The following is a 144,179-nucleotide window of genomic DNA, read 5'->3' on the forward strand; positions in this document are numbered from 1 at the left end:
ACATGCGATCTTGTTCCCCGGGTTATTTACAGGTGATCCTGTTCCCCGGGGTATTTACAGGTGACCCTGTTCCCCGGGGTATTTACAGGTGACTCTGTTCCCCGGGGTATTTACAGGTGTCCCTGTTCCCCGGGGTATTTACAGGTGATGCTGTTCCCCGGGGTATTTACAGGTGACCCTGTTCCCCAGGGTATTTACAGGTGACCCTGTTCCGTGGGGTATTTACAGGTGGCCCTGTTCCCCGGGGTATTTAAAGGTTGATCCTGTTGCCCGGGGCATTTACAGGTGATCCTCTTCCCCGGGGTATTTACAGATGTCCCTGTTCCCCAGGTTATTTACAGGTGATCCTGTTCCCCGGGGTATTTACACGTTGATCCTGTTGCCCGGGGCATTTACAGGTGATCCTGTTCCCCGGGGTATTTACAGGTGACCCTGTTCCCCAGGGTATTTACAGGTGATCCTGTTCCCCGGGGTATTTACAGGTGATCATGTTTCCCGGGGTATTTACAGGTGATCATGTTCGCGGGGGTATTTACAAGTGTCCCTTTTCCCCGGGGTATTTATAGGTTGACCCTGTTCCCCGGGGTATTTACAGGCTGATCCTGTTGCCTAGGGTATTTACAGGTGATCCTGTTCCCCGGGGTATTTACAGTTAAGCCTGTTCCCCAGGGTATTTACTTGTGATCCTGTTCCCTGGGGTATTTACAGGTGATCCTGTTCCCCGGGGTATTTACATGTAATCCTGTTCCCCGGGGTATTTACAGGTGATCCTGATCCCTGGGGTATTTACAGGTGATCCTGTTCCCCGGGGTATTTACATGCGATCTTGTTCCCCGGGGTATTTACAGGTGATCCTGTTCCCCGGGGTATTTACAGGTGACCCTGTTCGCCGGGGTATTTACAGGTGACGCTGTTCCCCGGGGTATTTACAGGTGTCCCTGTTCCCCGGGGTATTTACAGGTGTCCCTGTGCCCCGGGGTATTTACAGAGTGTTCCTGTTCCCCGGGGTATTTACACGTTGATCCTGTTGCCCGGGGCATTTACAGGTGATCCTGTTCCCCGGGGTATTTACAGGTGTCCCTGTTCCCCAGGGTATTTACAGGTGATCCTGTTCCCCGGGGTATTTACAGGTGATCATGTTTCCCGCGGTATTTACAGGTGATCATGTTCGCGGGGGTATTTACAAGTGTCCCTTTTCCCCGGGGTATTTATAGGTTGACCCTGTTCCCCGGGGTATTTACAGGCTGATCCTGTTCCCCGGGGCATTTACAGGTGATCCTGCTCCCCGGGGTATTTACAGGTGACCATGTTCCCCGGGGTATTTACAGGTTATCGTATTACCCGGGGTATTTACAGATGATCCTGTTCCCCGGGGTATTTACAGGTGACCCTGTTCCCCGGGGTATTTACAGGTGACGCTGTTCCCCGGGGTATTTACAGGTGACCCTGTTCCCCAGGGTATTAACAGGTGACCCTGTTCGGTGGGGTATTTACAGGTGGTCCTATTCCCCGGGGTATTTACAGGTGTCCCTGTTCCCCGGGGTATTTACAGGTGACCCTGTTCCCCGTGGTATTAACAGGTGACCCTTTTCCCCGGGGTATTTACAGGTGATCCTGTTCCCCGATGTATTTACTGGTGATCCTGTTCCCCGGGGTATTTACAGGTGATCCTATTACCCGGGGTATTTACAAGAAATCCTGTTCCCCGGGGTATTTACAGGTGATGCTGTTCCGCAGGGTATTTACATGTAATCCTGTTCCCCGGGGTATTTACAGGTGATTCTGTTCCCTGGGGTATTTACAGGTGATCCTGTTCCCCGGGGTATTTACAGGTGATCCTGCTCCCCGGGGTATTTACAGGTGATCCTGTTCCCCGGGGTATTTACAGGTGATCCTATTACCCGGGGTATTTACAGGTGATCCTGTTCCCCGGGGTATTTACAGGTGATCCTGTTCCTCGGGGCATTTACAGGTGATCCTGCTCCCCGGGGTATTTACAGGTGACCATGTTCCCCGGAGTATTTACAGGTGATCCTATTACCCGGGGTATTTACAGATGATCCTGTTCCCCGGGGTATTTACAGGTGACCCTGCTCCCCGGGGTATTTACAGGTGATCCTGTTCCCTGGGGTATTTACCGGTGATCCTGTTCCCCGGGGTATTTACATGTAATCCTGTTCCCCGGGGTATTTACAGGTGATCCTGTTCCCTGGGGTATTTACAGGTGATCCTGTTCCCCGGGGTATTTACATGCGATCTTGTTCCCCGGGTTATTTACAGGTGATCCTGTTCCCCGGGGTATTTACAGGTGACCCTGTTCCCCGGGGTATTTACAGGTGACTCTGTTCCCCGGGGTATTTACAGGTGTCCCTGTTCCCCGGGGTATTTACAGGTGATGCTGTTCCCCGGGGTATTTACAGGTGACCCTGTTCCCCAGGGTATTTACAGGTGACCCTGTTCCGTGGGGTATTTACAGGTGGCCCTGTTCCCCGGGGTATTTAAAGGTTGATCCTGTTGCCCGGGGCATTTACAGGTGATCCTCTTCCCCGGGGTATTTACAGATGTCCCTGTTCCCCAGGTTATTTACAGGTGATCCTGTTCCCCGGGGTATTTACACGTTGATCCTGTTGCCCGGGGCATTTACAGGTGATCCTGTTCCCCGGGGTATTTACAGGTGACCCTGTTCCCCAGGGTATTTACAGGTTATCCTGTTCCCCGGGGTATTTACAGGTGATCATGTTTCCCGGGGTATTTACAGGTGATCATGTTCGCGGGGGTATTTACAAGTGTCCCTTTTCCCCGGGGTATTTATAGGTTGACCCTGTTCCCCGGGGTATTTACAGGCTGATCCTGTTGCCCAGGGTATTTACAGGTGATCCTGTTCCCCGGGGTATTTACAGTTAAGCCTGTTCCCCAGGGTATTTACTTGTGATCCTGTTCCCTGGGGTATTTACAGGTGATCCTGTTCCCCGGGGTATTTACATGTAATCCTGTTCCCCGGGGTATTTACAGGTGATCCTGATCCCTGGGGTATTTACAGGTGATCCTGTTCCCCGGGGTATTTACATGCGATCTTGTTCCCCGGGGTATTTACAGGTGATCCTGTTCCCCGGGGTATTTACAGGTGACCCTGTTCGCCGGGGTATTTACAGGTGACGCTGTTCCCCGGGGTATTTACAGGTGTCCCTGTTCCCCGGGGTATTTACAGGTGTCCCTGTGCCCCGGGGTATTTACAGAGTGTTCCTGTTCCCCGGGGTATTTACACGTTGATCCTGTTGCCCGGGGCATTTACAGGTGATCCTGTTCCCCGGGGTATTTACAGGTGTCCCTGTTCCCCAGGGTATTTACAGGTGATCCTGTTCCCCGGGGTATTTACAGGTGATCATGTTTCCCGCGGTATTTACAGGTGATCATGTTCGCGGGGGTATTTACAAGTGTCCCTTTTCCCCGGGGTATTTATAGGTTGACCCTGTTCCCCGGGGTATTTACAGGCTGATCCTGTTGCCCAGGGTATTTACAGGTGACCATGTTCCCCGGGGTATTTACAGTTAAGCCTGTTCCCCAGGGTATTTACATGTGATCCTGTTCCCTGGGGTATTTACAGGTGATCCTGTTCCCCGGGGTATTTACAGGTAATCCTGTTCCCCAGGGTATTTACAGGTGATCCTGTTCCCTGGGGTATTTACAGGTGATCCTGTTCCCCGGGGTATTTAAATGTAATCCTGTTCCCCGGGGTATTTACAGGTGATCCTGATCCCTGGGGTATTTACAGGTGATCCTGTTCCCCGGGGTATTTACATGCGATCTTGTTCCCCGGGGTATTTACAGGTGATCCTGTTCCCAGGGGTATTTACAGGTGACCCTGTTCGCCGGGGTATTTACAGGTGACGCTGTTCCCCGGGGTATTTACAGGTGTCCTTGTTCCCCGGGGTATTTACAGGTGACGCTGTTCCCCGGGGTATTTACAGTTGTCCCTGTTCCCCGGGGTATTTACAGGTGACCTTGTTCCCCGGGGTATTTACAGGTGACCCTGTACGACGTGTTATTTACAGGTGATCCTTTTCCCCGGGTTTTTATAGGGTGATCCTGTTTTCAGGGGTATTTACAGGGTGTCCCTTTTCCCCGGGGTATTTACAGGTGATCCTGTTCCCCGGGGTATTTACAGGGTGACACTGTTCCCTGGGGTATTTACAGGGTGTCCCTCTTCCCCGGGGTATTTACAGGGTGACCCTGTTCCCCGGGGTATTTACAGGTGGTCCTGTTCCCCGGGGTATTTACAGGTGTCCCTGTTCCCCGGGGTATTTACAGGTGACCCTGTTCCCCGTGGTATTTACAGGTGACCCTTTTCCCCGGGGTATTTACAGGTGATCCTGTTCCCCGATGTATTTACTGGTGATCCTGTTCCCCGGGGTATTTACAGGTGATCCTATTACCTGGGGTATTTACAAGAAATCCTGTTCCCCGGGGTATTTACAGGTGATGATGTTCCGCAGGGTATTTACATGTAATCCTGTTCCCCGGGGTATTTACAGGTGATTCTGTTCCCTGGGGTATTTACAGGTGATCCTGTTCCCCGGGGTATTTACAGGTGATCCTGCTCCCTGGGGTATTTACAGGTGATCCTGTTCCCCGGGGTATTTACAAGTGATCCTATTACCCGGGGTATTTGCATGTGATCCTGTTCCCTGGAGTATTTACAGGTGATGCTGTTCCCCGGGGTATTTACATGTAATCCTGTTCCCCGGGGTATTTACAGGTGATCCTGTTCCCTGGGGTATTTACAGGTGATCCTGTTCCCCGGGGTATTTACATGCAATCTTGTTCCCCGGGGTATTTACAGGTGATCCTGTTCCCCGGGGTATTTACAGGGTGATCCTGATCCCCGGGGTATTTACAGGTGACCCTGCTCCCCGGAGTATTTACAGGTGATCCTGTTCCCTGGGGTATTTACAGGTGATCCTGTTCCCCGGGGTATTTACATGTAATCCTGTTCCCCGGGGTATTTACAGGTGATCCTGTTCCCTGGGGTATTTACAGGTGATCCTGTTCCCCGTGGTATTTAGATGCGATCTTGTTCCCCGGGGTATTTACAAGTGATCCTGTTCCCCGGGGTATTTACAGGTGACCCTGTTCCCCGGGGTATTTACAGGTGACGCTGTTCCCCGGGGTATTTACAGGTGTCCCTGTTCCCCGGGGTATTTACAGGTGACGCTGTTCCCCGGGTTATTTACAGGTGACCCTGTTCCCCAGGGTATTTACAGGTGTCCCTGTTCCCCAGGGTATTTACAGGTGATCCTGTTCCCCGGGGTATTTACAGGTTGATCCTGTTGCCCGGGGCATTTACAGGTGATCCTGTTCCCCGGGGTATTTACAGGTGTCCCTGTTCCCCAGGGTATTTACAGGTGATCCTGTTCCCCGGGGTATTTACAGGTGATCATGTTTCCCGGGGTATTTACAGGTGATCATGTTCGCGGGGGTATTTACAAGTGTGCCTTTTCCCCGGGGTATTTATAGGTTGACCCTGTTCCCCGGGGTATTTACAGGGTGATCCTGTTTCCCGGGGTATTTACAGGTGACCATGTTCCCCGGGGTATTTACAGTTAAGCCAGTTCCCCAGGGTATTTACTTGTGATCCTGTTCACTGGGGTATTTACAGGTGATCCTGTTCCCCGGGGTATTTACAGGTAATCCTGTTCCCCAGGGTATTTACAGGTGATCCTGTTCCCTGGGGTATTTACAGGTGATCCTGTTCCCCGGGGTATTTACATGTAATCCTGTTCCCCGGGGTATTTACAGGTGATCCTGATCCCTGGGGTATTTACAGGTGATCCTGTTCCCCAGGGTATTTACATGCGATCTTGTTCCCCAGGGTATTTACAGGTGATCCTGTTCCCCGGGGTATTTAAAGGTGACCCTGTTCGCCGGGGTATTTACAGGTGACGCTGTTCCCCGGGGTATTTACAGGTGTCCTTGTTCCCCGGGGTATTTACAGGTGACGCTGTTCCCCGGGGTATTTACAGGTGTCCCTGTGCCCCGGGGTATTTACAGGGTGTTCCTGTTCCCCGGGGTATTTACAGTTGTCCCTGTTCCCCGGGGTATTTGCAGGTGCCTTGTTCCCCGGGGTATTTACAGGTGACCCTGTTCCACGTGTTATTTACAGGTGATTCTGTTCCCCGGGTTTTTACAGGGTGATCCTGTTTTCAGGGATATTTACAGGGTGTCCCTTTTCCCCGGGGTATTTACAGGTGATCCTGTTCCCCGGGGTATTTACAGGGTGACACTGTTCCCTGGGGTATTTACAGGGTGTCCCTCTTCCCCGGGGTATTTACAGGGTGACCCTGTTCCCCGGGGTATTTACAGGTGGTCCTGTTCCCCGGGGTATTTACAGGTGTCCCTGTTCCCCGGGGTATTTACAGGTGACCCTGTTCCCCGGTGGTATTAACAGGTGACCCTTTTCCCCGGGGTATTTACAGGTGATCCTGTTCCCTGGGGTATTTACAGGTGATCCTGTTCCCCGGGGTATTTACATGTAATCCTGTTCCCCGGGGTATTTACAGGTGATCCTGTTCCCTGGGGTATTTACAGGTGATCCTGTTCCCCGGGGTATTTACATGCGATCTTGTTCCCCGGGTTATTTACAGGTGATCCTGTTCCCCGGGGTATTTACAGGTGACCCTGTTCCCCGGGGTATTTACAGGTGACTCTGTTCCCCGGGGTATTTACAGGTGTCCCTGTTCCCCGGGGTATTTACAGGTGACGCTGTTCCCCGGGGTATTTACAGGTGACCCTGTTCCCCAGGGTATTTACAGGTGACCCTGTTCCGTGGGGTATTTACAGGTGGCCCTGTTCCCCAGGTTATTTACAGGTGATCCTGTTCCCCGGGGTATTTACACGTTGATCCTGTTGCCCGGGGCATTTACAGGTGATCCTGTTCCCCGGGGTATTTAAAGGTGTCCCTGTTCCCCAGGATATTTACAGGTGATCCTGTTCCCCGGGGTATTTACAGGTGATCATGTTTCCCGGGGTATTTAGAGGTGATCATGTTCGCGGGGGTATTTACAAGTGTCCCTTTTCCCCGGGGTATTTATAGGTTGACCCTGTTCCCCGGGGTATTTACAGGCTGATCCTGTTGCCCAGGGTATTTACAGGTGACCATGTTCCCCGGGGTATTTACAGTTAAGCCTGTTCCCCAGGGTATTTACTTGTGATCCTGTTCCCTGGGGTATTTACAGGTGATCCTGTTCCCCGGGGTATTTACAGGTAATCCTGTTCCCCAGGGTATTTACAGGTGATCCTGTTCCCTGGGGTATTTACAGGTGATCCTGTTCCCTGGGGTATTTACATGTAATCCTGTTCCCCGGGGTATTTACAGGTGATCCTGATCCCTGGGGTATTTACAGGTGATCCTGTTCCCTGGGGTATTTACATGCGATCTTGTTCCCCGGGGTATTTACAGGTGATCCTGTTCCCCGGGGTATTTACAGGTGACCCTGTTCGCCGGGGTATTTACAGGTGATGCTGTTCCCCGGGGTATTTACAGGTGTCCTTGTTCCCCGGGGTATTTACAGGGTGTTCCTGTTCCCCGGGGTATTTACAGTTGTCCCTGTTCCCCGGGGTATTTGCAGGTGCCTTGTTCCCCGGGGTATTTACATGTGACCCTGTTCCACGTGTTATTTACAGGTGATCCTGTTCCCCGGGTTTTTACAGGGTGATCCTGTTTTCAGGGGTATTTACAGGGTGTCCCTTTTCCCCGGGGTATTTACAGGTGATCCTGTTCCCCGGGGTATTTACAGGGTGACGCTGTTCCCTGGGGTATTTACAGGGTGTCCCTCTTCCCCGGGGTATTTACAGGGTGACCCTGTTCCCCGGGGTATTTACAGGTGGTCCTGTTCCCCGGGGTATTTACAGGTGTCCCTGTTCCCCGGGGTATTTACAGGTGACCCTGTTCCCCGGTGGTATTAACAGGTGACCCTTTTCCCCGGGGTATTTACAGGTGATCCTGTTCCCTGGGGTATTTACAGGTGATCCTGTTCCCCGGGGTATTTTCATGTAATCCTGTTCCCCGGGGTATTTACAGGTGATCCTGTTCCCTGGGGTATTTACAGGTGATCCTGTTCCCCGGGGTATTTACATGCGATCTTGTTCCCCGGGTTATTTACAGGTGATCCTGTTCCCCGGGGTATTTACAGGTGACCCTGTTCCCCGGGGTATTTACAGGTGACTCTGTTCCCCGGGGTATTTACAGGTGTCCCTGTTCCCCGGGGTATTTACAGGTGACGCTGTTCCCCGGGGTATTTACAGGTGACCCTGTTCCCCAGGGTATTTACAGGTGACCCTGTTCCGTGGGGTATTTACAGGTGGCCCTGTTCCCCAGGTTATTTACAGGTGATCCTGTTCCCCGGGGTATTTACACGTTGATCCTGTTGCCCGGGGCATTTACAGGTGATCCTGTTCCCCGGGGTATTTACAGGTGTCCCTGTTCCCCAGGGTATTTACAGCTGATCCTGTTCCCCGGGGTATTTACAGGTGATCATGTTTCCCGGGGTATTTACAGGTGATCATGTTCGCGGGGGTATTTACAAGTGTCCCTTTTCCCCGGGGTATTTATAGGTTGACCCTGTTCCCCGGGGTATTTACAGGCTGATCCTGTTGCCCAGGGTATTTACAGGTGACCATGTTCCCCGGGGTATTTACAGTTAAGCCTGTTCCCCAGGGTATTTACTTGTGATCCTGTTCCCTGGGGTATTTACAGGTGATCCTGTTCCCCGGGGTATTTACAGGTAATCCTGTTCCCCAGGGTATTTACAGGTGATCCTGTTCCCTGGGGTATTTACATGTAATCCTGTTCCCCGGGGTATTTACAGGTGATCCTGATCCCTGGGGTATTTACAGGTGATCCTGTTCCCTGGGGTATTTACATGCGATCTTGTTCCCCGGGGTATTTACAGGTGATCCTGTTCCCCGGGGTATTTACAGGTGATCCTGTTCCCTGGGGTATTTACATGTAATCCTGTTCCCCGGGGTATTTACAGGTGATCCTGATCCCTGGGGTATTTACAGGTGATCCTGTTCCCTGGGGTATTTACATGCGATCTTGTTCCCCGGGGTATTTACAGGTGATCCTGTTCCCCGGGGTATTTACAGGTGACCCTGTTCGCCGGGGTATTTACAGGTGACGCTGTTCCCCGGGGTATTTACAGGTGTCCTTGTTCCCCGGGGTATTTACAGGTGACGCTGTTCCCCGGGGTATTTACAGGTGTCCCTGTGCCCCGGGGTATTTACAGGGTGTTCCTGTTCCCCGGGGTATTTACAGTTGTCCCTGTTCCCCGGGGTATTTGCAGGTGCCTTGTTCCCCGGGGTATTTACAGGTGACCCTGTTCCACGTGTTATTTACAGGTGATCCTGTTCCCCGGGTTTTTACAGGGTGATCCTGTTTTCAGGGGTATTTACAGTGTGTCCCTTTTCCCCGGGGTATTTACAGGTGATCCTGTTCCCCGGGGTATTTACAGGGTGACACTGTTCCCTGGGGTATTTACAGGGTGTCCCTCTTCCCCGGGGTATTTACAGGGTGACCCTGTTCCCCGGGGTATTTACAGGTGGTCCTGTTCCCCGGGGTATTTACAGGTGTCCCTGTTCCCCGGGGTATTTACAGGTGACCCTGTTCCCCGGTGGTATTAACAGGTGACCCTTTTCCCCGGGGTATTTACAGGTGATCCTGTTCCCTGGGGTATTTACAGGTGATCCTGTTCCCCGGGGTATTTTCATGTAATCCTGTTCCCCGGGGTATTTACAGGTGATCCTGTTCCCTGGGGTATTTACAGGTGATCCTGTTCCCCGGGGTATTTACATGCGATCTTGTTCCCCGGGTTATTTACAGGTGATCCTGTTCCCCGGGGTATTTACAGGTGACCCTGTTCCCCGGGGTATTTACAGGTGACTCTGTTCCCCGGGGTATTTACAGGTGTCCCTGTTCCCCGGGGTATTTACAGGTGACGCTGTTCCCCGGGGTATTTACAGGTGACCCTGTTCCCCAGGGTATTTACAGGTGACCCTGTTCCGTGGGGTATTTACAGGTGGCCCTGTTCCCCAGGTTATTTACAGGTGATCCTGTTCCCCGGGGTATTTACACGTTGATCCTGTTGCCCGGGGCATTTACAGGTGATCCTGTTCCCCGGGGTATTTACAGGTGTCCCTGTTCCCCAGGGTATTTACAGCTGATCCTGTTCCCCGGGGTATTTACAGGTGATCATGTTTCCCGGGGTATTTACAGGTGATCATGTTCGCGGGGGTATTTACAAGTGTCCCTTTTCCCCGGGGTATTTATAGGTTGACCCTGTTCCCCGGGGTATTTACAGGCTGATCCTGTTGCCCAGGGTATTTACAGGTGACCATGTTCCCCGGGGTATTTACAGTTAAGCCTGTTCCCCAGGGTATTTACTTGTGATCCTGTTCCCTGGGGTATTTACAGGTGATCCTGTTCCCCGGGGTATTTACAGGTAATCCTGTTCCCCAGGGTATTTACAGGTGATCCTGTTCCCTGGGGTATTTACAGGTGATCCTGTTCCCCGGGGTATTTACATGTAATCCTGTTCCCCGGGGTATTTACAGGTGATCCTGATCCCTGGGGTATTTACAGGTGATCCTGTTCCCTGGGGTATTTACATGCGATCTTGTTCCCCGGGGTATTTACAGGTGATCCTGTTCCCCGGGGTATTTACAGGTGACCCTGTTCGCCGGGGTATTTACAGGTGACGCTGTTCCCCGGGGTATTTACAGGTGTCCTTGTTCCCCGGGGTATTTACAGGTGACGCTGTTCCCCGGGGTATTTACAGGTGTCCCTGTGCCCCGGGGTATTTACAGAGTGTTCCTGTTCCCCGGGGTATTTACAGTTGTCCCTGTTCCCCGGGGTATTTACAGGTGACCTTGTTCCCCGGGGTATTTACAGGTGACCCTGTACCACGTGTTATTTACAGGTGATCCTTTTCCCCGGGTTTTTACAGGTTGATCCTGTTTTCACGGGTATTTACAGGGTGTCCCTTTTCCCCGGGGTATTTACAGGTGATCCTGTTCCCCGGGGTATTTACAGGGTGACACTGTTCCCTGGGGTATTTACAGGGTGTCCCTCTTCCCCGGGGTATTTACAGGGTGACCCTGTTCCCCGGGGTATTTACAGGTGGTCCTGTTCCCCGGGGTATTTACAGGTGTCCCTGTTCCCCGGGGTATTTACAGGTGACCCTGTTCCCCGTGGTATTTACAGGTGACCCTTTTCCCCGGGGTATTTACAGGTGATCCTGTTCCCCGATGTACTTACTAGTGATCCTGTTCCCCGGGGTATTTACAGGTGATCCTATTACCCGGGGTATTTACAAGAAATCCTGTTCCCCGGGGTATTTACAGGTGATGATGTTCCGCAGGGTATTTACATGTAATCCTGTTCCCCGGGGTATTTACAGGTGATTCTGTTCCCTGGGGTATTTACAGGTGATCCTGTTCCCCGGGGTATTTACAGGTGATCCTGCTCCCCGGGGTATTTACAGGTGATCCTGTTCACCGGGGTATTTACAGTTGATCCTATTACCTGGGGTATTTGCATGTGATCCTCTTCCCTGGGGTATTTACAGGTGATCCTGTTCCCCGGGGTATTTACATGTAATCCTGTTCCCCGGGGTATTTACAGGTGATCCTGTTCCCTGGGGTATTTACAGGTGATCCTGTTCCCCGGGGTATTTACATGCAATCTTGTTCCCCGGGGTATTTACAGGTGATCCTGTTCCCCGGGGTATTTACAGGTGGCCCTGTTCCCCGGGGTATTTACAAGTGATCCTGTTCCCCGGGGTATTTACAGGTGACCCTGTTCCCCGGGGTATTTACAGGTGACGCTGTTCCCCGGGGTATTTACAGGGGTCCCTGTTCCCCAGGGTATTTACAGGTGACGCTGTTCCCCGGGGTATTTACAGGTGACCCTGTTCCCCAGGGTATTTACAGGTGTCCCTGTTCCCCAGGGTATTTACAGGTGATCCTGTTCCCCGGGGTATTTACAGTTTGATCCTGTTGCCCGGGGCATTTACAGGTGATCCTGTTCCCCGGGGTATTTACAGGTGTCCCTGTTCCCCAGGGTATTTACAGGTGATCCTGTTCCCCGGGGTATTTACAGGTGATCATGTTTCCCGGGGTATTTACAGGTGATCATGTTCGCGGGGGTATTTACAAGTGTCCCTTTTCCCCGGGGTATTTATAGGTTGACCCTGTTCCCCGGGGTATTTACAGGGTGATCCTGTTGCCCGGGGTATTTACAGGTGACCATGTTCCCCGGGGTATTTACAGTTAAGCCTGTTCCCCAGGGTATTTACTTGTGATCCTGTTCCCTGGGGTATTTACAGGTGATCCTGTTCCCCGGGGTATTTACAGGTAATCCTGTTCCCCAGGGTATTTACAGGTGATCCTGTTCCCTGGGGTATTTACAGGTGATCCTGTTCCCCGGGGTATTTACATGTAATCCTGATCCCCGGGGTATTTACAGGTGATCCTGATCCCTGGGGTATTTACAGGTGATCCTGTTCCCCAGGGTATTTACATGCGATATTGTTCCCCGGGGTATTTACAGGTGATCCTGTTCCCCGGGGTATTTAAAGGTGACCCTGTTCGCCGGGGTATTTACAGGTGACGCTGTTCCCCGGGGTATTTACAGGTGTCCCTGTGCCCCGGGGTATTTACAGGGTGTTCCTGTTCCCCGGGGTATTTACAGTTGTCCCTGTTCCCCGGGGTATTTGCAGGTGCCTTGTTCCCCGGGGTATTTACAGGTGACCCTGTTCCACGTGTTATTTACAGGTGATCCTGTTCCCCGGGTTTTTACAGGGTGATCCTGTTTTCAGGGGTATTTACAGGGTGTCCCTTTTCCCCGGGGTATTTACAGGTGATCCTGTTCCCCGGGGTATTTACAGGGTGACACTGTTCCCTGGGGTATTTACAGGGTGTCGCTCTTCCCCGGGGTATTTACAGGGTGACCCTGTTCCCCGGGGTATTTACAGGTGGTCCTGTTCCCCGGGGTATTTACAGGTGTCCCTGTTCCCCGGGGTATTTACAGGTGAACCTGTTCCCCGGTGGTATTAACAGGTGAGCCTTTTCCCCGGGGTATTTACAGGTGATCCTGTTCCCCGATGTATTTACTGGTGACCCTGTTCCCCGGGATATTTACAGGTGATCCTATTACCCGGGGTATTTACAAGAAATCCTGTTCCCCAGGGTATTTACAGGTGATGCTGTTCCGCAGGGTATTTACATGTAATCCTGTTCCCCGGGGTATTTTCAGGTGATTCTGTTCCCTGGGGTATTTACAGGTGATCCTGTTCACCGGGGTATTTACAGGTGATCCTGCTCCCCGGGGTATTTACAGGTGATCCTGTTCCCCGGGGTATTTACAGGTGATCCTATTACCCGGGGTATTTGCAGGTGATCCTGTTCCCTGGGGTATTTACAGGTGATCCTGTTCCCCGGGGTATTTACATGTAATCCTGTTCCCCGGGGTATTTACAGGTGATCCTGTTCCCTGGGGTATTTACAGGTGATCCTGTTGCCCAGGGTATTTACATGCAATCTTGTTCCCCGGGGTATTTACAGGTGACACTTTTCCACGTGTTATTTACAGGTGATCCTGTTCCCCGGGGTATTTACAGGGTGGCCCTGTTCCCTGGGGTATTTACAGGGTGTCCCTCTTCCCCGGGGTATTTACAGGGTGACCCTGCTCCCCGGGTTATTTACAGGTGTCCCTGTTCCCCGAGGTATTTACAGGTGTCCCTGTTCCCCGGGGTATTTACAGGTGACCCTCTATCCGGGGTATTTACAGGTGTCCCTGTTCCCCATGGTATTTATAGGTGATCCTGTTCCCCAATGTATTTACAGGTGTCCATATTCCCCGGGGTTTTTACAGGTGACACTGTTCCCCGTGGTATTAACAGGTGATCCTGTTCCCCGGGGTATTTACAGGTAATCCTGTTCCTCGGGGTATTTACAGGTGATTCTGTTCCCTGGGGTATTTACAGGTGATCCTATTCCCCGGGGTATTTACAAGAAATCCTGTTCCCCGGGGTATTTACAGGTGATGCTGTTCCGCAGGGTATTTACATGTAATCCTGTTACCCGGGGTATTTACAGGTGATTCTGTTCCCTGGGGTATTTACAGGTGATCCTGTTCCCCGGGGTATTTACAGGTGATCCTGCTCCCCGGGGTATTTACAGGTGATCCTGTTCCCTGGGGTATTTACAGGTGATCCTATTACCCGGGGTATTTACAGGTGATCCTGTTCCCCGGGGTATTTACAGGTAATCCTGTTCCCCGGGTTATTTACAGGTGATCCTGTTCCCTGGGGTATTTACAGGTGATCCTGTTCCCCGGGGTATTTACATGTAATCTTGTTCCCCGGGGTATTTATAGGTGATCCTGTTCCCTGGGGTATTTACAGGTGATCCTGTTCCCCGGGATATTTACATGCAATCTTGTTCCCCGGGGTAGTTACAGGTGATCCTGTTCCCCGGGGTATTTACAGGTGACCCTGTTCCCCGGGGTATTTACAGGTGATGCTGTTCCCCGGGGTATTTACAGGTGTCCCTGTTCCCCGGGGTATTTACAGGTGACGCTGTTCCACGGGGTATTTACAGGTGTCCCTGTGCCCCGGGGTATTTACAGGGTGTTCCTGTTCCCCGGGGTATTTACAGTTGTCCCTGTTCCCCGGGGTATTTACAGGTGACCCTGTTCCACGTGTTATTTACAGGTGATCCTGTTCCCCGGGTTTTTACAGGGTGATCCTGTTCCCCGGGGTATTTTCAGGGTGTCCCTGTTCGCCGGGGTATTTACTTGTGATCCTGTTCCCTGGGGTATTTACAGGTTATCCTGTTCCCCGGGGTATTTACAGGGTGACCCTGTTCCCTGGGGTATTTACAGGGTGTCCCTCTTCCCCGGGGTATTTACAGGGTGACCCTGTTCCCCGGGGTATTTACAGGTGACCTTGTTCCCCGGAGTATTTACAGGTGACCCTGTTCCACGTGTTATTTACGGGTGATCCTGTTCCCCGGGTTTTTACAGGGTGATCCTGTTTTCAGGGGTATTTACAGGGTGTCCCTGTTCCCCGGGGTATTTACAGGTGATCCTGTTCCCCGGGGTATTTACAAGGTGACACTGTTCCCTGGGGTATTTACAGGGTGTCCCTCTTCCCCGGGGTATTTACAGGGTGACCCTGTTCCCCGGGATATTTACAGGTGACCCTGTTCCCCGTGGTATTAACAGGTGACCCTTTTCCCCGGGGTATTTACAGGTGATCCTGTTCCCCGATGTATTTACTGGTGATCCTGTTCCCCGGGGTATTTACAGGTGATCCTATTCCCCGGGGTATTTACAAGAAATCCTGTTCCCCGGGGTATTTACAGGTGATGCTGTTCCGCAGGGTATTTACATGTAATCCTGTTCCCCGGGGTATTTACAGGTGATCCTGCTCCCCGGGGTATTTACAGGTGATCCTGTTCCCCGGGGTATTTACAGGTGATCCTGCTCCCCGGGGTATTTACAGGTGATCCTGTTCCCTGGGGTATTTACAGGTGATCCTATTACCCGGGGTATTTACAGGTGATCCTGTTCCCCGGGGTATTTACAGGTAATCCTGTTCCCCGGGTTATTTACAGGTGATCCTGTTCCCTGGGGTATTTACAGGTGATCCTGTTCCCCGGGGTATTTACATGTAATCCTGTTCCACGGGGTATTTATAGGTGATCCTGTTCCCTGGGGTATTTACTGGTGATCCTGTTCCCCGGGATATTTACATGCAATCTTGTTCCCCGGGGTAGTTACAGGTGATCCTGTTCCCCGGGGTATTTACAGGTGACCCTGTTCCCCGGGTTATTTACAGGTGATGCTGTTCCCCGGGGTATTTACAGGTGTCCCTGTTCCCCGGGGTATTTACAGGTGACGCTGTTCCCCAGGGTATTTACAGGTGTCCCTGTGCCCCGGGGTATTTACAGGGTGTTCCTGTTCCCCGGGGTATTTAGAGTTGTCCCTGTTCCCCGGGGTATTTACAGGTGACCCTGTTCCACGTGTTATTTACAGGTGATCCTGTTCCCCGGGTTTTTACAGGGTGATCCTGTTCCCCGGGGTATTTACAGGGTGTCCCTGTTCGCCGGGGTATTTACAGATGATCCTGTTCCCCGGGGTATTTACAGGGTGATCCTGTTCCCCGGGGTATTTACAGGTGACCCTGTTCCACGTGTTATTTACAGGTGATCCTGTTCCCCGTGGTATTTACAGGGTGACCCTGTTCCCTGGGGTATTTACAGGGTGTCCCTCTTCCCCGGGGTATTTACAGGGTGACCCTGTTCCCCGGGTTATTTACAGGTGTCCCTGTTCCCTGAGGTATTTACAGGTGTCCCTGTTCCCCGGGGTATTTACAGGTGACCCTCTATCCGGGGTATTTACAGGTGTCCCTGTTCCCCGTGGTATTTACAGGTGATCCTGTTCCCCAACGTATTTACAGGTGTCCAAATTCCCCGGGGTATTTACAGGTGACCCTGTTCCCCGTGGTATTAACAGGTGATCCTGTTCCCCGGGGTATTTACAGGTAATCCTGTTCCTCGGGGTATTTACAGGTGATTCTGTTCCCTGGGGTATTTACAGGTGATCCTGTTCCCCGGGGTATTTACATGTAATCCTGTTCCCCGGGGTAGTTACAGGTGATCCTGTTCCCTGGGGTATTTACAGGTGATCCTGTTCCCCGGGGTATTTACATGCGATCTTGTTCCCCGGGGTATTTACAGGTGATCCTGTTCCCCGGGTTATTTACAGGTGACCCTGTTCCCCGGGGTATTTACAGGCGACGCTGTTCCCCGGGGTATTTACAGGTGTCCCTGTTCCCCGGGGTATTTACAGGTGACCCTGTTCCCCGTGGTATTTACATGTGATCCTATTACCCGGGGTATTTACAAGAAATCCTGTTCCCCGGGGTATTTACAGGTGATGCTGTTCCGCAGGGTATTTACATGTAATCCTGTTCCCCGGGGTATTTACAGGTGATCCTGTTCCCTGGGTTATTTTCAGGTGATCCTTTTCCCTGGGGTATTTACAGGTGATCCTGTTCCTCGGGGTATTTACATGTAATCCTGTTCCCCGGGGTATTTACAGGTGATCCTGTTCCCCGGGGTATTTACAGGTGATCCTGTTCCCCGGGGTATTTACAGGTGACCCTGTTCCCCGGGGTATTTACAGGTGACGCTGTTCCCCGGGATATTTACAGGTGTCCCTGTTCCCCGGGGTATTTACAGGTGACGCTGTTCCCCGGGGTATTTGCAGTTGACCCTGTTCCCCAGGGTATTTACAGGTGACCCTGTTCCGTGGGGTATTTACAGGTGGCCCTGTTCCCCGGGGTATTTACAGGTTGATCCTGTTGCCCGGGGCATTTACAGGTGATCCTGTTCCCCGGGGTATTTACAGGTGTCCCTGTTCCCCAGGGTATTTACAGGTGATCCTGTTCCCCGGGGTATTTACAGGTTGATCCTGTTGCCCGGGGCATTTACAGGTGATCCTGTTCCCCGGGGTATTTACAGGTGTCCCTGTTCCCCAGGGTATTTACAGGTGATCCTGTTCCCCGGGGTATTTACAGTTGATCATGTTTCCCGGGGTATTTACAGGTGATCATGTTCGCGGGGGTATTTACAAGTGTCCCTTTTCCCCGGGGTATTTATAGATTGACCCTGTTACCCGGGGTATTTACAGGGTGATCCTGTTGTCCGGGGTATTTACAGGTGACCATGTTCCCCGGGGTATTTACAGGTAAGCCTGTTCCCCAGGGTATTTACAGGTGATCCTGTTTCCTGGGGTATTTACATGTGATCCTGTTCCCCGGGGTATTTACATGTAATCCTGTTCCCCGGGGTATTTACAGGTGATTCTGTTCCCCAGGGTATTTACAGGTGATCCTTTTCCCTGGGGTATTCACAGGTGATCCTGTTCCCTGGGGTATTCACAGGTGATCCTGTTCCTCGGGGTATTTACATGTAATCCTGTTCCCCAGGGTATTTACAGGTGATCCTGTTCCCTGGGGTATTTACAGGTGATCCTGTTCCCCGGGGTATTTACAGGTGATCCTCTTCCCCGGGGTATTTACAGGTGATCCTGCTCCCCGGGGTATTTACAGGTGATCCTGTTCCCCCGGGTATTTACATGCGATCTTGTTCCCCGGGGTATTTACAGGTGATCCTGTTCCCCGGGGTATTTCCAGTTAATCCTGTTCCCCAGGGTATTTACAGGTGATCCTGTTCCCTGCGGTATTTACAGGTGATCCTGTTCCCCGGGGTATTTACATGTAATCCTGTTCCCCGGGGTATTTACAGGTGATCCTGTTCCCTGGGGTATTTACAGGTGATCCTGTTCCCCGGGGTATTTAAATGCGATCTTGTTCCCCGGGGTATTTACAGGTGACCCTGTTCCCCGGGGTATTTACAGGGTGACCCTGTTCCCCAGGGTATTTACAGGTGACGCTCTTCCGTGGGGTATTTACAGGTGGCCCTGTTCCCCGGGGTATTTACAGGTTGATCCTGTTGCCCGGGGCATTTACAGGTGATCCTGTTCCCCGGGGTATTTACAGGTGTCCCTGTTCCCCAGGGAATTTACAGGTGATCCTGTTCCCCGGGGTATTTACAGGTGATCATGTTTCCCGGGGTATTTACAGGTGATCATGTTCGCGGGGGTATTTACAAGTGTCCCTTTTCCCCGGGGTATTTATAGGTTGACCCTGTTCCCCGGGGTATTTACAGGGTGATCCTGTTGCCCGGGGTATTTACAGGTGACCATGTTCCCCGGGGTATTTACAGGTAAGCCTGTTCCCCAGGGTATTTACAGGTGATCCTGTTCCCCGGGGTATTTACATGTAATCCTGTTCCCCGGGGTATTTACAGGTGATCCTGTTCCCCAGGGTATTTACAGGTGATCTTTTCCCTGGGGTATTTACAGATGCTCCTGTTCCTCGCGGTATTTACATGTAATCCTGTTCCCCAGGGTATTTACAGGTGATCCTGTTCCCTGGGTTATTTACAGGTAATCCTGTTCCCCGGGGTATTTACAGGTGATCCTGTTCCCCGGGGTATTTACAGGTGATCCTGCTCCCCGGGGTATTTACAGGTGATCCTGTTCCCTGGGGTATTTACAGGTGATCCTATTACCCAGGGTATTTACAGGTGATCCTGTTCCCCGGGGTATTTACAGGTAATCCTGTTCCCCAGGGTATTTACAGGTGATCCTGTTCCCTGTGGTATTTACAGGTTATCCTGTTCCCCGGGGTATTTACATGTAATCCTGTTCCCCGGAGTATTTACAGGTGATCCTGTTCCCTGGGGTATTTACAGGTGATCCTGTTCCCCGGGGTATTTACATGCGATCTTGTTCCCCGGGGTATTTACAGGTGATCCTGTTCCCCGGGGTATTTACAGGTGACCCTGTTCCCCGGGGTATTTACAGGTGACGCTGTTCCCCGGGGTATTTACAGGTGACCCTCTTCCCCAGGGTATTTACAGGTGACCCTGTTCGGTGGGGTATTTACAGGTGGTCCTGTTCCCCGGGGTATTTACAGGTGACCCTGTACCCCGTGGTATTAACAGCTGACCCTTTTCCCCGGGGTATTTACAGGTGATCCTGTTCCCCGATGTATTTACTGGTGATCCTGTTCCCCGGGGTATTTACAGGTGATCCTATTACGCGGGGTATTTACAAGAAAACCTGTTCCCCGGGGTATTTACAGGTGATGCTGTTCCGCAGGATATTTACATGTAATCCTGTTCCCCGGTGTATTTACAGGTGATTCTGTTCCCTGGGGTATTTACAGGTGATCCTGTTCCCCGATGTATTTACTGGTGATCCTGTTCCCCGGGGTATTTACAGGTGATCCTATTCCCCGGGGTATTTACAAGAAATCCTGTTCCCCGGGGTATTTACAGGTGATGCTGTTCCGCAGGGTATTTACAGTTGTCCCTGTTCCCCGGGGTATTTACAGGGTGACCCTGTTCCCCGGGGTATTTACAGGTGACCTTGTTCCCCGGGGTATTTACAGGGTGTCCCTGTTCCCCGGGGTATTTACAGGTGATCCTGTTCCCCGGGGTATTTACAGGGTGACACTGTTCCCTGGGGTATTTACAGGGTGTCCCTCTTCCCCGGGGTATTTACAGGGTGACCCTGTTCCCCGGGATATTTACAGGTGACCCTGTTCCCCGTGGTATTAACAGGTGACCCTTTTCCCCGGGGTATTTACAGGTGATCCTGTTCCCCGATGTATTTACATGTAATCCTGTTCCCCGGGGTATTTACAGGTGATTCTGTTCCCTGGGGTATTTACAGGTGATCCTGTTCCCCGGGGTATTTACAGGTGATCCTGCTCCCCGGGGTATTTACAGGTGATCCTGTTCCCTGGGGTATTTACAGGTGATCCTATTACCCGGGGTATTTACAGGTGATCCTGTTCCCCGGGGTATTTACAGGTAATCCTGTTCCCCGGGTTATTTACAGGTGATCCTGTTCCCTGGGGTATTTACAGGTGATCCTGTTCCCCGGGGTATTTACAGGTGACGCTGTTCCCCGGGGTATTTGCAGTTGACCCTGTTCCCCAGGGTATTTACAGGTGACCCTGTTCCGTGGGGTATTTACAGGTGGCCCTGTTCCCTGGGGTATTTACAGGTGATCCTATTACCCGGGGTATTTACAGGTGATCCTGTTCCCCGGGGTATTTACAGGTAATCCTGTTCCCCGGGGTATTTACAGGTGACGCTGTTCCCCGGGATATTTACAGGTGTCCCTGTTCCCCGGGGTATTTACAGGTGACGCTGTTCCCCGGGGTATTTGCAGTTGACCCTGTTCCCCAGGGTATTTACAGGTGACCCTGTTCCGTGGGGTATTTACAGGTGGCCCTGTTCCCCGGGGTATTTACAGGTTGATCCTGTTGCCCGGGGCGTTTACAGGTGATCCTGTTCCCCGGGGTATTTACAGGTGTCCCTGTTCCCCAGGGTATTTACAGGTGATCCTGTTCCCCGGGGTATTTACAGGTTGATCCTGTTGCCCGGGGCATTTACAGGTGATCCTGTTCCCCGGGGTATTTACAGGTGTCCCTGTTCCCCAGGGTATTTACAGGTGATCCTGTTCCCCGGGGTATTTACAGTTGATCATGTTTCCCGGGGTATTTACAGGTGATCATGTTCGCGGGGGTATTTACAAGTGTCCCTTTTCCCCGGGGTATTTATAGATTGACCCTGTTACCCGGGGTATTTACAGGGTGATCCTGTTGTCCGGGGTATTTACAGGTGACCATGTTCCCCGGGGTATTTACAGGTAAGCCTGTTCCCCAGGGTATTTACAGGTGATCCTGTTTCCTGGGGTATTTACATGTGATCCTGTTCCCCGGGGTATTTACATGTAATCCTGTTCCCCGGGGTATTTACAGGTGATTCTGTTCCCCAGGGTATTTACAGGTGATCCTTTTCCCTGGGGTATTCACAGGTGATCCTGTTCCCTGGGGTATTCACAGGTGATCCTGTTCCTCGGGGTATTTACATGTAATCCTGTTCCCCAGGGTATTTACAGGTGATCCTGTTCCCTGGGGTATTTACAGGTGATCCTGTTCCCCGGGGTATTTACAGGTGATCCTCTTCCCCGGGGTATTTACAGGTGATCCTGCTCCCCGGGGTAATTACAGGTGATCCTGTTCCCCCGGGTATTTACATGCGATCTTGTTCCCCGGGGTATTTACAGGTGATCCTGTTCCCCGGGGTATTTCCAGTTAATCCTGTTCCCCAGGGTATTTACAGGTGATCCTGTTCCCTGCGGTATTTACAGGTGATCCTGTTCCCCGGGGTATTTACATGTAATCCTGTTCCCCGGGGTATTTACAGGTGATCCTGTTCCCTGGGGTATTTACAGGTGATCCTGTTCCCCGGGGTATTTAAATGCGATCTTGTTCCCCGGGGTATTTACAGGTGACCCTGTTCCCCGGGGTATTTACAGGGTGACCCTGTTGCCCAGGGTATTTACAGGTGACCCTGTTCCGTGGGGTATTTACAGGTGGCCCTGTTCCCCGGGGTATTTACAGGTTGATCCTGTTGCCCGGGGCATTTACAGGTGATCCTGTTCCCCGGGGTATTTACAGGTGTCCCTGTTCCCCAGGGAATTTACAGGTGATCCTGTTCCCCGGGGTATTTACAGGTGATCATGTTTCCCGGGGTATTTACAGGTGATCATGTTCGCGGGGGTATTTACAAGTGTCCCTTTTCCCCGGGGTATTTATAGGTTGACCCTGTTCCCCGGGGTATTTACAGGGTGATCCTGTTGCCCGGGGTATTTACAGGTGACCATGTTCCCCGGGGTATTTACAGGTAAGCCTGTTCCCCAGGGTATTTACAGGTGATCCTGTTCCCCGGGGTATTTACATGTAATCCTGTTCCCCGGGGTATTTACAGGTGATCCTGTTCCCCAGGGTATTTACAGGTGATCTTTTCCCTGGGGTATTTACAGATGATCCTGTTCCTCGCGGTATTTACATGTAATCCTGTTCCCCAGGGTATTTACAGGTGATCCTGTTCCCTGGGTTATTTACAGGTAATCCTGTTCCCCGGGGTATTTACAGGTGATCCTGTTCCCCGGGGTATTTACAGGTGATCCTGCTCCCCGGGGTATTTACAGGTGATCCTGTTCCCTGGGGTATTTACAGGTGATCCTATTACCCAGGGTATTTACAGGTGATCCTGTTCCCCGGGGTATTTACAGGTAATCCTGTTCCCCAGGGTATTTACAGGTGATCCTGTTCCCTGTGGTATTTACAGGTTATCCTGTTCCCCGGGGTATTTACATGTAATCCTGTTCCCCGGAGTATTTACAGGTGATCCTGTTCCCTGGGGTATTTACAGGTGATCCTGTTCCCCGGGGTATTTACATGCGATCTTGTTCCCCGGGGTATTTACAGGTGATCCTGTTCCCCGGGGTATTTACAGGTGACCCTGTTCCCCGGGGTATTTACAGGTGACGCTGTTCCCCGGGGTATTTACAGGTGACCCTCTTCCCCAGGGTATTTACAGGTGACCCTGTTCGGTGGGGTATTTACAGGTGGTCCTGTTCCCCGGGGTATTTACAGGTGACCCTGTACCCCGTGGTATTAACAGCTGACCCTTTTCCCCGGGGTATTTACAGGTGATCCTGTTCCCCGATGTATTTACTGGTGATCCTGTTCCCCGGGGTATTTACAGGTGATCCTATTACGCGGGGTATTTACAAGAAAACCTGTTCCCCGGGTATTTACAGGTGATGCTGTTCCGCAGGATATTTACATGTAATCCTGTTCCCCGGTGTATTTACAGGTGATTCTGTTCCCTGGGGTATTTACAGGTGATCCTGTTCCCCGATGTATTTACAGGTGATTCTGTTCCCTGGGGTATTTACAGGTGATCCTGCTCCCCGGGGTATTTACAGGTGATCCTGTTCCCCGGGGTATTTACAGGTGATGCTATTACCCGGGGTATTTACAGGTGATCCTGTTCCCCGGGGTATTTACAGGTAATCCTGTTCCCCGGGGTATTTACAAGTGATCCTGTTCCCCGGGGTATTTACAGGTGATCCTGCTCCCCGGGGTATTTACAGGTGACCATGTTCCCCGGGGTATTTACAGGTAATCCAGTTCCCCAGGGTATTTACAGGTGATCCTGTTCCCTGAGGTATTTACAGGTGATCCTGTTCCCCAGGGTATTTACATCTAATCCTGTTCCCCGGGGTTTTTACAGGTGATCCTGTTCCCTGGGGTATTTACAGGTGATCCTGTTCCCCGGGGTATTTACATGCGATCTTGTTCCCCGGGGTATTTACAGGTGATCCTGTTCCCCGGGGTATTTACAGGTGACCCTGTTCCCCGGGGTATTTACAGGTGACGCTGTTCCCCGGGGTATTTACAGGTGTCCCTGTTCCCCGGGGTATTTACAGGTGACGCTGTTCCCCGGGGTATTTACAGGTGATCCTGTTCCCCGGGGTATTTACAGGTGACCCTGTTCCCCAGGGTATTTACAGGTGACCCTGTTCCGTGCGGTATTTACAGGTGGCCCTGTTCCCCGGGGTATTTACAGGTTGATCCTGTTGCCCGGGGCATTTACAGGTGATCCTCTTCCCCAGGGTATTTACAGGTGTCCCTGTTCCCCAGGGTATTTACAGGTGATCCTGTTCCCCGGGGTATTTACAGGTTGATCCTGTTGCCCGGGGAATTTACAGGTGATCCTGTCCCCCGGGGTATTTACAGGTGTCCCTGTTCCCCAGGGTATTTACAGGTGATCCTGTTCCCCGGGGTATTTACAGGTGATCATGTTTCCCGGGGTATTTACAGGTGATCATGTTCGCGGGGGTATTTACAAGTGTCCCTTTCCCCCGGGGTATTTATAGGTTGACCCTGTTCCCCGGGGTATTTACAGGGTGATCCTGTTGCCCAGGGTATTTACAGGTGACCATGTTCCCCGGGGTATTTACAGTTAAGCCTGTTCCCCAGGGTATTAACATGTGATCCTGTTCCCTGGGGTATTTACAGGTGATCCTGTTCCTAGGGGTATTTACAGGTAATCCTGTTCCCCAGGGTATTTACAGGTGATTCTGTTCCCTTGGGTATTTACATGTAATCCTGTTCCCCGGGGTATTTACAGGTGATCCTGTTCCCTGGGGTATTTACAGGTGATCCTGTTCCCCGGGGTATTTACATGCGATCTTGTTTTACGGGGTATTTACAGGTGATCCTGCTCCCCGGGGTATTTACAGGTGATCCTGTTCCCCGGGGTATTTACAGGTGATGCTATTACCCGGGGTATTTACAGGTGATCCTGTTCCCCGGGGTATTTACAGGTAATCCTGTTCCCCGGGGTATTTACAAGTGATCCTGTTCCCCGGGGTATTTACAGGTGATCCTGCTCCCCGGGGTATTTACAGGTGACCATGTTCCCCGGGGTATTTACAGGTAATCCAGTTCCCCAGGGTATTTACAGGTGATCCTGTTCCCTGAGGTATTTACAGGTGATCCTGTTCCCCAGGGTATTTACATCTAATCCTGTTCCCCGGGGTTTTTACAGGTAATCCTGTTCCCTGGGGTATTTACAGGTGATCCTGTTCCCCGGGGTATTTACATGCGATCTTGTTCCCCAGGGTATTTACAGGTGATCCTGTTCCCCGGGGTATTTACAGGTGACCCTCTTCCCCGGGGTATTTACAGGTGACGCTGTTCCCCGGGGTATTTACAGGTGTCCCTGTTCCCCGGGGTATTTACAGGTGACGCTGTTCCCCGGGGTATTTACAGGTGATGCTGTTCCCCGGGGTATTAACAGGTGACCCTGTTCCCCAGGGTATTTACAGGTGACCCTGTTCCGTGCGGTATTTACAGGTGGCCCTGTTCCCCGGGGTATTTACAGGTTGATCCTGTTGCCCGGGGCATTTACAGGTGATCCTCTTCCCCGGGGTATTTACAGGTGTCCCTGTTCCCCAGGGTATTTACAGGTGATCCTGTTCCCCGGGGTATTTACAGGTTGATCCTGTTGCCCGGGGAATTTACAGGTGATCCTGTCCCCCGGGGTATTTACAGGTGTCCCTGTTCCCCAGTGTATTTACAGGTGATCCTGTTCCCCGGGGTATTTACAGGTGATCATGTTTCCCGGGGTATTTACAGGTGATCATGTTCGCGGGGGTATTTACAAGTGTCCCTTTCCCCCGGGGTATTTATAGGTTGACCCTGTTCCCCGGGGTATTTACAGGGTGATCCTGTTGCCCAGGATATTTACAGGTGACCATATTCCCCGGGGTATTTACAGTTAAGCCTGTTCCCCAGGGTATTTGCATGTGATCCTGTTCCCTGGGGTATTTGCAGGTGATCCTGTTCCTAGGGGTATTTACAGGTAATCCTGTTCCCCAGGGTATTTACAGGTGATTCTGTTCCCTGGGGTATTTACATGTAATCCTGTTCCCCGGGGTATTTACAGGTGATCCTGTTCCCTGTGGTATTTACAGGTGATCCTGTTCCCCGGGGTATTTACATGCGATCTTGTTTTACGGGGTATTTACAGGTGATCCTGTTCCCCGGGGTATTTACAGGTGACCCTGTTCCCCGGGGTATTTACAGGTGACGCTGTTCCCCGGGGTATTTACAGGTGTCCCTGTTCCCCGGGGTATTTACAGGTGACGCTGTTCCCCGGGGTATTTACAGGTGATCCTGTTCCCCGGGGTATTTACAGGTGACGCTGTTCCCCGGGGTATTTACAGGTGACCCTGTTCCCTGAGGTATTTACAGGTGATCTTGTTCCCCGGGGTATTTACAGGAGTCTCTGTTCCCCGGGGTATTTACAGGTGTCCCTGTTCCCCGGCGTATTTACAGGTGATGCTGTTCCCCGGCGTATTTACAGGTGTCCCTGTTCCCCGGGGTATTTACAGGTGACGCTGTTCCCCGGGGTATTTAAAAGTGACCCTGTTCCCCGTGGTATTTACAGGTGACCCTGTTCCCTGAGGTATTTACAGGTGATCTTGTTCCCCGGGGTATTTACAGGAGTCTCTGTTACCGAGGTATTTACAGGTGTCCCTCTTCTCCAGTGTATTTACAGGTGATCCTGTTCCCCAGGGTATTTAAAGCGGATCCTATTCCCCGGGGTATTTACAGGATGTCCCTGTTCCCAGGGGTATTTACAGGGTGATCCTGTTCCCCGGGGTATTTACAGGTGACGCTGTTCCCCGGGGTATTTACAGTTGACCCTGTTCCCCAGGGTATTTACAGGTGACCCTGTTCCGTGGGGTATTTACAGGTGGCCCTGTTCCCCGGGGTATTTACAGGTTGATCCTGTTGCCCGGGGCATTTACAGGTGATCCTGTTCCCCGGGGTATTTACAGGTGTCCCTGTTCCCCAGGGTATTTACAGGTGATCCTGTTCCCCGGGGTATTTACAGGTTGATCCTGTTGCCCAGGGCATTTACAGGTGATCCTGTTCCCCGGGGTATTTACAGGTGTCCCTGTTCCCCAGGGTATTTACAGGTGATCCTGTTCCCCGGGGTATTTACAGTTGATCATGTTTCCCGGGGTATTTACAGGTGATCATGTTCGCGGGGGTATTTACAAGTGTCCCTTTTCCCCGGGGTATTTATAGATTGACCCTGTTACCCGGGGTATTTACAGGGTGATCCTGTTGTCCGGGGTATTTACAGGTGACCATGTTCCCCGGGGTATTTACAGGTAAGCCTGTTCCCCAGGGTATTTACAGGTGATCCTGTTTCCTGGGGTATTTACATGTGATCCTGTTCCCCGGGGTATTTACATGTAATCCTGTTCCCCGGGGTATTTACAGGTGATTCTGTTCCCCAGGGTATTTACAGGTGATCCTTTTCCCTGGGGTATTCACAGGTGATCCTGTTCCCTGGGGTATTCACAGGTGATCCTGTTCCTCGGGGTATTTACATGTAATCCTGTTCCCCAGGGTATTTACAGGTGATCCTGTTCCCTGGGGTATTTACAGGTGATCCTGTTCCCCGGGGTATTTACAGGTGATCCTCTTCCCCGGGGTATTTACAGGTGATCCTGATCCCCGGGGTATTTACAGGTGATCCTGTTCCCCAGGGTATTTACATGCGATCTTGTTCCCCGGGGTATTTACAGGTGATCCTGTTCCCCGGGGTATTTCCAGTTAATCCTGTTCCCCAGGGTATTTACAGGTGATCCTGTTCCCTGCGGTATTTACAGGTGATCCTGTTCCCCGGGGTATTTACATGTAATCCTGTTCCCCGGGGTATTTACAGGTGATCCTGTTCCCTGGGGTATTTACAGGTGATCCTGTTCCCCGGGGTATTTAAATGCGATCTTGTTCCCCGGGGTATTTACAGGTGACCCTGTTCCCCGGGGTATTTACAGGTGACGCTGTTCCCCGGGGTATTTACAGGTGTCCCTGTTCCATGGGGTATTTACAGGTGACGCTGTTCCCCGGGGTATTTACAGGTGACCCTGTTCCCCAGGGTATTTACAGGTGACCCTGTTCCGTGGGGTATTTACAGGTGACCCTGTTCCCTGGGGTATTTACAGGTGACCCTCTTCCCAGGGGTATCGACAGGGTGACCCTGTTCCCCAGGGTATTTACAGGTGACCCTGTTCCGTGGGGTATTTACAGGTGGCCCTGTTCCCCGGGGTATTTACAGGTTGATCCTGTTGCCCGGGGCATTTACAGGTGATCCTGTTCCCCGGGGTATTTACAGGTGTCCCTGTTCCCCAGGGAATTTACCGGTGATCCTGTTCCCCGGGGTATTTACAGGTGATCATGTTTCCCGGGGTATTTACAGGTGATCATGTTCGCGGGGGTATTTACAAGTGTCCCTTTTCCCCGGGGTATTTATAGGTTGACCCTGTTCCCCGGGGTATTTACAGGGTGATCCTGTTGCCCGGGGTATTTACAGGTGACCATGTTCCCCGGGGTATTTACAGGTAAGCCTGTTCCCCAGGGTATTTACAGGTGATCCTGTTCCCCGGGGTATTTACATGTAATCCTGTTCCCCGGGGTATTTACAGGTGATCCTGTTCCCCAGGGTATTTACAGGTGATCTTTTCCCTGGGGTATTTACAGATGATCCTGTTCCTCGCGGTATTTACATGTAATCCTGTTCCCCAGGGTATTTACAGGTGATCCTGTTCCCTGGGTTATTTACAGGTGATCCTGTTCCCCGGGGTATTTACAGGTGATCCTGTTCCCCGGGGTATTTACAGGTGATCCTGCTCCCCGGGGTATTTACAGGTGATCCTGTTCCCCGGGGTATTTACAGGTGATCCTATTGCCCGGGGTATTTACAGGTGATCCTGTTCCCCGGGGTATTTACAGGTAATCCTGTTCCCCAGGATATTTACAGGTGATCCTGTTCCCTGTGGTATTTACAGGTTATCCTGTTCCCCGGGGTATTTACATGTAATCCTGTTCCCCGGAGTATTTACAGGTGATCCTGTTCCCTGGGGTATTTACAGGTGATCCTGTTCCCCGGGGTATTTACATGCGATCTTGTTCCCCGGGGTATTTACAGGTGATCCTGTTCCCCGGGGTATTTACAGGTGACCCTGTTCCCCGGGGTATTTACAGGTGACGCTGTTCCCCGGGGTATTTACAGGTGACCCTCTTCCCCAGGGTATTTACAGGTGACCCTGTTCGGTGGGGTATTTACAGGTGGTCCTGTTCCCCGGGGTCTTTACAGGTGACCCTGTACCCCGTGGTATTAAAAGCTGACCCTTTTCCCCGGGGTATTTACAGGTGATCCTGTTCCCCGATGTAGTTACTGGTGATCCTGTTCCCCGGGGTATTTACAGGTGATCCTATTACGTGGGGTATTTACAAGAAAACCTGTTCGCCGGGGTATTTACAGGTGATGCTGTTCCGCAGGGTATTTACATGTAATCCTGTTCCCCGGTGTATTTACAGGTGATTCTGTTCCCTGGGGTATTTACAGGTGATCCTGTTCCCCGGTGTATTTACAGGTGATTCTGTTCCCTGGGGTATTTACAGGTGATCCTGCTCCCCGGGGTATTTACAGGTGATCCTGTTCCCCGGGGTATTTACAGGTGATGCTATTACCCGGGGTATTTACAGGTGATCCTGTTCCCCGGGGTATTTACAGGTAATCCTGTTCCCCGGGGTATTTACAAGTGATCCTGTTCCCCGGGGTATTTACAGGTGATCCTGCTCCCCGGGGTATTTACAGGTGACCATGTTCCCCGGGGTATTTACAGGTAATCCAGTTCCCCAGGGTATTTACAGGTGATCCTGTTCCCTGAGGTATTTACAGGTGATCCTGTTCCCCAGGGTATTTACATCTAATCCTGTTCCCCGGGGTTTTTACAGGTGATCCTGTTCCCTGGGGTATTTACAGGTGATCCTGTTCCCCGGGGTATTTACATGCGATCTTGTTCCCCGGGGTATTTACAGGTGATCCTGTTCCCCGGGGTATTTACAGGTGACCCTGTTCCCCGGGGTATTTACAGGTGACGCTGTTCCCCGGGGTATTTACAGGTGTCCCTGTTCCCCGGGGTATTTACAGGTGACGCTGTTCCCCGGGGTATTTACAGGTGATGCTGTTCCCCGGGGTATTTACAGGTGACCCTGTTCCCCAGGGTATTTACAGATGACCCTGTTCCGTGCGGTATTTACAGGTGGCCCTGTTCCCCGGGGTATTTACAGGTTGATCCTGTTGCCCGGGGAATTTACAGGTGATCCTGTCCCCCGGGGTATTTACAGGTGTCCCTGTTCCCCAGGGTATTTACAGGTGATCCTGTTCCCCGGGGTATTTACAGGTGATCATGTTTCCCGGGTTATTTACAGGTGATCATGTTCGCGGGGGTATTTACAAGTGTCCCTTTCCCCCGGGGTATTTATAGGTTGACCCTGTTCCCCGGGGTATTTACAGGGTGATCCTGTTGCCCAGGGTATTTACAGGTGACCATGTTCCCCGGGGTATTTACAGTTAAGCCTGTTCCCCAGGGTATTAACATGTGATCCTGTTCCCTGGGGTATTTACAGGTGATCCTGTTCCTAGGGGTATTTACAGGTAATCCTGTTCCCCAGGGTATTTACAGGTGATTCTGTTCCCTTGGGTATTTACATGTAATCCTGTTCCCCGGGGTATTTACAGGTGATCCTGTTCCCTGGGGTATTTACAGGTGATCCTGTTCCCCGGGGTATTTACATGCGATCTTGTTTTACGGGGTATTTACAGGTGATCCTGCTCCCCGGGGTATTTACAGGTGATCCTGTTCCCCGGGGTATTTACAGGTGATGCTATTACCCGGGGTATTTACAGGTGATCCTGTTCCCCGGGGTATTTACAGGTAATCCTGTTCCCCGGGGTATTTACAAGTGATCCTGTTCCCCGGGGTATTTACAGGTGATCCTGCTCCCCGGGGTATTTACAGGTAATCCTGTTCCCCGGGGTATTTACAAGTGATCCTGTTCCCCGAGATATTTACAGGTGATCCTGTTCCCCGAGGTTTCTCAGGTGATCCTGTTCCCTGGTGTATTTACAGGTGATCCTGTTCGCCGGGGTATTTACAGGTGACACTGTTCCCTGGGGTATTTATAGATGACCCTGTTCCCAGGGTTATTTACAGGTGATCCTGCTCCCTGGGATATTTACAGGGTGTCACTTTACCCCGGGGTATTTACAGGTGATCCTGTTCCCCGGGGTATTTACAGGTGATCCTGTTCCCCGAGGTATTTACAGGTGATCCTGTTCCCCGGGGTATTTACAGGTGACCCTCTACCCGGGGTATTTGCAGGTGATCCTGTTACCCGGGGTATCTACAGGTGACCCTGTTCCCCGGGGTATTTACAGGTGATCCTGTACCCTGGTGTATTTACAGGTGATCCTGTTGCCCGGGGTATTTACAGGTGGTCCTGTTCCCCGGGGGTGTTACAGGTGTCCCTGTTCCCCGGGGTATTTACAGGTGATCCTGTTTCCCGGGGTATTTACAGATTCTCCTATTCTCCGGGGTATTTACAGGTGATCGTGTTCCCCGGGGTATTTACAGGTGATCCTGTTCCCCGGGGTATTTACAGGTGTCCCTGTTCGCCGGGGTATTTACAGGTGATCCTGTTCCCCGGGGTATTTACAGGTGACCCTGTTCCCCGAGATATTTACAGGGTGGCCCTCTTCCCCAGAGTATTTACAGGGTGTCCCTGTTCCCCGGGGTATTGACAGGTGTTCCTGATCCCCGGGGTATTTACAGGTGATCCTGTTCCCCGGGGTATTTACAGGTGACCCTGCTCCCCGGGGTATTTACAGGTGATCCTATTCCTCGTGGTATTTACAGGTGATCCTGTTCCCTGGTTTATTTAAAGGTGACCCTATTCCCCGGGGTACTTACAGGTGACCCTGTTCCCTGGGGTATTTACAGGTGATCCTGTTCCCTGGGGTATTTACAGATGATCCTGTTCCCCGGGGTATTTACAGGTGACCTTTACCCAGGGTATTTGCAGGTGATCCTGTTTCCCCGGGTATTTACAGGTGATCCTGTTCCCCGGGGTATTTACAGGTGATCCTGTTCCCTGGGGTATTTACAGGTGATCCTATTCCCTGGGGCATTTACAGGTGATCCTGTTCCCCGGGGTATTTACAGGTGACCCTGTTCCCCGGGGTATTTACAGGTGATCCTGTTCCCCGGGGTATTTACAGGTGACCCTGTTCCCCGAGATATTTACAGGGTGACCCTCTTCCCCAGAGTATTTACAGGTGATCCTGTACCCTGGTGTATTTACAGGTGATCCTGTTGCCCGGGGTATTTACAGGTGGTCCTGTTCCCCGGGGGTGTTACAGGTGTCCCTGTTCCCCGGGGTATTTACAGGTGATCCTGTTTCCCGGGGTATTTACAGATTCTCCTATTCTCCGGGGTATTTACAGGTGATCGTGTTCCCCGGGGTATTTACAGGTGATCCTGTTCCCCGGGGTATTTACAGGTGATGCTATTACCCGGGGTATTTACAGGTGATCCTGTTCCCCGGGGTATTTACAGGTAATCCTGTTCCCCGGGGTATTTACAAGTGATCCTGTTCCCCGGGGTATTTACAGGTGATCCTGCTCCCCGGGGTATTTACAGGTGACCATGTTCCCCGGGGTATTTACAGGTAATCCAGTTCCCCAGGGTATTTACAGGTGATCCTGTTCCCTGAGGTATTTACAGGTGATCCTGTTCCCCAGGGTATTTACATCTAATCCTGTTCCCCGGGGTTTTTACAGGTGATCCTGTTCCCTGGGGTATTTACAGGTGATCCTGTTCCCCGGGGTATTTACATGCGATCTTGTTCCCCGGGGTATTTACAGGTGATCCTGTTCCCCGGGGTATTTACAGGTGACCCTGTTCCCCGGGGTATTTTCAGGTGACGCTGTTCCCCGGGGTATTTACAGGTGTCCCTGTTCCCCGGGGTATTTACAGGTGACGCTGTTCCCCGGGGTATTTACAGGTGATGCTGTTCCCCGGGGTATTTACAGGTGACCCTGTTCCCCAGGGTATTTACAGATGACCCTGTTCCGTGCGGTATTTACAGGTGGCCCTGTTCCCCGGGGTATTTACAGGTTGATCCTGTTGCCCGGGGCATTTACAGGTGATCCTCTTCCCCGGGGTATTTACAGGTGTCCCTGTTCCCCAGGGTATTTACAGGTGATCCTGTTCCCCGGGGTATTTACAGGTTGATCCTGTTGCCCGGGGAATTTACAGGTGATCCTGTCCCCCGGGGTATTTACAGGTGTCCCTGTTCCCCAGGGTATTTACAGGTGATCCTGTTCCCCGGGGTATTTACAGGTGATCATGTTTCCCGGGGTATTTACAGGTGATCATGTTCGCGGGGGTATTTACAAGTGTCCCTTTCCCCCGGGGTATTTATAGGTTGACCCTGTTCCCCGGGGTATTTACAGGGTGATCCTGTTGCCCAGGGTATTTACAGGTGACCATGTTCCCCGGGGTATTTACAGTTAAGCCTGTTCCCCAGGGTATTAACATGTGATCCTGTTCCCTGGGGTATTTACAGGTGATCCTGTTCCTAGGGGTATTTACAGGTAATCCTGTTCCCCAGGGTATTTACAGGTGATTCTGTTCCCTTGGGTATTTACATGTAATCCTGTTCCCCGGGGTATTTACAGGTGATCCTGTTCCCTGGGGTATTTACAGGTGATCCTGTTCCCCGGGGTATTTACATGCGATCTTGTTTTACGGGGTATTTACAGGTGATCCTGCTCCCCGGGGTATTTACAGGTGATCCTGTTCCCCGGGGTATTTACAGGTGATGCTATTACCCGGGGTATTTACAGGTGATCCTGTTCCCCGGGGTATTTACAGGTAATCCTGTTCCCCGGGGTATTTACAAGTGATCCTGTTCCCCGGGGTATTTACAGGTGATCCTGCTCCCCGGGGTATTTACAGGTGACCATGTTCCCCGGGGTATTTACAGGTAATCCAGTTCCCCAGGGTATTTACAGGTGATCCTGTTCCCTGAGGTATTTACAGGTGATCCTGTTCCCCAGGGTATTTACATCTAATCCTGTTCCCCGGGGTTTTTACAGGTGATCCTGTTCCCTGGGGTATTTACAGGTGATCCTGTTCCCCGGGGTATTTACATGCGATTCTGTTCCCCGGGGTATTTACAGGTGATCCTGTTCCCCGGGGTATTTACAGGTGACCCTCTTCCCCGGGGTATTTACAGGTGACGCTGTTCCCCGGGGTATTTACAGGTGTCCCTGTTCCCCGGGGTATTTACAGGTGACGCTGTTCCCCGGGGTATTTACAGGTGATGCTGTTCCCCGGGGTATTTACAGGTGACCCTGTTCCCCAGGGTATTTACAGGTGACCCTGTTCCGTGCGGTATTTACAGGTGGCCCTGTTCCCCGGGGTATTTACAGGTTGATCCTGTTGCCCGGGGCATTTACAGGTGATCCTGTTCCCCGGGGTATTTACATGCGATCTTGTTTTACGGGGTATTTACAGGTGATCCTGTTCCCCGGGGTATTTACAGGTGACCCTGTTCCACGGGGTATTTACAGGTGACGCTGTTCCCCGGGGTATTTACAGGTGTCCCTGTTCCCTGGGGTATTTAAAGGTGACGCTGTTCCCCGGGGTATTTACAGGTGATCCTGTACCCCGGGGTATTTACAGGTGACGCTGTTCCCCGGGGTATTTACAGGTGACCCTGTTCCCTGAGGTATTTACAGGTGATCTTGTTCCCCGGGGTATTTACAGGAGTCTCTGTTCCCCGGGGTATTTACAGGTGTCCCTGTTCCCCGGCGTATTTACAGGTGATGCTGTTCCCCGGCGTATTTACAGGTGTCCCTGTTCCCCGGGGTATTTACAGGTGACGCTGTTCCCCGGGGTATTTAAAAGTGACCCTGTTCCCCGTGGTATTTACAGGTGACCCTGTTCCCTGAGGTATTTACAGGTGATCTTGTTCCCCGGGGTATTTACAGGAGTCTCTGTTACCGAGGTATTTACAGGTGTCCCTCTTCTCCAGTGTATTTACAGGTGATCCTGTTCCCCAGGGTATTTAAAGCGGATCCTATTCCCCGGGGTATTTACAGGATGTCCCTGTTCCCAGGGGTATTTACAGGGTGATCCTGTTCCCCGGGGTATTTACAGGTTCACCCTGTTCCCCGGGGTATTTTCAGGTGATCCTGTTCCCCGGGGTAATTACAGGTGATCCTGTTCCCCGGGGTATTTACAGGTGACCGTTACCCTGGGTATTTGCACGTGATCCTGTTACCCGGGGTATTTACAGGTGACCCTGTTCCCGGGGTATTTACAGGTGATCCTGTTCCCCGGGATATTTACAGGTGATCCTGTTCATTGGGTATTTACAGGTGATCCTGTTCCCCGGGATATTTACAGGTGGCCCTGTTCCCCGGGGTATTTACAGGTGATCCTGTTCCCCGGGATATTTACAGGTGATCCTGTTTCCCGAGGTTTATTAGGCGATCCTGCACCCTGGTGTATTTACAGGTGATCCTGTTCGCCGGGGTTTTTACAGGTGACACTGTTCCCCGGGGTATTTACAGGGTGATCTTGCTCCCTGGTGTATTTACAAGGTGACCCTGTTGCCCGGGGTATTTAAAGGTGAGCCTGATCCCCGGGGTATTTACAGGTGATCCTGTTCCCCGGGGTATTTACAGGTGATTATGTTCCCTGGGGTATTTACAGTTGATCCTGTTCCCCGGGGTATTTACAGGTGACCTTTACCCAGGGTATTTGCAGGTGATCCTGTTACCCCGGGTATTTACAGGTGATCCTGTTCCCCGGGGTATTTACAGGTGATCCTGTTCCCTGGGGTATTTACAGGTGATCGTATTCCCTGGGGTATTTACAGGTGATCCTGTTCCCCGGGGTATTTACAGGTGACCCTGTTCCCCGGGGTATTTACAGGTGATCCTGTTCCCCGGGGTATTTACAGGTGATCCTGTTCCCCGGGGGTGTTACAGGTGTCCCTGTTCCCCGGGGTATTTACAGGTGATCCTGTTCCCTGGTGTATTTACAGGTGATCCTGTTCGCCGGGGTATTTACAGGTGACACTGTTCCCTGGGGTATTTATAGATGACCCTGTTCCCAGGGTTATTTACAGGTGATCCTGCTCCCTGGGATATTTACAGGGTGTCACTTTACCCCGGGGTATTTACAGGTGATCCTGTTCCCCGGGGTATTTACAGGGGATCCTGTTCCCCGAGGTATTTACAGGTGATCCTGTTCCCCGGGGTATTTACAGGTGACCCTCTACCCGGGGTATTTGCAGGTGATCCTGTTACCCGGGGTATCTACAGGTGACCCTGTTCCCCGGGGTATTTACAGGTGATCCTGTACCCTGGTGTATTTACAGGTGATCCTGTTGCCCGGGGTATTTACAGGTGGTCCTGTTCCCCGGGGGTGTTACAGGTGTCCCTGTTCCCCGGGGTATTTACAGGTGATCCTGTTTCCCGGGGTATTTACAGATTCTCCTATTCTCCGGGGTATTTACAGGTGATCGTGTTCCCCGGGGTATTTACAGGTGATCCTGTTCCCCGGGGTATTTACAGGTGTCCCTGTTCGCCGGGGTATTTACAGGTGATCCTGTTCCCCGGGGTATTTACAGGTGACCCTGTTCCCCGAGATATTTACAGGGTGGCCCTCTTCCCCAGAGTATTTACAGGGTGTCCCTGTTCCCCGGGGTATTGACAGGTGTTCCTGATCCCCGGGGTATTTACAGGTGATCCTGTTCCCCGGGGTATTTACAGGTGACCCTGCTCCCCGGGGTATTTACAGGTGATCCTATTCCTCGTGGTATTTACAGGTGATCCTGTTCCCTGGTTTATTTAAAGGTGACCCTATTCCCCGGGGTACTTACAGGTGACCCTGTTCCCTGGGGTATTTACAGGTGATCCTGTTCCCTGGGGTATTTACAGATGATCCTGTTCCCCGGGGTATTTACAGGTGACCTTTACCCAGGGTATTTGCAGGTGATCCTGTTTCCCCGGGTATTTACAGGTGATCCTGTTCCCCGGGGTATTTACAGGTGATCCTGTTCCCTGGGGTATTTACAGGTGATCCTATTCCCTGGGGCATTTACAGGTGATCCTGTTCCCCGGGGTATTTACAGGTGACCCTGTTCCCCGGGGTATTTACAGGTGATCCTGTTCCCCGGGGTATTTACAGGTGACCCTGTTCCCCGAGATATTTACAGGTGATCCTGTACCCTGGTGTATTTACAGGTGATCCTGTTGCCCGGGGTATTTACAGGTGGTCCTGTTCCCCGGGGGTGTTACAGGTGTCCCTGTTCCCCGGGGTATTTACAGGTGATCCTGTTTCCCGGGGTATTTACAGATTCTCCTATTCTCCGGGGTATTTACAGGTGATCGTGTTCCCCGGGGTATTTACAGGTGATCCTGTTCCCCGGGGTATTTACAGGTGTCCCTGTTCGCCGAGGTATTTACAGGTGATCCTGTTCCCCGGGGTATTTACAGGTGACCCTGTTCCCCGAGATATTTACAGGGTGACCCTCTTCCCCAGAGTATTTACAGGTGATCCTGTTCCCCGGGATATTTGCAGGTGATCCTGTTCCCCGAGGTTTCTCAGGTGATCCTGTTCCCTGGTGTATTTACAGGTGATCCTGTTCGCCGGGGTATTTACAGGTGACACTGTTCCCTGGGGTATTTATAGATGACCCTGTCCCAGGGTTATTTACAGGTGATCCTGATCCCCGGGGTATTTACAGGTGTCCCTGTTACCCGGGGTATTTACAGGTGATCCTGTTCCCCGGGGTATTTACAGGGTGATCCTGTTCCCCGGGGTATTTACAGATGATCCTGATCCCCGGGATATTTACAGGTGATCCTGTTCCCCGAAGTACTTTCAGGTGTCCCTGTTCCCTAGGGTAATTACAGGTGTCCGTATTCCACGGAGTATTTTCAAGTGATTCTGTTACCCGGGGTATTTACAAGTGCTCCTGTTACCTGGGGTATTTTCAGGTGACCCTGTCACCCGGGGTATTTACAGGTGATCCTGTTCCCCGGTGGTATTTACAGCTGATCCTGTTCCCCGGCGTATTTACAGGGTGATCCTGTTCCGCGGGGTATATACAGCTGTCCCTGTAACCCGGGGTATTTACAGGTGGTCCTGTTCCCCGGTGGTATTTACAGGTGATCCTGTTCCCCGGGGTATTTACAGCTGTCCCTGTGACCCGGTGTATTTACAGGTGATCCTGTTCCCCGGGGTATTTACAGGGTGCCCGTCTTCCCTGGAGTATTTACAGGTGATCCTGTTCCCTGGGTTATTTACAGGGTGTCTCTGTTCCCCGGGGTATTTACAGGTGACGCTGTTCCCCGGGGTATTTACAGGTGACCCTGTTCCCCGGGGTATTTACAGGTGATCCTGTTCCCCGGGGTATTTACAGGTGATCCTGTTCCCCGGGGTATTTACAGTTGTACCTGTTCCCTGGGGTATTTACAGATGAGCCTGTTCCCCGTGGTATTTACAGGTGATCCTGTTCCCCGGGGTATTTACAAGTGATCCTGTTCCCCGTGGTATTTACAGGTGACCCTGTTCCCTGAGGTATTTACAGGTGATCTTGTTCCCCGGGGTATTTACTGGAGTCTCTGTTCCCCGGGGTATTTACAGGTGATCCTGTTCCCCGTGGTATTTACAGGTGACCCTGTTCCCTGAGGTATTTACAGGTGATCTTGTTCCTCGGGGTATTTACTGGAGTCTCTGTTCCCCGGGGTATTTACAGGTGTCCCTCTTCTCCAGGGTATTTACAGGTGATCCTGTTCCCCAGGGTATTTAAAGGGGATCCTATTCCCCGGGGTATTTACAGGTGTCCCTCTTCTCCAGGGTATTTACAGGTGATCCTGTTCCCCAGGGTATTTAAAGGGGATCCTATTCCCCGCGGTATTTACAGGATGTCCCTGTTCCCCGGGGTATTTACAGGGTGATCCTGTTCCCCGGGATATTTACAGGTTCACCCTGTTCCCCGGGGTATTTACAGGTGATTCTGTTCCCCGGGGTAATTACAAGGGATCCTGTTTCCTGCTGTATTTACAGGGTGTCTCTGTTCCCTGGGGTATTTACAGGGTGATCCTGTTCCCCGGGGTATTTACAGGTGATCCTGTTCCCCCGGGTATTTGCAGGTGACCCTGTTCCCCGGGATATTTACAGGTGATCCAGTTCCCCGTGGTATTTACAGGTGATCCTGATCACCGGGGTATTTACAAGTGTCCCTTTTCCCCGGGGTATTTACAGGTGATCCTGTTCCCCGGGGTATTTACATTTGTCCATGTTCCCCGGTTATTTACAGGTGTCCCTGTTCCCCGGGGTATTTACAGGTGTCCCTGTTCCCCGTGGTATTTACAGGTGATCCTGTTCCCCGGGATATTTACATGGTGACACTGTTCCCCGTGGTATTTACAGGTGTCCCTGTTCCCTGGGGTATTTACAGGTGTCCCTGTTCCCCGGGGTATTTACAGGTGATCCTGTTCCCCGGGATATTTACATGGTGACACTGTTCCCCGGGGTATTTACAGGTGATCCTGTTCCCCGGGATATTTACATGGTGACACTGTTCCCCGTTGTATTTACAGGTGATCCTGTTCTCTGGGGTATTTACAGGTGATCCTGTTCCCCGGTATATTTACAGGTGATCCTGTTCCCCGGGGTATTTACAGGTGATCCTGTTCCCCGGGGTATTTACAGGTGAACATGTTCCCCGGGTTATTTACAGGTGACCCTGTTCCCCGGGGTATTTACAGGTGACCCTGTTCCCCGGGGTATGTAAAGGTGGTCCTGTTCCCCGGGGTATTTTCAGGTGATCCTGTTCCCCGGGATATTTACATGGTGACACTGTGACCCGTGGTATTTACAGGTGTCCCTGTTCCCTGGGGTATTTACAGGTGTCCCTGTTCCCCGGGGTATTTACAGGTGATCCTGTTCCCCGGGATATTTACATGGTGACACTGTTCCCCGTGGTATTTACAGGTGATCCTGTTCTCTGGGGTATTTACAGGTGATCCTGTTCCCCGGGGTATTTACAGGTGACCCTCTTCCCCGGGGTATTTACAGGTGATCCTGTTCCCCGGGGTATTTACAGGTGATCCTGTTCCCCGGGATATTTGCAGGTGATCCTGTTCCCCGAGGTTTCTCAGGTGATCCTGTTCCCTGGTGTATTTACAGGTGATCCTGTTCGCCGGGGTATTTACAGGTGACACTGTTCCCTGGGGTATTTATAGATGACCCTGTCCCAGGGTTATTTACAGGTGATCCTGATCCCCGGGGTATTTATAGGTGTCCCTGTTACCCGGGGTATTTACAGGTGATCCTGTTCTCCGGGGTATTTACAGGGTGATCCTGTTCCCCGGGGTATTTACAGATGATCCTGATCCCCGGGATATTTACAGGTGATCCTGTTCCCCGAAGTACTTCCAGGTGTCCCTGTTCCCTAGGGTAATTACAGGTGTCCGTATTCCACGGAGTATTTTCAAGTGATTCTGTTACCCGGGGTATTTACAAGTGCTCCTGTTACCTGGGGTATTTTCAGGTGACCCTGTCACCCGGGGTATTTACAGGTGATCCTGTTCCCCGGTGGTATTTACAGCTGATCCTGTTCCCCGGCGTATTTACAGGGTGATCCTGTTCCCCGGGGTATATACAGCTGTCCCTGTAACCCGGGGTATTTAAGGGTGGTCCTGTTCCCCGGTGGTATTTACAGGTGATCCTGTTCCCCGGGGTATTTACAGCTGTCCCTGTGACCCGGTGTATTTACAGGTGATCCTGTTCCCCGGGGTATTTACAGGGTGCCCGTCTTCCCTGGAGTATTTACAGGTGATCCTGTTCCCTGGGTTATTTACAGGGTGTCTCTGTTCCCCGGGGTATTTACAGGTGACGCTGTTCCCCGGGGTATTTACAGGTGACCCTGTTCCCCGGGGTATTTACAGGTGATCCTGTTCCCCGGGGTATTTACAGGTGATCCTGTTCCCCGGGGTATTTACAGGTGATCCTGTTCCCCGGGGTATTTACAGGTGATCCTGTTCCCCGGGGTATTTACAGTTGTACCTGTTCCCTGGGATATTTACAGATGAGCCTGTTCCCCGTGGTATTTACAGGTGATCCTGTTCCCCGGGGTATTTACAAGTGATCCTGTTCCCCGTGGTATTTACAGGTGACCCTGTTCCCTGAGGTATTTACAGGTGATCTTGTTCCCCGGGGTATTTACTGGAGTCTCTGTTCCCCGGGGTATTTACAGGTGATCCTGTTCCCCGTGGTATTTACAGGTGACCCTGTTCCCTGAGGTATTTACAGGTGATCTTGTTCCCCGGGGTATTTACTGGAGTCTCTGTTCCCCGGGGTATTTACAGGTGTCCCTCTTCTCCAGGGTATTTACAGGTGATCCTGTTCCCCAGGGTATTTAAAGGGGATCCTATTCCCCGGGGTATTTACAGGTGTCCCTCTTCTCCAGGGTATTTACAGGTGATCCTGTTCCCCAGGGTATTTAAAGGGGATCCTATTCCCCGCGGTATTTACAGGATGTCCCTGTTCCCCGGGGTATTTACAGGGTGATCCTGTTCCCCGGGATATTTACAGGTTCACCCTGTTCCCCGGGGTATTTTCAGGTGATTCTGTTCCCCGGGGTAATTACAAGGGATCCTGTTTCCTGCTGTATTTACAGGGTGTCTCTGTTCCCTGGGGTATTTACAGGGTGATCCTGTTCCCCGGGGTATTTACAGGTGATCCTGTTCCCCCGGGTATTTGCAGGTGACCCTGTTCCCCGGGATATTTACAGGTGATCCAGTTCCCCGTGGTATTTACAGGTGATCCTGATCACCGGGGTATTTACAAGTGTCCCTTTTCCCCAGGGTATTTACAGGTGATCCTGTTCCCCGGGGTATTTACATTTGTCCATGTTCCCCGGTTATTTACAGGTGTCCCTGTTCCCCGGGGTATTTACAGGTGTCCCTGTTCCCCGTGGTATTTACAGGTGATCCTGTTCCCCGGGATATTTACATGGTGACACTGTTCCCCGTGGTATTTACAGGTGTCCCTGTTCCCTGGGGTATTTACAGGTGTCCCTGTTCCCCGGGGTATTTACAGGTGATCCTGTTCCCCGGGATATTTACATGGTGACACTGTTCCCCGGGGTATTTACAGGTGATCCTGTTCCCCGGGATATTTACATGGTGACACTGTTCCCCGTTGTATTTACAGGTGATCCTGTTCTCTGGGGTATTTACAGGTGATCCTGTTCCCCGGTATATTTACAGGTGATCCTGTTCCCCGGGGTATTTACAGGTGATCCTGTTCCCCGGGGTATTTACAGGTGACCCTGTTCCCCGTGGTATTTACAGGTGAACATGTTCCCCGGGTTATTTACAGGTGACCCTGTTCCCCGGGGTATTTACAGGTGACCCTGTTCCCCGGGGTATGTAAAGGTGGTCCTGTTCCCCGGGGTATTTTCAGGTGATCCTGTTCCCCGGGATATTTACATGGTGACACTGTTCCCCGTGGTATTTACAGGTCTCCCTGTTCCCTGGGGTATTTACAGGTGTCCCTGTTCCCCGGGGTATTTACAGGTGATCCTGTTCCCCGGGATATTTACATGGTGACACTGTTCCCCGTGGTATTTACAGGTGATCCTGTTCTCTGGGGTATTTACAGGTGATCCTGTTCCCCGGTATATTTACAGGTGATCCTGTTCCCCGGGGTATTTACAGGTGACCCTGTTCCCCGGGGTATTTACAGGTGAACATGTTCCCCGGGTTATTTACAGGTGACCCTGTTCCCCGGGGTATTTACAGGTGACCCTGTTCCCCAGGGTATGTAAAGGTGGTCCTGTTCCCCGGGGTATTTTCAGGTGATCCTGTTCCCCGGGATATTTACATGGTGACACTGTTCCCCGTGGTATTTACAGGTCTCCCTGTTCCCTGGGGTATTTACAGGTGTCCCTGTTCCCCGGGGTATTTACAGGTGATCCTGTTCCCCGGGATATTTACATGGTTACACTGTTCCCCGTGGTATTTACAGGTGATCCTGTTCTCTGGGGTATTTACAGGTGATCCTGTTCCCCGGTATATTTACAGGTGATCCTGTTCCCCGGGGTATTTACAGGTGATCATTTTCCCCGGGGTATTTACAGGTGACCCTTTTCCCCGGGGTATTTACAGGTGAACCAGTTCCCCGGGTTATTTACAGGTGACCCTGTTCCCCGGGTATTTACAGGTGACCCTGTTCCCCGGGGCATGTACAGGTGGTCCTGTTCCCCGGGGTATTTTCAGGTTTCCCTGTTCCCCGGGGTATTTACAGGTGTCCCTGTTCCCTGGGGTATTTACAGGTGACCATGTTCTACGTGTTATTTACTGGTGATCCTGTTCCCCGGGATATTTACAGGGTTATCCTGTTCCCTGGGGTATTCACAGGGTGTCCCTGTTCCCCGGGATATTTATAGGTGACCCTATTCCCCGGGGTATTTGAATATGATCCAGTTACCCAGGGTATTTGCAGGTGTCCTTGTTCCCGGGGGTATTTACTGGGTGACCCTGTTCCCGGGGTATTTACAGGTGACCCTTTTCCCCGGGGTACTTACAGGTGTACCTGTCCCCTGGGGTATTTACAGGGTGTCCCTGTTCCCTGGGGTATTTACAGGGTGGTCGTGTTCCCCGGTGTATTTACAGGTGCCCCTGTTCACCAGGGTATTTACAGGTGATCCTGTTCCCCGGGGTATTTACAGGTGTCCCTGTTCCCTAGGGTATTTACAGGTGAACCTGTTCACCAGGGTATTTACTGGGTGTACCTGTTCCCCGGGGTATTTACAGGTGATCCTGTTCCCCGGGGTATTTACATGTGATCCTGTTCCCCGGGGTATTTACATGTGATCCTGTTCCCCGGGGTATTTACAGGTGACCCTGTCCCCGGGGTATTTGCAGGTGTTCCTGTTACCCGGGGTATTTACAGGTGACGCTGTTTCCCGGGGTATTTACAGGTGACCCTGTTCCACGGGGTATTTTCAGGTGACCCTGTTCCCCGGGGTATTTACAGGTTGATCCTGTTCCCCGGGGTATTTACAGGTGACCCTGTTCCCCGGGGTATTTTCAGGTGACCCTGATCCCCGGGGTATTTACAGGTTGATCCTGTTCCCCGGGGTATTTACAGGGTGTCCCTGTTCCCCGGGGCATTTACAGGTGTCCCTCTTCTCCAGGGTATTTACAGGTGATCCTGTTCCCCAGGGTATTTAAAGGGGATCCTATTCCTCGCGGTATTTACAGGATGTCCCTGTTCCCCGGGGTATTTACAGGGTGGATCCTGTTCCCCGGGGTATTTACAGGTTCACCCTGTTCCCCGGGGTATTTTCAGGTGATCCTGTTCCACGGGGTAATTACAAATGATCCTGTTTCCTGGGGTATTTACAGGGTGTCTCTGTTCCCTGGGGTATTTACAGGGTGATCCTGTTCCCCGGGGTATTTATAGGTGATCCTGTTCCCCCGGGTATTTGCAGGTGACCCTGTTCCCCGGGATATTTACAGGTGATCCAGTTCCCCGTGGTATTTACAGGTGATCCTGATCATCGGGGTATTTACAAGTGTCCCTTTTCCCCGGGGTATTTACAGGTGATCCTGTTCCCCGGGGTATTTACAGGTGATCCTGTTCCCCGGGGTATTTACATTTGTCCATGTTCCCCGGTTATTTACAGGTGTCCCTGTTCCCCGGGGTATTTACAGGTGTCCCTGTTCCCCGGGGTATTTACAGGTGATCCTGTTCCCCGGGGTATTTACAGGTGATCCTGTTCCCCGGGATATTTACAGGTGATCCAGTTCCCCGTGGTATTTACAGGTGATCCTGATCACCGGGGTATTTACAAGTGTCCCTTTTCCCCGGGGTATTTGCAGGTGATCCTGTTCCCCGGGTTATTTACAGGTGATCCTGTTCCCCAATGTATTTACAGGTGTACCTGTTCCTCAGGGTATTTACAGGTGATCCTGTTCTCTGGTGTATTTACAGGTGATCCTGTTCCCCGGTATATTTACAGGTGATCCTGTTCCCCGGGGTATATACTGGTGATCCTGTTCCCCGGGGTATTTGCAGGTGTCCCTGTTCCCCGGGGTATTTACAGGGTGACCCTGTTCCCCGGGGTATTTACATTTGTCCATGTTCCCCGGGATATTTACAGGGTGACACTGTTCCCCGTGGTATTTACAGGTGACCCTGTTCCCCGGGGTATTTACTGGGTGTCCCTGTTCCCCGGGGTATTTACAGGGTGACCCTGTTCCCCGGGGTATTTACAGGTGATCCTGTTCCCTGGGGTATTTACTGTGTGTCCCTGATCCCCGGGTTATTTACAGGTGATCCAGTTCCCCGTGGTACTTACAGGTGATCCTGATCACCGGGGTATTTACAAGTGTCCCTTTTCCCCGGGGTATTTGCAGGTGATCCTGTTCCCCGGGTTATTTACAGGTGATCCTGTTCCCCAATGTATTTACAGGTGTACCTGTTCCTCAGGGTATTTACAGGTGATCCTGTTCTCTGGTGTATTTACAGGTGATCCTGTTCCCCGGTATATTTACAGGTGATCCTGTTCCCCGGGGTATATACTGGTGATCCTGTTCCCCGGGGTATTTGCAGGTGTCCCTGTTCCCCGGGGTATTTACAGGGTGACCCTGTTCCCCGGGGTATTTACATTTGTCCATGTTCCCCGGGATATTTACAGGGTGACACTGTTCCCCGTGGTATTTACAGGTGACCCTGTTCCCCGGGGTATTTACTGGGTGTCCCTGTTCCCCGGGGTATTTACAGGGTGACCCTGTTCCCCGGGGTATTTACAGGTGATCCTGTTCCCTGGGGTATTTACTGTGTGTCCCTGATCCCCGGGTTATTTACAGGTGATCCAGTTCCCCGTGGTACTTACAGGTGATCCTGATCACCGGGGTATTTACAAGTGTCCCTTTTCCCCGGGGTATTTGCAGGTGATCCTGTTCCCCGGGTTATTTACAGGTGATCCTGTTCCCCAATGTATTTACAGGTGTACCTGTTCCTCAGGGTATTTACAGGTGATCCTGTTCTCTGGTGTATTTACAGGTGATCCTGTTCCCCGGTATATTTACAGGTGATCCTGTTACCCGGGGTATATACTGGTGATCCTGTTCCCCGGGGTATTTGCAGGTGTCCCTGTTCCCCGGGGTATTTACAGGTGTACCTGTCCCCTGGGGTATTTACAGGGTGTCCCTGTTCCCTGGGGTATTTACAGGGTGGTCGTGTTCCCCGGTGTATTTACAGGTGCCCCTGTTCACCAGGGTATTTACAGGTGATCCTGTCCCCCGGGGTATTTACAGGTGTCCCTGTTCCCTAGGGTATTTACAGGTGAACCTGTTCACCAGGGTATTTACTGGGTGTACCTGTTCCCCGGGGTATTTACAGGTGATCCTGTTCCCCGGGGTATTTACATGTGATCCTGTTCCCTGGGGTATTTACATGTGATCCTGTTCCCCGGGGTATTTACAGGTGACCCTGTCCCCGGGGTATTTGCAGGTGTTCCTGTTACCCGGGGTATTTACAGGTGACGCTGTTTCCCGGGGTATTTACAGGTGACCCTGTTCCACGGGGTATTTTCAGGTGACCCTGTTCCCCGGGGTATTTACAGGTTGATCCTGTTCCCCGGGGTATTTACAGGTGACCCTGTTCCCCGGGGTATTTTCAGGTGACCCTGATCCCCGGGGTATTTACAGGTTGATCCTGTTCCCCGGGGTATTTACAGGGTGTCCCTGTTCCCCGGGGCATTTACAGGTGTCCCTCTTCTCCAGGGTATTTACAGGTGATCCTGTTCCCCAGGGTATTTAAAGGGGATCCTATTCCTCGCGGTATTTACAGGATGTCCCTGTTCCCCGGGGTATTTACAGGGTGGATCCTGTTCCCCGGGGTATTTACAGGTTCACCCTGTTCCCCGGGGTATTTTCAGGTGATCCTGTTCCACGGGGTAATTACAAATGATCCTGTTTCCTGGGGTATTTACAGGGTGTCTCTGTTCCCTGGGGTATTTACAGGGTGATCCAGTTCCCCGGGGTATTTACAGGTGATCCTGTTCCCCCGGGTATTTGCAGGTGACCCTGTTCCCCGGGATATTTACAGGTGATCCAGTTCCCCGTGGTATTTACAGGTGATCCTGATCATCGGGGTATTTACAAGTGTCCCTTTTCCCCGGGGTATTTACAGGTGATCCTGTTCCCCGGGGTATTTACAGGTGATCCTGTTCCCCGGGGTATTTACATTTGTCCATGTTCCCCGGTTATTTACAGGTGTCCCTGTTCCCCGGGGTATTTACAGGTGTCCCTGTTCCCCGGGGTATTTACAGGTGATCCTGTTCCCCGGGGTATTTACAGGTGATCCTGTTCCCCGGGATATTTACAGGTGATCCAGTTCCCCGTGGTATTTACAGGTGATCCTGATCACCGGGGTATTTACAAGTGTCCCTTTTCCCCGGGGTATTTGCAGGTGATCCTGTTCCCCGGGTTATTTACAGGTGATCCTGTTCCCCAATGTATTTACAGGTGTACCTGTTCCTCAGGGTATTTACAGGTGATCCTGTTCTCTGGTGTATTTACAGGTGATCCTGTTCCCCGGTATATTTACAGGTGATCCTGTTCCCCGGGGTATATACTGGTGATCCTGTTCCCCGGGGTATTTGCAGGTGTCCCTGTTCCCCGGGGTATTTACAGGGTGACCCTGTTCCCCGGGGTATTTACATTTGTCCATGTTCCCCGGGATATTTACAGGGTGACACTGTTCCCCGTGGTATTTACAGGTGACCCTGTTCCCCGGGGTATTTACTGGGTGTCCCTGTTCCCCGGGGTATTTACAGGGTGACCCTGTTCCCCGGGGTATTTACAGGTGATCCTGTTCCCTGGGGTATTTACTGTGTGTCCCTGATCCCCGGGTTATTTACAGGTGATCCAGTTCCCCGTGGTACTTACAGGTGATCCTGATCACCGGGGTATTTACAAGTGTTCCTTTTCCCCGGGGTATTTGCAGGTGATCCTGTTCCCCGGGTTATTTACAGGTGATCCTGTTCCCCAATGTATTTACAGGTGTACCTGTTCCTCAGGGTATTTACAGGTGATCCTGTTCTCTGGTGTATTTACAGGTGATCCTGTTCCCCGGTATATTTACAGGTGATCCTGTTACCCGGGGTATATACTGGTGATCCTGTTCCCCGGGGTATTTGCAGGTGTCCCTGTTCCCCGGGGTATTTACAGGTGATCCTGTTCCCTGGGGTATTTACTGTGTGTCCCTGATCCCCGGGTTATTTACAGGTGATCCAGTTCCCCGTGGTATTTACAGGTGATCCTGATCACCGGGGTATTTACAAGTGTCCCTTTTCCCCGGGGTATTTGCAGGTGATCCTGTTCCCCGGGTTATTTACAGGTGATCCTGTTCCCCAATGTATTTACAGGTGTACCTGTTCCTCAGGGTATTTACAGGTGATCCTGTTCTCTGGTGTATTTACAGGTGATCCTGTTCCCCGGTATATTTACAGGTGATCCTGTTCCCCGGGGTATATACTGGTGATCCTGTTCCCCGGGGTATTTGCAGGTGTCCCTGTTCCCCGGGGTATTTACAGGGTGACCCTGTTCCCCGGGGTATTTACATTTGTCCATGTTCCCCGGGATATTTACAGGGTGACACTGTTCCCCGTGGTATTTACAGGTGACCCTGTTCCCCGGGGTATTTACAGGTGATCCTGTTCCCCAATGTATTTACAGGTGTACCTGTTCCTCAGGGTATTTACAGGTGATCCTGTTCTCTGGTGTATTTACAGGTGATCCTGTTCCCCGGTATATTTACAGGTGATCCTGTTCCCCGGGGTATATACTGGTGATCCTGTTCCCCGGGGTATTTACAGGTGTCCCTGTTCCCCGGGGTAATTACAGGGTGACCCTGTTCCCCGGGGTGTTTACAGGGTGTCCCTGTTCCCCGGGGTATTTACAGGTGATCCTGTTCCCCGGGGTATTTACTGGGTGTCCCTGTTCCCCGGGGTATTTACAGGGTGACCCTGTTCCCCGGGGTATTTACAGGTGATCCTGTTCCCTGGGGTATTTACTGTGTGTCCCTGATCCCCGGGTTATTTACAGGGTGACCCTGTTCCCCGGGGTATTTACAGGTGATCCTGTTCCCCGGGGTATTTACAGGTGACCCTGTTCCCCGTGGTATTTACAGGTGATCTTGTACCCCGGTGTATTTACAGGATGATCCTGTTCCCCGGGGTATTTACAGGGTGTCCCTGTTCCCCGGGATCTTTATAGGTGACCCTATTCCCCGGGGTATTTAAATATGATCCAGTTCCCCGGGGTATTTGCAGGTGTCCTTGTTCCCGGGGGTATTTACTGTGTGACCCTGTTCCGGGGTATTTACAGGTGACCCTTTTCCCCGGGGTATTTACAGGTGTACCTGTTCCCTGGGGTATTTACAGATGATCCTGTTCCCCATGGTATTTACAGGTGATCCTGTTCCCCGGGGTATTTACAAGTGACCCTGTTCCCCGTGGTATTTACAGGTGACCCTGTTCCCTGAGGTATTTACAGGTGATCTTGTTCCCCGGGGTATTTACAGGAGTCTCTGGTCCCCGGGGTATTTACAGGGTGATCCTGTTCCCCGGGGTATTTACAGGTGATCCTGTTCCCCCGGGAATTTGCAGGTGACCCTGTTCCCCGGGATATTTACAGGTGATCCAGTTCCCCGTGGTATTTACAGGTGATCCTGATCATCGGGGTATTTCCAAGTGTCCCTTTTCCCCGGGGTATTTACAGGTGATCCTGTTCCCCGGGGTATTTACAGGTGATCCTGTTCCCCGGGGTATTTACATTTGCCCATGTTCCCCGGTTATTTACAGGTGTCCCTGTTCCCCGGGTTATTTACAGGTGTCCCTTTTCCCCGGGGTATTTACAGGTGATCCTGTTTCCCGGGATATTTACAGGGTGACACTGTTCCCCGTGGTATTTACAGGTGACCCTGTTCACCGGGGTATTTACAGGTGATCCTGTTCCCCGGGGTATTTACAGGTGACCCTGTTCCCCGGGGTATTTACAGGTGAACCTGTTCCCCGGGTTATTTACAGGTAACCCTGTTCTCCGGGGTATTTGCAGGGTGTCCCTGTTCCCCGGGGTATTTACAGGTGGTCCTGTTCCCCGGGGTATTTTCAGGTGACCCTGTTCCCCGGGTATTTACAGGTGTCCCTGTTCCCCGGGGTATTTACAGGTGACCATGTTCTACGTGTTATTTACAGGTAATCCTGTTCCCTGGGGTATTCACAGGGTTTCCCTGTTCCCCGGGGTATTTACAGGTGACCCTGTTCCCCGGTGTATTTTCAGGTGACCCTATTCCCCGCGATATTTACAGGTGTCCCTGATCCCCGGGGTATTTACAGGGTGATCCTGTTCCCCGGGGTATTTACAGGTGACCCTGATCCCCGGGGTATTTAAATATGATCCAGTTACCCAGGGTATTTGCAGGTGTCCTTGTTCCCTGGGGTATTTACTGTGTGACCCTGTTCCCGGGGTATTTACAGGTGACCCTTTTCCCCGGGGTATTTACAGGTGCCCCTGTTCCCCGGGGTATTTACAGGTGATCCTGTTCCCCGGGGTATTTACAGGTGATCCTGTTCCCTAGGGTATTTATAGGTGACCCTGTTCCACGTGTTATTTACAGGTGATCCGGTTCCCTGGGGTATTTACAGAGTGATTCTGTTTTCAGGGGTATTTGCAGGGTGTCCCTCTTCCCCGGGGTATTTACAGGTGATCCTGTTCCCCGGGGTATTTACAGGGTGACCCTGTTCCCTGGGGTATTTACAGGTGATCCTGTTCCCCGGGGTATTTACAGGTGATCCTGTTCCCCGGGGTATTTACATGTGATCCTGTTCCCTGGGGTATTTATAGGTGACCCTGTCCCCGGGATATTTGCAGGTGATCCTGTTACCCGGAGTATTTACAGGTGACTCTGTTTCCCGGGGTATTTACAGGTGACCCTGTTCCCCGGGGTATTTTCAGGTGACCCTGTTCCCCGTGGTATTTACAGGTGTCCCTGATCCCCGGTGTATTTACAGGGTGATCCTGTTCCCCGGGGTATTTACAGGGTGTCCCTGTTCCCCGGGGTATTTATTGGTGACCCTGTTCCCCGGGGTATTTAAATATGATCCAGTTACCCGGGGTATTTACAGGTGTCCTTGTTCCCGGTGGTATTTACTGGGTGACCCTGTTCCCCAGGTTAATACAGGTGACCCTGTTACCCGGGGTATTTACAGGTGTACCTGTTCCCCGGGGTATTTACAGATGATCCTGTTCCCCGGGGTATTTACAGGGTGTCCCTGTGCCCCGGGGAAGTTACAGGTGACCCTGTTCCACGTGTTATTTACAGGTGATCCGGTTCCCTGGGGTACTTACAGGGTGATTCTGTTTTCAGGGGTATTTGCAGGGTGTCCCTGTTCCCCGGGGTATTTACAGGTGATCCTGTTCCCCGGGGTATTTACAGGTGACCCTGCTCCCCGGGGTATTTACAGGTGATCCTGTTCCCTGTGGTATTTACAGGTGATCCTATTCCCCGGGGTATTTACAAGTGACCCTGTTCCCCGGGGTATTTACAGGTGACCCTGTTCCCTGAGGTATTTACAGGTGATCTTGTTCCCCGGGGTATTTACAGGAGTCCCTGTTCCCCGGGGTATTTACAGGTGTCCCTCTTCTCCAGGGTATTTACAGGTGATCCTGTTCCCCAGGGTATTTAAAGGGGATCCTATTCCCCGCGGTATTTACAGGATGTCCCTGTTCCCCGGGTTATTTACAGGGTGATCCTGTTCCCCGGGGTATTTCCAAGTTCACCCTGTTCCACGGGGTATTTTCAGGTGATCCTGTTCCCCGGGGTAATTACAAGGGATCCTGTTCCCTGGGGTATTTACAGGGTGATCCTGTTCCCCGGGGTATTTACAGGTGATCCTGTTCCCCGGGGTAATTACAAGGGATCCTGTTCCCCGGGGTATTTACAGGGTGTCTCTGTTCCCTGTGTTATTTACAGGATGACGCTGTTCCCCGGGGTATTTACAGGATGACGCTGTTCCCCGGGGTATTTACAGGTGTATCTGTTCCGCGGGGTATTTACAGGTGATCCTGTTCCCCCGGGTATTTACAGGTGATCCTGTTCCCCGTGGTATTTACAGGTGATCCTGATCCCCGGGGTATTTACAGGTGATCATGTTCGCCGGGTATTTACAAGTGTCGCTTTTCCCCGGGGTATTTACAGGTGATCCTGTTCCCCGGGGTATTTACAGGTGATCCTGTTCCCCGGGGTATTTACATTTGTCCATGTTCCCCGGGGTATTTACAGGTGTCCCTGTTCCCCGGGGTATTTACAGGGTGACACTGTTCCCCGTGGTATTTACAGGTGACCCTGTTCCCGGGGTATTTACAGGTGATCCTGTTTTACGGGGAATTTACAGGTGATCCTGTTCCCTGGGGTATTTACAGGTGATCCTCTTCCCCGGTATATTTACAGTTGATCCTGTTCCCTGTGGTATTTACATGTGACCCTGTTCCCTGAGGTATTTACAGGTGATCTTGTTCCCCGGGGTATTTACAGGAGTCCCTGTTCCCCGGGGTATTTACAGGGTGACACTGTTCCCCGTGGTATTTACAGGTGACCCTGTTCCCGGGGTATTTACAGGTGATCCTGTTTTACGGGGTATTTACAGGTGATCCTGTTCCCCGGGGTATTTACAGGTGACCCTGCTCCCCGGGGTATTTACAGGTGATCCTGTTCCCTGTGGTATTTACAGGTGATCCTATTCCCCGGGGTATTTACAAGTGACCCTGTTCCCCGGGGTATTTACAGGTGACCCTTTTCCCTGAGGTATTTACAGGTGATCTTGTTCCCCGGGGTATTTACAGGAGTCCCTGTTCCCCGGGGTATTTACAGGTGTCCCTCTTCTCCAGGGTATTTACAGGTGATCCTGTTCCCCAGGGTATTTAAAGGGGATCCTATTCCCCGCGGTATTTACAGGATGTCCCTGTTCCCCGGGTTATTTACAGGGTGATCCTGTTCCCCGGGGTATTTCCAAGTTCACCCTGTTCCACGGGGTATTTTCAGGTGATCCTGTTCCCCGGGCTAATTACAAGGGATCCTGTTCCCTGGGGTATTTACAGGGTGATCCTGTTCCCCGGGGTATTTACAGGTGATCCTGTTCCCCGGGGTAATTACAAGGGACCCTGTTCCCCGGGGTATTTACAGGGTGTCTCTGTTCCCTGTGATATTTACAGGATGACGCTGTTCCCCGGGGAATTTACAGGATGACGCTGTTCCCCGGGGTATTTACAGGTGTATCTGTTCCGCGGGGTATTTACAGGTGATCCTGTTCCCCCGGGTATTTACAGGTGATCCTGTTCCACGTGGTATTTACTGGTGATCCTGATCCCCGGGGTATTTACAGGTGATCATGTTCGCCGGGGTATTTACAAGTGTCGCTTTTCCCCTGGGTATTTACAGGTGAACCTGTTCCCCGGGGTATTTACAGGTGATCCTGTTCCCCGGGGTATTTACATTTGTCCATGTTCCCCGGGGTATTTACAGGTGTCCCTGTTCCCCGGGGTATTTACAGGGTGACACTGTTCCCCGTGGTATTTACAGGTGACCCTTTTCCCCGGGGTATTTACAGGTGATCCTGTTTTACGGGGAATTTACAGGTGATCCTGTTCCCTGGGGTATTTACAGGTGATCCTGTTCCCCGGTATATTTACAGTTGATCCTGTTCCCCAGGTTATTTACAGGTGATCCTGTTCCCCGGGGTATTTACAGGTGACCCTGTTCCCCGGGGTATTTACAGGTGAACCTGTTCCCCGGGTTATTTACAGGTGACCCTGTTCCCCGGGGTATTTGCTGGGTGTCCCTGTTCCCCGGGGTATTTACAGGTGGTCCTGTTCCCCGGGGTATTTTCAGGTGACCCTATTCCCCGGGGTATTTACAGGTGTCCCTGTTCCCCGGGGTATTTACAGGTGACCATGTTCTACGTGTTATTTACAGGTAATCCTGTTCCTTGGGGTATTCACAGGGTGTCCCTGTTCCCCGGGGTATTTACAGGTGACCCTGTTCCCCGGTGTATTTTCAGGTGACCCTATTCCCCGCGATATTTACAGGTGTCCCTGATCCCCAGGGTATTTACAGGGTGATCCTGTTCCCCGGGGTATTTACAGGTGACCCTGATCCCCGGGGTATTTACAGGGTGTCCCTATTCCCCGGGGTATTTATAGGTGACCCTGTACCCCGGGGTATTTAAATATGATCCAGTTACCCAGGGTATTTGCAGGTGTCCTTGTTCCCGGGGGTATTTACTGGGTGACCCTGTTCCCCCGGGAATTTGCAGGTGACCCTGTTCCCCGGGATATTTACAGGTGATCCAGTTCCCCGTGGTATTTACAGGTGATCCTGATCATCGGGGTATTTCCAAGTGTCCCTTTTCCCCGGGGTATTTACAGGTGATCCTGTTCCCCGGGGTATTTACAGGTGATCCTGTTCCCCGGGGTATTTACATTTGCCCATGTTCCCCGGTTATTTACAGGTGTCCCTGTTCCCCGGGTTATTTACAGGTGTCCCTTTTCCCCGGGGTATTTACAGGTGATCCTGTTTCCCGGGATATTTACAGGGTGACACTGTTCCCCGTGGTATTTACAGGTGACCCTGTTCACCGGGGTATTTACAGGTGATCCTGTTCCCCGGGGTATTTACAGGTGACCCTGTTCCCCGGGGTATTTACAGGTGAACCTGTTCCCCGGGTTATTTACAGGTAACCCTGTTCCCCGGGGTATTTGCAGGGTGTCCCTGTTCCCCGGGGTATTTACAGGTGGTCCTGTTCCCCGGGGTATTTTCAGGTGACCCTGTTCCCCGGGTATTTACAGGTGTCCCTGTTCCCCGGGGTATTTACAGGTGACCATGTTCTACGTGTTATTTACAGGTAATCCTGTTCCCTGGGGTATTCACAGGGTTTCCCTGTTCCCCGGGGTATTTACAGGTGACCCTGTTCCCCGGTGTATTTTCAGGTGACCCTATTCCCCGCGATATTTACAGGTGTCCCTGATCCCCGGGGTATTTACAGGGTGATCCTGTTCCCCGGGGTATTTACAGGTGACCCTGATCCCCGGGGTATTTAAATAGGATCCAGTTACCCAGGGTATTTGCAGGTGTCCTTGTTCCCTGGGGTATTTACTGTGTGACCCTGTTCCCGGGGTATTTACAGGTGACCCTTTTCCCCGGGGTATTTACAGGTGCCCCTGTTCCCCGGGGTATTTACAGGTGATCCTGTTCCCCGGGGTATTTACAGGTGATCCTGTTCCCTAGGGTATTTATAGGTGACCCTGTTCCACGTGTTATTTACAGGTGATCCGGTTCCCTGGGGTATTTACAGAGTGATTCTGTTTTCAGGGGTATTTGCAGGGTGTCCCTCTTCCCCGGGGTATTTACAGGTGATCCTGTTCCCCGGGGTATTTACAGGGTGACCCTGTTCCCTGGGGTATTTACAGGTGATCCTGTTCCCCGGGGTATTTACAGGTGATCCTGTTCCCCGGGGTATTTACATGTGATCCTGTTCCCTGGGGTATTTATAGGTGACCCTGTCCCCGGGATATTTGCAGGTGATCCTGTTACCCGGAGTATTTACAGGTGACTCTGTTTCCCGGGGTATTTACAGGTGACCCTGTTCCCCGGGGTATTTTCAGGTGACCCTGTTCCCCGTGGTATTTACAGGTGTCCCTGATCCCCGGTGTATTTACAGGGTGATCCTGTTCCCCGGGGTATTTACAGGGTGTCCCTGTTCCCCGGGGTATTTATTGGTGACCCTGTTCCCCGGGGTATTTAAATATGATCCAGTTACCCGGGGTATTTACAGGTGTCCTTGTTCCCGGTGGTATTTACTGGGTGACCCTGTTCCCCAGGTTAATACAGGTGACCCTGTTACCCGGGGTATTTACAGGTGTACCTGTTCCCCGGGGTATTTACAGATGATCCTGTTCCCCGGGGTATTTACAGGGTGTCCCTGTGCCCCGGGGAAGTTACAGGTGACCCTGTTCCACGTGTTATTTACAGGTGATCCGGTTCCCTGGGGTACTTACAGGGTGATTCTGTTTTCAGGGGTATTTGCAGGGTGTCCCTGTTCCCCGGGGTATTTACAGGTGATCCTGTTCCCCGGGGTATTTACAGGTGACCCTGCTCCCCGGGGTATTTACAGGTGATCCTGTTCCCTGTGGTATTTACAGGTGATCCTATTCCCCGGGGTATTTACAAGTGACCCTGTTCCCCGGGGTATTTACAGGTGACCCTGTTCCCTGAGGTATTTACAGGTGATCTTGTTCCCCGGGGTATTTACAGGAGTCCCTGTTCCCCGGGGTATTTACAGGTGTCCCTCTTCTCCAGGGTATTTACAGGTGATCCTGTTCCCCAGGGTATTTAAAGGGGATCCTATTCCCCGCGATATTTACAGGATGTCCCTGTTCCCCGGGTTATTTACAGGGTGATCCTGTTCCCCGGGGTATTTCCAAGTTCACCCTGTTCCACGGGGTATTTTCAGGTGATCCTGTTCCCCGGGGTAATTACAAGGGATCCTGTTCCCTGGGGTATTTACAGGGTGATCCTGTTCCCCGGGGTATTTACAGGTGATCCTGTTCCCCGGGGTAATTACAAGGGATCCTGTTCCCCGGGGTATTTACAGGGTGTCTCTGTTCCCTGTGTTATTTACAGGATGACGCTGTTCCCCGGGGTATTTACAGGATGACGCTGTTCCCCGGGGTATTTACAGGTGTATCTGTTCCGCGGGGTATTTACAGGTGATCCTGTTCCCCCGGGTATTTACAGGTGATCCTGTTCCCCGTGGTATTTACAGGTGATCCTGATCCCCGGGGTATTTACAGGTGATCATGTTCGCCGGGTATTTACAAGTGTCGCTTTTCCCCGGGGTATTTACAGGTGATCCTGTTCCCCGGGGTATTTACAGGTGATCCTGTTCCCCGGGGTATTTACATTTGTCCATGTTCCCCGGGGTATTTACAGGTGTCCCTGTTCCCCGGGGTATTTACAGGGTGACACTGTTCCCCGTGGTATTTACAGGTGACCCTGTTCCCGGGGTATTTACAGGTGATCCTGTTTTACGGGGAATTTACAGGTGATCCTGTTCCCTGGGGTATTTACAGGTGATCCTCTTCCCCGGTATATTTACAGTTGATCCTGTTCCCTGTGGTATTTACATGTGACCCTGTTCCCTGAGGTATTTACAGGTGATCTTGTTCCCCGGGGTATTTACAGGAGTCCCTGTTCCCCGGGGTATTTACAGGGTGACACTGTTCCCCGTGGTATTTACAGGTGACCCTGTTCCCGGGGTATTTACAGGTGATCCTGTTTTACGGGGTATTTACAGGTGATCCTGTTCCCCGGGGTATTTACAGGTGACCCTGCTCCCCGGGGTATTTACAGGTGATCCTGTTCCCTGTGGTATTTACAGGTGATCCTATTCCCCGGGGTATTTACAAGTGACCCTGTTCCCCGGGGTATTTACAGGTGACCCTTTTCCCTGAGGTATTTACAGGTGATCTTGTTCCCCGGGGTATTTACAGGAGTCCCTGTTCCCCGGGGTATTTACAGGTGTCCCTCTTCTCCAGGGTATTTACAGGTGATCCTGTTCCCCAGGGTATTTAAAGGGGATCCTATTCCCCGCGGTATTTACAGGATGTCCCTGTTCCCCGGGTTATTTACAGGGTGATCCTGTTCCCCGGGGTATTTCCAAGTTCACCCTGTTCCACGGGGTATTTTCAGGTGATCCTGTTCCCCGGGCTAATTACAAGGGATCCTGTTCCCTGGGGTATTTACAGGGTGATCCTGTTCCCCGGGGTATTTACAGGTGATCCTGTTCCCCGGGGTAATTACAAGGGACCCTGTTCCCCGGGGTATTTACAGGGTGTCTCTGTTCCCTGTGATATTTACAGGATGACGCTGTTCCCCGGGGAATTTACAGGATGACGCTGTTCCCCGGGGTATTTACAGGTGTATCTGTTCCGCGGGGTATTTACAGGTGATCCTGTTCCCCCGGGTATTTACAGGTGATCCTGTTCCACGTGGTATTTACTGGTGATCCTGATCCCCGGGGTATTTACAGGTGATCATGTTCGCCGGGGTATTTACAAGTGTCGCTTTTCCCCTGGGTATTTACAGGTGAACCTGTTCCCCGGGGTATTTACAGGTGATCCTGTTCCCCGGGGTATTTACATTTGTCCATGTTCCCCGGGGTATTTACAGGTGTCCCTGTTCCCCGGGGTATTTACAGGGTGACACTGTTCCCCGTGGTATTTACAGGTGACCCTTTTCCCCGGGGTATTTACAGGTGATCCTGTTTTACGGGGAATTTACAGGTGATCCTGTTCCCTGGGGTATTTACAGGTGATCCTGTTCCCCGGTATATTTACAGTTGATCCTGTTCCCCAGGTTATTTACAGGTGATCCTGTTCCCCGGGGTATTTACAGGTGACCCTGTTCCCCGGGGTATTTACAGGTGAACCTGTTCCCCGGGTTATTTACAGGTGACCCTGTTCCCCGGGGTATTTGCTGGGTGTCCCTGTTCCCCGGGGTATTTACAGGTGGTCCTGTTCCCCGGGGTATTTTCAGGTGACCCTATTCCCCGGGGTATTTACAGGTGTCCCTGTTCCCCGGGGTATTTACAGGTGACCATGTTCTACGTGTTATTTACAGGTAATCCTGTTCCTTGGGGTATTCACAGGGTGTCCCTGTTCCCCGGGGTATTTACAGGTGACCCTGTTCCCCGGTGTATTTTCAGGTGACCCTATTCCCCGCGATATTTACAGGTGTCCCTGATCCCCAGGGTATTTACAGGGTGATCCTGTTCCCCGGGGTATTTACAGGTGACCCTGATCCCCGGGGTATTTACAGGGTGTCCCTATTCCCCGGGGTATTTATAGGTGACCCTGTACCCCGGGGTATTTAAATATGATCCAGTTACCCAGGGTATTTGCAGGTGTCCTTGTTCCCGGGGGTATTTACTGGGTGACCCTGTTCCCGGGGTATTTACAGGTGACCCTTTTCCCCGGGGTATTTACAGGTGTACCTGTTCCCCGGGGTATTTACAGGTGTCCCTGTTCCCAGGGGTATTTACAGGTGCCCCTATTCCCCGGGGTATTTACAGGTGATCCTGTTCCCCGGGGTATTTACAGGTGATCCTGTTCCCCAGGGTATTTACAGGTGATCCTGTTCCCTAGGGTATTTACAGGTGACCCTGTTCCCTAGGGTATTTACAGGTGACCCTGTTCCCCGGGGTATTTTCAGGGTGACCCTGTTCCCTGGGGTATTTACAGGTGATCCTGTTCCCCGGGGTATTTACAGGTGATCCTGTTCGCCGGGGTATTTACAGGTGATCCTGTTCCCTGGGGTATTTACAGGTGATCCTGTTCCCCGGTATATTTACAGTTGATCCTGTTCCCCAGTGTATTTACAGGTGATCCTGTTCCCCGGGGTATTTACAGGTGACCCTGTTCCCCGGGGTATTTACAGGTGAACCTGTTCACCGGGTTATTTACAGGGTGTCCCTGTGCCCCGGGGAATTTATAGGTGACCCTGTTCCACGTGTTATTTACAGGTGATCCGGTTCCCTGGGGTATTTACAGGGTGACCCTGTTCCCTGGGGTATTTAGAGGTGATCCTGTTCCCCGGGGTATTTACAGGGTGACCCTGTTCCCTGGGGTATTTACAGGTGATCCTGTTCCCCGGGGTATTTACAGGTGATCCTGTTCCCCGGGGTATTTACAGGTGATCCTGTTCCCCGGGGTATTTACAGGTGATCCTGTTCCCCGGGGTATTTACATGTGATCCTGTTCCCTGGGGTATTTATAGGTGACCCTGTCCCCGGGATATTTGCAGGTGATCCTGTTACCCGGAGTATTTACAGGTGACTCTGTTTCCCGGGGTATTTACAGGTGACCCTGTTCCCCGGGGTATTTTCAGGTGACCCTGTTCCCCGGGGTATTTACAGGTGTCCCTGATCCCCGGTGTATTTACAGGGTGATCCTGTTCCCCGGGGTATTTACAGGGTGTCCCTGTTCCCCGGGGTATTTATAGGTGATCCTGTTCCCCGGCGTATTTAAATATGATCCAGTTACCCGGGGTATTTACAGGTGTCCTTGTTCCCGGTGGTATTTACTGGGTGACCCTGTTCCCCAGGTTAATACAGGTGACCCTGTTCCCCGGGGTATTTACAGGTGTACCTGTTCCCCGGGGTATTTACAGATGACCCTGTTCCCCGGGGTATTTACAGGGTGTCCCTGTGCCCCGGGGAAGTTACAGGTGACCCTGTTCCACGTGTTATTTACAGGTGATCCGGTTCCCTGGGGTACTTACAGGGTGATTCTGTTTTCAGGGGTATTTGCAGGGTGTCCCTGTTCCCCGGGGTATTTACAGGTGATCCTGTTCCCCGGGGTATTTACAGGTGACCCTGCTCCCCGGGGTATTTACAGGTGATCCTGTTCCCTGTGGTATTTACAGGTGATCCTATTCCCTAGGGTATTTACAAGTGACCCTGTTCCCCGGGGTATTTACAGGTGACCCTGTTCCCTGAGGTATTTACAGGTGATCTTGTTCCCCGGGGTATTTACAGGAGTCCCTGTTCCCCGGGGTATTTACAGGTGTCCCTCTTCTCCAGGGTATTTACAGGTGATCCTGTTCCCCAGGGTATTTAAAGGACATCCTATTCCCCGCGGTATTTACAGGATGTCCCTGTTCCCTGGGTTATTTACAGGGTGATCCTGTTCCCCTGGGTATTTCCAAGTTCACCCTGTTCCACGGGGTATTTTCAGGTGATCCTGTTCCCCGGGGTAATTACAAGGGATCCTGTTCCCTGGGGTATTTACAGGGTGATCCTGTTCCCCGGGGTATTTACAGGTGATCCTGTTCCCCGGGGTAATTACAGGTGTATCTGTTCCGCGGGGTATTTACAGGTGATCCTGTTCCCCCGGGTATTTACAGGTGATCCTGTTCCCCGTGGTATTTACAGGTGATCCTGATCCCCGGGGTATTTACAGGTGATCATGTTCGCCGGGGTATTTACAAGTGTCGCTTTTCCCCGGGGTATTTACAGGTGATCCTGTACCCCGGGGTATTTACAGGTGATCCTGTTCCCCGGGGTATTTACATTTGTCCATGTTCCCCGGGGTATTTACAGGTGTCCCTGTTCCCCGGGGTATTTACAGGGTGACACTGTTCCCCGTGGTATTTACAGGTGACCCTGTTCCCCGGGGTATTTACAGGTGATCCTGTTTTACGGGGAATTTACAGGTGATCCTGTTCCCTGGGGTATTTACAGGTGATCCTGTTCCCCGGTATATTTACAGTTGATCCTGTTCCCCAGGGTATTTACAGGTGATCCTGTTCCCCGGGGTATATACAGGTGACCCTGTTCCCCGGGGTATTTACAGGTGAACCTGTTCCCCGGGTTATTTACAGGTGACCCTGTTCCCCGGGGTATTTGCAGGGTGTCCCTGTTCCCCGGGGTATTTACAGATGGTCCTGTTCCCCGGGGTATTTTCAGGTGACCCTGTTCCCCGGGGTATTTACAAGTGTCCCTGTTCCCCAGGGTATTTACAGGTGACCATGTTCTACGTGTTATTTACAGGTAATCCTGTTCCCCGGGGTATTTACAGGATGACGCTGTTCCCCGGGGTATTTATAGGTGTATCTGTTCCGCGGGGTATTTACAGGTGATCCTGTTCCCCCGGGTATTTACAGGTGATCCTGTTCCCCGTGGTATTTACAGGTGATCCTGATCCCCGGGGTATTTACAGGTGATCATGTTCGCCGGGGTATTTACAAGTGTCGCTTTTCCCCGGGGTATTTACAGGTGATCCTGTTCCCCGGGGTATTTACAGGTGATCCTGTTCCCCGGGGTAATTACATTTGTCCATGTTCCCCGGGGTATTTACAGGTGTCCCTGTTCCCCGGGGTATTTACAGGGTGACACTGTTCCCCGTGGTATTTACAGGTGACCCTGTTCCCCGGGGTATTTACAGGTGATCCTGTTTTACGGGGAATTTACAGGTGATCCTGTTCCCTGGGGTATTTACAGGTGATCCTGTTCCCCGGTATATTTACAGTTGATCCTGTTCCCCAGGGTATTTACAGGTGATCCTGTTCCCCGGGGTATTTACAGGTGACCCTGTTCCCCGGGGTATTTACAGGTGAACCTGTTCCCCGGGTTATTTACAGGTGACCCTGTTCCCCGGGGTATTTGCAGGGTGTCCCTGTTCCCCGGGGTATTTACAGGTGGTTCTGTTCCCCGGGGTATTTTCAGGTGACCCTGTTCCCCGGGGTATTTACAGGTGTCCCTGTTCCCCGGGGTATTTACAGGTGACCATGTTCTACGTGTTATTTACAGGTAATCCTGTTCCCTGGGGTATTCACAGGGTGTCCCTGTTCCCCAGGGTATTTACAGGTGACCCTGTTCCCCGGTGTATTTTCAGGTAACCCTATTCCCCACGATATTTACAGGTGTCCCTGATCCCCGGGGTATTTACAAGGTGATCCTGTTCGCCGGGGTATTTACAGGTGACCCTGATCCCCGGGGTATTTACAGGGTGTCCCTGTTCCCCGGGGTATTTATAGGTGACCCTGTTCCCCGGGGTATTTAAATATGATCCAGTTACCCAGGGTATTTGCAGGTGTCCTTGTTCCCGGGGGTATTTACTGGGTGACCCTGTTCCCGGGGTATTTACAGGTGACCCTTTTCCCCGGGGTATTTACAGGTGTACCTGTTCCCCGGGGTATTTACAGGTGTCCCTGTTCCCCGGGGTATTTACAGGTGCCCCTGTTCCCCGGGGTATTTACAGGTGATCCTGTTCACCGGGGTATTTACAGGTGATCCTGTTCCCCAGGGTATTTACAGGTGATCCTGTTCCCTAGGGTATTTACAGGTGACCCTGTTCCCTAGGGTATTTACAGGTGACCCTGTTCCCCGGGGTATTTTCAGGGTGACCCTGTTCCCTGGGGTATTTACAGGTGATCCTGTTCCCCGGGGTATTTACAGGCGATCCTGTTCGCCGGGGTATTTACATGTGATCCTGTTCCCCGGGGTATTTACAGGTGACCCTGTTCCCCGGGGTATTTAAATATGATCCAGTTACCCGGGGTATTTACAGGTGTCCTTGTTCCTGGTGGTATTTACTGGGTGACCCTGTTCCCCAGGTTAATACAGGTGACCCTGTTCCCCGGGGTATTTACAGGTGTACCTGTTCCCCGGGGTATTTACAGATGACCCTGTTCCCCGGGGTCTTTACAGGGTGTCCCTGTGCCCCGGGGAATTTACAGGTGACCCTGTTCCACGTGTTATTTACAGGTGATCCGGTTCCCTGGAGTATTTACAGAGTGATTCTGTTTTCAGGGGTATTTGCAGGGTGTCCCTGTTCCCCGGGGTATTTACAGGTGATCCTGTTCCCCGGGGTATTTACAGGGTGACCCTGTTCCCTGGGGTATTTACAGGTGATCCTGTTCCCCGGGGTATTTACAGGTGATCCTGTTCCGCGGGGTATTTACATGTGATCCTGTTCGCTGGGGTATTTATAGGTGACCCTGTCCCCGGGATATTTGCAGGTGATCCTGTTATCCGGAGTATTTACAGGTGACTCTGTTTCCCGGGGTATTTACAGGTGACCCTGTTCCCCGGGGTATTTTCAGGTGACCCTGTTCCCCGGGGTATTTACAGGTGTCCCTGATCCCCGGTGTATTTACAGGGTGATCCTGTTCCCCGGGGTATTTACAGGGTGTCCCTGTTCCCCGGGGTATTTATAGGTGACCCTGTTCCCCGGGGTATTTAAATATGATCCAGTTACCCGGGGTATTTACAGGTGTCCTTGTTCCCGGTGGTATTTACTGGGTGACCCTGTTCCCCAGGTTAATATAGGTGACCCTGTTCCCCGGGGTATTTACAGGTGTACCTGTTCCCCGGGGTATTTACAGATGACCCTGTTCCCCGGGGTATTTACAGGGTGTCCCTGTGCCCCGGGGAATTTACAGGTGACCCTGTTCCACGTGTTATTTACAGGTGATCCGGTTCCCTGGGGTACTTACAGGGTGATTCTGTTTTCAGGGGTATTTGCAGGGTGTCCCTGTTCCCCGGGGTATTTACAGGTGATCCTGTTCCCCGGGGTATTTACAGGTGACCCTGCTCCCCGAGGTATTTACAGGTGATCCTGTTCGCTGTGGTATTTACAGGTGATCCTATTCCCCGGGGTATTTACAAGTGACCCTGTTCCCCGGGGTATTTACAGGTGACCCTGTTCCCTGAGGTATTTACAGGTGATCTTGTTCCCCGGGGTATTTACAGGAGTCCCTGTTTCCCGGGGTATTTACAGGTGTCCCTCTTCTCCAGGGTATTTACAGGTGATCCTGTTCCCCAGGGTATTTAAAGGGGATCCTATTCCCCGCGGTATTTACAGGATGTCCCTGTTCCCCGGGGTATTTACAGGGTGTCTCTGTTCCCTGTGATATTTACAGGATGACGCTGTTCCCCGGCATATATACAGGATGACGCTGTTCCCCGGGGTATTTACAGGTGTATCTGTTCCGCGGGGTATTTACAGGTGATCCTGTTCCCCCGGGTATTTACAGGTGATCCTGTTCCCCGTGGTATTTACAGGTGATCCTGATCCCCGGGGTATTTACAGGTGATCATGTTCGCCGGGGTATTTACAGGTGATCCTGTTCCCCGGGGTATTTACAGGTGATCCTGTTCCCCGGGGTATTTACAGGTGATCCTGTTCCCCGGGGTATTTACATTTGTCCATGTTCCCCGGGGTAATTACAGGTGTCCCTGTTCCCCGGGGTATTCACAGGGTGACACTGTTCCCCGTGGTATTTACAGGTGACCCTGTTCCCCGGGGTATTTACAGGTGATCCTGTTTTACAGGGAATTTACAGGTGATCCTGTTCCCTGGGGTATTTACAGGTGATCCTGTTCCCCGGTATATTTACAGTTGATCCTGTTCCCCAGGGTATTTACAGGTGATCCTGTTCCCCGGGGTATTTACAGGTGACCCTGTTCCCCGGGGTATTTACAGGTGAACCTGTTCCCCAGGTTATTTACAGGTGACCCTGTTCTCAGGGGTATTTGCAGGGTGTCCCTGTTCCCCGGGGTATTTACAGGTGGTCCTGTTCCCCGGGGTATTTTCAGGTGACCCTGTTCCCCGGGGTATTTACAGGTGGTCCTGTTCCCCGGGGTATTTACAGGTGATCCTGTTACCCGGGGTATTTACAGGGTGTCCCTGTTCCCCGGGGTATTTATAGGTGACCCTATTCCCCGGGGTATTTAAATATGATCCAGTTACCCAGGGTATTTGCAGGTGTACCTGTTCCCTGGGGTATTTACAGGTGTACTTGTTCCCCGGGGTATTTACAGGTGATCCTGTTCCCCGGGGTATTTACAGGTGTCTCTGTTCCCCAGGGTATTTACAGATGACCCTGTTCCCCGGGGTATTTACAGGGTGCCTATCATCCCTGGAGTATTTACTGGGTGTCCCGGTTCCCCAGGGTATTTACAGGGTGACCCTGTTCCCCAGGTTAATATAGGTGACCCTGTTCCCCGGGGTATTTACAGGTGTACCTGTTCCCCGGGGTATTTACAGATGACCCTGTTCCCCGGGGTATTTACAGGGTGTCCCTGTGCCCCGGGGAATTTACAGGTGACCCTGTTCCACGTGTTATTTACATGTGATCCGGTTCCCTGGGGTACTTACAGGGTGATTCTGTTTTCAGGGGTATTTGCAGGGTGTCCCTGTTCCCCGGGGTATTTACAGGTGATCCTGTTCCCCGGGGTATTTACAGGTGACCCTGCTCCCCGGGGTATTTACAGGTGATCCTGTTCGCTGTGGTATTTACAGGTGATCCTATTCCCCGGGGTATTTACAAGTGACCCTGTTCCCCGGGGTATTTACAGGTGACCCTGTTCCCTGAGGTATTTACAGGTGATCTTGTTCCCCGGGGTATTTACAGGAGTCCCTGTTTCCCGGGGTATTTACAGGTGTCCCTCTTCTCCAGGGTATTTACAGGTGATCCTGTTCCCCAGGGTATTTAAAGGGGATCCTATTCCCCGCGGTATTTACAGGATGTCCCTGTTCCCCGGGTTATTTACAGGGTGATCCTGTTCCCCGGGGTATTTCCAAGTTCACCCTGTTCCACGGGGTATTTTCAGGTGATCCTGTTCCCCGGGGTAATTACAAGGGATCCTGTTCCCTGGGGTATTTACAGGGTGATCCTGTTCCCCGGGGTATTTACAGGTGATCCTGTTCCCCGGGGTAATTACAAGGGACCCTGTTCCCCGGGGTATTTACAGGGTGTCTCTGTTCCCTGTGATATTTACAGGATGACGCTGTTCCCCGGGGTATATACAGGATGACGCTGTTCCCCGGGGTATTTACAGGTGTATCTGTTCCGCGGGGTATTTACAGGTGATCCTGTTCCCCCGGGTATTTACAGGTGATCCTGTTCCCCGTGGTATTTACAGGTGATCCTGATCCCCGGGGTATTTACAGGTGATCATGTTCGCCGGGGTATTTACAGGTGATCCTGTTCCCCGGGGTATTTACAGGTGATCCTGTTCCCCGGGGTATTTACAGGTGATCCTGTTCCCCGGGGTATTTACATTTGTCCATGTTCCCCGGGGTAATTACAGGTGTCCCTGTTCCCCGGGGTATTCACAGGGTGACACTGTTCCCCGTGGTATTTACAGGTGACCCTGTTCCCCGGGGTATTTACAGGTGATCCTGTTTTACGGGGAATTTACAGGTGATCCTGTTCCCTGGGGTATTTACAGGTGATCCTGTTCCCCGGTATATTTACAGTTGATCCTGTTCCCCAGGGTATTTACAGGTGATCCTGTTCCCCGGGGTATTTACAGGTGACCCTGTTCCCCGGGGTATTTACAGGTGAACCTGTTCCCCAGGTTATTTACAGGTGACCCTGTTCCCAGGGGTATTTGCAGGGTGTCCCTGTTCCCTGGGGTATTTACAGGTGAACCTGTTCCCCGGGTTATTTACAGGTGACCCTGTTCCCCGGGGTATTTGCAGGTGGTCCTGTTCCCCGGGGTATTTACAGGGTGATCCTGTTCCCCGGGGTATTTACAGGGTGTCCCTGTTCCCCGGGGTATTTATAGGTGACCCTATTCCCCGGGGTATTTAAATATGATCCAGTTACCCAGGGTATTTGCAGGTGTACCTGTTCCCTGGGGTATTTACAGGTGTACTTGTTCCCCGGGGTATTTACAGGTGATCCTGTTCCCCGGGGTATTTACAGGTGTCTCTGTTCCCCGGGGTATTTACAGATGACCCTGTTCCCCGGGGTATTTACAGGGTGCCTATCATCCCTGGAGTATTTACTGGGTGTCCCGGTTCCCCAGGGTATTTACAGGGTGACCCTGTTCCCCGGGGTATTTACAGGTGATCCTGTTCCCCGGGGTATTTACAGGTGATCCTGTTCCCCGGGGTATTTACAGGTGATCCTGTTCCCCGGGGTATTTACAGGTGACCCTGTACCCGGGGTATTTGCAGGTGATCCTGTTACCCGGAGTATTTACAGGTGACTCTGTTTCCCGGGGTATTTACAGGTGACCCTGTTCCACGGGGTATTTTCTGGTGACCCTGTTCTCCGGGGTATTTACAGGTGTCCCTGATCCCCGGGGTATTTACAGGGTGATCCTGTTACCCGGGTTATTTACAGGGTGTCCCTGTTCCCCGGGGTACTTATCGGTGACCCTGTTCCCCGGGGTATTTAAATATGATCCAGTTACCAGGGGTATTTACAGGTGTCCTTGTTCCCGGTGGTATTTACTGGGTGACCCTGTTCCCCGGGGTATTTACAGGTGACCCTGTTCCCCGGGGTATTTACAGGTGTACCTGTTCCTCGGGGTATTTACAGATGACCCTGTTCCCCGGGGTATTTACAGGGTGTCCCTGTGCCCCGGGTAATTTACAGGTGACCCTGTTCCACATGTTATTTACAGGTGATCCGGTTCCCTGGGGTATTTACAGGATGTCCCTGTTCCCCGGTGAATTTACAGGGTGACCCTGTTCCCCGGGGTATTTACAGGTGACAATGTTCCCCGGGGTATTTTCAGGTGACCATGTTCCCCGGGGTATTTACAGGTGTACCTGTTCCCCAGGGTATTGACAGGTGACCCTGTTCTCTGGGGTATTTACAGGTGATCATGTTCGCCGGGGTATTTACAAGTGTCCCTTTTCCCCGGGGTATTTGCAGGTGATCCTGTTCCCCGGGGTATTTACAGGTGATCCTGTTCCCCGGGGTATTTACATGTGACACTGTTCCCCGGGGTATTTACAGGTGATCCTGTTCCCCGGGGTATTTACATGTGACACTGTTCCCCGGGGTATTTACACGTGATCATGTTCCCCGGGGTATTTACAGGTGATCATGTTCCCCGGGGTATTTACTGGTGATCCTGTTCCCCAGGGTATTTACAGGTGACCCTGTTCCCCGGGGTATTTACAGGTGATCCTGTTCCCTCGGGTATTTACAGGTTATCATGTTCCCCGGGGTATTTACAGGTGATCCTGTTCCCCGGGGTATTTACAGGGTATCCCTCTTACCCGGGGTATTTAGAGGTGTCCCTGTTCCCTGGGGTATTTACAGGTAATCCTATTACCCGGGATATTTACAGGTGATTCTGTTCCCTGGGGTATTTACAGGGTGTCACTTTACCCCGGGGTATTTACAGGTGATCCTGTTCCCCGGGGTATTTACAGGTGATCCTGTTCCCCGAGGTATTTACAGGTGATCCTGTTCCCCGGGGTATTTACAAGTGACCCTCTACCCGGGGTATTTGCAGGTGATCCTGTTACCCGGGGTATCTACAGGTGACCCTGTTCCCCGGGGTAATTACAGGTGATCCTGTACCCTGGAGTATTTACAGGTGATCCTGTTGCCCGGGGTATTAACAGTTGGTCCTATTCCCCGGGGTACTTACAGGTGACCCTGTTCCCTGGGGTATTTACAGGTGATCCTGTTCCCTGGGTATTTACAGGTGATCCTGTCACCCGGGGTATTTACAGGTGATCCTGTTCCCCGGTGGTATTTACAGCTGATCCTGTTCCCCGGCATATTTACAGGGTGATCCTCTTCCCCGGGGTATATACAGCTGTCCCTGTAACCCGGGGTATTTTCAGGTGGTCCTGTTCCCCGGTGGTATTTACAGGTGATCCTGTTCCCCGGTGTATTTACAGGGTGATCCTGTTCCCCGGGGTATTTACAGCTGTCCCTGTGACCCGGTGTATTTACAGGTGATCCTGTTCCCCGGGGTATTTACAGGGTGTCCGTCTTCCCTGGAGTATTTACAGGTGATCCTGTTCCCTGGGTTATTTACAGGGTGTCTCTGTTGCCCGGGGTATTTTCAGGTGATCCTGTTCCCCGGGTTATTTACAGGTGACCCTGTTCCCTGACGTTTTTACAGGGTATCCCTGTTCCCCGGGGTATTGACAGGTGTCCCTGATCCCCGTGGAATTTGCAGGTGATCCTGTTCCCCGGGGTATTTACAGGTGACCCTGCTCCGCGGGGTATTTACAGGTGATCCTGTTCCCCGTGGTATTTACAGGTGATCCTGTTCCCCGGGGTATTTACAAGTGACCCTGTTCCCCGTGGTATTTACAGGTGACCCTGTTCCCTGAGGTATTCGCAGGTGATCTTGTTCCCCGGGGTATTTACAGGAGTCTCTGTTCCCCGGGGTATTTACAGGTGTCCCTCTTCTCCAGGGTATTTACAGGTGATCCTGTTCCCCAGGGTATTTAAAGGGGATCCTATTCCCCGCGGTATTTACAGGATGTCCCTGTTCCACAGGGAATTTACAGGTGTCCCTGTTCCCCGGGGTATTTACAGGTGTCCCTGTTCCCCGGGGTATTTAAAAATGATCCAGTTCCCCAGGGTATTTGCAGGTGTCCTTGTTCCCGAGGGTATTTACTGGGTGACCCTGTTCCCGGGGTATTTACAGGTGACCCTGTTCCCCGGGGTATTTACAGGTGTACCTGTTCCCTGGGGTATTTACAGGGTGTCCCTGTTCCCGGGGTATTTACAGGATGGTCGTGTCCCCCGGGGTATTTACAGGTGATCCTGTTCCCCGGGGTATTTACAGGTGATCCTGTTCCCCGGGGTATTTGCATGTGATCCTGTTCCCCGGGGTATTTACAGGTGACCCTGTCCCCGGGGTATTTGCAGGTGTTCCTGTTAACCGGGGTATTTACAGGTGACTCTGTTTCCCGGGGTATTTACAGGTGACTCTGTTTCCCGGGTTATTTACAGGTGGTCCTGTTCCCCGGGGTATTTACAGGTTGATCCTGTTCCCCGCGGTATTTACAGGGTGTCCCTGTTCCCCGGGGTATTTTTAGGTGACCCTGTTCCCCGGGGTATTTAAATATGATCCAGTTACCCGGGGTATTTACAGGTGTCCTTGTTCCCGGTGGTATTTACAGGTGACCCTGTTCCCCGGGATATTAACAGGGTGACCCTCTTCCCCAGGATATTTACAGGTGACCCTGTTACCCGACGTTTTTACAGGGTATCCCTGTTCCCCGGGGTATTTACAGGTGATCCTGTTCCCCGGGGTATTTACATGTGATCCTGTTCCCCGGGGTATTTACATGTGATCCTGTTCCCCGGGGTATTTACAGGTGACCCTGTCCCCGGGGTATTTGCAGGTGTTCCTGTTACCCGGGGTATTTACAGGTGACGCTGTTTCCCGGGGTATTTACAGGTGACCCTGTTCCACGGGGTATTTTCAGGTGACCCTGTTCCCCGGGGTATTTACAGGTTGATCCTGTTCCCCGGGGTATTTACAGGTGACCCTGTTCCCCGGGGTATTTTCAGGTGACCCTGATCCCCGGGGTATTTACAGGTTGATCCTGTTCCCCGGGGTATTTACAGGGTGTCCCTGTTCCCCGGGGCATTTACAGGTGTCCCTCTTCTCCAGGGTATTTACAGGTGATCCTGTTCCCCAGGGTATTTAAAGGGGATCCTATTCCTCGCGGTATTTACAGGATGTCCCTGTTCCCCGGGGTATTTACAGGGTGGATCCTGTTCCCCGGGGTATTTACAGGTTCACCCTGTTCCCCGGGGTATTTTCAGGTGATCCTGTTCCACGGGGTAATTACAAATGATCCTGTTTCCTGGGGTATTTACAGGGTGTCTCTGTTCCCTGGGGTATTTACAGGGTGATCCTGTTCCCCGGGGTATTTATAGGTGATCCTGTTCCCCCGGGTATTTGCAGGTGACCCTGTTCCCCGGGATATTTACAGGTGATCCAGTTCCCCGTGGTATTTACAGGTGATCCTGATCATCGGGGTATTTACAAGTGTCCCTTTTCCCCGGGGTATTTACAGGTGATCCTGTTCCCCGGGGTATTTACAGGTGATCCTGTTCCCCGGGGTATTTACATTTGTCCATGTTCCCCGGTTATTTACAGGTGTCCCTGTTCCCCGGGGTATTTACAGGTGTCCCTGTTCCCCGGGGTATTTACAGGTGATCCTGTTCCCCGGGGTATTTACAGGTGATCCTGTTCCCCGGGATATTTACAGGTGATCCAGTTCCCCGTGGTATTTACAGGTGATCCTGATCACCGGGGTATTTACAAGTGTCCCTTTTCCCCGGGGTATTTGCAGGTGATCCTGTTCCCCGGGTTATTTACAGGTGATCCTGTTCCCCAATGTATTTACAGGTGTACCTGTTCCTCAGGGTATTTACAGGTGATCCTGTTCTCTGGTGTATTTACAGGTGATCCTGTTCCCCGGTATATTTACAGGTGATCCTGTTCCCCGGGGTATATACTGGTGATCCTGTTCCCCGGGGTATTTGCAGGTGTCCCTGTTCCCCGGGGTATTTACAGGGTGACCCTGTTCCCCGGGGTATTTACATTTGTCCATGTTCCCCGGGATATTTACAGGGTGACACTGTTCCCCGTGGTATTTACAGGTGACCCTGTTCCCCGGGGTATTTACTGGGTGTCCCTGTTCCCCGGGGTATTTACAGGTGACAATGTTCCCCGGGGTATTTTCAGGTGACCATGTTCCCCGGGGTATTTACAGGTGTACCTGTTCCCCAGGGTATTGACAGGTGACCCTGTTCTCTGGGGTATTTACAGGTGATCATGTTCGCCGGGGTATTTACAAGTGTCCCTTTTCCCCGGGGTATTTGCAGGTGATCCTGTTCCCCGGGGTATTTACAGGTGATCCTGTTCCCCGGGGTATTTACATGTGACACTGTTCCCCGGGGTATTTACAGGTGATCCTGTTCCCCGGGGTATTTACATGTGACACTGTTCCCCGGGGTATTTACACGTGATCATGTTCCCCGGGGTATTTACAGGTGATCATGTTCCCCGGGGTATTTACTGGTGATCCTGTTCCCCAGGGTATTTACAGGTGACCCTGTTCCCCGGGGTATTTACAGGTGATCCTGTTCCCTCGGGTATTTACAGGTTATCATGTTCCCCGGGGTATTTACAGGTGATCCTGTTCCCCGGGGTATTTACAGGGTATCCCTCTTACCCGGGGTATTTAGAGGTGTCCCTGTTCCCTGGGGTATTTACAGGTAATCCTATTACCCGGGATATTTACAGGTGATTCTGTTCCCTGGGGTATTTACAGGGTGTCACTTTACCCCGGGGTATTTACAGGTGATCCTGTTCCCCGGGGTATTTACAGGTGATCCTGTTCCCCGAGGTATTTACAGGTGATCCTGTTCCCCGGGGTATTTACAAGTGACCCTCTACCCGGGGTATTTGCAGGTGATCCTGTTACCCGGGGTATCTACAGGTGACCCTGTTCCCCGGGGTAATTACAGGTGATCCTGTACCCTGGAGTATTTACAGGTGATCCTGTTGCCCGGGGTATTAACAGTTGGTCCTATTCCCCGGGGTACTTACAGGTGACCCTGTTCCCTGGGGTATTTACAGGTGATCCTGTTCCCTGGGTATTTACAGGTGATCCTGTCACCCGGGGTATTTACAGGTGATCCTGTTCCCCGGTGGTATTTACAGCTGATCCTGTTCCCCGGCATATTTACAGGGTGATCCTCTTCCCCGGGGTATATACAGCTGTCCCTGTAACCCGGGGTATTTTCAGGTGGTCCTGTTCCCCGGTGGTATTTACAGGTGATCCTGTTCCCCGGTGTATTTACAGGGTGATCCTGTTCCCCGGGGTATTTACAGCTGTCCCTGTGACCCGGTGTATTTACAGGTGATCCTGTTCCCCGGGGTATTTACAGGGTGTCCGTCTTCCCTGGAGTATTTACAGGTGATCCTGTTCCCTGGGTTATTTACAGGGTGTCTCTGTTGCCCGGGGTATTTTCAGGTGATCCTGTTCCCCGGGTTATTTACAGGTGACCCTGTTCCCTGACGTTTTTACAGGGTATCCCTGTTCCCCGGGGTATTGACAGGTGTCCCTGATCCCCGTGGAATTTGCAGGTGATCCTGTTCCCCGGGGTATTTACAGGTGACCCTGCTCCGCGGGGTATTTACAGGTGATCCTGTTCCCCGTGGTATTTACAGGTGATCCTGTTCCCCGGGGTATTTACAAGTGACCCTGTTCCCCGTGGTATTTACAGGTGACCCTGTTCCCTGAGGTATTCGCAGGTGATCTTGTTCCCCGGGGTATTTACAGGAGTCTCTGTTCCCCGGGGTATTTACAGGTGTCCCTCTTCTCCAGGGTATTTACAGGTGATCCTGTTCCCCAGGGTATTTAAAGGGGATCCTATTCCCCGCGGTATTTACAGGATGTCCCTGTTCCACAGGGAATTTACAGGTGTCCCTGTTCCCCGGGGTATTTACAGGTGTCCCTGTTCCCCGGGGTATTTAAAAATGATCCAGTTCCCCAGGGTATTTGCAGGTGTCCTTGTTCCCGAGGGTATTTACTGGGTGACCCTGTTCCCGGGGTATTTACAGGTGACCCTGTTCCCCGGGGTATTTACAGGTGTACCTGTTCCCTGGGGTATTTACAGGGTGTCCCTGTTCCCGGGGTATTTACAGGATGGTCGTGTCCCCCGGGGTATTTACAGGTGATCCTGTTCCCCGGGGTATTTACAGGTGATCCTGTTCCCCGGGGTATTTGCATGTGATCCTGTTCCCCGGGGTATTTACAGGTGACCCTGTCCCCGGGGTATTTGCAGGTGTTCCTGTTAACCGGGGTATTTACAGGTGACTCTGTTTCCCGGGGTATTTACAGGTGACTCTGTTTCCCGGGTTATTTACAGGTGGTCCTGTTCCCCGGGGTATTTACAGGTTGATCCTGTTCCCCGCGGTATTTACAGGGTGTCCCTGTTCCCCGGGGTATTTTTAGGTGACCCTGTTCCCCGGGGTATTTAAATATGATCCAGTTACCCGGGGTATTTACAGGTGTCCTTGTTCCCGGTGGTATTTACAGGTGACCCTGTTCCCCGGGATATTAACAGGGTGACCCTCTTCCCCAGGATATTTACAGGTGACCCTGTTACCCGACGTTTTTACAGGGTATCCCTGTTCCCCGGGGTATTTACAGGTGATCCTGTTCCCCGGGGTATTTACATGTGATCCTGTTCCCCGGGGTATTTACATGTGATCCTGTTCCCCGGGGTATTTACAGGTGACCCTGTCCCCGGGGTATTTGCAGGTGTTCCTGTTACCCGGGGTATTTACAGGTGACGCTGTTTCCCGGGGTATTTACAGGTGACCCTGTTCCACGGGGTATTTTCAGGTGACCCTGTTCCCCGGGGTATTTACAGGTTGATCCTGTTCCCCGGGGTATTTACAGGTGACCCTGTTCCCCGGGGTATTTTCAGGTGACCCTGATCCCCGGGGTATTTACAGGTTGATCCTGTTCCCCGGGGTATTTACAGGGTGTCCCTGTTCCCCGGGGCATTTACAGGTGTCCCTCTTCTCCAGGGTATTTACAGGTGATCCTGTTCCCCAGGGTATTTAAAGGGGATCCTATTCCTCGCGGTATTTACAGGATGTCCCTGTTCCCCGGGGTATTTACAGGGTGGATCCTGTTCCCCGGGGTATTTACAGGTTCACCCTGTTCCCCGGGGTATTTTCAGGTGATCCTGTTCCACGGGGTAATTACAAATGATCCTGTTTCCTGGGGTATTTACAGGGTGTCTCTGTTCCCTGGGGTATTTACAGGGTGATCCTGTTCCCCGGGGTATTTATAGGTGATCCTGTTCCCCCGGGTATTTGCAGGTGACCCTGTTCCCCGGGATATTTACAGGTGATCCAGTTCCCCGTGGTATTTACAGGTGATCCTGATCATCGGGGTATTTACAAGTGTCCCTTTTCCCCGGGGTATTTACAGGTGATCCTGTTCCCCGGGGTATTTACAGGTGATCCTGTTCCCCGGGGTATTTACATTTGTCCATGTTCCCCGGTTATTTACAGGTGTCCCTGTTCCCCGGGGTATTTACAGGTGTCCCTGTTCCCCGGGGTATTTACAGGTGATCCTGTTCCCCGGGGTATTTACAGGTGATCCTGTTCCCCGGGATATTTACAGGTGATCCAGTTCCCCGTGGTATTTACAGGTGATCCTGATCACCGGGGTATTTACAAGTGTCCCTTTTCCCCGGGGTATTTGCAGGTGATCCTGTTCCCCGGGTTATTTACAGGTGATCCTGTTCCCCAATGTATTTACAGGTGTACCTGTTCCTCAGGGTATTTACAGGTGATCCTGTTCTCTGGTGTATTTACAGGTGATCCTGTTCCCCGGTATATTTACAGGTGATCCTGTTCCCCGGGGTATATACTGGTGATCCTGTTCCCCGGGGTATTTGCAGGTGTCCCTGTTCCCCGGGGTATTTACAGGGTGACCCTGTTCCCCGGGGTATTTACATTTGTCCATGTTCCCCGGGATATTTACAGGGTGACACTGTTCCCCGTGGTATTTACAGGTGACCCTGTTCCCCGGGGTATTTACTGGGTGTCCCTGTTCCCCGGGGTATTTACAGGGTGACCCTGTTCCCCGGGGTATTTACAGGTGATCCTGTTCCCTGGGGTATTTACTGTGTGTCCCTGATCCCCGGGTTATTTACAGGTGATCCAGTTCCCCGTGGTACTTACAGGTGATCCTGATCACCGGGGTATTTACAAGTGTCCCTTTTCCCCGGGGTATTTGCAGGTGATCCTGTTCCCCGGGTTATTTACAGGTGATCCTGTTCCCCAATGTATTTACAGGTGTACCTGTTCCTCAGGGTATTTACAGGTGATCCTGTTCTCTGGTGTATTTACAGGTGACCCTGTTCCCCGGTATATTTACAGGTGATCCTGTTCCCCGGGGTATATACTGGTGATCCTGTTCCCCGGGGTATTTGCAGGTGTCCCTGTTCCCCGGGGTATTTACAGGGTGACCCTGTTCCCCGGGGTATTTACATTTGTCCATGTTCCCCGGGATATTTACAGGGTGACACTGTTCCCCGTGGTATTTACAGGTGACCCTGTTCCCCGGGGTATTTACTGGGTGTCCCTGTTCCCCGGGGTATTTACAGGGTGACCCTGTTCCCCGGGGTATTTACAGGTGATCCTGTTCCCTGGGGTATTTACTGTGTGTCCCTGATCCCCGGGTTATTTACAGGTGATCCAGTTCCCCGTGGTACTTACAGGTGATCCTGATCACCGGGGTATTTACAAGTGTCCCTTTTCCCCGGGGTATTTGCAGGTGATCCTGTTCCCCGGGTTATTTACAGGTGATCCTGTTCCCCAATGTATTTACAGGTGTACCTGTTCCTCAGGGTATTTACAGGTGATCCTGTTCTCTGGTGTATTTACAGGTGATCCTGTTCCCCGGTATATTTACAGGTGATCCTGTTACCTGGGGTATATACTGGTGATCCTGTTCCCCGGGGTATTTGCAGGTGTCCCTGTTCCCCGGGGTATTTACAGGTGTACCTGTCCCCTGGGGTATTTACAGGGTGTCCCTGTTCCCTGGGGTATTTACAGGGTGGTCGTGTTCCCCGGTGTATTTACAGGTGCCCCTGTTCACCAGGGTATTTACAGGTGATCCTGTTCCCCGGGGTATTTACAGGTGTCCCTGTTCCCTAGGGTATTTACAGGTGAACCTGTTCACCAGGGTATTTACTGGGTGTACCTGTTCCCCGGGGTATTTACAGGTGATCCTGTTCCCCGGGGTATTTACATGTGATCCTGTTCCCCGGGGTATTTACATGTGATCCTGTTCCCCGGGGTATTTACAGGTGACCCTGTCCCCGGGGTATTTGCAGGTGTTCCTGTTACCCGGGGTATTTACAGGTGACGCTGTTTCCCGGGGTATTTACAGGTGACCCTGTTCCACGGGGTATTTTCAGGTGACCCTGTTCCCCGGGGTATTTACAGGTTGATCCTGTTCCCCGGGGTATTTACAGGTGACCCTGTTCCCCGGAGTATTTTCAGGTGACCCTGATCCCCGGGGTATTTACAGGTTGATCCTGTTCCCCGGGGTATTTACAGGGTGTCCCTGTTCCCCGGGGCATTTACAGGTGTCCCTCTTCTCCAGGGTATTTACAGGTGATCCTGTTCCCCAGGGTATTTAAAGGGGATCCTATTCCTCGCGGTATTTACAGGATGTCCCTGTTCCCCGGGGTATTTACAGGGTGGATCCTGTTCCCCGGGGTATTTACAGGTTCACCCTGTTCCCCGGGGTATTTTCAGGTGATCCTGTTCCACGGGGTAATTACAAATGATCCTGTTTCCTGGGGTATTTACAGGGTGTCTCTGTTCCCTGGGGTATTTACAGGGTGATCCAGTTCCCCGGGGTATTTACAGGTGATCCTGTTCCCCCGGGTATTTGCAGGTGACCCTGTTCCCCGGGATATTTACAGGTGATCCAGTTCCCCGTGGTATTTACAGGTGATCCTGATCATCGGGGTATTTACAAGTGTCCCTTTTCCCCGGGGTATTTACAGGTGATCCTGTTCCCCGGGGTATTTACAGGTGATCCTGTTCCCCGGGGTATTTACATTTGTCCATGTTCCCCGGTTATTTACAGGTGTCCCTGTTCCCCGGGGTATTTACAGGTGTCCCTGTTCCCCGGGGTATTTACAGGTGATCCTGTTCCCCGGGGTATTTACAGGTGATCCTGTTCCCCGGGATATTTACAGGTGATCCAGTTCCCCGTGGTATTTACAGGTGATCCTGATCACCGGGGTATTTACAAGTGTCCCTTTTCCCCGGGGTATTTGCAGGTGATCCTGTTCCCCGGGTTATTTACAGGTGATCCTGTTCCCCAATGTATTTACAGGTGTACCTGTTCCTCAGGGTATTTACAGGTGATCCTGTTCTCTGGTGTATTTACAGGTGATCCTGTTCCCCGGTATATTTACAGGTGATCCTGTTCCCCGGGGTATATACTGGTGATCCTGTTCCCCGGGGTATTTGCAGGTGTCCCTGTTCCCCGGGGTATTTACAGGGTGACCCTGTTCCCCGGGGTATTTACATTTGTCCATGTTCCCCGGGATATTTACAGGGTGACACTGTTCCCCGTGGTATTTACAGGTGACCCTGTTCCCCGGGGTATTTACTGGGTGTCCCTGTTCCCCGGGGTATTTACAGGGTGACCCTGTTCCCCGGGGTATTTACAGGTGATCCTGTTCCCTGGGGTATTTACTGTGTGTCCCTGATCCCCGGGTTATTTACAGGTGATCCAGTTCCCCGTGGTACTTACAGGTGATCCTGATCACCGGGGTATTTACAAGTGTCCCTTTTCCCCGGGGTATTTGCAGGTGATCCTGTTCCCCGGGTTATTTACAGGTGATCCTGTTCCCCAATGTATTTACAGGTGTACCTGCTCCTCAGGGTATTTACAGGTGATCCTGTTCTCTGGTGTATTTACAGGTGATCCTGTTCCCCGGTATATTTACAGGTGATCCTGTTACCCGGGGTATATACTGGTGATCCTGTTCCCCGGGGTATTTGCAGGTGTCCCTGTTCCCCGGGGTATTTACAGGTGATCCTGTTCCCTGGGGTATTTACTGTGTGTCCCTGATCCCCGGGTTATTTACAGGTGATCCAGTTCCCCGTGGTATTTACAGGTGATCCTGATCACCGGGGTATTTACAAGTGTCCCTTTTCCCCGGGGTATTTGCAGGTGATCCTGTTCCCCGGGTTATTTACAGGTGATCCTGTTCCCCAATGTATTTACAGGTGTACCTGTTCCTCAGGGTATTTACAGGTGATCCTGTTCTCTGGTGTATTTACAGGTGATCCTGTTCCCCGGTATATTTACAGGTGATCCTGTTCCCCGGGGTATTTGCAGGTGTCCCTGTTCCCCGGGGTATTTACAGGGTGACCCTGTTCCCCGGGGTATTTACATTTGTCCATGTTCCCCGGGATATTTACAGGGTGACACTGTTCCCCGTGGTATTTACAGGTGACCCTGTTCCCCGGGGTATTTACAGGTGATCCTGTTCCCCAATGTATTTACAGGTGTACCTGTTCCTCAGGGTATTTACAGGTGATCCTGTTCTCTGGTGTATTTACAGGTGATCCTGTTCCCCGGTATATTTACAGGTGATCCTGTTCCCCGGGGTATATACTGGTGATCCTGTTCCCCGGGGTATTTACAGGTGTCCCTGTTCCCCGGGGTAATTACAGGGTGACCCTGTTCCCCGGGGTGTTTACAGGGTGTCCCTGTTCCCCGGGGTATTTACAGGTGATCCTGTTCCCCGGGGTATTTACTGGGTGTCCCTGTTCCCCGGGGTATTTACAGGGTGACCCTGTTCCCCGGGGTATTTACAGGTGATCCTGTTCCCTGGGGTATTTACTGTGTGTCCCTGATCCCCGGGTTATTTACAGGGTGACCCTGTTCCCCGGGGTATTTACAGGTGATCCTGTTCCCCGGGGTATTTACAGGTGACCCTGTTCCCCGTGGTATTTACAGGTGATCTTGTACCCCGGTGTATTTACAGGATGATCCTGTTCCCCGGGGTATTTACAGGGTGTCCCTGTTCCCCGGGATCTTTATAGGTGACCCTATTCCCCGGGGTATTTAAATATGATCCAGTTCCCCGGGGTATTTGCAGGTGTCCTTGTTCCCGGGGGTATTTACTGTGTGACCCTGTTCCGGGGTATTTACAGGTGACCCTTTTCCCCGGGGTATTTACAGGTGTACCTGTTCCCTGGGGTATTTACAGATGACCCTGTTCCCCATGGTATTTACAGGTGATCCTGTTCCCCGGGGTATTTACAAGTGACCCTGTTCCCCGTGGTATTTACAGGTGACCCTGTTCCCTGAGGTATTTACAGGTGATCTTGTTCCCCGGGGTATTTACAGGAGTCTCTGGTCCCCGGGGTATTTACAGGGTGATCCTGTTCCCCGGGGTATTTACAGGTGATCCTGTTCCCCCGGGAATTTGCAGGTGACCCTGTTCCCCGGGATATTTACAGGTGATCCAGTTCCCCGTGGTATTTACAGGTGATCCTGATCATCGGGGTATTTCCAAGTGTCCCTTTTCCCCGGGGTATTTACAGGTGATCCTGTTCCCCGGGGTATTTACAGGTGATCCTGTTCCCCGGGGTATTTACATTTGCCCATGTTCCCCGGTTATTTACAGGTGTCCCTGTTCCCCGGGTTATTTACAGGTGTCCCTTTTCCCCGGGGTATTTACAGGTGATCCTGTTTCCCGGGATATTTACAGGGTGACACTGTTCCCCGTGGTATTTACAGGTGACCCTGTTCACCGGGGTATTTACAGGTGATCCTGTTCCCCGGGGTATTTACAGGTGACCCTGTTCCCCGGGGTATTTACAGGTGAACCTGTTCCCCGGGTTATTTACAGGTAACCCTGTTCCCCGGGGTATTTGCAGGGTGTCCCTGTTCCCCGGGGTATTTACAGGTGGTCCTGTTCCCCGGGGTATTTTCAGGTGACCCTGTTCCCCGGGTATTTACAGGTGTCCCTGTTCCCCGGGGTATTTACAGGTGACCATGTTCTACGTGTTATTTACAGGTAATCCTGTTCCCTGGGGTATTCACAGGGTTTCCCTGTTCCCCGGGGTATTTACAGGTGACCCTGTTCCCCGGTGTATTTTCAGGTGACCCTATTCCCCGCGATATTTACAGGTGTCCCTGATCCCCGGGGTATTTACAGGGTGATCCTGTTCCCCGGGGTATTTACAGGTGACCCTGATCCCCGGGGTATTTAAATATGATCCAGTTACCCAGGGTATTTGCAGGTGTCCTTGTTCCCTGGGGTATTTACTGTGTGACCCTGTTCCCGGGGTATTTACAGGTGACCCTTTTCCCCGGGGTATTTACAGGTGCCCCTGTTCCCCGGGGTATTTACAGGTGATCCTGTTCCCCGGGGTATTTACAGGTGATCCTGTTCCCTAGGGTATTTATAGGTGACCCTGTTCCACGTGTTATTTACAGGTGATCCGGTTCCCTGGGGTATTTACAGAGTGATTCTGTTTTCAGGGGTATTTGCAGGGTGTCCCTCTTCCCCGGGGTATTTACAGGTGATCCTGTTCCCCGGGGTATTTACAGGGTGACCCTGTTCCCTGGGGTATTTACAGGTGATCCTGTTCCCCGGGGTATTTACAGGTGATCCTGTTCCCCGGGGTATTTACATGTGATCCTGTTCCCTGGGGTATTTATAGGTGACCCTGTCCCCGGGATATTTGCAGGTGATCCTGTTACCCGGAGTATTTACAGGTGACTCTGTTTCCCGGGGTATTTACAGGTGACCCTGTTCCCCGGGGTATTTTCAGGTGACCCTGTTCCCCGTGGTATTTACAGGTGTCCCTGATCCCCGGTGTATTTACAGGGTGATCCTGTTCCCCGGGGTATTTACAGGGTGTCCCTGTTCCCCGGGGTATTTATTGGTGACCCTGTTCCCCGGGGTATTTAAATATGATCCAGTTACCCGGGGTATTTACAGGTGTCCTTGTTCCCGGTGGTATTTACTGGGTGACCCTGTTCCCCAGGTTAATACAGGTGACCCTGTTACCCGGGGTATTTACAGGTGTACCTGTTCCCCGGGGTATTTACAGATGATCCTGTTCCCCGGGGTATTTACAGGGTGTCCCTGTGCCCCGGGGAAGTTACAGGTGACCCTGTTCCACGTGTTATTTACAGGTGATCCGGTTCCCTGGGGTACTTACAGGGTGATTCTGTTTTCAGGGGTATTTGCAGGGTGTCCCTGTTCCCCGGGGTATTTACAGGTGATCCTGTTCCCCGGGGTATTTACAGGTGACCCTGCTCCCCGGGGTATTTACAGGTGATCCTGTTCCCTGTGGTATTTACAGGTGATCCTATTCCCCGGGGTATTTACAAGTGACCCTGTTCCCCGGGGTATTTACAGGTGACCCTGTTCCCTGAGGTATTTACAGGTGATCTTGTTCCCCGGGGTATTTACAGGAGTCCCTGTTCCCCGGGGTATTTACAGGTGTCCCTCTTCTCCAGGGTATTTACAGGTGATCCTGTTCCCCAGGGTATTTAAAGGGGATCCTATTCCCCGCGGTATTTACAGGATGTCCCTGTTCCCCGGGTTATTTACAGGGTGATCCTGTTCCCCGGGGTATTTCCAAGTTCACCCTGTTCCACGGGGTATTTTCAGGTGATCCTGTTCCCCGGGGTAATTACAAGGGATCCTGTTCCCTGGGGTATTTACAGGGTGATCCTGTTCCCCGGGGTATTTACAGGTGATCCTGTTCCCCGGGGTAATTACAAGGGATCCTGTTCCCCGGGGTATTTACAGGGTGTCTCTGTTCCCTGTGTTATTTACAGGATGACGCTGTTCCCCGGGGTATTTACAGGATGACGCTGTTCCCCGGGGTATTTACAGGTGTATCTGTTCCGCGGGGTATTTACAGGTGATCCTGTTCCCCCGGGTATTTACAGGTGATCCTGTTCCCCCGGGTATTTACAGGTGATCCTGTTCCCCGTGGTATTTACAGGTGATCCTGATCCCCGGGGTATTTACAGGTGATCATGTTCGCCGGGTATTTACAAGTGTCGCTTTTCCCCGGGGTATTTACAGGTGATCCTGTTCCCCGGGGTATTTACAGGTGATCCTGTTCCCCGGGGTATTTACATTTGTCCATGTTCCCCGGGGTATTTACAGGTGTCCCTGTTCCCCGGGGTATTTACAGGGTGACACTGTTCCCCGTGGTATTTACAGGTGACCCTGTTCCCGGGGTATTTACAGGTGATCCTGTTTTACGGGGAATTTACAGGTGATCCTGTTCCCTGGGGTATTTACAGGTGATCCTCTTCCCCGGTATATTTACAGTTGATCCTGTTCCCTGTGGTATTTACATGTGACCCTGTTCCCTGAGGTATTTACAGGTGATCTTGTTCCCCGGGGTATTTACAGGAGTCCCTGTTCCCCGGGGTATTTACAGGGTGACACTGTTCCCCGTGGTATTTACAGGTGACCCTGTTCCCGGGGTATTTACAGGTGATCCTGTTTTACGGGGTATTTACAGGTGATCCTGTTCCCCGGGGTATTTACAGGTGACCCTGCTCCCCGGGGTATTTACAGGTGATCCTGTTCCCTGTGGTATTTACAGGTGATCCTATTCCCCGGGGTATTTACAAGTGACCCTGTTCCCTGGGGTATTTACAGGTGACCCTTTTCCCTGAGGTATTTACAGGTGATCTTGTTCCCCGGGGTATTTACAGGAGTCCCTGTTCCCCGGGGTATTTACAGGTGTCCCTCTTCTCCAGGGTATTTACAGGTGATCCTGTTCCCCAGGGTATTTAAAGGGGATCCTATTCCCCGCGGTATTTACAGGATGTCCCTGTTCCCCGGGTTATTTACAGGGTGATCCTGTTCCCCGGGGTATTTCCAAGTTCACCCTGTTCCACGGGGTATTTTCAGGTGATCCTGTTCCCCGGGGTAATTACAAGGGATCCTGTTCCCTGGGGTATTTACAGGGTGATCCTGTTCCCCGGGGTATTTACAGGTGATCCTGTTCCACGGGGTAATTACAAGGGACCCTGTTCCCCGGGGTATTTACAGGGTGTCTCTGTTCCCTGTGATATTTACAGGATGACGCTGTTCCCCGGGGAATTTACAGGATGACGCTGTTCCCCGGGGTATTTACAGGTGTATCTGTTCCGCGGGGTATTTACAGGTGATCCTGTTCCCCCGGGTATTTACAGGTGATCCTGTTCCACGTGGTATTTACTGGTGATCCTGATCCCCGGGGTATTTACAGGTGATCATGTTCGCCGGGGTATTTACAAGTGTCGCTTTTCCCCTGGGTATTTACAGGTGAACCTGTTCCCCGGGGTATTTACAGGTGATCCTGTTCCCCGGGGTATTTACATTTGTCCATGTTCCCCGGGGTATTTACAGGTGTCCCTGTTCCCCGGGGTATTTACAGGGTGACACTGTTCCCCGTGGTATTTACAGGTGACCCTTTTCCCCGGGGTATTTACAGGTGATCCTGTTTTACGGGGAATTTACAGGTGATCCTGTTCCCTGGGGTATTTACAGGTGATCCTGTTCCCCGGTATATTTACAGTTGATCCTGTTCCCCAGGTTATTTACAGGTGATCCTGTTCCCCGGGGTATTTACAGGTGACCCTGTTCCCCGGGGTATTTACAGGTGAACCTGTTCCCCGGGTTATTTACAGGTGACCCTGTTCCCCGGGGTATTTGCTGGGTGTCCCTGTTCCCCGGGGTATTTACAGGTGGTCCTGTTCCCCGGGGTATTTTCAGGTGACCCTATTCCCCGGGGTATTTACAGGTGTCCCTGTTCCCCGGGGTATTTACAGGTGACCATGTTCTACGTGTTATTTACAGGTAATCCTGTTCCTTGGGGTATTCACAGGGTGTCCCTGTTCCCCGGGGTATTTACAGGTGACCCTGTTCCCCGGTGTATTTTCAGGTGACCCTATTCCCCGCGATATTTACAGGTGTCCCTGATCCCCGGGGTATTTACAGGGTGATCCTGTTCCCCGGGGTATTTACAGGTGACCCTGATCCCCGGGGTATTTACAGGGTGTCCCTATTCCCCGGGGTATTTATAGGTGACCCTGTACCCCGGGGTATTTAAATATGATCCAGTTACCCAGGGTATTTGCAGGTGTCCTTGTTCCCGGGGGTATTTACTGGGTGACCCTGTTCCCGGGGTATTTACAGGTGACCCTTTTCCCCGGGGTATTTACAGGTGTACCTGTTCCCCGGGGTATTTACAGGTGTCCCTGTTCCCAGGGGTATTTACAGGTGCCCCTATTCCCCGGGGTATTTACAGGTGATCCTGTTCCCCGGGGTATTTACAGGTGATCCTGTTCCCCAGGGTATTTACAGGTGATCCTGTTCCCTAGGGTATTTACAGGTGACCCTGTTCCCTAGGGTATTTACAGGTGACCCTGTTCCCCCGGGGTATTTTCAGGGTGACCCTGTTCCCTGGGGTATTTACAGGTGATCCTGTTCCCCGGGGTATTTACAGGTGATCCTGTTCGCCGGGGTATTTACAGGTGATCCTGTTCCCTAGGGTATTTACAGGTGATCCTGTCCCCGGTATATTTACAGTTGATCCTGTTCCCCAGGGTATTTACAGGTGATCCTGTTCCCCGGGGTATTTACAGGTGACCCTGTTCCCCGGGGTATTTACAGGTGAACCTGTTCACCGGGTTATTTACAGGGTGTCCCTGTGCCCCGGGGAATTTATAGGTGACCCTGTTCCACGTGTTATTTACAGGTGATCCGGTTCCCTGGGGTATTTACAGGGTGACCCTGTTCCCTGGGGTATTTACAGGTGATCCTGTTCCCCGGGGTATTTACAGGGTGACCCTGTTCCCTGGGGTATTTACAGGTGATCCTGTTCCCCGGGGTATTTACAGGTGATCCTGTTCCCCGGGGTATTTACATGTGATCCTGTTCCCTGGGGTATTTATAGGTGACCCTGTCCCCGGGATATTTGCAGGTGATCCTGTTACCCGGAGTATTTACAGGTGACTCTGTTTCCCGGGGTATTTACAGGTGACCCTGTTCCCCGGGGTATTTTCAGGTGACCCTGTTCCCCGGGGTATTTACAGGTGTCCCTGATCCCCGGTGTATTTACAGGGTGATCCTGTTCCCCGGGGTATTTACAGGGTGTCCCTGTTCCCCGGGGTATTTATAGGTGACCCTGTTCCCCGGCGTATTTAAATATGATCCAGTTACCCGGGGTATTTACAGGTGTCCTTGTTCCCGGTGGTATTTACTGGGTGACCCTGTTCCCCAGGTTAATACAGGTGACCCTGTTCCCCGGGGTATTTACAGGTGTACCTGTTCCCCGGGGTATTTACAGATGACCCTGTTCCCCGGGGTATTTACAGGGTGTCCCTGTGCCCCGGGGAAGTTACAGGTGACCCTGTTCCACGTGTTATTTACAGGTGATCCGGTTCCCTGGGGTACTTACAGGGTGATTCTGTTTTCAGGGGTATTTGCAGGGTGTCCCTGTTCCCCGGGGTATTTACAGGTGATCCTGTTCCCCGGGGTATTTACAGGTGACCCTGCTCCCCGGGGTATTTACAGGTGATCCTGTTCCCTGTGGTATTTACAGGTGATCCTATTCCCTAGGGTATTTACAGGTGATCCTGTTCCCCAGGGTATTTAAAGGACATCCTATTCCCCGCGGTATTTACAGGATGTCCCTGTTCCCCGGGTTATTTACAGGGTGATCCTGTTCCCCTGGGTATTTCCAAGTTCACCCTGTTCCACGGGGTATTTTCAGGTGATCATGTTCCCCGGGGTAATTACAAGGGATCCTGTTCCCTGGGGTATTTACAGGGTGATCCTGTTCCCCGGGGTATTTACAGGTGATCCTGTTCCCCGGGGTAATTACAGGTGTATCTGTTCCGCGGGGTATTTACAGGTGATCCTGTTCCCCCGGGAATTTACAGGTGATCCTGTTCCCCGTGGTATTTACAGGTGATCCTGATCCCCGGGGTATTTACAGGTGATCATGTTCGCCGGGGTATTTACAAGTGTCGCTTTTCCCCGGGGTATTTACAGGTGATCCTGTTCCCCGGGGTATTTACAGGTGATCCTGTTCCCCGGGGTATTTACATTTGTCCATGTTCCCCGGGGTATTTACAGGTGTCCCTGTTCCCCGGGGTATTTACAGGGTGACACTGTTCCCCGTGGTATTTACAGGTGACCCTGTTCCCCGGGGTATTTACAGGTGATCCTGTTTTACGGGGAATTTACAGGTGATCCTGTTCCCTGGGGTATTTACAGGTGATCCTGTTCCCCGGTATATTTACAGTTGATCCTGTTCCCCAGGGTATTTACAGGTGATCCTGTTCCCCGGGGTATTTACAGGTGACCCTGTTCCCCGGGGTATTTACAGGTGAACCTGTTCCCCGGGTTATTTACAGGTGACCCTGTTCCCCGGGGTATTTGCAGGGTGTCCCTGTTCCCCGGGGTATTTACAGGTGGTCCTGTTCCCCGGGGTATTTTCAGGTGATCCTGTTCCCCGGGGTATTAACAAGTGTCCCTGTTCCCCAGGGTATTTACAGGTGACCATGTTCTACGTGTTATTTACAGGTAATCCTGTTCCCCGGGGTATTTACAGGATGACGCTGTTCCCCGGGGTATTTATAGGTGTATCTGTTCCGCGGGGTATTTACAGGTGATCCTGTTCCCCCGGGTATTTACAGGTGATCCTGTTCCCCGTGGTATTTACAGGTGATCCTGATCCCCGGGGTATTTACAGGTGATCATGTTCGCCGGGGTATTTACAAGTGTCGCTTTTCCCCGGGGTATTTACAGGTGATCCTGTTCCCCGGGGTATTTACAGGTGATCCTGTTCCCCGGGGTAATTACATTTGTCCATGTTCCCCGGGGTATTTACAGGTGTCCCTGTTCCCCGGGGTATTTACAGGGTGACACTGTTCCCCGTGGTATTTACAGGTGACCCTGTTCCCCGGGGTATTTACAGGTGATCCTGTTTTACGGGGAATTTACAGGTGATCCTGTTCCCTGGGGTATTTACAGGTGATCCTGTTCCCCGGTATATTTACAGTTGATCCTGTTCCCCAGGGTATTTACAGGTGATCCTGTTCCCCGGGGTATTTACAGGTGACCCTGTTCCCCGGGGTATTTACAGGTGAACCTGTTCCCCGGGTTATTTACAGGTGACCCTGTTCCCCGGGGTATTTGCAGGGTGTCCCTGTTCCCCGGGGTATTTACAGGTGGTTCTGTTCCCCGGGGTATTTTCAGGTGACCCTGTTCCCCGGGGTATTTACAGGTGTCCCTGTTCCCCGGGGTATTTACAGGTGACCATGTTCTACGAGTTATTTACAGGTAATCCTGTTCCCTGGGGTATTCACAGGGTGTCCCTGTTCCCCAGGGTATTTACAGGTGACCCTGTTCCCCGGTGTATTTTCAGGTGACCCTATTCCCCACGATATTTACAGGTGTCCCTGATCCCCGGGGTATTTACAAGGTGATCCTGTTCGCCGGGGTATTTACAGGTGACCCTGATCCCCGGGGTATTTACAGGGTGTCCCTGTTCCCCGGGGTATTTATAGGTGACCCTGTTCCCCGGGGTATTTAAATATGATCCAGTTACCCAGGGTATTTGCAGGTGTCCTTGTTCCCGGGGGTATTTACTGGGTGACCCTGTTCCCGGGGTATTTACAGGTGACCCTTTTCCCCGGGGTATTTACAGGTGTACCTGTTCCCCGGGGTATTTACAGGTGTCCCTGTTCCCCGGGGTATTTACAGGTGCCCCTGTTCCCCGGGGTATTTACAGGTGATCCTGTTCACCGGGGTATTTACAGGTGATCCTGTTCCCCAGGGTATTTACAGGTGATCCTGTTCCCTAGGGTATTTACAGGTGACCCTGTTCCCTAGGGTATTTACAGGTGACCCTGTTCCCCGGGGTATTTTCAGGGTGACCCTGTTCCCTGGGGTATTTACAGGTGATCCTGTTCCCCGGGGTATTTACAGGCGATCCTGTTCGCCGGGGTATTTACATGTGATCCTGTTCCCCGGGGTATTTACAGGTGACCCTGTTCCCCGGGGTATTTAAATATGATCCAGTTACCCGGGGTATTTACAGGTGTCCTTGTTCCTGGTGGTATTTACTGGGTGACCCTGTTCCCCAGGTTAATACAGGTGACCCTGTTCCCCGGGGTATTTACAGGTGTACCTGTTCCCCGGGGTATTTACAGATGACCCTGTTCCCCGGGGTCTTTACAGGGTGTCCCTGTGCCCCGGGGAATTTACAGGTGACCCTGTTCCACGTGTTATTTACAGGTGATCCGGTTCCCTGGGGTATTTACAGAGTGATTCTGTTTTCAGGGGTATTTGCAGGGTGTCCCTGTTCCCCGGGGTATTTACAGGTGATCCTGTTCCCCGGGGTATTTACAGGGTGACCCTGTTCCCTGGGGTATTTACAGGTGATCCTGTTCCCCGGGGTATTTACAGGTGATCCTGTTCCGCGGGGTATTTACATGTGATCCTGTTCGCTGGGGTATTTATAGGTGACCCTGTCCCCGGGATATTTGCAGGTGATCCTGTTATCCGGAGTATTTACAGGTGACTCTGTTTCCCGGGGTATTTACAGGTGACCCTGTTCCCCGGGGTATTTTCAGGTGACCCTGTTCCCCGGGGTATTTACAGGTGTCCCTGATCCCCGGTGTATTTACAGGGTGATCCTGTTCCCCGGGGTATTTACAGGGTGTCCCTGTTCCCCGGGGTATTTATAGGTGACCCTGTTCCCCGGGGTATTTAAATATGATCCAGTTACCCGGGGTATTTACAGGTGTCCTTGTTCCCGGTGGTATTTACTGGGTGACCCTGTTCCCCAGGTTAATATAGGTGACCCTGTTCCCCGGGGTATTTACAGGTGTACCTGTTCCCCGGGGTATTTACAGATGACCCTGTTCCCCGGGGTATTTACAGGGTGTCCCTGTGCCCCGGGGAATTTACAGGTGACCCTGTTCCACGTGTTATTTACAGGTGATCCGGTTCCCTGGGGTACTTACAGGGTGATTCTGTTTTCAGGGGTATTTGCAGGGTGTCCCTGTTCCCCGGGGTATTTACAGGTGATCCTGTTCCCCGGGGTATTTACAGGTGACCCTGCTCCCCGGGGTATTTACAGGTGATCCTGTTCGCTGTGGTATTTACAGGTGATCCTATTCCCCGGGGTATTTACAAGTGACCCTGTTCCCCGGGGTATTTACAGGTGACCCTGTTCCCTGAGGTATTTACAGGTGATCTTGTTCCCCGGGGTATTTACAGGAGTCCCTGTTTCCCGGGGTATTTACAGGTGTCCCTCTTCTCCAGGGTATTTACAGGTGATCCTGTTCCCCAGGGTATTTAAAGGGGATCCTATTCCCCGCGGTATTTACAGGATGTCCCTGTTCCCCGGGTTATTTACAGGGTGATCCTGTTCCCCGGGGTATTTCCAAGTTCACCCTGTTCCACGGGGTATTTTCAGGTGATCCTGTTCCCCGGGGTAATTACAAGGGATCCTGTTCCCTGGGGTATTTACAGGGTGATCCTGTTCCCCGGGGTATTTACAGGTGATCCTGTTCCCCGGGGTAATTACAAGGGACCCTGTTCCCCGGGGTATTTACAGGGTGTCTCTGTTCCCTGTGATATTTACAGGATGACGCTGTTCCCCGGCGTATATACAGGATGACGCTGTTCCCCGGGGTATTTACAGGTGTATCTGTTCCGCGGGGTATTTACAGGTGATCCTGTTCCCCCGGGTATTTACAGGTGATCCTGTTCCCCGTGGTATTTACAGGTGATCCTGATCCCCGGGGTATTTACAGGTGATCATGTTCGCCGGGGTATTTACAGGTGATCCTGTTCCCCGGGGTATTTACAGGTGATCCTGTTCCCCGGGGTATTTACAGGTGATCCTGTTCCCCGGGGTATTTACATTTGTCCATGTTCCCCGGGGTAATTACAGGTGTCCCTGTTCCCCGGGGTATTCACAGGGTGACACTGTTCCCCGTGGTATTTACAGGTGACCCTGTTCCCCGGGGTATTTACAGGTGATCCTGTTTTACAGGGAATTTACAGGTGATCCTGTTCCCTGGGGTATTTACAGGTGATCCTGTTCCCCGGTATATTTACAGTTGATCCTGTTCCCCAGGGTATTTACAGGTGATCCTGTTCCCCGGGGTATTTACAGGTGACCCTGTTCCCCGGGGTATTTACAGGTGAACCTGTTCCCCAGGTTATTTACAGGTGACCCTGTTCTCAGGGGTATTTGCAGGGTGTCCCTGTTCCCCGGGGTATTTACAGGTGGTCCTGTTCCCCGGGGTATTTTCAGGTGACCCTGTTCCCCGGGGTATTTACAGGTGGTCCTGTTCCCCGGGGTATTTACAGGTGATCCTGTTACCCGGGGTATTTACAGGGTGTCCCTGTTCCCCGGGGTATTTATAGGTGACCCTATTCCCCGGGGTATTTAAATATGATCCAGTTACCCAGGGTATTTGCAGGTGTACCTGTTCCCTGGGGTATTTACAGGTGTACTTGTTCCCCGGGGTATTTACAGGTGATCCTGTTCCCCGGGGTATTTACAGGTGTCTCTGTTCCCCAGGGTATTTACAGATGACCCTGTTCCCCGGGGTATTTACAGGGTGCCTATCATCCCTGGAGTATTTACTGGGTGTCCCGGTTCCCCAGGGTATTTACAGGGTGACCCTGTTCCCCAGGTTAATATAGGTGACCCTGTTCCCCGGGGTATTTACAGGTGTACCTGTTCCCCGGGGTATTTACAGATGACCCTGTTCCCCGGGGTATTTACAGGGTGTCCCTGTGCCCCGGGGAATTTACAGGTGACCCTGTTCCACGTGTTATTTACATGTGATCCGGTTCCCTGGGGTACTTACAGGGTGATTCTGTTTTCAGGGGTATTTGCAGGGTGTCCCTGTTCCCCGGGGTATTTACAGGTGATCCTGTTCCCCGGGGTATTTACAGGTGACCCTGCTCCCCGGGGTATTTACAGGTGATCCTGTTCGCTGTGGTATTTACAGGTGATCCTATTCCCCGGGGTATTTACAAGTGACCCTGTTCCCCGGGGTATTTACAGGTGACCCTGTTCCCTGAGGTATTTACAGGTGATCTTGTTCCCCGGGGTATTTACAGGAGTCCCTGTTTCCCGGGGTATTTACAGGTGTCCCTCTTCTCCAGGGTATTTACAGGTGATCCTGTTCCCCAGGGTATTTAAAGGGGATCCTATTCCCCGCGGTATTTACAGGATGTCCCTGTTCCCCGGGTTATTTACAGGGTGATCCTGTTCCCCGGGGTATTTCCAAGTTCACCCTGTTCCACGGGGTATTTTCAGGTGATCCTGTTCCCCGGGGTAATTACAAGGGATCCTGTTCCCTGGGGTATTTACAGGGTGATCCTGTTCCCCGGGGTATTTACATTTGTCCATGTTCCCCGGGGTAATTACAGGTGTCCCTGTTCCCCGGGGTATTCACAGGGTGACACTGTTCCCCGTGGTATTTACAGGTGACCCTGTTCCCCGGGGTATTTACAGGTGATCCTGTTTTACAGGGAATTTACAGGTGATCCTGTTCCCTGGGGTATTTACAGGTGATCCTGTTCCCCGGTATATTTACAGTTGATCCTGTTCCCCAGGGTATTTACAGGTGATCCTGTTCCCCGGGGTATTTACAGGTGACCCTGTTCCCCGGGGTATTTACAGGTGAACCTGTTCCCCAGGTTATTTACAGGTGACCCTGTTCTCAGGGGTATTTGCAGGGTGTCCCTGTTCCCCGGGGTATTTACAGGTGGTCCTGTTCCCCGGGGTATTTTCAGGTGACCCTGTTCCCCGGGGTATTTACAGGTGGTCCTGTTCCCCGGGGTATTTACAGGTGATCCTGTTACCCGGGGTATTTACAGGGTGTCCCTGTTCCCCGGGGTATTTATAGGTGACCCTATTCCCCGGGGTATTTAAATATGATCCAGTTACCCAGGGTATTTGCAGGTGTACCTGTTCCCTGGGGTATTTACAGGTGTACTTGTTCCCCGGGGTATTTACAGGTGATCCTGTTCCCCGGGGTATTTACAGGTGTCTCTGTTCCCCAGGGTATTTACAGATGACCCTGTTCCCCGGGGTATTTACAGGGTGCCTATCATCCCTGGAGTATTTACTGGGTGTCCCGGTTCCCCAGGGTATTTACAGGGTGACCCTGTTCCCCAGGTTAATATAGGTGACCCTGTTCCCCGGGGTATTTACAGGTGTACCTGTTCCCCGGGGTATTTACAGATGACCCTGTTCCCCGGGGTATTTACAGGGTGTCCCTGTGCCCCGGGGAATTTACAGGTGACCCTGTTCCACGTGTTATTTACATGTGATCCGGTTCCCTGGGGTACTTACAGGGTGATTCTGTTTTCAGGGGTATTTGCAGGGTGTCCCTGTTCCCCGGGGTATTTACAGGTGATCCTGTTCCCCGGGGTATTTACAGGTGACCCTGCTCCCCGGGGTATTTACAGGTGATCCTGTTCGCTGTGGTATTTACAGGTGATCCTATTCCCCGGGGTATTTACAAGTGACCCTGTTCCCCGGGGTATTTACAGGTGACCCTGTTCCCTGAGGTATTTACAGGTGATCTTGTTCCCCGGGGTATTTACAGGAGTCCCTGTTTCCCGGGGTATTTACAGGTGTCCCTCTTCTCCAGGGTATTTACAGGTGATCCTGTTCCCCAGGGTATTTAAAGGGGATCCTATTCCTCGCGGTATTTACAGGATGTCCCTGTTCCCCGGGTTATTTACAGGGTGATCCTGTTCCCCGGGGTATTTCCAAGTTCACCCTGTTCCACGGGGTATTTTCAGGTGATCCTGTTCCCCGGGGTAATTACAAGGGATCCTGTTCCCTGGGGTATTTACAGGGTGATCCTGTTCCCCGGGGTATTTACAGGTGATCCTGTTCCCCGGGGTAATTACAAGGGACCCTGTTCCCCGGGGTATTTACAGGGTGTCTCTGTTCCCTGTGATATTTACAGGATGACGCTGTTCCCCGGGGTATTTACAGGATGACGCTGTTCCTCGGGGTATTTACAGGTGTATCTGTTCCGCGGGGTATTTACAGGTGATCCTGTTCCCCCGGGTATTTACAGGTGATCCTGTTCCCCGTGGTATTTACAGGTGATCCTGATCCCCGGGGTATTTACAGGTGATCATGTTCGCCGGGGTATTTACAGGTGATCCTGTTCCCCGGGGTATTTACAGGTGATCCTGTTCCCCGGGGTATTTACAGGTGATCCTGTTCCCCGGGGTATTTACATTTGTCCATGTTCCCCGGGGTAATTACAGGTGTCCCTGTTCCCCGGGGTATTCACAGGGTGACACTGTTCCCCGTGGTATTTACAGGTGACCCTGTTCCCCGGGGTATTTACAGGTGATCCTGTTTTACGGGGAATTTACAGGTGATCCTGTTCCCTGGGGTATTTACAGGTGATCCTGTTCCCCGGTATATTTACAGTTGATCCTGTTCCCCAGGGTATTTACAGGTGATCCTGTTCCCCGGGGTATTTACAGGTGACCCTGTTCCCCGGGGTATTTACAGGTGAACCTGTTCCCCAGGTTATTTACAGGTGACCCTGTTCCCAGGGGTATTTGCAGGGTGTCCCTGTTCCCTGGGGTATTTACAGGTGAACCTGTTCCCCGGGTTATTTACAGGTGACCCTGTTCCCCGGGGTATTTGCAGGTGGTCCTGTTCCCCGGGGTATTTACAGGGTGATCCTGTTCCCCGGGGTATTTACAGGGTGTCCCTGTTCCCCGGGGTATTTATAGGTGACCCTATTCCCCGGGGTATTTAAATATGATCCAGTTACCCAGGGTATTTGCAGGTGTACCTGTTCCCTGGGGTATTTACAGGTGTACTTGTTCCCCGGGGTATTTACAGGTGATCCTGTTCCCCGGGGAAGTTACAGGTGTCTCTGTTCCCCGGGGTATTTACAGATGACCCTGTTCCCCGGGGTATTTACAGGGTGCCTATCATCCCTGGAGTATTTACTGGGTGTCCCGGTTCCCCAGGGTATTTACAGGGTGACCCTGTTCCCCGGGGTATTTACAGGTGATCCTGTTCCCCGGGGTATTTACAGGTGATCCTGTTCCCCGGGGTATTTACAGGTGATCCTGTTCCCCGGGGTATTTACAGGTGACCCTGTACCCGGGGTATTTGCAGGTGATCCTGTTACCCGGAGTATTTACAGGTGACTCTGTTTCCCGGGGTATTTACAGGTGACCCTGTTCCACGGGGTATTTTCTGGTGACCCTGTTCTCCGGGGTATTTACAGGTGTCCCTGATCCCCGGGGTATTTACAGGGTGATCCTGTTACCCGGGTTATTTACAGGGTGTCCCTGTTCCCCGGGGTACTTATCGGTGACCCTGTTCCCCGGGGTATTTAAATATGATCCAGTTACCAGGGGTATTTACAGGTGTCCTTGTTCCCGGTGGTATTTACTGGGTGACCCTGTTCCCCAGGGTATTTACAGGTGACCCTGTTCCCCGGGGTATTTACAGGTGTACCTGTTCCTCGGGGTATTTACAGATGACCCTGTTCCCCGGGGTATTTACAGGGTGTCCCTGTGCCCCGGGTAATTTACAGGTGACCCTGTTCCACATGTTATTTACAGGTGATCCGGTTCCCTGGGGTATTTACAGGATGTCCCTGTTCCCCGGGGTATTTACAGGGTGACCCTGTTCCCCGGGGTATTTACAGGTGACAATGTTCCCCGGGGCATTTTCAGGTGACCATGTTCCCCGGGGTATTTACAGGTGTACCTGTTCCCCAGGGTATTGACAGGTGACCCTGTTCTCTGGGGTATTTACAGGTGATCATGTTCGCCGGGGTATTTACAAGTGTCCCTTTTCCCCGGGGTATTTGCAGGTGATCCTGTTCCCCGGGGTATTTACAGGTGATCCTGTTCCCCGGGGTATTTACATGTGACACTGTTCCCCGGGGTATTTACAGGTGATCCTGTTCCCCGGGGTATTTACATGTGACACTGTTCCCCGGGGTATTTACACGTGATCATGTTCCCCGGGGTATTTACAGGTGATCATGTTCCCCGGGGTATTTACTGGTGATCCTGTTCCCCAGGGTATTTACAGGTGACCCTGTTCCCCGGGGTATTTACAGGTGATCCTGTTCCCTCGGGTATTTACAGGTTATCATGTTCCCCGGGGTATTTACAGGTGATCCTGTTCCCCGGGGTATTTACAGGGTATCCCTCTTACCCGGGGTATTTAGAGGTGTCCCTGTTCCCTGGGGTATTTACAGGTAATCCTATTACCCGGGATATTTACAGGTGATTCTGTTCCCTGGGGTATTTACAGGGTGTCACTTTACCCCGGGGTATTTACAGGTGATCCTGTTCCCCGGGGTATTTACAGGTGATCCTGTTCCCCGAGGTATTTACAGGTGATCCTGTTCCCCGGGGTATTTACAAGTGACCCTCTACCCGGGGTATTTGCAGGTGATCCTGTTACCCGGGGTATCTACAGGTGACCCTGTTCCCCGGGGTAATTACAGGTGATCCTGTACCCTGGAGTATTTACAGGTGATCCTGTTGCCCGGGGTATTAACAGGTGGTCCTATTCCCCGGGGTACTTACAGGTGACCCTGTTCCCTGGGGTATTTACAGGTGATCCTGTTCCCTGGGTATTTACAGGTGATCCTGTCACCCGGGGTATTTACAGGTGATCCTGTTCCCCGGTGGTATTTACAGCTGATCCTGTTCCCCGGCATATTTACAGGGTGATCCTCTTCCCCGGGGTATATACAGCTGTCCCTGTAACCCGGGGTATTTTCAGGTGGTCCTGTTCCCCGGTGGTATTTACAGGTGATCCTGTTCCCCGGTGTATTTACAGGGTGATCCTGTTCCCCGGGGTATTTACAGCTGTCCCTGTGACCCGGTGTATTTACAGGTGATCCTGTTCCCCGGGGTATTTACAGGGTGTCCGTCTTCCCTGGAGTATTTACAGGTGATCCTGTTCCCTGGGTTATTTACAGGGTGTCTCTGTTGCCCGGGGTATTTTCAGGTGATCCTGTTCCCCGGGTTATTTACAGGTGACCCTGTTCCCTGACGTTTTTACAGGGTATCCCTGTTCCCCGGGGTATTGACAGGTGTCCCTGATCCCCGTGGAATTTGCAGGTGATCCTGTTCCCCGGGGTATTTACAGGTGACCCTGCTCCGCGGGGTATTTACAGGTGATCCTGTTCCCCGTGGTATTTACAGGTGATCCTGTTCCCCGGGGTATTTACAAGTGACCCTGTTCCCCGTGGTATTTACAGGTGACCCTGTTCCCTGAGGTATTCGCAGGTGATCTTGTTCCCCGGGGTATTTACAGGAGTCTCTGTTCCCCGGGGTATTTACAGGTGTCCCTCTTCTCCAGGGTATTTACAGGTGATCCTGTTCCCCAGGGTATTTAAAGGGGATCCTATTCCCCGCGGTATTTACAGGATGTCCCTGTTCCACAGGGAATTTACAGGTGTCCCTGTTCCCCGGGGTATTTACAGGTGTCCCTGTTCCCCGGGGTATTTAAAAATGATCCAGTTCCCCAGGGTATTTGCAGGTGTCCTTGTTCCCGAGGGTATTTACTGGGTGACCCTGTTCCCGGGGTATTTACAGGTGACCCTTTTCCCCGGGGTATTTACAGGTGTACCTGTTCCCTGGGGTATTTACAGGGTGTCCCTGTTCCCGGGGTATTTACAGGATGGTCGTGTCCCCCGGGGTATTTACAGGTGATCCTGTTCCCCGGGGTATTTACAGGTGATCCTGTTCCCCGGGGTATTTGCATGTGATCCTGTTCCCCGGGGTATTTACAGGTGACCCTGTCCCCGGGGTATTTGCAGGTGTTCCTGTTAACCGGGGTATTTACAGGTGACTCTGTTTCCCGGGGTATTTACAGGTGACTCTGTTTCCCGGGTTATTTACAGGTGGTCCTGTTCCCCGGGGTATTTACAGGTTGATCCTGTTCCCCGCGGTATTTACAGGGTGTCCCTGTTCCCCGGGGTATTTTTAGGTGACCCTGTTCCCCGGGGTATTTAAATATGATCCAGTTACCCGGGGTATTTACAGGTGTCCTTGTTCCCGGTGGTATTTACAGGTGACCCTGTTCCCCGGGATATTAACAGGGTGACCCTCTTCCCCAGGATATTTACAGGTGACCCTGTTACCCGACGTTTTTACAGGGTATCCCTGTTCCCCGGGGTATTTTCAGGTGATCCTGTTCCCCGGGGTAATTACAAGGGATCCTGTTTCCTGGGGTATTTACAGGGTGTCTCTGTTCCCTGGGGTATTTACAGGGTGATCCTGTTCCCCGGGGTATTTACAGGTGATCCTGTTCCCCTGGGTATTTGCAGGTGACCCTGTTCCCCGGGATATTTACAGGTGATCCAGTTCCCCGTGGTATTTACAGGTGATCATGTTCCCCGGGGTATTTACTGGTGATCGTGTTCCCCAGGGTATTTACAGGTGACCCTGTTCCCCGGGGTATTTACAGGTGATCCTGTTCCCTCGGGTATTTACAGGTTATCATGTTCCCCGGGGTATTTACAGGTGATCCTGTTCCCCGGGGTATTTACAGGGTATCCCTCTTACCCCGGGTATTTAGAGGTGTCCCTGTTCCCCGGGCTATTTACAGGTAATCCTATTACCCGGGATATTTACAGGTGATTCTGTTCCCTGGGGTATTTACAGGGTGTCACTTTACCCCGGGGTATTTACAGGTGATCCTGTTCCCCGGGGTATTTACAGGTGATCCTGTTCCCCGAGGTATTTACAGGTGATCCTGTTCCCCGGGGTATTTACAGGTGACCCTCTACCCGGGGTATTTGCAGGTGATCCTGTTACCCGGGGTATCTGCAGGTGACCCTGTTCCCCGGGGTAATTACAGGTGATCCTGTACCCTGCAGTATTTACAGGTGATCCTGTTGCCCGGGGTATTTACAGGTGGTCCTGTTCCCAGGGGGAGTTACAGGTTCCCCTGTTCCCCGGGGTATTTGCAGGTGATCCTGTTTCCCGGGGTATTTACAGATTCTCCTGTTCCCCGGGGTATTTACAGGTGATCCTGTTCCCCGGGGTATTTACAGGTGTCCCTGTTCCCCGGGGTATTTACAGGTGATCCTGTTCCCCGGGGTATTTACAGGTGACCCTGTTCCCCGAGATATTTACAGGGTGACCCTCTTCCCCAGGGTATTTGCAGGTGATGCTGTTCCCCAGCGTATTTACAGGGTGTCCCTGTTCCCCGGGGTATTGACAGGTGTCCCTGATCCCCGGGGTATTTACAGGTGATCCTGTTACCCGGGTTATTTACAGGGTGTCCCTGTTCCCCGGGGTATTTATAGGTTACCCTGTTCCCCGGGGTATTTAAATATGATCCAGTTACCAGGGGTATTTACAGGTGTCCTTGTTCCCGGTGGTATTTACTGGGTGACCCTGTTCCCCGGGGTATTTACAGGTGACCCTGTTCCCTGGGGTATTTACAGGTGTACCTGTTCCTCGGGGTATTTACAGATGACCCTGTTCCCCGGGGTATTTACAGGGTGTCCCTGTTCCCCGGGGTATTTACAGGTGACAATGTTCCCAGGGGTATTTTCAGGTGACCATGTTCCCCGGGGTATTTACAGGTGTACCTGTTCCCCAGGGTATTGACAGGTGACCCTGTTCTCTGGGGTATTTACAGGTGATCATGTTCACCGGGGTATTTACAAGTGTCCCTTTTCCCCGGGGTATTTACAGGTGATCCTGTTACCCGGGGTATTTACAGGTGATCCTGTTCCCCGGGGTATTTACATGTGACACTGTTCCCCAGGGTATTTACAGGTGATCCTGTTCCCCGGGGTATTTACATGTGACACTGTTCCCCGGGGTATTTACACGTGATCATGTTCCCCGGGGTATTTACAGGTGATCATGTTCCCCGGGGTATTTACTGGTGCTCCTGTTCCCCAGGGTATTTACAGGTGACCCTGTTCCCCGGGGTATTTACAGGTGATCCTGTTCCCTCGGGTATTTACAGGTTATCATGTTCCCCGGGGTATTTACAGGTGATCCTGTTCCCCAGCGTATTTACAGGGTGTCCCTGTTCCCCGGGGTATTGACAGGTGTCCCTGATCCCCGGGGTATTTACAGGTGATCCTGTTACCCGGGTTATTTACAGGGTGTCCCTGTTCCCCGGGGTATTTATAGGTTACCCTGTTCCCCGGGGTATTTAAATATGATCCAGTTACCAGGGGTATTTACAGGTGTCCTTGTTCCCGGTGGTATTTACTGGGTGACCCTGTTCCCCGGGGTATTTACAGGTGACCCTGTTCCCTGGGGTATTTACAGGTGTACCTGTTCCTCGGGGTATTTACAGATGACCCTGTTCCCCGGGGTATTTACAGGGTGTCCCTGTTCCCCGGGGTATTTACAGGTGACAATGTTCCCAGGGGTATTTTCAGGTGACCATGTTCCCCGGGGTATTTACAGGTGTACCTGTTCCCCAGGGTATTGACAGGTGACCCTGTTCTCTGGGGTATTTACAGGTGATCATGTTCACCGGGGTATTTACAAGTGTCCCTTTTCCCCGGGGTATTTACAGGTGATCCTGTTACCCGGGGTATTTACAGGTGATCCTGTTCCCCGGGGTATTTACATGTGACACTGTTCCCCAGGGTATTTACAGGTGATCCTGTTCCCCGGGGTATTTACACGTGATCATGTTCCCCGGGGTATTTACAGGTGATCATGTTCCCCGGGGTATTTACTGGTGATCCTGTTCCCCAGGGTATTTACAGGTGACCCTGTTCCCCGGGGTATTTACAGGTGATCCTGTTCCCTCGGGTATTTACAGGTTATCATGTTCCCCGGGGTATTTACAGGTGATCCTGTTCCCCGGGGTATTTACAGGGTATCCCTCTTACCCGGGGTATTTAGAGGTGCCCCTGTTCCCAGGGGTATTTACAGGTAATCCTATTACCCGGGATATTTACAGGTGATTCTGTTCCCTGGGGTATTTACAGGGTGTCACTTTACCCCGGGGTATTTACAGGTGATTCTGTTCCCCGGGGTATTTACAGGTGATCCTGTTCCCCGAGGTATTTACAGGTGATCCTGTTCCCCGGGGTATTTACAGGTGACCTTCTACCCGGGGTATTTGCAGGTGATCCTGTTACCCGGGGTATCTACAGGTGACCCTGTTCCCCGGGGTAATTACAGGTGATCCTGTACCCTGGAGTATTTACAGGTGATCCTGTTGCCCGGGGTATTTACAGGTGGTCCTATTCCCCGGGGGAGTTACAGGTGCCCCTGTTCCCCGGGGTATTTGCAGGTGATCCTGTTTCCCGGGGTATTTACAGATTCTCCTGTTCTCCGGGGTATTTACAGGTGATCGTGTTCCCCGGGGTATTTACAGGTGATCCTGTTCCCCGGGGTATTTACAGGTGTCCCTGTTCCCCGGGGTATTTACAGGTGATCCTGTTCCCCGGGATATTTACAGGTGACCCTGTTCCCCGAGATATTTACAGGGTGACCCTCTTCCCCAGGGTATTTACAGGTGATGCTGTTCCCCAGCGTATTTACAGGGTGTCCCTGTTCCCCGGGGTATTGACAGGTGTCCCTGATCCCCGGGGTATTTACAGGTGATCCTGTTCCCCGGGGTATTTACAGGTGACCCTGCTCCCCGGGGTATTTACAGGTGATCCTGTTCCTCATGGTATTTACAGGTGATCCTGTTCCCTGGTTTATTTACAGGTGACCCTATTCCCCGGGGTACTTACAGGTGACCCTGTTCCCTGGGGTATTTACAGGTGATCCTGTTCCCTGGGGTATTTACAGGTGATCCTGTCACCCGGGGTATTTACAGGTGATCCTGTTCCCCGGAGGTATTTACAGCTGATCCTGTTCCCCGGCGTATTTACAGGGTGATCCTCTTCCCCGGGGTATATACAGCTGTCCCTGTAACCCGGGGTATTTTCAGGTGGTCCTGTTCCCCGGTGGTATTTACAGGTGATCCTGTTCCCCGGTGTATTTACAGGGTGATCCTGTTCCCCGGGGTATTTACAGCTGTCCCTGTGACCCGGTGTATTTACAGGTGATCCTGTTCCCCGGGGTATTTACAGGGTGTCCGTCTTCCCTGGAGTATTTACAGGTGATCCTGTTCCCTGGGTTATTTACAGGGTGTCTCTGTTCCCCGGGGTATTTACAGGTGATCCTGTTCCCCGGGTTATTTACAGGTGACCCTGTTCCCTGACGTTTTTACAGGGTATCCCTGTTCCCCGGGGTATTGACAGGTGTCCCTGATCCCCGTGGAATTTACAGGTGATCCTGTTCCCCGGGGTATTTACAGGTGACCCTGCTCCCCGGGGTATTTACAGGTGATCCTGTTCCCCGTGGTATTTACAGGTGATCCTGTTCCCCGGGGTATTTACAAGTGACCCTGTTCCCCGTGGTATTTACAGATGACCCTGTTCCCTGAGGTATTCGCAGGTGATCTTGTTCCCCGGGGTATTTACAGGAGTCTCTGTTCCCCGGGGTATTTACAGGTGTCCCTCTTCTCCAGGGTATTTACAGGTGATCCTGTTCCCCAGGGTATTTAAAGGGGATCCTATTCCCCGCGGTATTTACAGGATGTCCCTGTTCCCCAGGGTATTTACAGGTGTCCCTGTTCCCCGGGGTATTTACAGGTGTCCCTGTTCCCCGGGGTATTTAAAAATGATCCAGTTCCCCAGGGTATTTGCAGGTGTCCTTGTTCCCGAGGGTATTTACTGGGTGACCCTGTTCCCGGGGTATTTACAGGTGACCCTTTTCCCCGGGGTATTTACAGGTGTACCTGTTCCCTGGGGTATTTACAGGGTGTCCCTGTTCCCGGGGTATTTACAGGATGGTCGTGTTCCCCAGGGTATTTACAGGTGCCCCTGTTCCCTAGGGTATTTACAGGTGACCCTGTTCCCCGGGGTATTTTCAGGGTGACCCTGTCCCCCGGGGTATTTACAGGTGATCCTGTTCCCCGGGGTATTTACAGGTGATCCTGTTCCCCGGGGTATTTACATGTGATCCTGTTCCCCGGGGTATTTACAGGTGACCCTGTCCCCGGGGTATTTGCAGGTGTTCCTGTTACCCGGGGTATTTACAGGTGACCCAGTTTCCCGGGGTATTTACAGGTGACTCTGTTTCCCGGGTTATTTACAGGTGGTCCAGTTCCCCGGGGTATTTACAGGTTGATCCTGTTCCCTGCGGTATTTACAGGGTGTCCCTGTTCCCCGGGGTATTTTTAGGTGACCCTGTTCCCCGGGGTATTTAAATATGATCCAGTTACCCGGGGTATTTACAGGTGTCCTTGTTCCCGGTGGTATTTACTGGGTGACCCTGTTCCCCGGGGTAATTACAGGTGACCCTGTTCCCCGGGGTATTTACAGGTGATCCTGTTCCCCGGGGTATTTACAGGTGACCCTGTTCCCCGGGATATTAACAGGGTGACCCTCTTCCCCAGGATATTTACAGGTGACCCTGTTACCCGACGTTTTTACAGGGTATCCCTGTTCCCCGGGGTATTTTCAGGTGATTCTGTTCCCCGGGGTAATTACAAGGGATCCTGTTTCCTGGGGTATTTACAGGGTGTCTCTGTTCCCTGGGGTATTTACAGGGTGATGCTGTTCCCCGGGGTATTTACAGGTGATCCTGTTCCCCTGGGTATTTGCAGGTGACCCTGTTCCCCGGGATATTTACAGGTGATCCAGTTCCCCAGGGTATTTACAGGTGACCCTGTTCCCCGGGGTATTTACAGGTGATCCTGTTCCCTCGGGTATTTACAGGTTATCATGTTCCCCGGGGTATTTACAGGTGATCCTGTTCCCCGGGGTATTTACAGGGTATCCCTCTTACCCGGGGTATTTACAGGTGATCCTGTTCCCCGGGGTATTTACAGGTGATCCTGTTCCCCGAGGTATTTACAGGTGATCCTGTTCCCCGGGGTATTTACAAGTGACCCTCTACCCGGGGTATTTGCAGGTGATCCTGTTACCCGGGGTATCTACAGGTGACCCTGTTCCCCGGGGTAATTACAGGTGATCCTGTACCCTGGAGTATTTACAGGTGATCCTGTTGCCCGGGGTATTTACAGGTGGTCCTATTCCCAGGGGGAGTTACAGGTGCCCCTGTTCCCCGGGGTATTTGCAGGTGATCCTGTTTCCCGGGGTATTTACAGATTATCCTGTTCTCCGGGGTATTGACAGGTGATCGTGTTCCCCGGGGTATTTACAGGTGATACTGTTCCCCGGGGTATTTACAGGTGTCCCTGTTCCCCGGGGTATTTACAGGTGTCCCTGTTCCCCGGGGTATTTAAAAATGATCCAGTTCCCCAGGGTATTTGCAGGTGTCCTTGTTCCCGAGGGTATTTACTGGGTGACCCTGTTCCCGGGGTATTTACAGGTGACCCTTTTCCCCGGGGTATTTACAGGTGTACCTGTTCCCTGGGGTATTTACAGGGTGTCCCTGTTCCCGGGGTATTTACAGGATGGTCGTGTTCCCCGGGGTATTTACAGGTGCCCCTGTTCCCTAGGGTATTTACAGGTGACCCTGTTCCCCGGGGTATTTTCAGGGTGACCCTGTCCCCCGGGGTATTTACAGGTGATCCTGTTCCCCGGGGTATTTACAGGTGATCCTGTTCCCCGGGGTATTTACATGTGATCCTGTTCCCCGGGGTATTTACAGGTGACCCTGTCCCCGGGGTATTTGCAGGTGTTCCTGTTACCCGGGGTATTTACAGGTGACCCAGTTTCCCGGGGTATTTACAGGTGACTCTGTTTCCCGGGTTATTTACAGGTGGTCCTGTTCCCCGGGGTATTTACAGGTTGATCCTGTTCCCCGCGGTATTTACAGGGTGTCCCTGTTCCCCGGGGTATTTTTAGGTGACCCTGTTCCCCGGGGTATTTAAATATGATCCAGTTACCCGGGGTATTTACAGGTGTCCTTGTTCCCGGTGGTATTTACTGGGTGACCCTGTTCCCCGGGGTAATTACAGGTGACCCTGTTCCCCGGGGTATTTACAGGTGATCCTGTTCCCCGGGGTATTTACAGGTGATCCTGTTCCCCTGGGTATTTGCAGGTGACCCTGTTCCCCGGGATATTTACAGGTGATACAGTTCCCCGTGGTATTTACAGGTGATCCTGATCACCGGGGTATTTACATGTGACACTGTTCCCCGGGGTATTTACACGTGATCATGTTCCCCGGGGTATTTACAGGTGATCATGTTCCCCGGGGTATTTACTGGTGATCCTGTTCCCCAGGGTATTTACAGGTGACCCTGTTCCCCGGGGTATTTACAGGTGATCCTGTTCCCTCGGGTATTTACAGGTTATCATGTTCCCCGGGGTATTTACAGGTGATCCTGTTCCCCGGGGTATTTACAGGGTATCCCTCTCACCCGGGGTATTTAGAGGTGTCCCTGTTCCCCGGGGTATTTACAGGTAATCCTATTACCCGGGATATTTACAGGTGATTCTGTTCCCTGGGGTATTTACAGGGTGTCACTTTACCCCGGGGTATTTACAGGTGATCCTGTTCCCCGGGGTATTTACAGGTGATCCTGTTCCCCGAGGTATTTACAGGTGATCCTGTTCCCCGGGGTATTTACAAGTGACCCTCTACCCGGGGTATTTGCAGGTGATCCTGTTACCCGGGGTATCTACAGGTGACCCTGTTCCCCGGGGTAATTACAGGTGATCCTGTACCCTGGAGTATTTACAGGTGATCCTGTTGCCCGGGGTATTTACAGGTGGTCCTATTCCCAGGGGGAGTTACAGGTGCCCCTGTTCCCCGGGGTATTTGCAGGTGATCCTGTTTCCCGGGGTATTTACAGATTCTCCTGTTCTCCGGGGTATTGACAGGTGATCGTGTTCCCCGGGGTATTTACAGGTGATCCTGTTCCCCGGGGTATTTACAGGTGTCCCTGTTCCCCGGGGTATTTACAGGTGATCCTGTTCCCCGGGGTATTTACAGGTGACCCTGTTCCCCGAGATATTTACAGGGTGACCCTCTTCCCCAGGGTATTTGCAGGTGATGCTGTTCCCCAGCGTATTTACAGGGTGTCCCTGTTCCCCGGGGTATTGACAGGTGTCCCTGATCCCTGGGGTATTTACAGGTGATCCTGTTACCCGGGTTATTTACAGGGTGTCCCTGTTCCCCGGGGTATTTATAGGTGACCCTGTTCCCCGGGGTATTTAAATATGATCCAGTTACCAGGGGTATTTACAGGTGTCCTTGTTCCCGCTGGTATTTACTGGGTGACCCTGTTCCCCGGGGTATTTACAGGTGACCCTGTTCCCCGGGGTATTTTCAGGTGGTCCTGTTCCCCCGTGGTATTTACAGGTGATCCTGTTCCCCGGTGTATTTACAGGGTGATCCTGTTCCCCGGGGTATTTACAGCTATCCCTGTGACCCGGTGTATTTACAGGTGATCCTGTTCCCCGGGGTATTTACGGGGTGCCCGTCTTCCCTGGAGTATTTACAGGTGATCCTGTTCCCTGGGTTATTTACAGGGTGTCTCTGTTCCCCGGGGTATTTACAGGTGATCCTGTTCCCCGGGTTATTTACAGGTGACACTGTTCCCTGACGTTTTTACAGGGTATCCCTGTTCCCCGGGGTATTGACAGGTGTCCCTGATCCCCGTGGAATTTACAGGTGATCCTGTTCCCCGGGGTATTTACAGGTGACCCTGCTCCCCGGGGTATTTACAGGTGATCCTGTTCCCCGTGGTATTTACAGGTGATCCTGTTCCCCGGGGTATTTACAAGTGACCCTGTTCCCCGTGGTATTTACAGGTGACCCTGTTCCCTGAGGTTTTTACAGGTGATCTTGTTCCCCGGGGTATTTACAGGAGTCTCTGTTCCCCGGGGTATTTACAGGTGTCCCTCTTCTCCAGTGTATTTACAGGTGATCCTGTTCCCCAGGGTATTTAAAGGGGATCCTATTCCCCGCGGTATTTACAGGATGTCCCTGTTCCCCGGGGTATTTACAGGTGTCCCTGTTCCCCGGGGTATTTACAGGTGTCCCTGTTCCCCGGGGTATTTAAAAATGATCCAGTTACCCAGGGTATTTGCAGGTGTCCTTGTTCCCGAGGGTATTTACTGGGTGACCCTGTTCCCGGGGTATTTACAGGTGACCCTTTTCCCCGGGGTATTTACAGGTGTACCTGTTCCCTGGGGTATTTACAGGGTGTCCCTGTTCCCGGGGTATTTACAGGATGGTCGTGTTCCCCGGGGTATTTACAGGTGCCCCTGTTCCCTAGGGTATTTACAGGTGACCCTGTTCCCCGGGGTATTTTCAGGGGGACCCTGTCCCCCGGGGTATTTACAGGTGATCCTGTTCCCCGGGGTATTTACAGGTGATCCTGTTCCCCGGGGTATTTACATGTGATCCTGTTCCCCGGGGTATTTACAGGTGACCCTGTCCCCGGGGTATTTGCAGGTGTTCCTGTTACCCGGGGTATTTACAGGTGACTCTGTTTCCCGGGGTATTTACAGGTGACTCTGTTTCCCGGGTTATTTACAGGAGGTCCTGTTCCCCGGGGTATTTACAGGTTGATCCTGTTCCCCGCGGTATTTACAGGGTGTCCCTGTTCCCCGGGGTAATTTTAGGTGACCCTGTTCCCCGGGGTATTTAAATATGATCCAGTTACCCGGTGTATTTACAGGTGTCCTTGTTCCCGGTGGTATTTACTGGGTGACCCTGTTCCCCGGGGTAATTACAGGTGACCCTTTTCCCCGGGGTATTTACAGGTGATCCTGTTCCCCGGGGTATTTACAGGTGACCCTGTTCCCCGGGATATTAACAGGGTGACCCTCTTCCCCAGGATATTTACAGGTGACCCTGTTACCCGCGTTTTTACAGGGTATCCCTGTTCCCCGGGGTATTTTCAGGTGATCCTGTTCCCCGGGGTAATTACAAGGGATCTTGTTTCCTGGGTTATTTACAGGGTGTCTCTGTTCCCTGAGGTATTTACAGGGTGATCCTGTTCCCCGGGGTATTTACAGGTGATCCTGTTCCCCTGGGTATTTGCAGGTGACCCTGTTCCCCGGGATATTTACAGGTGATCCAGTTCCCCGTGGTATTTACAGGTGATCCTGATCACCGGGGTATTTACAAGTATCCCTTTTCCCCGGGGTATTTGCAGGTGATCCTGTTCCCCGGGGTATTTACAGGTGATCCTGTTCCCCGGGGTATTTACATTTGTCCATGTTCCCCGGTTATTTACAGGTGTCCCTGTTCCCCGAGGTATTTACAGGTGTCCCTGTTCCCCGAGGTATTTACAGGTGTCCCTGTTCCCCGGGGTATTTACAGGTGATCCTGTTCCCTGGGATATTTACAGGGTGACACTGTTCCCCGGGTTATTTACAGGTGACCCTGTTCCCCGGGGTATTTACAGGTGATCCTGTTCCCCAATGTATTTACAGGTGTTCTTGTTCCTCAGGGTATTTACAGGTGATCCTGTTCCGCGGGGTATTTACAGGTGACCCTGTTCACCGGGGTATTTACAGGTGAACCTGTTCCCCGGGTTATTTACAGGTGACCCTGTTCCCCGGGGTATTTGCAGGGTGTCCTTGTTCCCCGGGGAATTTACAGGTGGTCGTGTTCCCCGGGGTATTTACAGGTGATCCTGTTCCCCGGGGTATTTAGAGGTGATCCTGTTCCCTAGGGTATTTACAGGGTGATCCTGTTCACCAGGGTATTTACAGGGTGTCCCTGTTCCCTAGGGTATTTACAGGTGACCCTGTTCCCCGGGGTATTTACAGGTGACCCTGTTCCCTGGGGTATTTACAGGATGCCCGTCTTCCCTGGAGTATTTACTGGGTGTCCCTGTTCCCCGGGGTATTTACAGGTGATCCTGTTCCCTGGGGTATTTACAGGTGATCCTGTTCCCCGGGGTATTTACAGGGTGACCCTGTTCCCCGGAGTATATACAAGTGATCCTGTTCCCTGCAGTATTTACAGGTGATCCTGTTACCCGGGGTATTTACATGTGATCCTGTTCCCTGAGGTATTTACAGGTGATCTTGTTCCCCGGGGTATTTACAGGAGTCTCTGTTCCCCGGGGTATTTACAGGTGTCCCTCTTCTCCAGGGTATTTACAGGTGATCCTGTTCCCCAGGGTATTTAAAGGGGATCCTATTCCCCGCGGTATTTACAGGATGTCCCTGTTCCCCGGGGTATTTACAGGGTGATCCTGTTCCCCGGGGTATTTACAGGTTCACCCTGTTCCCCGGGGTATTTTCAGGTGATCCTGTTCCCCGGTGTAATTACAAGGGATCCTGTTTCCTGGGGTATTTATAGGGTGTCTCTGTCCTAGGGGTATTTACAGGGTGATCCTGTTCCCCGGGGTATTTACAGGTGATCCTGTTCCCCCGGGTATTTGCAGGTGACCCTGTTCCCCGGGATATTTACAGGTGATCCAGTTCCCCGTGGTATTTACAGGTGATCCTGATCATCGGGGTATTTACAAATGTCCCTTTTCCCCGGGGTATTTACAGGTGATCCTGTTCCCCGGGGTATTTAAAGGTGTCCCTGTTCCCCGGGGTATTTACAGGTGTCCCTATTCCCCGTGGAATTTACAGGTGATCCTGTTCCCCGGGGTATTTACAGGTGACCCTGCTCCCCGAGGTATTTACAGGTGATCCTGTTCCCCGTGGTATTTACAGGTGATCCTGTTCCCCGGGGTATTTACAAGTGACCCTGTTCCCCGTGGTATTTACAGGTGACCCTGTTCCCTGAGGTATTTACAGGTGATCTTGTTCCCCGGGGTATTTACAGGAGTCTCTGTTCCCCGGGGTATTTACAGGTGATCCTGTTCCCCGGGGTATTTACAGGTTCACCCTGTTCCCCGGGGTATTTTCAGGTGATCCTGTTCCCCGGGGTAATTACAAGGGATCCTGTTTCCTGGGGTATTTACAGGTTGTCTCTGTTCCCTGGGGTATTTACAGGGTGATCCTGTTCCCCGGGGTATTTACAGGTGATCCTGTTCCCCTGGGTATTTGCAGGTGACCCTGTTCCCCGGGATATTTACAGGTGATCCAGTTCCCCATGGTATTTACAGGTGATCCTGATCACCGGGGTATTTACAAGTGTCCCTTTTCCCCGGGGTATTTGCAGGTGATCCTGTTCCCCGGGGTATTTACAGGTGATCCTGTTCCCCGGGGTATTTACATTTGTCCATGTTCCCCGGTTATTTACAGGTGTCCCTCTTCCCCGAGGTATTTACAGGTGTCCCTGTTCCCCGAGGTATTTACAGGTGTCCCTGTTCCCCGGGGTATTTACAGGTGATCCTGTTCTCTGGGATATTTACAGGGTGACACTGTTCCCCGGGGTATTTACAGGTGACCCTGTTCCCCGGGGTATTTACAGGTGATCCTGTTCCCCAATGTATTAACAGGTGTTCCTGTTCCTCAGGGTATTTACAGGTGATCCTGTCCCCGGGGTATTTATAGGTGATCCTGTTCCCCGGGGTATTTACAGGGTGTCCCTGTTCCCCGGGATATTTATAGGTGACCCTATTCCCCGGGGTATTTAAATATGATCCAGTTACCCGGGGTATTTGCAGGTCTCCTTGTTCCCGGGGGTATTTACTGGGTGACCCTGTTCCCGGGGTATTTACAGGTGTACCTGTTCCCTGGGGTATTTACAGATGACCCTGTTCCCCGTGGTATTTACAGGAGTCTCTGTTCCCCGGGGTATTTACAGGTGTCCCTTTTCTCCAGGGTATTTACAGGTGATCCTGTTCCCCAGGGTATTTAAAGGGGATCCTATTCCCCGCGGTATTTACAGGATGTCCCTGTTCCCCGGGGTATTTACAGGGTGATCCTGTTCCCCGGGGTATTTACAGGGTGATCCTGTTCCCCCGGGTATTTGCAGGTGACGCTGTTCCCCGGGATATTTACAGGTGATCCAGTTCCCCGGGGTAATTACAAGGGATCCTGTTTCCTGGGGTATTTACAGGGTGTCTCTGTTCCCTGGGGTATTTACAGGGTGATCCTGTTCCCCGGGGTATTTACAGGTGATCCTGTTCCCCTGGGTATTTGCAGGTGACCCTGTTCCCCGGGATATTTACAGGTGATCCAGTTCCCCGTGGTATTTACAGGTGATCCTGATCACCGGGGTATTTCCAAGTATCCCTTTTCCCCGGGGTATTTGCAGGTGATCCTGTTCCCCGGGGTATTTACAGGTGATCCTGTTCCCCGGGGTATTTACATTTGTCCATGTTCCCCGGTTATTTACAGGTGTCCCTGTTCCCCGAGGTATTTACAGGTGTCCCTGTTCCCCGAGGTATTTACAAGTGTCCCTGTTCCCTGGGGTATTTACAGGTGATCCTGTTCCCCGGGATATTTACAGGGTGACACTGTTCCCCGGGTTATTTAGAGGTGACCCTGTTCCCCGGGGTATTTACAGGTGATCCTGTTCCCCAATGTATTTACAGGTGGTCCTGTTCCTCAGGGTATTTACAGGTGATCCTGTTCCGCGGGGTATTTACAGGTGACCCTGTTCCCCGGGGTATTTACAGGTGAACCTGTTCCCCGGGTTATTTACAGGTGACCCTGTTCCCCGGGGTATTTGCAGGGTGTCCCTGTTCCCCGGGGAATTTACAGGTGGTCGTGTTCCCCGGGGTATTTACAGGTGATCCTGTTCCCCGGGGTATTTAGAGGTGATCCTGTTCCCTAGGGTATTTACAGGGTGATCCTGTTCACCAGGGTATTTACAGGGTGTCCCTGTTCCCTAGGGTATTTACAGGTGACCCTGTTCCCCGGGGTATTTACAGGTGACCCTGTTCCCCGGGGTATTTACAGGATGCCCGTCTTCCCTGGAGTATTTACTGGGTGTCCCTGTTCCCCGGGGTATTTACAGGTGATCCTGTTCCCTGGGGTATTTACAGGTGATCCTGTTCCCCGGGGTATTTACAGGGTGACCCTGTTCCCCGGGGTATATACAGGTGATCCTGTTCCCTGGGGTATTTACAGGTGATCCTGTTCCCCGGGGTATTTACATGTGATCCTGTTCCCTGAGGTATTTACAGGTGATCTTGTTCCCCGGGGTATTTACAGGAGTCTCTGTTCCCCGGGGTATTTACAGGTGTCCCTCTTCTCCAGGGTATTTACAGGTGATCCTGTTCCCCAGGGTATTTAAAGGGGATCCTATTCCCCGCGGTATTGACAGGATGTCCCTGTTCCCCGGGGTATTTACAGGGTGATCCTGTTCCCCGGGGTATTTACAGGTTCACCCTGTTCCCCGGGGTATTTTCAGGTGATCCTGTTCCCCGGGGTAATTACAAGGGATCCTGTTTCCTGGGGTATTTATAGGGTGTCTCTGTTCCCTGGGGTATTTACAGGGTGATCCTGTTCCCTGGGGAATTTACAGGTGATCCTGTTCCCCCGGGTATTTGCAGGTGATCCTGTTCCCCGGGATATTTACAGGTGATCCAGTTCCCCGTGGTATTTACAGGTGATCCTGATCATCGGGGTATTTGCAAGTGTCCCTTTTCCCCGGGGTATTTACAGGTGATCCTGTTCCCCGGGGTATTTAAAGGTGTCCCTGTTCCCCGGGGTATTTACAGGTGTCCCTGTTCCCCGTGGAATTTACAGGTGATCCTGTTCCCCGGGGTATTTACAGGTGACCCTGCTCCCCGGGGTATTTACAGGTGACCCTGCTCCCCGGGGTATTTACAGGTGATCCTGTTCCCCGTGGTATTTACAGGTGATCCTGTTCCCCGGGGTATTTACAAGTGACCCTGTTCCCCCTGGTATTTACAGGTGACCCTGTTCCCTGTGGTATTTACAGGTGATCTTGTTCCCCGGGGTATTTACAGGAGTCTCTGTTCCCCGGGGTATTTACAGGTGATCCTGTTCCCCGGGGTATTTACAGGTTCACCCTGTTCCCCGGGGTATTTTCAGGTGATCCTGTTCCCCGGGATAATTAAAAGGGATCCTGTTTCCTGGGGTATTTACAGGTTGTCTCTGTTCCCTGGGGTATTTACAGGGTGATCCTGTTCCCCGGGGTATTTACAGGTGATCCTGTTCCCCTGGGTATATGCAGGTGACCCTGTTCCCCGGGATATTTACAGGTGATCCACTTCCCCGTGGTATTTACAGGTGATCCTGATCACCGGGGTATTTACAAGTGTCCCTTTTCCCCGGGGTATTTGCAGGTGATCCTGTTCCCTGGGGTATTTACAGGTGATCCTGTTCCCCGGGGTATTTACATTTGTCCATGTTCCCCGGTTATTTACAGGTGTCCCTGTTCCCCGAGGTATTTACAGGTGTCCCTGTTCCCCGAGGTATTTACAGGTGTCCCTGTTCCCCGGGGTATTTACAGGTGATCCTGTTCCCTGGGATATTTACAGGGTGACACTGTTCCCCGGGGTATTTACAGGTGACCCTGTTCCCCAGGGTATTTACAGGTGATCCTGTTCCCCAATGTAGTAACAGGTGTTCCTGTTCCTCAGGGTATTTACAGGTGATCCTGTTCCCCGGGGTATTTACAGGTGATCCTGTTCCCCGGGGTATTTACAGGGTGTCCCTGTTCCCCGGGATATTTATAGGTGACCCTATTCCCCCGGGTATTTAAATATGATCTAGTTACCCGGGGTATTTGCAGGTCTCCTTGTTCCCGGGGGTATTTACTGGGTGACCCTGTTCCCGGGGTATTTACAGATGTACCTGTTCCCTGGGGTATTTACAGATGACCCTGTTCCCCGTGGTATTTACAGGTGATCCTGTTCCCCGGGGTATTTACAAGTGACCCTGTTCCCCGGGGTATTTACAGGTGACCCTGTTCCCTGAGGTATTTACAGGTGATCTTGTTCCCCGGGGTATTTACAGGAGTCTCTGTTCCCCGGGGTATTTACAGGTGTCCCTTTTCTCCAGGGTATTTACAGGTGATCCTGTTCCCCAGGGTATTTAAAGGGGATCCTTTTCCCCGCGGTATTTACAGGATGTCCCTGTTCCCCAGGGTATTTACAGGGTGATCCTGTTCCCCGGGGTATTTACAGGTGATCCTGTTCCCCCGGGTATTTGCAGGTGACCCTGTTCCCCGGGATATTTACAGGTGATCCTGATCATCGGGGTATTTACAAGTGTCCCTTTTCCCCGGGGTATTTACAGGTGATCCTGTTCCCCGGGGTATTTACAGGTGACCCTTTTCCCCGGGGTATTTACAGGTGACCCTGTTCCCCGGGGTATTTACAGGATGCCCGTCTTCCCTGGAGTATTTACTGGGTGTCCCTGTTCCCCGGGGTATTTACAGGTGATCCTGTTCCCTGGGGTATTTACAGGTGATCCTGTTCCCCGGGGTATTTACAGGGTGACCCTGTTCCCCGGGATATATACAGGTGATCCTGTTCCCTGGGGTATTTACAGGTGATCCTGTTCCCCGGGGTATTTACATGTGATCCTGTTCCCTGAGGTATTTACAGGTGATCTTGTTCCCCGGGGTATTTACAGGAGTCTCTGTTCCCCGGGGTATTTACAGGTGTTCCTCTTCTCCAGGGTATTTACAGGTGATCCTGTTCCCCAGGGTATTTAAAGGGGATCCTATTCCCCGCGGTATTTACAGGATGTCCCTGTTTCCCGGGGTATTTACAGGGTGATCCTGTTCCCCGGGGTATTTGCAGGTTCACCCTGTTCCCCGGGGTAATTACAAGGGATCCTGTTTCCTGGGGTATTTATAGGGTGTCTCTGTTCTCTGGGGTATTTACAGCGTGATCCTGTTCCCCGGGGTATTTACAGGTGATCCTGTTCCCCCGGGTATTTGCAGGTGACCCTGTTCCCCGGGATATTTACAGGTGATCCAGTTCCCCGTGGTATTTACAGGTGATCCTGATCATCGGGGTATTTGCAAGTGTCCCTTTTCCCCGGGGTATTTACAGGTGATCCTGTTCCCCGGGGTATTTAAAGGTGTCCCTGTTCCCCGGGGTATTTACAGGTGTCCCTGTTCCCCGTGGAATTTACAGGTGATCCTGTTCCCCGGGGTATTTACAGGTGACCCTGCTCCCCGGGGTATTTACAGGTGATCCTGTTCCCCGTGGTATTTACAGGTGATCCTGTTCCCCGGGGTATTTACAAGTGACCCTGTTCCCCGTGGTATTTACAGGTGACCCTGTTCCCTGAGGTATTTACAGGTGATCTTGTTCCCCGGGGTATTTACAGGAGTCTCTGTTCCCCGGGGTATTTACAGGTGATCCTGTTCCCCGGGGTATTTACAGGTTCACCCTGTTCCCCGGGGTATTTTCAGGAGATCCTGTTCCCCGGGGTAATTACAAGGGATCCTGTTTCCTGGGGTATTTACAGGTTGTCTCTGTTCCCTAGGGTATTTACAGGGTGATCCTGTTCCCCGGGGTATTTACAGGTGATCCTGTTCCCCTGGGTATTTGCAGGTGACCCTGTTCCCCGGGATATTTACAGGTGATCCAGTTCCCCGTGGTATTTACAGGTGATCCTGATCACCGGGGTATTTACAAGTGTCCCTTTTCCCCGGGGTATTTGCAGGTGATCCTGTTCCCCGGGGTATTTACAGGTGATCCTGTTCCCCGGGGTATTTACATTTGTCCATGTTCCCCGGTTATTTACAGGTGTCCCTGTTCCCCGAGGTATTTACAGGTGTCCCTGTTCCCCGAGGTATTTACAGGTGTCCCTGTTCCCCGGGGTATTTACAGGTGATCCTGTTCCCTGGGATATTTACAGGGTGACACTGTTCCACGGGGTATTTACAGGTGACCCTGTTCCCTAGGGTATTTACAGGTGAACCTGTTCCCCAATGTATTAACAGGTGTTCCTGTTCCTCAGGGAATTTACAGGTGATCCTGTTCCCCGGGGTATTTACAGGTGATCCTATTCCCCGCGGTATTTACAGGATGTCCCTGTTCCCCGGGGTATTTACAGGGTGATCCTGTTCCCCGTGGTATTTACAGGTGATCCTGATCATCGGGGTATTTACAAGTGTCCCTTCTCCCCGGGGTATTTACAGGTGATCCTGTTCCCCGGGGTATTTACAGGTGATCCTGTTCCCCGGGGTATTTACATTTGTCCATGTTCCCCGGTTATTTACAGATGTCCCTGTTCCCCGGGGTATTTACAGGTGATCCTGTTCCCCGGGGTATTTACAGGGTGTCCCTGTTCCCCGGGATATTTATAGGTGACCCCATTCCCCCGGGTATTTAAATATGATCTAGTTACCCGGGGTATTTGCAGGTCTCCTTGTTCCCGGGGGTATTTACTGGGTGACCCTGTTCCCGGGGTATTTACAGATGTACCTGTTCCCTGGGGTATTTACAGATGACCCTGTTCCCCGTGGTATTTACAGGTGATCCTGTTCCCCGGGGTATTTACAGGTGATCCTGTTCCCCGGGGTATTTACATTTGTCCATGTTCCCCGGTTATTTACAGATGTCCCTGTTCCCCGGGGTATTTACAGGTGTCCCTGTTCCCAGGGGTATTTACAGGTGATCCTGTTCCCCGGGGTATTTACAGGTGATCCTGTTCCCTGTGGTATTTACAGGTGATCCTGTTTCCCAGGATATTTACAGGTGATCCTGTTTCCCGGGATATTTGCAGGGTGACACTGTTCCCCGTGGTATTTACAGGTGACCCTGTTCCCCGGGGTATTTACAGGTGATCCTGTTCCCCAATGTATTTACAGGTGTACCTGTTCCTCAGAGTATTTACAGGTGATCCTGTTTTACGGGGTATTTACAGGTGATCCTCTTCTCTGGGGTATTTACAGGTGATCCTGTTCCCCGGTATATTTACAGGTGATCCTGTTCCCCGGGGTATTTACAGGTGATCCTGTTCCCCGGGGTATTTACAGGTGATCCTGTTCCCCAGGGTATTTACAGGTGAACCTGTTCCCCGGGTTATTTACAGGTGACCCTGTTCCCCGGGTTATTTGCAGGGTGTCCCTGTTCCCCGGGGTATTTACAGGTGGTCCTGTTCCCCGGGGTATTTTCAGGTGACCCTGTTCCCCGGGGTATTTACAGGTGTCCCTGTTCCCCGGGGTATTTACAGGTGACCATGTTCTACGTGTTATTTACAGGTGATCCTGTTCCCCGGGGTATTTACAGGGTAATCCTGTTCCCTGGGGTATTTACCGGGTGACCCTGTTCCCCGGGGTATTTACAGGTGACCCTGTTCCCCGGGTTATTTTCAGGTGACCCTATTCCCCGCGGTATTTACAGGTGTCCCTGATCCTTGGAGTATTTACAGGGTGATCCTGTTCCCCGGGGTATTGACAGGTGTCCCTGATCCCCGGGGTATTTACAGGGTGTCCCTGTTCCCCGGGGTATTTATAGGTGACCCTGTTCCCCAGGGTATTTAAATATGATCCAGTTACCCAGGGTATTTGCAGGTGTCCTTGTTCCCGGGGGTATTTACTGGGTGACCCTGTTCCCGGGGTATTTACAGGTGACCCTGTTCCCCGGGGTATTTACAGGTGTACCTGTTCCCCGGGGTATTTACAGGTGTCCCTGATCCCCGGGGTATTTACAGGTGATCCTGTTCCCTTGGGTATTTAAATATGATCCAGTTACCCGGGGTATTTACAGGTGTCCTTGTTCCCGGTGGTATTTACTGGGTGACCCTGTTCCCCAGGTTATTACAGGTGACCCTGTTCCCCGGGGTATTTACAGGTGTACCTGTTCCCCAGGATATTTACAGATGACCCTGTTCCCCGGGGTATTTACAGGGTGTCCCTGTGCCCCGGGGAATTTACAGGTGACCCTGTTCCACGTGTTATTTACAGGTGATCCGGTTCCCTGGGGTATTTACAGGGTGATTCTGTTTTCAGGGGTATTTGCAGGGTGTCCCTGTTCCCCGGGGTATTTACAGGTGATCCTGTTCCCCGGGGTATTTACAGGTGACCCTGCTCCCCTGGGTATTTACAGGTGATCCTGTTCCCTGTGGTATTTACAGGTGATCCTATTCCCCGGGGTATTTACAAGTGACCCTCTTCTCCAGGGTATTTACAGGTGATCCTGTTCCCCAGGGTATTTAACGGGGATCCTATTCCCCGCGGTATTTACAGGATGTCCCTGTTCCCCGGGTTATTTACCGGGTGATCCTGTTCCCCGGGGTATTTCCAGGTTCACCCTGTTCCCCGGGGTATTTTCAGGTGATCCTGTTCCCCCGGGTAATTACAAGGGATCCTGTTTCCTGGGGTATTTACAGGGTGTCTCTGTTCCCTGGGGTATTTACAGGGTGATCCTGTTCCCCGGGGTATTTACAGGTGATCCTGTTCCCCGGGGTAATTACAAGGGATCCTGTTCCCCGGGGTATTTACAGGGTGTCTCTGTTCCCTGTGATATTTACAGGATGACGCTGTTCCCCGGGGTATTTACAGGATGACGCTGTTCCCCGGGGTATTTACAGGTGTCTCTGTTCCGCGGGGTATTTACAGGTGATCCTGTTCCCCCGGGTATTTGCAGGTGACCCTGTTCCCCGGGGTATTTACAGGTGATCCAATCCCCGGAGTATTGACTGGTGTACCTCTTCCCCGGGATATTTACAGGTGATCCTGTTCCCCGTGGTATTTACAGGTGATCCTGATCCCCGGGTTTATTTACAGGTGATCATGTTCGCCGGGGTATTTACAAGTGTCCCTTTTCCCCGGGGTATTTACAGGTGATCCTGTTCCCCGGGGTATTTACAGGTGATCCTGTTCCCCGGGGTATTTACATTTGTCCATGTTCCCTGGGATATTTACAGGTGATCCTGTTCCCAGGGATATTTACAGGGTGACACTGTTCCCCGTGGTATTTACAGGTGACCCTATTCCCCGGGGTATTTACAGGTGATCCTGTTCCCCAATGTATTTACAGGTGTACCTTTTCCCCAGGGTATTTACAGGTGATCCTGTTTTACGGGGAATTTACAGGTGATCCTGTTCCCTGGGGTATTTACAGGTGATCCTGTTCCCCGGTATATTTACAGTTGATCCTGTTCCCCGGGGTATTTACAGGTGATCCTGTTCCCCGGGGTATTTACAGGTAACCCTGTTCCCCGGGGTATTTACAGGTGAACCTGTTCCCCGGGGTATTTACAGGTGATCCTGTTCCCCGGGGTATTTACAGGTGATCCTGTTCCCCGGTATATTTACAGTTGATCCTGTTCCCCGGGGTATTTACAGGTGATCCTGTTCCCCGGGGTATTTACAGGTAACCCTGTTCCCCGGGGTATTTACAGGTGAACCTGTTCCCCGGGTTATTTACAGGTGATCCTGTTCCCCGGGGTATTTACAGGTGTCCCTGTTCCCCGGGGTATTTAAAGGTGACCCTGTTCCCCGGGGTATTTGCAGGGTGTCCCTGTTCCCCGGGGTATTTACAGGTGGTCCTGTTCCCCGGCGTATTTTCAGGTGACCCTGTTCCCCGGGGTATTTACAGGTGGTCCTGTTCCCCGGGGTATTTACAGGGTGATCCTGTTCCCTGCGGTATTTACAGGGTGTCCCTGTTCCCCGGGGTATTTATAGGTGACCCTATTCCCCGGGGTATTTAAATATGATCCAGTTACCCAGGGTATTTGCAGGTGTACCTGTTCCCTGGGGTATTTACAGGTGTACCTGTTCCCCGGGGTATTTACAGGTGATCCTGTTGCCCGTGGTATTTACAGGTGTCTCTGTTCCCCGGGGTATTGACAGATGACCCTGTTCCCCGGGGTATTTACAGGTGACCCTGTTCCCCGGGGTATTTACAGGTGTCCCTGTTCCCCGGGGTATTTACAGGGTGACCCTGTTCCCCGGGGTATTTACTGGTGATCCTGTTTCCCGGGGTATTTACAGGTGTTCCTGTTCCCCGGGGTATTTACAGGTGATCCAATCCCCGGAGTATTGACTAGTGTACCTCTTCCCCGGGATATTTACAGGTGATCCTTTTCCCCGTGGTATTTACAGGTGATCCTGATCCCCGGGTTTATTTACAGGTGATCATGTTCGCCGGGGTATTTACAAGTGTCCCTTTTCCCCGGGGTATTTACAGGTGATCCTGTTCCCCGGGGTATTTACAGGTGATCCTGTTCCCCGGGGTATTTACATTTGTCCATGTTCCCTGGGATATTTACAGGTGATCCTGTTCCCAGGGATATTTACAGGGTGACACTGTTCCCCGTGGTATTTACAGGTGACCCTGTTCCCCGGGGTATTTACAGGTGATCCTGTTCCCCAATGTATTTACAGGTGTACCTTTTCCCCAGGGTATTTACAGGTAATCCTGTTTTACGGGGAATTTACATGTGATCCTGTTCCCCGGGGTATTTACAGGTAACCCTGTTCCCCGGGGTATTTACAGGTGAACCTGTTCCCCGGGTTATTTACAGGTGATCCTGTTCCCCGGGGTATTTACAGGTGTCCCTGTTCCCCGGGGTATTTACAGGTGACCCTGTTCCCCCGGGGTATTTGCAGGGTGTCCCTGTTCCCCGGGGTATTTACAGGTGGTCCTGTTCCCCGGGGTATTTTCAGGTGACCCTGTTCCCCGGGGTATTTACAGGTGGTCCTGTTCCCCGGGGTATTTACAGGGTGATCCTGTTCCCTGCGGTATTTACAGGGTGTCCCTGTTCCCCGGGGTATTTATAGGTGACCCTATTCCCCGGGGTATTTAAATATGATCCAGTTACCCAGGGTATTTGCAGGTGTACCTGTTCCCTGGGGTATTTACAGGTGATCCTGTTCCCCGTGGTATTTACAGGTGATCCTGTTCCCCAGGGTATTTACAAGTGACCCTGTTCCCCGTGGTATTTACAGGTGACCCTGTTCCCTGAGGTATTTACAGGTGATCTTGTTCCCTGGGGTATTTACAGGAGTCTCTGTTCCCCGGGGTATTTACAGGTGATCCTGTTCCCCGGGGTATTTACAGGTTCACCCTGTTCCCCGGGGTATTTTCAGGTGATCCTGTTCCCCAGGGTAATTACAAGGGATCCTGTTTCCTGGGGTATTTACAGGTTGTCTCTGTTCCCTGGGGTATTTACAGGGTGATCCTGTTCCCCGGGGTATTTACAGGTGATCCTGTTCCCCTGGGTATTTGCAGGTGACCCTGTTCCCCGGGATATTTACAGGTGATCCAGTTCCCCGTGGTATTTACAGGTGATCCTGATCACCGGGGTATTTACAAGTGTCCCTTTTCCCCGGGGTATTTGCAGGTGATCCTGTTCCCCGGGGTATTTACAGGTGATCCTGTTCCCCGGGGTATTTACATTTGTCCATGTTCCCCGGTTATTTACAGGTGTCCCTCTTCCCCGAGGTATTTACAGGTGTCCCTGTTCCCCGAGGTATTTACAGGTGTCCCTGTTCCCCGGGGTATTTACGGGTGATCCTGTTCCCTGGGATATTTACAGGGTGACACTGTTCCACGGGGTATTTACAGGTGACCCTGTTCCCTAGGGTATTTACAGGTGAACCTGTTCCCCAATGTATTGTCAGGTGTTCCTGTTCCTCAGGGTATTTACAGGTGATCCTGTTCCCCGGGGTATTTACAGGTGATCCTATTCCCCGCGGTATTTACAGGATGTCTCTGTTCCCCGGGGTATTTACAGGGTGATCCTGTTCCCCGTGGTATTTACAGGTGATCCTGATCATCGGGGTATTTACAAGTGTCCCATCTCCCCGGGGTATTTACAGGTGATCCTGTTCCCCGGGGTATTTACAGGTGATCCTGTTCCCCGGGGTATTTACATTTGTCCATGTTCCCCGGTTATTTACAGATGTCCCTGTTCCCCGGGGTATTTACAGGTGTCCCTGTTCCCCGGGGTATTTACAGGTGATCCTGTTCCCCGGGGTATTTACAGGTGATCCTGTTCCCTGTGGTATTTACAGGTGATCCTGTTTCCCAGGATATTTACAGGTGATCCTGTTTCCCGGGATATTTGCAGGGTGACACTGTTCCCCGTGGTATTTACAGGTGACCCTGTTCCCCGGGGTATTTACAGGTGATCCTGTTCCCCAATGTATTTACAGGTGTACCTGTTCCTCAGAGTATTTACAGGTGATCCTGTTTTACGGGGTATTTACAGGTGATCCTCTTCTCTGGGGTATTTACAGGTGATCCTGTTCCCCGGTATATTTACAGGTGATCCTGTTCCCCGGGGTATTTACAGGTGATCCTGTTCCCCGGGGTATTTACAGGTGATCCTGTTCCCCAGGGTATTTACAGGTGAACCTGTTCCCCGGGTTATTTACAGGTGACCCTGTTCCCCGGGGTATTTGCAGGGTGTCCCTGTTCCCCGGGGTATTTACAGGTGGTCCTGTTCCCCGGGGTATTTTCAGGTGACCCTGTTCCCCGGGGTATTTACAGGTGTCCCTATTCCCCGGGGTATTTACAAGTGACCATGTTCTACGTGTTATTTACAGGTGATCCTGTTCCCCGGGGTATTTACAGGGTAATCCTGTTCCCTGGGGTATTTACCGGGTGACCCTGTTCCCCGGGGTATTTACAGGTGACCCTGTTCCCCGGGTTATTTTCAGGTGACCCTATTCCCCGCGGTATTTACAGGTGTCCCTGATCCCTGGAGTATTTACAGGGTGATCCTGTTCCCCGGGGTATTGACAGGTGTCCCTGATCCCCGGGGTATTTACAGGGTGTCCCTGTTCCCCGGGGTATTTATAGGTGACCCTGTTCCCCAGGGTATTTAAATATGATCCAGTTACCCAGGGTATTTGCAGGTGTCCTTGTTCCCGGGGGTATTTACTGGGTGACCCTGTTCCCGGGGTATTTACAGGTGACCCTGTTCCCCGGGGTATTTACAGGTGACCCTGCTCCCCTGGGTATTTACAGGTGATCCTGTTCCCTGTGGTATTTACAGGTGATCCTATTCCCCGGGGTATTTACAAGTGACCCTGTTCCCCGGGGTATTTGCAGGTGACCCTGTTCCCCGGGGTATTTACAGGTGTCCCTCTTCTCCAGGGTATTTACAGGTGATCCTGTTCCCCAGGGTATTTAACGGGGATCCTATTCCCCGCGGTATTTACAGGATGTCCCTGTTCCCCGGGTTATTTACCGGGTGATCCTGTTCCCCGGGGTATTTCCAGGTTCACCCTGTTCCCCGGGGTATTTTCAGGTGATCCTGTTCCCCGGGGTAATTACAAGGGATCCTGTTTCCTGGGGTATTTACAGGGTGTCTCTGTTCCCTGGGGTATTTACAGGGTGATCCTGTTCCCCGGGGTATTTACAGGTGATCCTGTTCCCCGGGGTAATTACAAGGGATCCTGTTCCCCGGGGTATTTACAGGGTGTCTCTGTTCCCTGTGATATTTACAGGATGACGCTGTTCCCCGGGGTATTTACAGGATGACGCTGTTCCCCGGGGTATTTACAGGTGTCTCTGTTCCGCGGGGTATTTACAGGTGATCCTGTTCCCCCGGGTATTTGCAGGTGACCCTGTTCCCCGGGGTATTTACAGGTGATCCAATCCCCGGAGTATTGACTGGTGTACCTCTTCCCCGGGATATTTACAGGTGATCCTGTTCCCCGTGGTATTTACAGGTGATCCTGATCCCCGGGTTTATTTACAGGTGATCATGTTCGCCGGGGTATTTACAAGTGTCCCTTTTCCCCGGGGTATTTACAGGTGATCCTGTTCCCCGGGGTATTTACAGGTGATCCTGTTCCCCGGGGTATTTACATTTGTCCATGTTCCCTGGGATATTTACAGGTGATCCTGTTCCCAGGGATATTTACAGGGTGACACTGTTCCCCGTGGTATTTACAGGTGACCCTGTTCCCCGGGGTATTTACAGGTGATCCTGTTCCCCAATGTATTTACAGGTGTACCTTTTCCCCAGGGTATTTACAGGTGATCCTGTTTTACGGGGAATTTACAGGTGATCCTGTTCCCTGGGGTATTTACAGGTGATCCTGTTCCCCGGTATATTTACAGTTGATCCTGTTCCCCGGGGTATTTACAGGTGATCCTGTTCCCCGGGGTATTTACAGGTAACCCTGTTCCCCGGGGTATTTACAGGTGAACCTGTTCCCCGGGTTATTTACAGGTGATCCTGTTCCCCGGGGTATTTACAGGTGTCCCTGTTCCCCGGGGTATTTAAAGGTGACCCTGTTCCCCGGTGTATTTGCAGGGTGTCCCTGTTCCCCGGGGTATTTACAGGTGGTCCTGTTCCCCGGCGTATTTTCAGGTGACCCTGTTCCCCGGGGTATTTACAGGTGGTCCTGTTCCCCGGGGTATTTACAGGGTGATCCTGTTCCCTGCGGTATTTACAGGGTGTCCCTGTTCCCCGGGGTATTTATAGGTGACCCTATTCCCCGGGGTATTTAAATATGATCCAGTTACCCAGGGTATTTGCAGGTGTACCTGTTCCCTGGGGTATTTACAGGTGTACCTGTTCCCCGGGGTATTTACAGGTGATCCTGTTGCCCGTGGTATTTACAGGTGTCTCTGTTCCCCGGGGTATTGACAGATGACCCTGTTCCCCGGGGTATTTACAGGGTGATCCTGTTCCCTGCGGTATTTACAGGGTGTCCCTGTTCCCCGGGGTATTTATAGGTGACCCTATTCCCCGGGGTATTTAAATATGATCCAGTTACCCAGGGTATTTGCAGGTGTACCTGTTCCCTGGGGTATTTACAGGTGATCCTGTTCCCCGTGGTATTTACAGGTGATCCTGTTCCCCAGGGTATTTACAAGTGACCCTGTTCCCCGTGGTATTTACAGGTGACCCTGTTCCCTGAGGTATTTACAGGTGATCTTGTTCCCTGGGGTATTTACAGGAGTCTCTGTTCCCCGGGGTATTTACAGGTGATCCTGTTCCCCGGGGTATTTACAGGTTCACCCTGTTCCCCGGGGTATTTTCAGGTGATCCTGTTCCCCAGGGTAATTACAAGGGATCCTGTTTCCTGGGGTATTTACAGGTTGTCTCTGTTCCCTGGGGTATTTACAGGGTGATCCTGTTCCCCGGGGTATTTACAGGTGATCCTGTTCCCCTGGGTATTTGCAGGTGACCCTGTTCCCCGGGATATTTACAGGTGATCCAGTTCCCCGTGGTATTTACAGGTGATCCTGATCACCGGGGTATTTACAAGTGTCCCTTTTCCCCGGGGTATTTGCAGGTGATCCTGTTCCCCGGGGTATTTACAGGTGATCCTGTTCCCCGGGGTATTTACATTTGTCCATGTTCCCCGGTTATTTACAGGTGTCCCTCTTCCCCGAGGTATTTACAGGTGTCCCTGTTCCCCGAGGTATTTACAGGTGTCCCTGTTCCCCGGGGTATTTACAGGTGATCCTGTTCCCTGGGATATTTACAGGGTGACACTGTTCCACGGGGTATTTACAGGTGACCCTGTTCCCTAGGGTATTTACAGGTGAACCTGTTCCCCAATGTATTGTCAGGTGTTCCTGTTCCTCAGGGTATTTACAGGTGATCCTGTTCCCCGGGGTATTTACAGGTGATCCTATTCCCCGCGGTATTTACAGGATGTCCCTGTTCCCCGGGGTATTTACAGGGTGATCCTGTTCCCCGTGGTATTTACAGGTGATCCTGATCATCGGGGTATTTACAAGTGTCCCATCTCCCCGGGGTATTTACAGGTGATCCTGTTCCCCGGGGTATTTACAGGTGATCCTGTTCCCCGGGGTATTTACATTTGTCCATGTTCCCCGGTTATTTACAGATGTCCCTGTTCCCCGGGGTATTTACAGGTGTCCCTGTTCCCCGGGGTATTTACAGGTGATCCTGTTCCCCGGGGTATTTACAGGTGATCCTGTTCCCTGTGGTATTTACAGGTGATCCTGTTTCCCAGGATATTTACAGGTGATCCTGTTTCCCGGGATATTTGCAGGGTGACACTGTTCCCCGTGGTATTTACAGGTGACCCTGTTCCCCGGGGTATTTACAGGTGATCCTGTTCCCCAATGTATTTACAGGTGTACCTGTTCCTCAGAGTATTTACAGGTGATCCTGTTTTACGGGGTATTTACAGGTGATCCTCTTCTCTGGGGTATTTACAGGTGATCCTGTTCCCCGGTATATTTACAGGTGATCCTGTTCCCCGGGGTATTTACAGGTGATCCTGTTCCCCGGGGTATTTACAGGTGATCCTGTTCCCCAGGGTATTTACAGGTGAACCTGTTCCCCGGGTTATTTACAGGTGACCCTGTTCCCCGGGGTATTTGCAGGGTGTCCCTGTTCCCCGGGGTATTTACAGGTGGTCCTGTTCCCCGGGGTATTTTCAGGTGACCCTGTTCCCCGGGGTATTTACAGGTGTCCCTGTTCCCCGGGGTATTTACAGGTGACCATGTTCTACGTGTTATTTACAGGTGATCCTGTTCCCCGGGGTATTTACAGGGTAATCCTGTTCCCTGGGGTATTTACCGGGTGACCCTGTTCCCCGGGGTATTTACAGGTGACCCTGTTCCCCGGGTTATTTTCAGGTGACCCTATTCCCCGCGGTATTTACAGGTGTCCCTGATCCCTGGAGTATTTACAGGGTGATCCTGTTCCCCGGGGTATTGACAGGTGTCCCTGATCCCCGGGGTATTTACAGGGTGTCCCTGTTCCCCGGGGTATTTATAGGTGACCCTGTTCCCCAGGGTATTTAAATATGATCCAGTTACCCAGGGTATTTGCAGGTGTCCTTGTTCCCGGGGGTATTTACTGGGTGACCCTGTTCCCGGGGTATTTACAGGTGACCCTGTTCCCCGGGGTATTTACAGGTGTACCTGTTCCCCGGGGTATTTACAGGTGTCCCTGATCCCCGGGGTATTTACAGGTGATCCTGTTCCCTTGGGTATTTAAATATGATCCAGTTACCCGGGGTATTTACAGGTGTCCTTGTTCCCGGTGGTATTTACTGGGTGACCCTGTTCCCCAGGTTATTACAGGTGACCCTGTTCCCCGGGGTATTTACAGGTGTACCTGTTCCCCAGGATATTTACAGATGACCCTGTTCCCCGGGGTATTTACAGGGTGTCCCTGTGCCCCGGGGAATTTACAGGTGACCCTGTTCCACGTGTTATTTACAGGTGATCCGGTTCCCTGGGGTATTTACAGGGTGATTCTGTTTTCAGGGGTATTTGCAGGGTGTCCCTGTTCCCCGGGGTATTTACAGGTGATCCTGTTCCCCGGGGTATTTACAGGTGACCCTGCTCCCCTGGGTATTTACAGGTGATCCTGTTCCCTGTGGTATTTACAGGTGATCCTATTCCCCGGGGTATTTACAAGTGACCCTGTTCCCCGGGGTATTTGCAGGTGACCCTGTTCCCCGGGGTATTTACAGGTGTCCCTCTTCTCCAGGGTATTTACAGGTGATCCTGTTCCCCAGGGTATTTAACGGGGATCCTATTCCCCGCGGTATTTACAGGATGTCCCTGTTCCCCGGGTTATTTACCGGGTGATCCTGTTCCCCGGGGTATTTCCAGGTTCACCCTGTTCCCCGGGGTATTTTCAGGTGATCCTGTTCCCCGGGGTAATTACAAGGGATCCTGTTTCCTGGGGTATTTACAGGGTGTCTCTGTTCCCTGGGGTATTTACAGGGTGATCCTGTTCCCCGGGGTATTTACAGGTGATCCTGTTCCCCGGGGTAATTACAAGGGATCCTGTTCCCCGGGGTATTTACAGGGTGTCTCTGTTCCCTGTGATATTTACAGGATGACGCTGTTCCCCGGGGTATTTACAGGATGACGCTGTTCCCCGGGGTATTTACAGGTGTCTCTGTTCCGCGGGGTATTTACAGGTGATCCTGTTCCCCCGGGTATTTGCAGGTGACCCTGTTCCCCGGGGTATTTACAGGTGATCCAATCCCCGGAGTATTGACTGGTGTACCTCTTCCCCGGGATATTTACAGGTGATCCTGTTCCCCGTGGTATTTACAGGTGATCCTGATCCCCGGGTTTATTTACAGGTGATCATGTTCGCCGGGGTATTTACAAGTGTCCCTTTTCCCCGGGGTATTTACAGGTGATCCTGTTCCCCGGGGTATTTACAGGTGATCCTGTTCCCCGGGGTATTTACATTTGTCCATGTTCCCTGGGATATTTACAGGTGATCCTGTTCCCAGGGATATTTACAGGGTGACACTGTTCCCCGTGGTATTTACAGGTGACCCTGTTCCCCGGGGTATTTACAGGTGATCCTGTTCCCCAATGTATTTACAGGTGTACCTTTTCCCCAGGGTATTTACAGGTGATCCTGTTTTACGGGGAATTTACAGGTGATCCTGTTCCCTGGGGTATTTACAGGTGATCCTGTTCCCCGGTATATTTACAGTTGATCCTGTTCCCCGGGGTATTTACAGGTGATCCTGTTCCCCGGGGTATTTACAGGTAACCCTGTTCCCCGGGGTATTTACAGGTGAACCTGTTCCCCGGGTTATTTACAGGTGATCCTGTTCCCCGGGGTATTTACAGGTGTCCCTGTTCCCCGGGGTATTTAAAGGTGACCCTGTTCCCCGGTGTATTTGCAGGGTGTCCCTGTTCCCCGGGGTATTTACAGGTGGTCCTGTTCCCCGGCGTATTTTCAGGTGACCCTGTTCCCCGGGGTATTTACAGGTGGTCCTGTTCCCCGGGGTATTTACAGGGTGATCCTGTTCCCTGCGGTATTTACAGGGTGTCCCTGTTCCCCGGGGTATTTATAGGTGACCCTATTCCCCGGGGTATTTAAATATGATCCAGTTACCCAGGGTATTTGCAGGTGTACCTGTTCCCTGGGGTATTTACAGGTGTACCTGTTCCCCGGGGTATTTACAGGTGATCCTGTTGCCCGTGGTATTTACAGGTGTCTCTGTTCCCCGGGGTATTGACAGATGACCCTGTTCCCCGGGGTATTTACAGGTGACCCTGTTCCCCGGGGTATTTACAGGTGTCCCTGTTCCCCGGGGTATTTACAGGGTGACCCTGTTCCCCGGGGTATTTACTGGTGATCCTGTTTCCCGGGGTATTTACAGGTGTTCCTGTTCCCCGGGGTATTTACAGGTGATCCAATCCCCGGAGTATTGACTGGTGTACCTCTTCCCTGGGATATTTACAGGTGATCCTTTCCCCGTGGTATTTACAGGTGATCCTGATCCCCGGGTTTATTTACAGGTGATCATGTTCGCCGGGGTATTTACAAGTGTCCCTTTTCCCCGGGGTATTTACAGGTGATCCTGTTCCCCGGGGTATTTACAGGTGATCCTGTTCCCCGGGGTATTTACATTTGTCCATGTTCCCTGGGATATTTACAGGTGATCCTGTTCCCAGGGATATTTACAGGGTGACACTGTTCCCCGTGGTATTTACAGGTGACCCTGTTCCCCGGGGTATTTACAGGTGATCCTGTTCCCCAATGTATTTACAGGTGTACCTTTTCCCCAGGGTATTTACAGGTAATCCTGTTTTACGGGGAATTTACATGTGATCCTGTTCCCCGGGGTATTTACAGGTAACCCTGTTCCCCGGGGTATTTACAGGTGAACCTGTTCCCCGGGTTATTTACAGGTGATCCTGTTCCCCGGGGTATTTACAGGTGTCCCTGTTCCCCGGGGTATTTACAGGTGACCCTGTTCCCCCGGGGTATTTGCAGGGTGTCCCTGTTCCCCGGGGTATTTACAGGTGGTCCTGTTCCCCGGGGTATTTTCAGGTGACCCTGTTCCCCGGGGTATTTACAGGTGGTCCTGTTCCCCGGGGTATTTACAGGGTGATCCTGTTCCCTGCGGTATTTACAGGGTGTCCCTGTTCCCCGGGGTATTTATAGGTGAACCTATTCCCCGGGGTATTTAAATATGATCCAGTTACCCAGGGTATTTGCAGGTGTACCTGTTCCCTGGGGTATTTACAGGTGATCCTGTTCCCCGTGGTATTTACAGGTGATCCTGTTCCCCAGGGTATTTACAAGTGACCCTGTTCCCCGTGGTATTTACAGGTGACCCTGTTCCCTGAGGTATTTACAGGTGATCTTGTTCCCTGGGGTATTTACAGGAGTCTCTGTTCCCCGGGGTATTTACAGGTGATCCTGTTCCCCGGGGTATTTACAGGTTCACCCTGTTCCCCGGGGTATTTTCAGGTGATCCTGTTCCCCAGGGTAATTACAAGGGATCCTGTTTCCTGGGGTATTTACAGGTTGTCTCTGTTCCCTGGGGTATTTACAGGGTGATCCTGTTCCCCGGGGTATTTACAGGTGATCCTGTTCCCCTGGGTATTTGCAGGTGACCCTGTTCCCCGGGATATTTACAGGTGATCCAGTTCCCCGTGGTATTTACAGGTGATCCTGATCACCGGGGTATTTACAAGTGTCCCTTTTCCCCGGGGTATTTGCAGGTGATCCTGTTCCCCGGGGTATTTACAGGTGATCCTGTTCCCCGGGGTATTTACATTTGTCCATGTTCCCCGGTTATTTACAGGTGTCCCTCTTCCCCGAGGTATTTACAGGTGTCCCTGTTCCCCGAGGTATTTACAGGTGTCCCTGTTCCCCGGGGTATTTACAGGTGATCCTGTTCCCTGGGATATTTACAGGGTGACACTGTTCCACGGGGTATTTACAGGTGACCCTGTTCCCTAGGGTATTTACAGGTGAACCTGTTCCCCAATGTATTGTCAGGTGTTCCTGTTCCTCAGGGTATTTACAGGTGATCCTGTTCCCCGGGGTATTTACAGGTGATCCTATTCCCCGCGGTATTTACAGGATGTCCCTGTTCCCCGGGGTATTTACAGGGTGATCCTGTTCCCCGTGGTATTTACAGGTGATCCTGATCATCGGGGTATTTACAAGTGTCCCATCTCCCCGGGGTATTTACAGGTGATCCTGTTCCCCGGGGTATTTACAGGTGATCCTGTTCCCCGGGGTATTTACATTTGTCCATGTTCCCCGGTTATTTACAGATGTCCCTGTTCCCCGGGGTATTTACAGGTGTCCCTGTTCCCCGGGGTATTTACAGGTGATCCTGTTCCCCGGGGTATTTACAGGTGATCCTGTTCCCTGTGGTATTTACAGGTGATCCTGTTTCCCAGGATATTTACAGGTGATCCTGTTTCCCGGGATATTTGCAGGGTGACACTGTTCCCCGTGGTATTTACAGGTGACCCTGTTCCCCGGGGTATTTACAGGTGATCCTGTTCCCCAATGTTTTTACAGGTGTACCTGTTCCTCAGAGTATTTACAGGTGATCCTGTTTTACGGGGTATTTACAGGTGATCCTCTTCTCTGGGGTATTTACAGGTGATCCTGTTCCCCGGTATATTTACAGGTGATCCTGTTCCCCGGGGTATTTACAGGTGATCCTGTTCCCCGGGGTATTTACAGGTGATCCTGTTCCCCAGGGTATTTACAGGTGAACCTGTTCCCCGGGTTATTTACAGGTGACCCTGTTCCCCGGGGTATTTGCAGGGTGTCCCTGTTCCCCGGGGTATTTACAGGTGGTCCTGTTCCCCGGGGTATTTTCAGGTGACCCTGTTCCCCGGGGTATTTACAGGTGTACCTGTTCCCCGGGGTATTTACAGGTGACCATGTTCTACGTGTTATTTACAGGTGATCCTGTTCCCCGGGTTATTTACAGGGTAATCCTGTTCCCTGGGGTATTTACCGGGTGACCCTGTTCCCCGGGGTATTTACAGGTGACCCTGTTCCCCGGGTTATTTTCAGGTGACCCTATTCCCCGCGGTATTTACAGGTGTCCCTGATCCCTGGAGTATTTACAGGGTGATCCTGTTCCCCGGGGTATTGACAGGTGTCCCTGATCCCCGGGGTATTTACAGGGTGTCCCTGTTCCCCGGGGTATTTATAGGTGACCCTGTTCCCCAGGGTATTTAAATATGATCCAGTTACCCAGGGTATTTGCAGGTGTCCTTGTTCCCGGGGGTATTTACTGGGTGACCCTGTTCCCGGGGTATTTACAGGTGACCCTGTTCCCCGGGGTATTTTCAGGTGACCCTGTTCCCCGGGGTATTTACAGGTGTCCCTGATCCCCGGGGTATTTACAGGTGATCCTGTTCCCTTGGGTATTTAAATATGATCCAGTTACCCGGGGTATTTACAGGTGTCCTTGTTCCCGGTGGTATTTACTGGGTGACCCTGTTCCCCAGGTTATTACAGGTGACACTGTTCCCCGAGGTATTTACAGGTGTACCTGTTCCCCGGGGTATTTACAGATGACCCTGTTCCCCGGGGTATTTACAGGGTGTCCCTGTGCCCCGGGGAATTTACAGGTGACCCTGTTCCACATGTTATTTACAGGTGATCCGGTTCTTTGGGGTATTTATAGGGTGATTCTGTTTTCAGGGGTATTTGCAGGGTGTCCCTGTTCCCCGGGGTATTTACAGGTGATCCTGTTCCCCGGGGTATTTACAGGTGACCCTGCTCCCCTGGGTATTTACAGGTGATCCTGTTCCCTGTGGTATTTACAGGTGATCCTATTCCCCGGGGTATTTACAAGTGACCCTGTTCCCCGGGGTATTTGCAGGTGACCCTGTTCCCTAAGGTATTTACAGGTGATCTTGTTCCCCGGGGTATTTACAGGAGTCCCTGTTCCCCGGGGTATTTACAGGTGTCCCTCTTCTCCAGGGTATTTACAGGTGATCCTGTTCCCCAGGGTATTTAACGGGGATCCTATTCCCCGCGGTATTTACAGGATGTCCCTGTTCCCCGGGTTATTTACCGGGTGATCCTGTTCCCCGGGGTATTTCCAGGTTCACCCTGTTCCCCGGGGTATTTTCAGGTGATCCTGTTCCCCGGGGTAATTACAAGGGATCCTGTTTCCTGGGGTATTTACAGGGTGTCTCTGTTCCCTGGGGTATTTACAGGGTGATCCTGTTCCCCGGGGTATTTACAGGTGATCCTGTTCCCCGGGGTAATTACAAGGGATCCTGTTCCCCGGGGTATTTACAGGGTGTCTCTGTTCCCTGTGATATTTACAGGATGACGCTGTTCCCCGGGGTATTTACAGGATGACGCTGTTCCCCGGGGTATTTACAGGTGTCTCTGTTCCGCGGGGTATTTACAGGTGATCCTGTTCCCCCAGGTATTTGCAGGTGACCCTGTTCCCCGGGGTATTTACAGGTGATCCAATCCCTGGAGTATTGACTGGTGTACCTCTTCCCCGGGATATTTACAGGTGATCCTGTTTCCCGTGGTATTTACAGGTGATCCTGATCCCCGGGTTTATTTACAGGTGATCATGTTCGCCGGGGTATTTACAAGTGTCCCTTTTCCCCGGGGTATTTACAGGTGATCCTGTTCCCCAGGGTATTTACAGGTGATCCTGTTCCCCGGGGTATTTACATTTGTGCATGTTCCCTGGGATATTTACAGGTGATCCTGTTCCCAAGGATATTTACAGGGTGACACTGTTCCCCGTGGTATTTACAGGTGACCCTGTTCCCCGGGGTATTTACAGGTGATCCTGTTCCCCAATGTATTTACAGGTGTACCTTTTCCCCAGGGTATTTACAGGTGATCCTGTTTTACGGGGAATTTACAGGTGATCCTGTTCCCAGGGGTATTTACAGATGACCCTGTTCCCCGGGGTATTTACAGGGTGTCCCTGTGCCCCGGGGAATTTACAGGTGACCCTGTTCCACGTGTTATTTACAGGTGATCCGGTTCTTTGGGGTATTTATATGGTGATTCTGTTTTCAGGGGTATTTGCAGGGTGTCCCTGTTCCCCGGGGTATTTACAGGTGATCCTGTTCCCCGGGGTATTTACAGGTGACCCTGCTCCCCTGGGTATTTACAGGTGATCCTGTTCCCTGTGGTATTTACAGGTGACCCTATTCCCCGGGGTATTTACAAGTGACCCTGTTCCCCGGGGTATTTGCAGGTGACCCTGTTCCCTAAGGTATTTACAGGTGATCTTGTTCCCCGGGGTATTTACAGGAGTCCCTGTTCCCCGGGGTATTTACAGGTGTCCCTCTTCTCCAGGGTATTTACAGGTGATCCTATTCCCCGGGGTATTTACAAGTGACCCTGTTCCCCGGGGTATTTGCAGGTGACCCTGTTCCCCGGGGTATTTACAGGTGTCCCTCTTCTCCAGGGTATTTACAGGTGATCCTGTTCCCCAGGGTATTTAACGGGGATCCTATTCCCCGCGGTATTTACAGGATGTCCCTGTTCCCCGGGTTATTTACCGGGTGATCCTGTTCCCCGGGGTATTTCCAGGTTCACCCTGTTCCCCGGGGTATTTTCAGGTGATCCTGTTCCCCGGGGTAATTACAAGGGATCCTGTTTCCTGGGGTATTTACAGGGTGTCTCTGTTCCCTGGGGTATTTACAGGGTGATCCTGTTCCCCGGGGTATTTACAGGTGATCCTGTTCCCCGGGGTAATTACAAGGGATCCTGTTCCCCGGGGTATTTACAGGGTGTCTCTGTTCCCTGTGATATTTACAGGATGACGCTGTTCCCCGGGGTATTTACAGGATGACGCTGTTCCCCGGGGTATTTACAGGTGTCTCTGTTCCGCGGGGTATTTACAGGTGATCCTGTTCCCCCGGGTATTTGCAGGTGACCCTGTTCCCCGGGGTATTTACAGGTGATCCAATCCCCGGAGTATTGACTGGTGTACCTCTTCCCCGGGATATTTACAGGTGATCCTGTTCCCCGTGGTATTTACAGGTGATCCTGATCCCCGGGTTTATTTACAGGTGATCATGTTCGCCGGGGTATTTACAAGTGTCCCTTTTCCCCGGGGTATTTACCGGTGATCCTGTTCCCCGGGGTATTTACAGGTGATCCTGTTCCCCGGGGTATTTACATGTGACACTGTTCCCTGGGGTATTTACAGGTGATCCTGTTCCCTGGGGTATTTACATGTGACACTGTTCCCCGGGATATTTACAGGTGATCCTGTTCCCTGGGGTATTTACAGGTGATCATGTTCCCCGGGGTATTTACAGGTGATCCTGTTCCCCGGGGTATTTACAGGTGATCCTGTTCCCCGGGGTATTTACATGTGACACTGTTCCCCGGGGTATTTACAGGTGATCCTGTTCCCCGGGGTATTTACATGTGACACTGTTCCCCGGGGTATTTACACGTGATCATGTTCCCCGGGGTATTTACAGGTGATCATGTTCCCCGGGGTATTTACTGGTGATCCTGTTCCCCAGGGTATTTACAGGTGACCCTGTTCCCCGGGGTATTTACAGGTGATCCTGTTCCCTGGGGTATTTAGAGGTGATCATGTTCCCCGGGGTATTTACAGGTGATACTGTTCCCTGGGGTATTTACAGGTGTCCCTGTTCCCCGGGGTATTTACAGGTGATCCTGTTCCCCAATGTATTTACAGGTGTACCTTTTCCCCAGGGTATTTGCAGGTGATCCTGTTTTACGGGGAATTTACAGGTGATCCTGTTCCCTGGGGTATTTACAGATGACCCTGTTCCCCGGGGTATTTACAGGGTGTCCCTGTGCCCCGGGGAATTTACAGGTGACCCTGTTCCACGTGTTATTTACAGGTGATCCGGTTCTTTGGGGTATTTATAGGGTGATTCTGTTTTCAGGGGTATTTGCAGGGTGTCCCTGTTCCCCGGGGTATTTACAGGTGATCCTGTTCCCCGGGGTATTTACAGGTGACCCTGCTCCCCTGGGTATTTACAGGTGATCCTGTTCCCTGTGGTATTTACAGGTGATCCTATTCCCCGGGGTATTTACAAGTGACCCTGTTCCCCGGGGTATTTGCAGGTGACCCTGTTCCCTAAGGTATTTACAGGTGATCTTGTTCCCCGGGGTATTTACAGGAGTCCCTGTTCCCCGGGGTATTTACAGGTGTCCCTCTTCTCCAGGGTATTTACAGGTGATCCTATTCCCCGGGGTATTTACAAGTGACCCTGTTCCCCGGGGTATTTGCAGGTGACCCTGTTCCCCGGGGTATTTACAGGTGTCCCTCTTCTCCAGGGTATTTACAGGTGATCCTGTTCCCCAGGGTATTTAACGGGGATCCTATTCCCCGCGGTATTTACAGGATGTCCCTGTTCCCCGGGTTATTTACCGGGTGATCCTGTTCCCCGGGGTATTTCCAGGTTCACCCTGTTCCCCGGGGTATTTTCAGGTGATCCTGTTCCCCGGGGTAATTACAAGGGATCCTGTTTCCTGGGGTATTTACAGGGTGTCTCTGTTCCCTGGGGTATTTACAGGGTGATCCTGTTCCCCGGGGTATTTACAGGTGATCCTGTTCCCCGGGGTAATTACAAGGGATCCTGTTCCCCGGGGTATTTACAGGGTGTCTCTGTTCCCTGTGATATTTACAGGATGACGCTGTTCCCCGGGGTATTTACAGGATGACGCTGTTCCCCGGGGTATTTACAGGTGTCTCTGTTCCGCGGGGTATTTACAGGTGATCCTGTTCCCCCAGGTATTTGCAGGTGACCCTGTTCCCCGGGGTATTTACAGGTGATCCAATCCCCGGAGTATTGACTGGTGTACCTCTTCCCCGGGATATTTACAGGTGATCCTGTTCCCCGTGGTATTTACAGGTGATCCTGATCCCCGGGTTTATTTACAGGTGATCATGTTCGCCGGGGTATTTACAAGTGTCCCTTTTCCCCGGGGTATTTACAGGTGATCCTGTTCCCCGGGGTATTTACAGGTGATCCTGTTCCCCGGGGTATTTACATGTGACACTCTTCCCTGGGGTATTTACAGGTGATCCTGTTCCCTGGGGTATTTACATGTGACACTGTTCCCCGGGGTATTTACAGGTGATCCTGTTCCCTGGGGTATTTACAGGTGATCATGTTCCCCGGGGTATTTACAGGTGATCCTGTTCCCCGGGGTATTTACAGGTGATCCTGTTCCCCGGGGTATTTACATGTGACACTGTTCCCCGGGGTATTTACAGGTGATCCTGTTCCCCGGGGTATTTACATGTGACACTGTTCCCCGGGGTATTTACACGTGATCATGTTCCCCGGGGTATTTACAGGTGATCATGTTCCCCGGGGTATTTACTGGTGATCCTGTTCCCCAGGGTATTTACAGGTGACCCTGTTCCCCGGGGTATTTACAGGTGATCCTGTTCCCTGGGGTATTTAGAGGTGATCATGTTCCCCGGGGTATTTACAGGTGATACTGTTCCCTGGGGTATTTACAGGTGTCCCTGTTCCCCGGGGTATTTACATGTGATCCTGTTCCCCGGGATATTAACAGGTGACCCTGTTCCACGGGATATTTACAGGTGACCCTGTTCCCCGTGGTATTTACAGGTGACCCTGTTCCCCGGGTTATTTACAGGTGACCATATTTCCCGGGGTATTTACAGGTGACCCTGTTCTCTGGGGCATTTACAGGTGATCCTATTCCCCGCGGTATTTACAGGATGTCCCTGTTCCCCGGGGTATTTACAGGGTGATCCTGTTCCACGTGTTATTTACAGGTGATCCTGTTCCCTAGGGTATTTACAGGTGATCCTGTTCCCTGGGGTATTTACAGGTGATCCTGTTCCCCGGGGTATTTACAGGGTGCCCGTCTTCCCCGGGGTATTTACAGGTGATCCTGTTCCCCAGGCTATTTACAGGTGACCCTGTTCCCCGGGGTATTTATAGGGTGAACCTGTTCCCCGGGGTATTTACAGGGTGTGCCTGTTACTCGGGGTATTTACTCGGATAGTCTGTGTTGAACATGTTGAGTTGACCGGTTCAGTGAGCTGTGCCTGTCAGTAGGAGGCAGAGTGTGTCAGGTTATCCTAACCCACTCACTCTCCCTCCAGCCCTCCTTAAACCACTGCCCAACCCACCCATTCCTCTTCCTGTGATCATTTCCCCACTGTAACTCACTGGCCAAATTGCGGCAATTGTCCAAAGTTTCACACTGCCCACTGGTCTCCTGTGATCAGGGACCCCAAACTGCCCCGCTCTGATTTAAAGTTTGCATACAGGGAACAACTGAAGAAATCGAAGGCTGTGATTAGATCAGAGAAAAGGCGGGACAGATTTGCCCCTGACAGGAACCTCAGCTCTAGCGCTAATTGAAGTGCAACCACTCGCCTTCGAGTGTGAACGGGAGTGAAAGGGGCGATATCGGCAGAGCGCTGTGCGATGGTCCGTGCATCGCTGCTGCCTGTACAGGCTCCTTCTCTCGCTCAATGGGCAGGGCCGGTGCTGGAGGGACTGGGTGTTCCTGCTGCCTGTACAGGCTCCTTCTCTCGCTCAATGGGCAGGGCCGGTGCTGGGGGGACTGGGTGTTCCTGCTGCCTGTGCTGGGCCACGGGACCTGGGCTACGTGCACTGCAGCCCCGAGTACTGTGAGAGGGGGAGCGCAGGGCTGGGCGATCGCGGGGGAAACGGATTCAGGGGGCACCAGAATGGGGAGATGAATAAACTTTGCCCCACCTGACCAGCAGGGCCTTTAAATATGGCTGCCTGCGCGGTCAGACCAGGTGACCACGCCCCCGGAAGCTGCCGCTGTTAACGCCCAGCGATGCTGCAGGAGGCGGGAGCGAATATCACGTCCGGGGCGGTAACGGGGATCTGCGTACCGGATAACGTCACAATCTGCGGGGCGCAGGAGAGTGAGGCGGTAAGTGTTAGCGCCAATGCAAAACCGCCAGGGAAGTTCGGGAGTGTCAGTGAATTCACCGCGTCTGGTCGGTAACCCCTTACCGCCCTGTTACCGCCCCGTTACTGCCCTGTTACTGCCCCGTTACCGCCCCGTTACTGCCCCGTTACCGCAATGTTACCACCCCGTTACCGCCCTGTTACCGCACCGTCACCGCCCTGTTACTGCCCCGTTACTGCCCTGTTACCGCACCGTCACCGCCCTGTTACTGCCCCGTTACCGCCCTGTTACCGCACCGTCACCGCCCCGTTACAGCCCCGTTACCGCCCCGTTACCGCCCCGTTACCGCCCTGTTACCGCCCTGTTACCGCACCGTTACCGCCCCGTTACCGCCCCGTTACCGCCCCGTTACCGCCCTGTTACCGCCCTGTTACCGCACCGTTACCGCCCTGTTACCGCCCTGTTACCGCACCGTTACCGCCCTGTTACCGCCCTGTTACCGCCCTGTTACCGCACCGTTACCGCCCTGTTACTGCCCCGTTACCGCCCTGTTACCGCACCGTCACCGCCCTGTTACTGCCCCGTTACCGCCCTGTTACCGCACCGTTACCGCCCCGTTACCGCCCCGTTACCGCACCGTTACCGCACCGTCACCGCCCTGTTACTGCCCCGTTACCGCCCCGTTACCGCCCCGTTACCGCACCGTTACCGCCCTGTTACCGCCCTGTTACCGCCCTGTTACCGCACCGTTACCGCACCGTCACCGCCCTGTTACTGCCCCGTTACCGCCCCGTTACCGCCCCGTTACCGCACCGTTACCGCCCTGTTACCGCCCTGTTACCGCCCTGTTACCGCACCATTACCGCACCGTCACCGCCCTGTTACTGCCCCGTTACCGCCCCGTTACCGCCCCGTTACCGCCCTGTTACCACCCCGTTACCGCCCTGTTACTGCCCCGTTACCGCCCTGTTACCGCACCGTCACCGCCCTGTTACCGCCCCGTTACCACCCTGTTACCACCCTGTTACCGCCCCGTTACCGCCCCGTTACCGCCCCGTTACCGCCCCGTTCCCGCACCGTTACCGCCCCGTTACCGCCCCGTTACCGCCCTGTTACCGCACCGTCACCGCCCTGTTACTGCCCCGTTACCGCCCTGTTACCGCACCGTCACCGCCCTGTTACCGCCCCGTTACCGCCCCGTTACCGCACCGTTACCGCCCTGTTACCGCCCGGTTACCGCCCTGTTACCGCCCTGTTACCGCCCTGTTACTGCCCCGTTACCGCCCCGTTACCGCACCGTTACCGCCCCGTTACCGCACCGTTACCGCACCGTCACCGCCCTGTTACTGCCCCGTTACCGCCCTGTTACCGTACCGTCACCGCCCTGTTACTGCCCCGTTACTGCCCCGTTACTGCCCCATTACCGCCCCGTTACCGCCCCGTTACCGCCCCGTTACCGCCCTGTTACCGCACCGTTACCGCCCTGTTACCGCCCCGTTACCGCCCCGTTACCGCACCATTACCGCCCCGTTACCGCACCGTTACCGCCCTGTTACCGCCCTGTTACCGCACCGTTACCGCCCCGTTACCGCCCCGTTACCGCCCCGTTACCGCCCCGTTACCACCCTGTTACCACCCTGTTACCGCCCCGTTACCGCCCCGTTACCACCCCGTTACCACCCCGTTACCGCCCCGTTACCGCCCCGTTACTGCCCCGTTACCGCCCCGTTACCGCCCTGTTACCACCCCGTTACCACCCCGTTACCACCCTGATACCGCCCCGTTACCGCCCCGTTACCACCCCGTTACCGCCCCGTTACCGCCCCGTTACCGCCCCGTTACCGCCCCGTTACCGCCCTGTTACCGCCCCGTTACCGCCCCATTACCGCACCGTTACCGCCCCGTTACCGCCCCGTTACCGCCCTGTTACCGCACCGTCACCGCCCTGTTACTGCCCCGTTACCGCCCTGTTACCGCACCGTCACCGCCCTGTTACCGCCCCGTTACCGCCCCGTTACCGCCCCGTTACCGCACCGTTACCGCCCTGTTACCGCCCGGTTACCGCCCTGTTACCGCCCTGTTACCGCCCTGTTACTGCCCCGTTACCGCCCCGTTACCGCACCGTTACCGCCCCGTTACCGCACCGTTACCGCACCGTCACCGCCCTGTTACTGCCCCGTTACCGCCCTGTTACCGTACCGTCACCGCCCTGTTACTGCCCCGTTACTGCCCCGTTACTGCCCCATTACCGCCCCGTTACCGCCCCGTTACCGCCCCGTTACCGCCCTGTTACCGCACCGTTACCGCCCTGTTACCGCCCCGTTACCGCCCCGTTACCGCACCGTTACCGCCCCGTTACCGCACCGTTACCGCCCTGTTACCGCCCTGTTACCGCACCGTTACCGCCCCGTTACCGCCCCGTTACCGCCCCGTTACCGCCCTGTTACCGCACCGTTACCGCCCCGTTACCGCCCCGTTACCGCACCGTTACCGCCCTGTTACCGCCCTGTTACCGCCCTGTTACCGCACCGTTACCGCCCCGTTACCGCCCCGTTACCGCACCGTTACCGCCCTGTTACCGCCCCGTTACCGCCCCGTTACCGCCCTGTTACCGCACCGTTACCGCCCCGTTACCGCCCCGTTACTGCCCCGTTACCGCCCTGTTACCACCCCGTTACCGCCCTGTTACCGCACCGTCACCGCCCTGTTACTGCCCCGTTACCGCCCTGTTACCGCACCGTCACCGCCCCGTTACCGCCCCGTTACCGCCCCGTTACCGCCCTGTTACCGCCCTGTTACCGCACCGTTACCGCCCTGTTACCGCCCCGTTACCGCCCCGTTACCGCCCTGTTACCGCCCTGTTACCGCACCGTTACCGCCCTGTTACCGCCCTGTTACCGCACCGTTACCGCCCTGTTACCGCCCTGTTACCGCCCTGTTACCGCACCGTTACCGCCCTGTTACTGCCCCGTTACCGCCCTGTTACCGCACCGTCACCGCCCTGTTACTGCCCCGTTACCGCCCTGTTACCGCACCGTTACCGCCCCGTTACCGCCCCGTTACCGCACCGTTACCGCACCGTCACCGCCCTGTTACTGCCCCGTTACCGCCCTGTTACCGCACCGTCACCGCCCTGTTACTGCCCCGTTACCGCCCCGTTACCGCCCCGTTACCGCACCGTTACCGCCCTGTTACCGCCCTGTTACCGCCCTGTTACCGCATCGTTACCGCACCGTCACCGCCCTGTTACTGCCCCGTTACCGCCCTGTTACCGCCCCGTTACCGCACCGTTACCGCCCCGTTACCGCCCCGTTACTGCCCCGTTACCGCCCCGTTACCGCCCTGTTACCGCCCCGTTACCACCCCGTTACCACCCTGTTACCGCCCCGTTACCACCCCGTTACCACCCTGTTACCGCCCCGTTACCGCCCCGTTACCGCCCCGTTACCGCCCTGTTACCGCCCCGTTACCGCCCCGTTACCGCACCGTTACCGCCCCGTTACCGCCCCGTTACCGCTCTGTTACCGCACCGTCACCGCCCTGTTACTGCCCCGTTACCGCCCTGTTACCGCACCGTCACCGCCCTGTTACCGCCCCGTTACCGCCCCGTTACCGCCCCGTTACCGCACCGTTACCGCCCTGTTACCGCCCTGTTACCGCCCTGTTACCGCCCTGTTACCGCCCTGTTACTGCCCCGTTACCGCCCCGTTACCGCACCGTTACCGCACCGTCACCGCCCTGTTACTGCCCCGTTACCGCCCTGTTACCGTACCGTCACCGCCCTGTTACTGCCCCGTTACTGCCCCGTTACCGCCCCGTTACCGCCCCGTTACCGCCCCGTTACCGCCCTGTTACCGCACCGTTACCGCCCTGTTATCGCCCCGTTACCGCCCCGTTACCGCACCGTTACCGCCCCGTTACCGCACCGTTACCGCCCTGTTACCGCCCTGTTATCGCACCGTTACCGCCCCGTTACCGCCCCGTTACCGCCCCGTTACCGCCCCGTTACCGCCCTGTTACCGCACCGTTACCGCCCCGTTACCGCCCCGTTACCGCACCGTTACCGCCCTGTTACCGCCCTGTTACCGCCCTGTTACCGCACCGTTACCGCCCCGTTACCGCCCCGTTACCGCACCGTTACCGCCCTGTTACCGCCCTGTTACCGCCCCGTTACCGCCCCGTTACCGCCCTGTTACCGCACCGTTACCGCCCCGTTACCGCCCTGTTACCGCCCCGTTACCGCCCCGTTACCGCCCCGTTACCGTCCTGTTACCGCCCCGTTACTGCCCCGTTACTGCCCTGTTATTGCCCTGTTATTGCCCTGTTACCACCCCGTTAGCGCCCTGTTAATGCCCTTTTATCGCCCTGTTACTGCCCTGTTACCGCCATGTTACCGCCCTGTTACCTCCCCATTACTGCCCTGTTACCGCCCCGTTACCGCACCGTTATCGCCCTGTTACTGCCCTGTTACCGTCCTGTTACTGCCCCATTACTACCCTGTTCCCGCCCCATTATCGCCCTGTGACTGCCCCGTTACTGCCCCGTGACCGTCCCATTAGCGCTCCGTTACCGCCCCGTTAGCGCTCCATTAGATCCCTGTTACCGTGCTGTTACCACCCTGTTACCGCCCCGTTACCGCCCCGTTACCGTCCTGTTACCGCCCCGTTACCGCCCTGTTACCGCCCCGTTAACCCGTTAGTGCCCCGTTCCCACCCCCCGTAGTTAACGAGAAGCGCTAACCAGGCCAATTCCTCCCCCATCGTCTCTCACCAGTTACAAAATTCGTCTCTCTCAGAGCCAAAGTACTTTGAGCATGGGGTTACGGTTAGAGTTGGGGCCAGGTTTAAGATCCAGAGTCGGTGTTAGGTTTAAGCTCAGGGTGAGGGTTACTATCAAGCTTGCCGTTTGTTTCCTGCTCAGCTTTAGAATCTGTATCAGGTAACATTTATTTCAGCAGGTGGTTAACACAGGTATTTATTTGAAGGGGACAGACTTGGAATGGGATGAATTGAACCGAGGTGAAGATATTGGGGGAGAGACCATCATGTGGTTTATTTCATTCGTCAATGGGAAAACTCTTGGATTTGGACAGGGATTTTGAAAAAAAGTCACGGTGTGAAATCCACACAAAGATTTTTAGAATTAATAAATTGCACTTGGAACTTGCTGTAATGTCGAAAGTTACAGGAGTTGGAGGTCAGATGTTGGGGTGAGAGGGTTCCTTTACCCTTCAGCTCCTCGGTACCCCCGAGGTCTCTCTGTTCTCAGTGTCAGCTGTGGCTCAGTGGGCAGCACTCTCACCTCTGGGACAAAGGGTTGTGGGTTCAAGTCCCACTCCAGCACAACAAATACAGGCCGACACTCCCAGTACAGTGCTGAGGAACCGCCGCACTGTCGGAGGGGCAGTACTGAGGGAGTGCCGCACTGTCGGAGGGGCAGTACTGAGGGAGCCCCGCACTGTCGGAGGGGCAGTACTGAGGGAGCCCCGCACTGTCGGAGGGGCAGTACTGAGGGAGTGCCTCACTGTCGGAGGGGCAATACTGAGGGAGTGCCGCACTGTCGGAGGGGCAGTACTGAGGGAGCCCCGCACTGTCGGAGGGGCAGTGCTGAGGAACCGCCGCACTGTCGGAGGGGCAGTACTGAGGGAGTGCCGCACTGTCGGAGGGGCAGTACTGAGGGAGTGCCGCACTGTCGGAGGGGCAGTACTGAGGGAGTGCCGCACTGTCGGAGGGGCAGTGCTGAGGAACCGCCGCACTGTCGGAGGGGCAGTACT

This window comes from Pristiophorus japonicus, chromosome 9 (genome assembly GCF_044704955.1).
Source record: "Pristiophorus japonicus isolate sPriJap1 chromosome 9, sPriJap1.hap1, whole genome shotgun sequence".
In the NCBI taxonomy this organism is placed as follows: Eukaryota; Metazoa; Chordata; class Chondrichthyes; family Pristiophoridae; genus Pristiophorus; species Pristiophorus japonicus.